The sequence below is a fragment of the Xenopus laevis genome, chromosome 9_10S (assembly GCF_017654675.1).
Source record: "Xenopus laevis strain J_2021 chromosome 9_10S, Xenopus_laevis_v10.1, whole genome shotgun sequence".
Taxonomy (NCBI): Eukaryota; Metazoa; Chordata; class Amphibia; order Anura; family Pipidae; genus Xenopus; species Xenopus laevis.
The window spans coordinates 80158346-80302524 of NC_054388.1; the positions used below are offsets into that span (position 1 = coordinate 80158346).

Below are 144179 nucleotides of genomic sequence, written 5' to 3' on the forward strand. Positions count from 1 at the left end.
GTAGGTCCAAACGATAGTGCTTAATGAAGGTCCGAGCCGAAGACCATGAAGCGACTTCACAGATCTGAGAAGGAGGAACATCTGCCAATGCTGCCCAAGAAGAAGCGACCGCCCTGGTGGAGTGAGCCGTTAAACCCTCCGGAGCTAGCTTGCCCTGAGCTTGATAGGCTTTTGAGATACACAAGGTCATCCATCTGCTGATGGTAGAGGTGGCAGCAGCCTGCCCTTTTCTGTTTCCCGCTGGGACAACAAATAGTCTGTCTGACTTTCTAAAGGAAGCTGACATTTCCATATAACGCTTCAGACTTCTTACTGGATCAATCTTTTTTAAATCCTCTGCTTCTTGAATGTCCTCCGAGAAAATAGGAAGAGTGACTTCTTTCCTCAAGTGAAAAGTCGAGACAACCTTTGGGAGAAAAGACTGAACTGGTTTAATAATCACTTTGTCATGCAGAAAGGTTATGTGTTCTTGACTGCAGGATAGGGCTTGCAGTTCCCCCACTCTGCAAGCTGAGGCAATGGCCAATAGGAATAAGGTCTTTAAAGTCAGATTCCAGAATGAAATTGACTCAAGAGGCTCAAACGGTGGTAAGGATAGGGATCCTAGGACCAATGGTAGACTCCAGGCAGGTGAGGTTTTAACCCCTGGAGGACGTACCTTCAATGTTGCTTTAAAAAATCTTTGGACTGTAGGATCCGAAGACCAGGATTTTCCAGAAATGGCTGATATGGCGGAAGCATGAGCTTTTAGGGTTCTATACTGTAGACCTTTCTCTAAACCAGATTGGAGGAAGCCTAGAACCTGAGGGAGAGAGATCTCTTCCAACGAGAAACCAAACTGTTTGCACCAAAGCTGAAACCTTTTCCAAACTCTGCAGTAAGCGGATGATGTGGAAGACTTCCTAGACTTGAGCAGGGTGTCTATAACACTTTCAGGTAAGCTCAACTTTTCCAGTCTTTTGCGCTCAACCTCCACGCCTGAAGAGACAGAGCCGCTGGGTTTGGGTGAAGGAGAGGTCCCTGACACAGCAAGTCCCTCCTCCTGGGAAGAGGCCATGGGGGATCCACCAAAAGTTTGAGAAGTAATGGGTACCAAGGCCTGCGCGGCCAATTTGGTGCAATTAAGATCAAATCGCTCCTGTCTTGGATTACTTTTTGGAGAATCTTCATGATAAGCGGGAACGGGGGAAAGACATAGGCCAGGCTGAAGAACCAGTTCTGAAGCATGGCGTCTGCTGCTTGAGCTGTTGGGCAAGGTTTTCTTGAGAAGAAAATTGGAAGCTTTGCATTGAGATGTGATGCCATGAGATCGATTTCCGGAAGACCCCATCTTTCCACCAGCTTCTGAAAGACCTCCTGGCTTAAGGACCATTCGTGACTTGACACCGAATTGCGGCTCAGAAAATCCGCCTCCTGATTGTCTTTCCCTGGGAGATACTCCGCTGTCAGTGAGACCAGATTCCTCTCTGCCCAACTGATGATAGGTTGAACCTCCTGGAGAAGAGAAGTACTCCTGGTACCCCCTTGTCTCTTGATGTAAGCCACTGCCGTGGTATTGTCTATAAGGAGCCTGACTGAGGAATTGTGCAGATTCTTTTTGAACGAAAAGAGAGCTAACTTCGCAGCCCTTATCTCCAGGATATTGGAAGGCACATTGGTCTGTCGTGAGGACCATGTCCCTTGTACCCATTCCGAGTCCAGGTGTGCCCCCCAACCCCAGGTTGAGGCATCGGTGATCAGTGTCTTCCATTGAGGTTGTGATAAGGGAAAACCCTTCTCCAGGTTCTTCTCCTTGGTCCACCAGCCGAGCGACTCCTTGAAAGGGTGAGAGAGAAGAATCTGCTGCTCCCAGTCTTTCTTTTCCCTGTTCCATTGATCCAGGAACAAAAACTGGGCTGGCCTCATATGCCATCGTGCCCACTTTGTGACAGGTATTGTCGATGCCATGGACCCCAATAAGGACATCATTTCTCTGGCTGAGACTTGGGACTGAGTTAAGAAATGTGAAGCTAGGTTGATGATAGCCGCAATCTTCAGAGGAGGAAGAGATACTAAGTTTTCTTGGGTATTGAACCAGGCCCCTAGATAGACCAAGGATTGGGATGGGGATAGTTGGCTCTTCTCTCCATTTATCAACCAACCATGGGAAAGTAGGAAGTCTAGGACTCTCTCTCGATGTTTCAGTAGAGTCTCCTTGTTTCTTGCTGACAGAAGGATGTCGTCCAAATAATGCCAGATTGAGATCCCCTCCAGCCTGAGTGCCGCCACCAAGGTGACCAGAATCTTTGAAAAAACTCTCGGGGCTGTGGACAGACCGAAAGGGAGACAACGAAACTGGAAATGTTTCCCTCCGATGGCAAATCGAAGAAAACGCTGATGTGAGGCTGTCACAGGGATATGTAAGTAAGCGTCCCTCAGATCGATGGAGAGGAGCCAGTCTCCTGGGAGAATTGCAGCAATGATCGAATAGATTGATTCCATCTTGAACTTCTGTACCCTCAGATGCCTGTTGATTAATTTCAAGTCCAGAATAGGTCTCCATCCTCCTGAGTTTTTCCTTACCAGGAATAGTACTGAATAAAACCCCCTGTTTTGTTCCCCTACCGGGACAGGAGACAGAACTTTCTCTTCCTGCAGCCATTGTAGGTAGTGATCCAGGGCTTCTCTTTTTTCCCCTTTTTTGGGGTAAGAAGAGGTGACAAAATGGTTCTCTGTTGGGATGGAGTTGAATTCCAGCCGATAACCCTTTGATAGGATATCTAGAACCCACTGATCTGAGATGGTAGAAATCCATATTTGGAGAAAATCTGCCAGCCTGGCTCCTACCTTCTCTATCGTGGACGGATAGTCAGGAAGGCTTCTTATTAGACTGGGATGACCTGGACTTGTCTCCTCTGATAAAGGTCGCTTGGCCTTTCTTCCATGAAAAAGGCTTGTAGTTTTCACCTGCTGGTCTGGAGACTTGTCTTCCCGCAACCGGTCTTCCTGAGCCGCGAAAAATAGAGGATTTAAAATGGAAAGATGATGGTCTCTTCTTTTCTTGGGGTAAAAATAAGCTTTTCCCCCCAGAAGCCTTAGATATTACGTCATCCAATTTGGACCCGAAGAGGCGTAGGCCCTCAAAAGGCAAGGTGCACAAGCTTGTCTTGGAGGAGACGTCCGCCGTCCATGATCTGAGCCAGAGAGCTCGACGAGCCGCCACCGATAGGGCCATAGAACGAGCTGCTAATCTGGTGAGATCTACTGTGCCTTCCGACATGAACGCTGTGGCAAGTTTTAGTTCTGCTAGGCTAGAAGAAATTTCCTTCCTATCCACTCCTTCGGCAAGAGCCTTGTCGATGCCATCTATCCAGAGGGACATGGCCTTAGCCACCGAGACCAGTGCCACTGCTGGTTTACATGCTGCCCCAGCTACCAGAAACCCCTTTCTGAGGTCTGCGTCTACTCGTCTGTCCATGGGGTCCCTAAGGGCAGAGCTGTCGTCAATTGGCAGAGTAGTTTTCTTTGCCAAATGTATGACTGCGGGGTCCACTGAAGGGGCAGTGACCCATTCCTTAACCTCTGAATCTCTGAATGGATAGAGCTTGGAGAACCTAGTGCCTTGTGACACAAAGGAGACCTTCTTTGCAGCTTTTTGCCACTCTATCTTGATAAGGTCAGAGACCTCTTGGAAGAGAGGAAATGTATGACGGTTCTTTGCAGGAGATGGCAGGACCTTAAGAGTTGAGATTCCTGTGCTTCCCTCTTCTACCCCCAGGGTCTGCTTTACTGCCCTAATTAGTGGAGTAACCAGGGAGAGATCAAAGGTATCCTGGGGGCTATCTATTTCCTCATCTGAGTCTAACAAGGCTTCCGACTGTAACTCAGGGGAAAGACACTCGTCTTCAGAGGAATCCTCTGCCGCTCCCCAGGCATCCCTATGCTGGGAGACAAGATCCTGACCTTCTTCCACATTCCCTGTGGTTAGGACAGGAAACCCCGAGGCTGAGCTGCAGAAATCTTTCCAGCAAGACTTGCAAAATTTTTTGCCTACTAGGGGAGGGCTAAAACAACCCATGCATTCTGGAGGAGCCGACTGGGGACTTATAATCCTACGTTTTTTAGCAACATCTTCAGGCAAGCTGAAAAGAGAGAATGGGGAGAGAGAGAGAAAATAAGAAATGGAAAATAAGAAAAAGAAAAAGAAAGGAATAGTACAGGAGGGACCTACCTAGCTTGGAGGGCAGAGGCTGTAGAGGCTGAGGAATCCATAGGAAACCAGGCAAGGATACCTGTAATGCAATACACATGCAGTGGGGGTGAGCTGAAAAATCCCTTAACAGGATGATTGTAATATGGAGCAGCATAGAGTGGCCTAATCCAGAACCCCCCCTTACACCTACCAGAGCTGAGTCAGCAGCAGGGAAGCTCGAACCTTCAGACACCTAAGGAGCAAAAACCAGCAGCAAGCGAAAACAAGATGCGCCAGAATTAAAACACCCGGGACCGGAACCGGAAGTGCGTCACAGCCGCAGACTTTGCCCACATCCAAAATGGCCGCCGCCATGGACGCGGAACCATGTGGACGGCTCCAAACACGCTTAGCCCACAACAAAGATGGCCGCCGCGTGTCTGGAGGAAGGAGCGCTTCCACTGAAGGCAGCAGAGGTTTTGCTGAAGCGGGTCAGGGAGACCCACAAAGGAAAAAGTATGGACGGATTCCTAGTGTCACAGGCAACCTTAAATGATCACCTCCATGGCACGGCCTCATGGGAAAAACTCTCTGGGATCGCACTGCTGCAAGCCAAGTGCTAAAACCGTGAGTAACCTGCCTGTCCCTGTCCTTACAAGAGAGGGAGGAGGGGTAAGCACTCTGCCCTGATCCACCTGAGGAAGCTTACAACTACCTAGGGGATAGTAACAAACTAGGAAGGACCCTCTGGTCAGTCAGAGCAAAGGACAGAAAGAAAAAAGACGAGGTATGTGGGCCCCTGGGGGTGGCTTTAAAGCTTGGGAGGGAGGGACTATCTGGTCAATGGGCGGGGATGGGCGGAGCCCCCCGTATGTAATGCTGATATGGAGTGGCCAGGAAACAGAGAATATACTCCTGAAGTATTTATTTGAGATGGTATTTTCTTGTATCGTGCTTTTAGTGTAACAAAATGTAATTTTACGATGTATACAATGTTTCTATATGGAATAGACAATGTTTCAATTATTAAGCAATTTTTACTAGACTTGAATTGCTCATACTCATGTATTCTTTTTATATTTTAGAAGTATATTGCTCCTATCCTGGGAATTGCTGGTGTCCTGACAAACGTAGACATCCAGAAATCCAGTGACAGAGCAAATATGTGAGTAACAAGAAATTTTAAAACTCACTACTATGGATTATAATGTTACAGTATCACATTGTGTCTCACAAAATTCTCACAATTGAAATATATTATATTGGATTTTTATCACAATTTTTAAACTTTTATATAATTTTAAATGATTCTTAACACAATGGATGAATTATTTAATTATCAATGTATTGAGCTGTTTGAGAGATAATTTTGCACAAATTTTCACAGACATTCTACAGAGACTGCTGGGAATTGAGTCTCTTAATTGGGAGGTGGTGACTAATTGGTAAATCCTCCCACCAAGCACCTGGTAATCACCTTTAAAAGCACGTTTGTTACAAATTTTGTTTGGCTTGATAAAGGGCTGGAATAGTCAGAAACGTTGCCGTTGTTGCACGAATAAAAAGTTTTTTCAAACATCGGAGTGCTGCTGCAATTGTTTATCCATAAAACAGCATGAAATCTTCTCTACATCTTTTTCTAGCGTCAGTGGGGGAAATCAAAGAAAAACTTAGGACTATTTATTATGCACATAGCCAAGAAAGTATTAGAGGGAACGTTGCCCCTAAGTGTCTTCCAAACCCTCCAGGTTAAACCTTTTGAAAACCAGTACTAAAACATACAGTACAAACATCTACGGTAGTTACAGTATATCTGGTTAGGGTATTTCTCCATCACTGTACAATCTATCATTCACATAAGTGTAAGAGCACAGATAAAACAGTTTCAACAGTTTAAATGTTAGAAAGATAAGAGAAATCCACTGTTACTCAGATATGGGGGGTCATAGATCAAAGAATCCCATCTCCAATAAGACCTAACAAGACCATAACTCATAGACAATAAACTAGCCTTGTATGTCTCCATCCTACACATACTACAGACAGAGTCCCTTACTAAGTGGCAACAACTTGCTGTCTCTACAAGGTCAGTTTCTGAACTTATTGGAGAACTTATGAATTGTCTATTTTGTGCTTAAAATACATCAAATGGATTTATATATGCGTAGCGCTATAGTAAACTGACTTGTGCTAGGGCAGTTTAAGCTACTTTCCTTGGTGGGCTGAGACCACCGATGAGCTCTCTTTCTCGGGGGTAAGCCTTCGCAACGGTGTGGAGGCAAGGGTGTAGTGTAACTGTAACCTGGTGCGATAGCACAATGATGGGCGCCAGTAGTTCTTTAACAGTTGAACAAAGAACAGTATTTATTGAACAATAGCACATAGATCATTTAGCACATTGATCCACAATGGAGCATAGAACATACACAGCAGCATAAAGGAAGCATATACTCACAGCACGTATAGGCTGAATCCCCACAGGCTAGGGAATATACAGCAGAGAGTAAGTTGACATCATGCGATGGGTATTGCCCAGTTTTCAGGATATCTTCCAGTGGCAGACTAGGGGAACTCCTGACATCTCTATCTCAACACTTGGTTCCTTACTCTGGGTCAGTAATACCCTGGGATCTTAATCCCTCTAATCTCCTCGGCGGAGCATTGAGCTGCTCAACTAAATAACCTCTCTATCACTCCTAGAGCGATCTATAAAATGAGTATAGCTGTCTAATTACTAGGGCCAAGGCGCCTAGGGTCAGCACTACCCATTCCCTTCCAGCCTGCTTGGTTGGGCTAAAGCAATGGACCCAGAGCACATGGTTCCTAAACCTTTTATACTCTGGCACAGTGCCATCTGGTGTACACTGTGTGAACTGCAGGGGTTACATAAGCACAGGGTCCCCATAAGGACCCACTGAGGTGTCCATATTACTAGGGATGTGCCTGTCTGGAAAGTGTAAGGGTGTCTAAGATTTTCACATCCCTACATATGTAATATATGAACACACTAACGAGATTAAACCAAAAATCCTTTTCAATAAAATTGTAAAATGTAGCATAGTTTGGGGATAATTATATAGATTACCTCTTAGAATGACACACAGCATTTCTTCATAAAACGGTGCATTTTTTAAGTAATGGCTAATATGTAGACCTGGCCTAGTCCTTATACAAATACTGAGAAGCATAGTGTGATTAAATATACAAATGTATTGTTTCTAATTTGCTGCCTTGGCTCTCCCCCTTCTCTGCTTCCCTCTGAATATCCATAATCCTCTTTTATTCTTTCAAAAACCAACTGAAGAAATAATATAATAGATCGTTGTTACTTATTTTATCCACCTGTAAGGCAATAGAATGGCTTTATACAAAGCCCATCTGGATCATTTTGGAAGCAGTTTTCCTGCTGGCCCCTGGTGTGCGCGCAGGTGTATGTCCCCAGGCAAAGATTAGAATGTTTTTTCTGCTTGCTGGTGAAATAAACATGAAAGATCAGAATGAGACTCCGGAGAACACCCATAAACACAACATCCTACAGAGTATAGTGTGCCAATGGATGGACAGAATGCATTTTCATTTGTTGGTGTTACTGTTCCTTTAAACAGACTTTAGAATTCACTTGGGTGTTGTGGAAGAGAGAAGATTTACCAAAATTTCAAAAATTTTCTTTTCAAAAGTTTTTCTGGCATATCTCATGTGAGAAACAGAGGGGGTTTTTTTATAGTTTTTTCTATGAAGTTTATCAAATGTTGTTTGAATTTTCTGAAGCAGGAAAATGCCCAGGACATAGAGGTAAAGGAACTCGAGAATTCTTACCTATTTCTTTAGCAAGTGGAGCAATACAATGCTGATGCATCCCATGCGTTATATAGATCTCAGCAACTTTGAGCTCTCAATCATTTTCATTAGAAAAATGTAGAGAAAAATTGCTAAGTATGTAAAAAAAAAAGCCCAGGGAGAGTAGCAATTTTTCATCAAGATTAAACTATATTTTTGATAACCCTAGAAATATATTATATAAAGTAAAAGGTAATGGGTAAGGTAATGGGTTCTAATACCCCAGACTCCATCCCCCTTACTCTTCCAAAAAACATATGACATGAAGGCTAGAAGAGGTTTCAGCATCAAAATGAACTCGAAAATTGTTTGCATTGCTACAAGTGATCCCACCCAGTGGTAAATGTGAGAATAACATCCAAGCATAAGAGAAGTTCAACTTGGAGAGGTGAGGCATCAGCTGAAAGGACTTGCATTGTGCATTGCTGGCTATTTTTGAAAGTAGAGGGTCAAGCAAAATGAACAGATTCATAATAATCATCATTTATTTACATAGTGGCAGCAAGTTACACAGTGCTTTCATTCATTTTTAATGAACAGGATGATAGCTTAACAAACAAGTGTTGCAGAGTAAAAATAGGATCAGAGGGCCCTGTTCACAAGAGCGTACAATCTAAAGGGTAACCTTTACACCATTATTAAAATGAAATTATACATTTATTGGTTTGAGAATAACATTTTAAAATGTAGAATGAATTATTAGTAATGTACACAGTGCAATATACATAACATAATCCATTTAAGGGATACCTTTCCTCTGCTTACAAAACCATGGAGTTTTTTTGCTCTATTAATAATTCAGTCAACAAATACCAACTAATGTTGTGGTTTTGACTTGTAAAATCACTGTTCCAGTGCACCATCCCCTATCCTCCTAACCTTCAGTGAAAACAATTCTTCTACTCTAGCCTTACATCTGTATCTTTGTTTTTTTGGGTTATTTGGGTTATGCTCAGTTTCTGCCCTCTTCCCCTTCTACTTAATCCTTGTTCCAGAAGCGCACTATAATCAACATGTAATGTAAAAAGTAAGCCTTTCAGCAACTATTCAAAGTCTTACCAGCTTATATATTTACATTATTTCTGTTTGCATGTTTTCCCTTAATAACACCTCTGAAGGAGGGTTGTTTTGCCTATTGTATGCTTACCTAATACACATAGCCTCTTATATATTATTCCTAATTATCTATAAAGTCATATTTATTATCTATAGTTACTTTTAATATATTCGCTAACTCTTAAAAATGAATATATAGAATATATAAATCTGTTCAAGTTGTGAATGATTCCTGTTTGTTTTAATATGGTGCAAAAAATATTACAGTCCTATCAATGTATCAGCAATTCAAAAATTATATCTAAAAGCATCTACGAAGCATATACAATGGTCTGTGTTAAAAGAATTATAGCATGTTTGCAACCTGGTTTTAATATACACTGACACATTCATATGAGTGCAAACGAAGTAAGTTAGGTGCAATGGGGAGGAAATATATGATCTTTGTTCAGAAGACAAAGAGCTATTTTCTACTATTTGATTAATATTTAATTGATCATTATTAAAATTGTATTATTTGCATTAATATTAATATCTCTGCGCCGCCAAGCTATTTGTAGTAACAGTACAGAACTGGATAGATATAAGCCAATGCATATTTCACAGCTCTGAATAATGTGACTGCTTAACTAAAGTACCATGAAAAGAGCTGAATAAAACCATTATCCTGAGGGCTTTTTGTCTTTAAAATGCAATAGGATATGCATATTAAAGTGCATGAATTAAATGAATGGGTGTGATTTACTAAAATTAGTGTTTTATTACACCAGTGCTGTTACCCGGCAACAGATCAGCAATTTCTTTTGACCGATTTATGACAGATAAGATTAGCAATGCAGAGATCTGAGTGGTTTCCATGCGTTCTGCATTGGTTTATTAAATCAACCCTAATGAGCTAAGCTGAAAAAATCATTTGGCTTTTTAACTTAAGATAAGGGGGGTTTTATTCAAACTCTCAAATTAAAATTAAAATGTGCCTAAAATTTTTACCACCTAACCGTGCAGAGTAAGCGCAACGGAGCTTGTGGGCACCATCTTCCAGATCATATGATTTTTTCAGGTCCTCTTCAGATTTCTTTGAGTCCTCTTTGGCAATTCGGATCCTCTTCGGCAATTTCTGGCACTTTTGGCACAGTGAGTATGCGCCTGAAGACTGCTCCAACTGCGCATGCGCCAGTACGGTGATCCGTATAATAGCTCCACTGCGCTTACTCTACACTGTTAGGTAGGAAAAATTTTAGGGACATTTTCAGTCCTATTGAACTATACGAGGGGAAGCAGGTAGGGGCTTTTCTTAATTCGGGGGTTGAGTTCTCCTTTAATAGAGAAATATCTATGGTTTAATATCTACAGTATTAATATCTATTTTAAGCCAATGCATGGATAAGACTGTGCCCATGAATGACCACCTTTGTAAACATTGCTTTTAGTATTTTCTAACAGATCACTTTATCACAGCAACACAGTTGAAAGAACAAACTGAGTTTAAGGCAAACAACTCCCACAATAGACCATCTTCCAATTCAGCTTTACAGGAAAAGAGTTGTAACTCATAAGCATCTGATGTAATTTTAAGATTTGAGAATGTTAAATCATCTGACTTTTTTTGTATTTGTGTGTATACCAAGATAAATGCAAAAGCAAAGCTCAAAATTCCAAAAATGCCTGGGTATTAAGGTTGAAAATGAACACACGCTGCAGAACCCTATTCAGAGGGCAGCATGTGTTCTTTGGAGTTGTATGTGGGTCCCTAGCATGGGGACAAGCGGCTTGCACCGACATTAATACAGTTACAGAGCAGCTTTTTGCCACCCCTGGTGGCCTCCCAAGGTGAATTTCTCAGCTTGCCTCATTGATTCAGCACCCCTGAGTGTTAGAATTCCTAATTCCTTTACCCTTACCAACCACAACCAATGAATTCATTGCATGGACATTGGCTTAGGTTGTAAATACCATTTTATAATTTAAAGGAACAGTTCAGTGTGAAAATAAAAACTGGATAAATAGGCTGTGCAAAATAAAAAATGTTTCTAATATAGTTAGTTAGCCAAAACTGTAAAGTATTAAGGCTGCAATGACTGGATGTCTAACATTATAGCCAGAACACTGCTTCCTGCTTTTCAGCTCTATATCTCTGAGCTAGTCTGCGACTTGAAGGGAGGCCACATGGTACATTTCTGTTCAGTAAATTTGCAATTGATCTTTAGCATTTAGCTCAGATTCAAAAGCAACTGATATGATGTGGCCCCTCCTCAAGTCTCTGGTTACTGCCTGGTAACCAGGGTAACCAGACAGTGTAAACCAAGAGAGCTGAAAAGCAGGAAGTAGTGTTCTGGCTATTATATTAGACATCCAGTCACTCCAGCCTTTATACATTGCATTTTTTGCCTAACTATATTAGAAACAGAGGTTAATAATTATCTTTATTTGCCTCATCTTCTTCTCCATCTTATGACAGAGTTGCATAAGGTTAAAAATACTACATCACATTGGGAATTGGGTTTCTTGAAGGTCTGGCATCTCAATATAAAACTTTTGGAGATGCTATATAGATCTTCTCTCCAATCTCACAGGAATACTTATACCTCCTCTCCCTCCCATCATTTCTTCAGTATTCCAAGTTCAGCATCACTGCGAGAATATTGATTGGCTGGCCTGGGAAATAGCCTTGCGGTTTGGAATTAGTAGGCGTAGCTTAATGTATCTCTTGTATCTCTTCTGTCATGCAGCCATTCATTCATTGCACCTCATTTTCTATCCAGTCGTGTAAAATTAAGTTTGGATTAAAAGTCAACCACACAGAAATCAGTTTTGGGAAATGCAGTAAACTTTCTTCTATTAAAGCAACGAAGGTGTCCTCTCATTTTCTTATGACCATACATGCAGATAGGGTTTCCGCCAGACAGAAACTCAAATGAGTTAGCAATAGCATAAACCCCACAGTCATAAGTGTTTGCTCGTTGATCCACATCAAGTATTTGCATAGTTCCTTAAGGATCATAATACTGCGTTATAACATTCATTTGTCTCCGTAGTGAGGTACAATGGTGTTTTGTCTCAACACTTTCTGCAATCTCCACATGATGAAATTAAGCAGGTTATATAATACATACAATGTTGCAGAATCTGTGCTCATTAGAAGGTGGTGCTCTATCCGGGAACCTTGCTGCAGTCCTTGGTATCCACAATCAATAAGGTTATTAAAAAAAACGGATGGCACACACAATAGCATTCGTGCTAAAGGTGGGAATTTATTTGATCTCCACAACTTTTCGGAGGCACAGACTCCTTTCTCAAGTGCTCTCATCAGTGTAAATTGGTACACAAGTATATATAAGTGCATTGGAGGCATACTCCTCCCTTTCAATTAGTGACATCACTACAATTGTTTAAAAAAAAAAACCACAATGAACCCTCTAATATTCTGCTAAAAACAAACAGTGTTATACTACCTGTGTAGAGCCGAAAAGTGCTTATAACATTTGTCAAATAGTAGTATCTGTGTCCGTGATATTTTTCTTTTAAACTTTTTAACTTTATTTTCACAGTTTGAGTTTGAATGCAGACTGAATGCATTATAATTGGTTATGGGTTTAGGCTGAATGCACATCTATGTCGTTTTATTTAACAGTGTGATCAGTCTGCCCGATAAACAATATCGTTATCAATGTATATTCCATTGGCCTTGTACTCTTGCGTCTTTTATTTCATCAAGAAACAAAGATAATGTTTATTTCATTAAACAGGGTATACATAAATCTCTTTCATTTTCCACCTTCTTGATCCTTAATAGTTAATAAAATACCATTCTAGAGATAACCCCTGTATGCAATGAACACCTCCTTATCTGTAAACCTGACACACAGGCTGCAGCTGGGGACACAATGTTTTTTTTTTTCACAAACACTTCTGATCATAGAACGGGAGTGGAGGAATAAGGGGCAAAAAACAAAATAATGATCCACTAGAGTTTTATAATAGTAACAATATGATTTTCTCTAAATTGAAAGAAGAGGCAAAATAAATTTTCAACCTGAAGACCTAGTTAATTTGCTCAAACAAAGGTGTATGAAGCTGCATACTGCCTCTTTAACTAATTGTTTTATGTGATATCTTATGTCCTGGAGTTTTGGTTTATATCTCTTATAGGAGATGCTGATTTATGTATGTGTCATGAGGTTTCATTGTTGCTATTGTGTTAGTTGTGCCTGTTGATTACTCATTTTCTTAGGCCAATAGGGAAAAGTAGTTCCCTCTCATTATACAGTACATTACTATAATGATCACTGTGTGCTTAACCAATTGCCCAAGTAAAGAAATGGAGAGCACTGGTTAATATCAGGTGATGCATTTACTTATAGCAGAGTTGATTAATATAAAAAAACTTTCTTTAAACAGAAGTATAATAAGTATAAAAACCCATTAAATGAGTGTAAAATGATGAAAATACAGAGATTCCAGATAATCCAAACTACCGGTAAGGTTGAACATACATTGTGCAGTCAATAATATAGCGACATTAGAGGCAGAAGGCACATTTCTTTAAAAAAAAGTTGACAAAATAGCCAACAGTTTTTTTGTTTTTGTTTTTTTGATCAGAATGGTCGATCAGAATGTGAATTCTTGGACTAAGCCATGGTCAGCACAGGTATCATTCGTACTTTGCTTTGTTTACAAATATAGAAATCCTTTGGGTTTTGTTAGGGATTCAGTGAGGGGAGAAAACAATGTGTGTGGCCCTAAAATTGAGAGCCGTATTATTATTGGCAAAAAACAGCACAGATCAGTGGCTAATTTGCCTGTTTTACTTCTATTCAACCATATCTTTGGTTATCATTATGTACCTTCCTGGTATGTTAAAAATTACTAGTTTTAGAGGCCAGATAGCTAAAAATGTGATCCTATATTTCAGCTGCCTTTACTATGCATCACCTACAATTTTTTTGTTAATCTGCCTAACACAAATAGACCACATTTCTCCAGGTATAAAATATTACCCTAATTACAATCTCCATTTTACAAAATCTGGCAGGTTAGGAAAGTCTTATCACATTTCTGAGAGTTTTAGGGCCATGTTTTATGTTATAACAGTTTTGCTATTGAAGGTGAAATTGCCCTTTAAGCAAAACCAGCCTATTGGGCTTATTTAATGTTTACATGATTTTCTAGTAGACATAAGGTATAAATATCCGTTACCCAGAAACCCCTAGGTCCGGAGCATTCTGGATAACAGCGACATACCTGTACATAGAAAAAGAAAATCATTTTTTAAAATATGGATCATTTGGATATAAAGGAGTCTTTGGAAACAGCTTTTCTGTAATTCAGAGCTTTCTGGATAATTGATCCCATAACCTGTACTTTAATGAATCCCTAAAAATGCATACTTGCTATCTAAAGGCATGGACACAGATGCCTATGTTCAGGAATAGTTATCCTTGTGCAGCTGATTTTATATTTAATGACATGTAACCCCCCCCACAAAAATTGTGTTTGAAATCTTTAGATACCTGCCACTCTGGTTGTTAAAAGGTTAACAGTGAGGCTGCAACATCCCCTTAATCACATAGAAATCCTTCTCCTCCTCTAACCCACTCGGCCCCTTTCTTCAAGAATTTACTTTGGCTGTTGGCTAATGAGCATGCTCAGTTCTTCTCAGCTCAGATTACTAAACACACCCTCCAGTCTAACAGCCAAAGAAGATGTAACATTGCTTGTTTTCCATAGAAACTATAGCTGCCTGATCTTATTTTCTCCTAACCACCTCTCGTGAGCTCAGCTTAACCATAACAGTACTCAACCCCAGCAATGTGCATGTGTAACCCTGCATTCTGCATTGCATGAACTTTACAGCATACATGTCTCAATGTTACTGATGATGTGTTAGAGGGAAAATGGCTGCCTGGTGAAAGCTGCTATTTGTTTTAGGAAAATGTGATGGTGCTGGCAAATGGAGGGGGTATATGCAGTACAAATGATGTGTCTTGGGTGGGGAAGATATGACCAAGTTATATACATGGTAGGAAAATGTTGGCTTTACATGTCCTTTAAGGAAGTGGTTATTTAGAGCATTAGATATTTTAAGTAGAGTGTTGTTTCTGATTTTCATCATTGATTTTGTGCCCAGTGTTTAAATCTTATTTTAATGCACAAATAAAACACAACAAACGGGACACTTACTTCACAGCAAGTTTTATTGATACATCCAAAAAAGAAAGAAAATCATTTTGTCACACTATATACAGATAATACACAATTATTTATACACTTATGTCATATTTTTTTTTCTTCTTTTTACACAAGAAAAATATACATAAAAATGTAAACTTCTGTATACAAAAACCCTTGAACAGATCAAACGAGAACCAGATAATAAAAGATCAATCTAGTATTTTCCGCTGTAGTTGGTTTTTAACTCCTTAGATGCCTGAGAGGTCCCCAACACCCTGCAATGCAGTGGTTGTCGACCGCTGGCACCCGCAAAGTAAAGTAGAAAGGTGGTACATTCATTGCCAGAACAATGGGGAGATGCCAGCGAAATTGCAGTACAAAAGATGTGCAATAGACATATCTGCTGTATTTCATTATGAGCCTTGGCAAGCACTAAGTACTTACATACGTTGAGCAGAAATTTCAACAGTGATATTGGACTAACCCCTTCAGTGCCCACACATTACCTTGCTTTATGGTGCCATGCACTGGCTAGCTTTAAAATAAAAATATTTTTTTATATATATATGTATTTAGAGAATAATAAAAAAGGCTTGAGTTGCTCTATACCCCTAATCTGACTGCAATAACACTAAGGCATATGCATTAAGGAACACCCTTGTAATATGGATCACGTTTGTTAATTTACATTTAGCAATATTTTCCCAATATATACGGACAATGAAATGTTATTTTGTCATGAGGCAAAGTCAAAGGTTTACAATACTGTAAATGAAGATGCTAATAAAAGGTGTTTTCAGATGTAACCTTTAATGCTGCATTAACCAGTAAATCTGCAGCAAACAATTGGTATGAAGTACAAAGATTGCTGTTTCCAGCAGTGAAGGGGTTAAACCAAATGACAGCCCAGTATTCAGTTTTAGTTTTGGGTTTTATGCATATAAGCCAAAAAGGAAAATTTACCAGGGTGCTGCCAGGAACACTTGGGCAGACCAATGAATTGCGTGACTCTGGCAGAACCAGATTAATAATAACTGCAAACAAGTCACATACGACAACAATGCATTTAGAAAATGAGCCTTTTCCTTGCTACCATGCAGCTATTATACAGAATGGAGAGTGATGGATTTGTACTGAACATAAATTAGAGACCAGGTGCAACTTTGATGCGAGAATAAAAAAGTAGAACATGTAACAAAGTCTTAAAATAGCATACAGCACTTTGCATATTAAAATGAATTCAGTGGGAATAATACCAGAATGTTGCTTATAAGCACAGTGCAGCTTATTTTTATTGCAGTCATAGCATGTTAGGCAGGAATCTAGAAATAGTTTTCTGCTCTAATAAAAGAATCCAAATAAGTTTGAAGCCATTAATAGAGGGACAGAATCAGGATTTGGATGGACTCCTATTTATATTCATATATGCAGGGGCAGAGGAAGCAGACCCTGCGGCTGCAGGTGGGCCCAGGAGGTATACGGGCCCTAATTCATATACAATTTCAATAAATATTAGTAAAACAGGTCAACCTCTAGACATTTTTGGGGCCTGACAACTGTGCAGCCCAGTAATATCTGTTTACACCACTGCATATATGGGGACGAAGGGATACTTATCACATAACCTAAGCTTGAATATGTGCAGCCACTGGGAAGCTAGATGGAAATATTGGAAACAAACAGTAATTCTGAAAACATGTCTATCCAGGGGTATAGCCAAAAGTTTGTTCAATCGCCTTTATACCTGTGTTAGTGTTCACTTTCCAATTACGTCACACCAGCAGACCAATATAAAACTCGAACCAACGTAGAATAGGATGGAGCACCCAATCCGCAGACTCTGCTGCAAATTACACAACATGTTACGGATCACATGGATCCAAACATGTTGTGACCAAAATAAAAGTTGTTTGCAGCAGAGTCTGTGGATTAGGTGCTCCATCCTATTCTACGTTGTATCTAGGGGTATACCTATTGTGGTGCAGGGGCAGAGATTGCAACTGTGCCAGGAACTAGAGCCTAGACTAGAGTCCTTATAAGAATCAGATCTTACATGGGGATCAATAACCCTCTAATTCTGACATTGTTTTTAGCCGTAGGTTCTCCATGGCACCAGGGAGGTGAAAATACTGCAAATTGCATAAGAATCTTAAATTCACACATTAAAATAACTAGCTCACATCCAGGCTCTTTAAATTAACACTTTCTTTAGCTATCACAAACACTTTCTAAACATTCAATACATCTCATATTCACAAGACAAAACACTTGTACAGTCTTCAGCATGGAAATAATTAAGGATGGGGATTATAAAGTCTTTACAAGATATAGCTTCATTAAAATCAGAACATAGGCTGGATGAAGTTTTATGGTTATCTGATGCCACACATTACCTTGCTTTCGCTTTTTTTTCCTAAACAATGATATGGGCGTTGGGAAAGGAGTTGTATCTCTGAATGAAAAAACTCATAGTAAACAGTAAAATGATCAACAAACCAGTATAGATTTCCAGCACAGACCTGCAAGGCAGCAAGGAAAGAGCAACACCCAACACTGAGTATTTCCAGTGTAGCAAGGCATATAACTATTTCTCTTCATATATCAAAGTAAAATAAAAACCTGTATATAGATTTTTCAATAGAACTATTAAATACACATATGCAACATAATTCAGTACACTTGATACAGCTTTAGTATAAAATGTATAATTTACGAGGCAAAGTTAGCATAAATTAATATAACTTTTCTCTTAAAATCTACTTTAGGCATTCAAAAAGCTCAAGAGGAGAGGATGGGATGGGAATCTTTAAATAAAACATTAACGCTGAGAACAAAATGGATATAAATTGCTATCAATATATGTTATATATCTGGGGGGAGGGCAGAAACATGATCAGGAAGATGAATGATAGAAAATGCACATTCAGCATATATTTGTTTTACTTACTTAAATTGTTAGACCTATAATATCCCTTGTTTTGAACAAGGGAATCCCTGAGACACAATAAATTGTATGGCAGCTACTAGGGTGCGAAACTGGACCACAGCAGCCAGTAATGATGCATATGACACACAGTTACAGTTACAAAGTCAAAACACAAGATAATGGCATGGGCAATGGAGAATGTTATGTAAAGTAACAGAATATTTCTGGTAAATGGGATCATTAGCATGGTAGAGAAATGGAATCAATTCATGGCATTGTAAGCACAAGTTTCAGCCTCCTAGTATTCTTCCCTGTACTTATATCAATGCTCTATTCTGGACCTGTAATAAATGACTGTATTTCAGACATAAAGTAGCATGCCATACTTATTTAAAAGCATCACTACTTTGTGACGGACTGACAGTTCTAAGGAAAGGGAGCTAAATTTAAAACATAATAATCCTAAATATATATGTGCCTGTTCAAACTCATCCAAGTTTAGGTTCAAAACATCAAGCATATTTGGAAAACTGTAAATATCAGCTGCAAACAATTGTGGACTTCTGTAGTCTACTAGCCTTACAAAGTATGGTTTTTGAATTATTTATTTGCTTTCCTCTTCTGACTCTTTCCAGTATTCAAATGGTGGTCATTGACCCCAGCAGCCAAAAAATGATTGCTCTGTGAAGCTATGGTTTTCAAGTACTAATTTTTATTACTAATCTTTCTTTGCAGGTCTCTCCTACTTAACATAATTTTGGTCCTTTGGAATCTAAAAAAAAATCCAATAAATAAAATCTGTGCAAATTCAAAATGTACATTTAATTCATAATAAATGGCTAATTATTGTATGGTGCTATTTCTCCATCACGGTGACAGTGTTTTACTGAAATGTGTCCATTTTATAACTATCCTTTATAATATTTACTACATTTGTGGAGTTGGAAAAAAAAACAATAGTTGCTTTCTCAATCCTTGAGGGGAAAAAAAACAGCACACAGTTAAAGCATCGTTCTGAGTAAGTGCAAAGGGAGGACTTGTATGTTACGTTGAATAGGGCTGCTTTGCTTTTTACTTTAATGTGGTTCTCCAATCGCAACAGTAAATTCTAAACAATGCTGATTCACAATATATATATATATATTTAGAAAGCTAAAATAGTATTTCCTAATAGCTGAATAATGACACAAAAGATGTTGCTGAAACCCCAGGTATGGTACATAGGAGTAAAGAAAGAATCTTAAATGGCAAATTCCTACAAAATGTATGTATGTATGTATGTGTGTGTGTATATATATATATATATATATATATATATATATATATATATATATATATATATATATATATATATATATACACTGTATATTGAGAAAGGTCACGCAGGCTGAAGTAAGAAGCCTAGGACGGGAGAGTAAATTGGATTTGTAAAAGAACAAACTACGGTAGTTAATACGGTTATTGCACAATAATCCATAAAAAGTAAAGATATTATCAATAAGTTAAGCAAAGTGGATTTATATTGCACTCCTAAACAAAACCATTAGAAACAGCGAATTAGCAAATTATTCGAAGACATAAAAAAACACACCTATGGAAAGGCTACTGGAGCAAGGATTATCAGTCAGTATAGCTACCACTGACATAGTTAACATATAGTGCATTTCTCTGGGCTGACAAATTGTGCTCAGAAAGAAAACCTGGAATTTCTTCAGGAAGGTTTCACTGGAGATAAAGGTTAAGTGCCATGCGAAAACTATTGGAATGCTCATGAAGTAACGGACTGCCCAAAATGGAATACATTGCTGTGGATAGTTCAAACTTTACTAGCATCTTAAAGAGCTTACACCACATATTCCAGATAACTTTGGGCTACCTAATGTAAAGCTATAGCATTTGCACTAGAGCCTACATGATAAGAGATGGGTGTAAATTCGCTGTGACAGGCTGTGAGCTAAAGGTGGGTAAGTGGGAACTTTAGAAATGTCTGAAAACAGTGCAAGCAAAAAAGTGGCAAGATACCTGTGTTCAGTGGCATAACTACACATCAGCAGATCCTGCAACTGTAGACGCACCCTGAGAGAAGTTACATCACCCCAGGGACCTGGCTGTTAGACAAATTCACCAGCGGGACGAGAGAAAGAGAGGTGACATGGAGGGAGCCTGTGTTCAAGTGCTAGAAAGGCAGGCATTGTCACATTAACCTTTGACAATATTACCAAAACACCATCACATCTGATTAAAATCACAACCAATTGTTACTAAATGCAGAAACAAGGTTACACAAGCTTTTGGAGTAGCCAGATGTATTTGTTTTTTTAATTAGCTAGGACTGAAGTCATTATTTTTTGAGCGATAGGGTTATTGCGAAACTGCTGTTTTTTGTGGTTTCACACGCATTTCCACACATTATATCCTAAGACATAAGGTCAGTGGGCTTTGGCAATACTATACAATTTTATTACTATAAGAGCACACACTACTTCTTAACTGTATAATTGTACACACACTGTATAGTGCAGCAAGCATTTTCCCTTCAAGCAATATCATAAGCAACCACTAACTGATGCACAGGCGAAGATGAAGGTATGGCTATCTAGCAAACTCTTTATGGACAAATTCAGCCCCAAAAAGTTATATTTTGTTTAATAATACTGATACAACACAAAAAGCCAGCTTACTCCTCTCTGTAATACAGGTAGATTTAAGTTACTATTTTAAAGTATCCAAGAAATGTATAGCAACCCTTTTTAATCCCTTCAATAGAGAAGCCAAAGATGTGCTCAGTTGTGAAAGAAAAGCTAAATCAATCAAACACATTCTAAATTGACAGTTAAAAGGAAAGTGCTATGGAATAGTTGTTTAAAATGTTATACAGATCACACATCCAAGAAGCAAAACATGAAAATGCCCTAAATTTCTAAAAATAAGTTTAGACTTTTGTATATTTGGGACCATTTCTAAAAAAATGGGATATTTTTATATAAAAATACCTAGTATGTTTCTGGTAGTCTTTGGGGGCAGATCATGAATACCGTATATACTCGAGTATATGCCGAGTTTTTCAGCCCCCAAAATATGCTGAAAAACTCTACCTCGGCTTATACTCGGGTCAAGTGCAAAAACGGTCGCCGGCGTCTAAGAATAGTCCCCAAGAATATTCGCCGGCGGCCAAGAATGGTCGCCGGCATCCAAAAACGGGACTCTGGCACCTCCAATGGGAGCAGAAACCCTCAATTTTTTGATTGAAACTTACCAGAAGCTGCTGCATTTCTCACCCTAGACTTATACTCGAGTCAATAAGCTTTCCCAGTTTTTGGAGGTAAAATTAGGTACCTCGGCTTATACTCGGGACGGCTTATACTCGAGTATATACGGTATTCATTATCTAAGGGTCGAGCTTGGCTTAAGGTGGCCATACACGGGCCGATAAAAGCTGCTGACAGACCGCGTCGGCAGCTTATTGGCCCGTGTATGGGGGCCCCCGACGGGCTTCCCCGATCGAGATCTGCCCCGAAAGTCGGCCAGATCTCGATCGGATTGGATGTAAAATCCCGCCGGATCGCGGCCGCATCTATTTGTTGATCCGGTCCCGCGATCCCACCGCCCATTACTATTCGTTAGGATCCGATCGTTGGGGCCCTAGGGCCCACGATCGGATCAGCCCAATATTGCCCACCTCAAGGTGGGCATATCGGGGAGAGATGAGCTCGTTTGGCGACATCGCCAAACGAGCGGATTTCTCCGTGTATGGCCACCTTTAGACAACAACTAAAAGACAGAGGAACACAACAGAATGGAAAAAGCAAGCTCCAATAAATAAGCAGTATTGTCAGGTTAAACTTATTATTTTCATTTTTTGTGAAGACTGATTCTTTAAGGTTAACTATCGTTGTCAAAATAAATATATAACTTTTAGCAAGTCAACAGTTGAGAAAATGTGCACTGGTCTTTATATTCAATTGAATCACGGTCCCCTGCTACCAGAAAGCAAATAAATCATACTGCTAAAATTGTTTTTCTTTTTTCTACTTTTTTATTTTTTAACAGGTTCAAACTTTGGGTATCCAATTTTAATTACCTCTTTCATCTAAGTAATCTGTAGAAACCAATGATTTGGTGGGATCACCTATTTGAAAGCAAGCATATGGATGATTATTGTGGTTGGTGCAAACTTTTATTACTTTACATCTTCAATTCAAAGTTTGGGAGTACAGTTTATAAATAATAAAGAAGTTCCTATTTTGGCATGAATTTTTCAATATTAGTGAATTTTGTAAATCTACCTTCACCAACCCCTAATGCCAATTTTTCTTACAAAAGCAACTTGTTTTACTTCACTGTATAAAAAAACATGATAACTGTCAATTATCAGAATAATGTTTGATGTACACACTGGCAGCAAATGTTCAATTTAAAGGCCACTTCCACAGAGTAAACCTAGCACAAGGCTGTATAGGAATGCCACTGATTATAATTATTCCTCATTTTCAAAATGTATGGATAGTGACTGACTCCACACTTGCAACAAATACTCAGTCCTACTGAGACATAACCGAAGAAAAGCAAACAGAACAAATAATCCTATGACTAAATTTTAGAAATATTTGTGGAGTGTTCAGAATAATTGTTACTATCTATTCCAGGCCTATAATGTTAGTCAGCTCTTATAGTAGGGTGTCTATATGACAGATTCTATAGATATTTCTGTACACATAACTATTGATAATAAACATTTGAAATGGGAGAACATACCTGATAAAGGTAGTCAGCAAAAGCTGGATATTCAAACAAAAAAGGCATCTACTTTTTTAAACCCAGTGTTTGCTCTTTTTAGGTTTCACAGGTTCTTTTTCAGGTTTAGGCTAGTTTACAATGTCTTGTTTTCCATACAGCAACCAAATGCAAGGGCCTCCTGGAACATCAACCAAGCTTGCTCCATTGCACCCCCCAAGGTTGCCCAAAGTAACACAAAGTATAACTAACCAACCTAACTAAACACACATTTATTTTGAAGCACAAGATGCTGCTAAGTCATGCCAGGTGTCAAGCAACATTAGCCTTATCAGAAGTATATGAATACCGGAAGGAGGAAAAATAACTAAAAAGGGGCACAGCTATTGTTGCATATTATACAGAAAGCATGAGTAGGTTCTCCAGTTTCTTTTAGATGTTCAGCACTGAGAAGCTGAACATCTAAAAGAATCGACTTTCTCATTTCACTGCATCACAGTATTAACATTACAGTTCTTTGCAGGGACTATCTAGTTGCAGTTAAAATTTTCTTTTCCACAAAATGCCAGAGTGTCGATTACAAAGTGTAAATTTAAGGTAAAATATACACTTTAATCCATTTTTTTCAAATGCTTATTGGAATAAATCAATCACCACCATTGTCAGAATGCATAGCATAATCTTTAATGCTGCCTCCAGACATTTGACTGCTACACTTACAGGTGTATTTATTAACATTGGAGACAAACATCACTGGTGATGCTGCCCATAGCAACCAATCAGCTTTTTGTGTTTGTTCTCTAACTTGTAGGCGACGTTGCCCATAGCAAATAATCAGAGATTAGATTTGAAACATTAGCTACAAGTTAAGGTGGCCATACACTATAAGATCCGCTTGTTTGGCAAGGTCACCAAATGAGTGGATCTTAACCCGATATGCCCACAAACAGCTGGGCGATACCAGATGAATCCGAACCAGGGCCGAACGATTGGATCACAATACTACGAATGGGCTCCGACGGGTCGCAGGACCGCTGATGCAGTCCTGGATCATACAAAAAAATCAAACTTGACAGATCGATATCTGCCCGATTTTTGGCCTGATATCGATCGGGAGGACCCAATGGGAGCCCTCACACATGGGCAGAAACGCTGCCAAAAATTGTCTAAAGGACCGATATCTGCAACTTTAATCTGGCCGTGTATGGCCACCTTAAGAAAACAAATGCAAAGAACGGATAGGTTGCTATGGGCAATATCACCAGTGATGTTTGTCTCCAGTGTTAATAAATAAGCTCCTTTGTGTGCAGAACACCACATGAATAATTATTGCACAAAATCGCTTACTTTACTTTAATGCAAAGGCTTACCAAACTGGAACCCAAATGACTGAGTGGGGGTCTAGAATGGGGACCAGTTGTAGTGAGTCCTAGGCTGTACTCTCCATGGCTGTCACAGACCATCTGAGCACAATACTACAGTAACAGACAAACCATTGTAAAACCATGATCAAATGTTGGCTTGCATAGGGGGTTTGGCTTGTACTGGATATTACCATTATTATGTTAGGGTGACTGCTACAAAGAAGCTTTTATATATCTATTTTATATATTTTTAACCTTATTGTGAATTAAACCTTGCCTTTAAGGTGGGAATAGATGCTAAATATAAAAAATCTGAACATTTTTACTTTACTATTTTTAAAATAAGGTATACATTAAACTACAATTGAGCTTAACCTAGCTTTGTTTATTCTTACTGAAACTGTAGCATCCAACACCATGCCAAGGTTGTCAATCATAGTTAAGAATAAAACAAATAATGAAGATGAAGATGGAAAGAAAAAGGGAAACTTGTTCTAAGCCATAATTAAAACATCACAGAAGAATACTGTTGCTTTTTATTTATTTGTCCCAGACTAGCACTGCGTGATATAAACGTAGTGATACCGTCTCCTCTGATCTTTAGCCTTAATGTTTACTCCGAGGTATGATCCAAAGTCATTTTAAGGCAAAAACAGAGAAAGGAATGGATGCCTTTGAAAGGGAAAATAGTGCCAACATTATTTGCCAAGTGTTCTGCAGGGCTCCACAATTCAGATAACACACACACACACACACAAATTCACAATATCAAAACTGCTGGACAGATACAGGAAATTACTCTTGGTTTGTACTGCAACAAATCATTTCAAAGAATGCAGAGTTGCGGAATTGTACAGCTTTCCAATTATATTTGTTTTCCCTGCAACGGTTGCTAAATTTGCCCTGCGGTCACTAATCATTTCCATCTCCTAGGTAAAGCCATAGTATATGGAGCAGGTAGTAAATGAAACAAATGTATGTTCCCTGGAATAAGCAGGCAATATGTCAGAACCCCATGTCACTCTGCTGAAGAGAAATATGGTGAAAGAAGTGGACCTAGACAAATATTAGGAGCACCAGTGCTGGCAAAGCACAAAAAATACAGTGCAGAGAACAATTACTCCATTCTGCAATATTGTGTTAGGAGGGAACAAATATTCCAGAAGGAATGAAAGAGCAACACGTAATAATTTACAGGGGAATTAAGCTTCCATCCAATTATGAAACGTACTTAGTTAGGACCTGCAAATGAGGAGGAAGCGTTGGTGGTAGTTGTAGCTGTGGCACCTGTTACAGAAAATCCTGTGGGAGGAGCAACGCAACTATGGCTGGGTTGAAGGTCTTTGGGGATGCCACTGTGAGAGGTCAGCTGATGGCCAAATGCTGCAATGAACTGAGGGAGCTGGTGTTTGAGGGATGCAGAGTCCATGAGTTCAGAAGCTGGGGGGCTTAGGCCACTAAAGCTGGTCTGCGGCAACCCTGGAAGCATATTAGAGCTATTGGGGGTCACAGTGGAGAAGGTAGGCTGTGTTGTCTCTAAATGAGAAGTAGCAAGAGGGGTACACAAAGATGTTGAAAGCAGGTGTCCATCAGAAGTGATGAATGCACTAAAACCTGATGGATCATTAAGATTGACAGGTAGATTTCCCCAGTGAGTTCGGTTCACCACTGCACTGAGAGGCATATCCAGCTGGGTGGTTAGTAAGTGCTGTGTAATAATAGGTACATCTGAAGAAAAGGTAGCAGACAAACTGTCAGCAGAATAGGAGGTGGCATGTGGGGATGTAATTTGGTCACTGTAAGGAGAGGGAACATGCTCGCTGTCATAATGGCTTCCTTGGGGTGAAGAATGTGAATGGTCACTATTGTATTGCTGCTGTGAGATGATTAAATCATCTGCTTTGCTTAAGATCTCTGCCTGGAGTGTCCTCTGTGGTGCACAGTTACCTTCATGAAGACCATGAAATGTACACGGTAAAGTTCTCTCTTCAAGTGAGCTCTGGCTTATTAAAGTGGCAGAACTAAGGCCAACATTGGCAGGTGATGAGAACTGCCCCTGAATACGTCCAGTCAGGGTTGCCGATGGGCAGGATAAGGTAGTGGAACCAAGTAGGTTCTCGTCCAGTTCGAGACTGCTGAAGTTATCATGACCTATACGCCCATTGAGTAGATCCCCAAGGTCTGTGTGATCTTCTCGACTCAAGGATTGTATTACTGAACCACCAGAACCTGTTGAGAACACCGATATCCCACGATCTGACAGGTCTTGGACAGTTGAATTGTCAGCTTGAGTTAGTACTGCTATTGAGCTTAAGCATTCCAGAGATGTAACTGCTTGCAGGGCCCTCTCCAACTCTTCAGCTTCTTCTGTAGTAGGAAGAAGATCGCCATTCTTACCTATGAAACATTAAAATAAAAATTTATTAAATCAGCCTTATATTGTGACAGTTCTGTATTGTGAGGAGGTCCCTAAGGTCAGTAACTGACAACATCACAGGCCATGTGCAGTGAATCAGCAAAAAGATGATGGGGAGCTACAGCGGCACATATCTTTGAAGGCACATATCTTTATTGCTAAAGGGCTCTGGTTGCCTTGGGCTGGTACAGAAGCCCAAACATAATGCACATGATTTCTAGCCTACTTCTTTGGTTAATCTTTAGTTCTCCTTTAAAATGTAAGATTTGCAGGTCTATAACAGTATAAAGACCGTTTCACATCTGTTTAATAAGAAACCTGCCCGTGTTGCTAATTACAGAAAATAAAACTAAACTTCGTAATACAATACCACCTTCGAAGAAGTCAAAATCTTGTAAATCATCAGGCAGACGTGGCAGAACATCTGAGAAGTCCTCCTGATTGAGTTCTAAGTCATGGGGAATGTCAGTAATCTCATTAGTGATGTCATCAGGCAGCTCTTCTGTGCTCAGGTCTGGTGTGGAAGGACTCCTGTAATACAGAAAAAGTATGCACACAAGAGCATTTAATTATGTGCCTAGTGAAATTAACAAAGACTTTGACAATGCAGACAAACACCGCAAAAGTCTTAAAATATTATACTGGCATAAACGGTTTTGCAGAGTGAGCACTATTTATCTGTATATACAGAATAATTAAAAATACAGATTTTAGGCTTCTGGACCATTTTGGCTAAAATGTATATTGACTGGTGAGCTTAAATAAGAAGTAACAACATTGACTTGTAAAAAATTAACTGGAGAGATAAAGAGGGTACCTAACTCCTATATGTTTATTATTAATTAAAACATGATACTGGCCTTATACTGGAGACTTCCACTGGCAGTGAAAGGCTGCTGGGCATACATAGATTGCCCTGGGGCACAGCAGGTGGAATAGGTTTCTGAGGCCGTCGTGGACCTCGCCTCCTTTTCTTCTTGTTTTTTTTGGTAAGTGCAGGGGGTTTGGTCTTTTTCCTGGGTTTCCTTTGTTGCTGGTGCTGAACCTTACGCGAATTGTCCCCTCGCAAGAAGTTATCCTGGTAAAGAAAACAGGAACACTTTATGCTGGCAGCAAGGGAAATGTAATGTGATGCTTTTCAAGGAAGAAATTATACCAGGTTAGCAAAAGGAAAGCAGAGGTAAAAAGTACATCTTGTAATAGTAAAATAAAAACCAAAAAAAAATATTTATGAACCTCCTTGGTTTAATACAGGAATATGTGAAAGATATTTAATATTAAGGTAATCATTTTAAAGATTGCAGCTTTCATGTTGTAATGACTAACCATTTTCTTGGCATGTTCTTCACACAAAGGAGTCTGATGTGTAATATCAAAAACAGGCACAGAACATTGCTGGCCATCTGCAAACTTTGCTGTGCAACTAGAGAAAAGCTGCTGGGAGCTGTTGGACAAGATATCTTTAGAAGTCTGTTAAGAACAACATTTTCAATAGCAAAAGTTCCTACACCATATAATTGATAATTAAGGATAGCTATAATATGTATAAGATGTAAATCCAGTGGAGTGGTCCACTTATATTAGAATATTGTTGTTGTAGGGATGTATTAAAATCAAGTTCTAGCCAAATCCAAAGCATGATTTGGATTCCCCCAAAGAAATTTGACTCAAAAACATAACATTGCGGTTTTGGGCAACTAAACGCAAAATATTTTTGTGTAAAAGATAGCATTGCGCCAAATTATTGGTATCTGAACTGAATTATACCAAATCTCAAATAATTAGTATATGGATATGGTATTTTCCATGTTTGTATTTTTTTCCTTAAACATTTTGGCATTTAGCACTATTTCCAATTTAAAAAACAAAACCAAATAAAAATATGTTCTTTCTGAATTTTCTGTAGAAAGAAATTACATTAAAAACCTCCCATTCTGGCATTATATTTTTTACCATCTGTAAGAAGCATATGAAATATATGAAACATGACATACTGCAAATATAATGGAATGCTTCAAGATACATAAAAGCAAGTCTGCCTTTACAAAAACATCTAGTTTTAGGGAACAGACTAAATACATCACTTCTATTTGTTAAAACAGTGATCCCCAACCAGTAGCTCGCGAGCAACATGTTGCTCCCCAACCCCTTGAATGTTGCTCCCAGTGGCCTCAGAGCAGGTGTTTATTTTTGTATTCCTGGTTTGAAGGAAAGCTAGCCAAACATAGTCTCCTGTAGGATGTCAGTCCACATGGGGTGCTACCAAATAGCCAATCACAGGCTTTATTTGGCATCCCAGGGACTTTTTTCATGCTTGTGTTGCTCCCCAACTCTTCTTACTTTGAATGTGGCTCACAGGTAAAAAAAGGTTGGGAACCCCTGTGTTAAAACATACCACAACATATTAGAGGGGTTACAACAAATTAGCTCTATAGAAATAAGCAATAGAGAGTACTGATGGGTAGGAAGTATAGACCCAAGTGCAAATAAAATATTTATCTCACTGTTACTAATGTGTAGATGCAGCTTAGGTCTTTTCCATCCAACAGAGCCATTCCTTAGGCCTGTTCATTTCAATATATTGGTCATGTAAAGTGCAGCTTAAGTTCAAAATGGGTAATAAGTAAAACTGCATAAAGCTAAATGTATTAATCCTCTCTGCTGCTCTCTCCTCCCCTCTGCCGCTCTCTCTCCTCCCCTCTGCCGCTCTCTCTCCTCCCTTCTGCCGCTCTCCCCTCACTACCCTACCATCCTTCCCTCCCTTCTGCCACTTCCCCAACTTCACCTGCCCTCCCCTGTGCGCATGCAGGGGAAGGCATGGTGGCTGGTTGGGTTGCCTAGGATACCTCGTTGGCTTGGCCCTGTCTGAGGTACACAAATTTACAAAGTTTACATAAATAAATGATAAACCTTTAAATGGAAATTAGAAAATTGTGTGAAAACAAGATAGCTTGAAAAAGGATACGTTGAAAGCAGTTGCGCGTATAAGGGAGGGTTCTGTTCCTACATGCCCCGTTGCTTATAGTTGCACTGCAGAGTGTTACTTCTGTCCCTCTCAGCTCCGGTTGAAATGGCCTGTAACAAAAATAACCTGTAATCTCCACACTTAAAGGAAATATCACACTGACTTTTGAGCCTTGTGCATTGCCAGGACCAGTGTTCCTAAGCTAGACTTTAGACTAGGGCTACTTTGTCTATGAGCCAGGGCCATAGACATAAACAGGGCTGTTTCCATTTGTTTCCATGTTCCCCTTAAAAGAAATGTCCACCAACAACAGAAAAAAGTAACAATGACTCTTGGACAAAAATGCTGACGCCCAAACCTTGTATGGGGACCATCAGATAAAGCTTAAGAAACTCTTCTCTATCCACTGAAGAAGTGCAAGAAGAAAATTGCTGATGCCAATATGCCCAAAACAATGTACATAGCTCTGAACATCTGAAGGCAGTTAAACAAACCCTTGGTCATTATCAGAAACTCTTGACTGGATGACATATGAAATAGCTAGGTATGCGTTATGCTGCCTATGGCTATAAAATAATTTGCTGGCTTTGGCTGAATCCAAGTATCTGGCCAAACCGAATCCTTAAAATCATATGACTTTTTGTCACACAAAAAAGTGAAAAATGTTTAACCGCATGCACAGCATGCATTTCACTTTGAATCTTCCGGTCACTAGTTTGCATATGCAAATTAGGATTTAGGGATTTGGCCAAATTCGGTGCATCTGTTTAAAAAATAAATAATGAAGATCAATTGAAAAGTTGCTTAGAAAGGGCCATTCTATAAAACATACTGAAAATTAACTTAAGGCTTAACTAAAGCTTAACTAAAGAAGTAGCTAGAAATATTGAATATGTTTTGGGCTTCTGTACAAGCTCAAGGCAACCACAGCCATTTAGCAGGGAAGACCTGTGCCTCCAAAGATGCCCCAGTAGCTCCCCATCTTCTTTTCTGCTGATTCACTGCACATGCTCTATGCTGCTGTCACTTACTGACCTTAGGGACCCATTCACAATATACAGTACACATAGAATATAAATGCCTCAAAATAAGGATGATTAGTAATTAATACAAATGAATAAAACATGGCAGCAAAGAAACCGGTGCAACTAGCATCAGAATTTAATAATCAGCCTTGCAGCATCCTCTTATGTTACAGACAAACCTCATTTTCTGCTTGATAATTTCTGGTGACCCCTAAGCTTAGTTTCTCAACAGCTGCTCAGAGCCCAATGAGCATGTGAGTGTCGCAGACACTTTCCAAGATGGTGACCCCCTGTGACAAGTTTGAAGTCCTGGATCATTGCTGCTATTGAAAAGGTGAACCACCCATTTAAGTATAGGGGATTCCTAGTCCTACATGTGACATGCATATAAGCTGGGAAAATGCACTAGGTATGCAGTCAAAATATACAGAATGAATATTAGGAAGGTGCATGTAGTATACAACTTGTAGAATTAGGAAAGTGCGGTGCCAGTATGAATGATGGTGGTAAATTTGGCCACATATAAACTAATCAGGATAACTCCATGCATGGCAATATAAATAATGGAGGTCAACTAAGTATATACAGGACTGGGAGGAAAAAATTACGTTTTTAAAAGCACAACTGTTACCTTGTATACATGTACAAAATAAAGGGGTTCTTTCCCATATACATTTCGTTTACAAGACCTATTGTTACAATGCACACCCCAAAGTGACAGAAAACATTTGCACAAATACAATGCTGCTCCTAACCTGGTCCTTATGCATGTGGTTCTACTCAGTTCCTGAAGCAGCTGCCCTGTGGTCTCCGGCTTTCTGAGGGCAGCCTGCTGTAAGGCTCTCCGGAATGTGTGTCTGTATTTTTTCTGACAGGATTCTGCTCGCTCCAGACGGCAGAGGTGCTTGTATTTTTGCTGAAAGTAAGTGCAAAGTTGTGCAATCCTGGAGCTCCTACTGTGCGCTTCTTCAATATCCAGCCTGAAGGGAATACAAATGCAAGCTCTTAAATTATTAATATTACAAAACACGTGAAAGTAGTTTTAAATCCATACACTTTTATTAACATGATTCAATCCACTAAAGCAATGCTAAAAAGTGTCAACAAAATAGTTAAGACTACATTTTGTTTTTGGGCTGTTCTTGCTCTTTGGAATTCTCTTCCTCAAAGAGTTTGAGGTTTTATTTCACTGAGCTTAGGAAAATAGTATACACATTAAAATTATAATTTTTACAGGTGTTGCATCAGTTACACAGCATTCTTGGAGCCTGATGCTTTTCCACATAAAGGGTATTAGGGGACTATTTATGATGCTATGTAAAACATTGTGTAAAAAAAAAAAATCACCAGTGATGATTCCATATCCTACAGCAACCAATCAGCATTTAGATTTTAACAGTCACCTACAAGTTGGAAAACAAAAGCAAAATCTGATTGGTTGCTATTTACAACATCTCCAGTGATTTTTACACAGCATCATAAATAGGTCCCTTAGTGTGGAATAGCATGCCTTAAGGTTACTAAATAGAGTAAAAAAAACTGTACTCTTATCATACACATGAATTTGTTCTAGCTTAGTCAATATCGAATTACTGTTTATTACAGATACAAAAAAACATATCAATCAAAACTATGTGAAAGAGCACTTCTAACGTGATTATTGGTTTCCATACCTCTCAATGTTGAAAGGTTTGGAAATCAAAGGACTGGATACTAGTGATGTGCAGGTTGGGTAAAACCCGATCCAAACCCGCCCTCCCTCCACTCATGCCCAACTTCCAGGTTCCTTTTACAGACACGCCCCTCCAATGATATCACAAAAGGGACAGGGTGATCAGACGCGCATCTATAAAAGCAGAGGTCAGAAGCCGGCAGTGTAAGGTAGCGGGCAGGGAGAGCAGGAACCCACCACTGCAAATAGGTTCCCGTGGGTATTGATCCTGCCCGCACATCACTACTGGAGGCAACCACTGAAAAATAATAGCAGTGGAAATATCAGCAGCCACTGTTAAAAGTATACATTATTGTTTAACAGTTCTGTTCCATAAGAATATAACCATATATTATATTTGAGATACCTTCAAACATAAAATAAAATGACAAAGAAATCTCTCATGAGTGATTTGACCAAAGTTGCATTTTGCAGCTCCTGGGTGCTCCCAGGTTACTAGACAAGCACGGAAACATGTTCCCAATGCTTTATGCATGGGATAGTAAGCCATTTTAAGCCAAGCAGTCTTAAGCAAAGGTTTAGTGAACACATTTTAAATAACTAGGGTATTATGCTGACAGATCTATAAACTGTACTTCATGCTCATGCTCATCCTCCAACGGCTGATTAAAAATTACAATCATCAAATGAAGGCTAACAAGTCAGCAAAAAGGACAAGCATTCTGAAATTTTATAAAAAATATAAATTTAAAACACACTTTTTGCAGTCATATCGAAAACGCTCTCTATATGACCATGCAGTGCGGTATGGGGATGATTGGTCACTGTCCTGCTCTTCTCCACTGTCTTCTGACCAGTCCAGACCTAAGAATAGACAAAGAATAAAAACAACAGTCTTACACAAATACCACATACTATCCGCTAAAAAAAAAAAATAGAAGACACGCATCGCTAAACCAAATGCTGAACCGGTTATAGAACAGGGTGTACAGTAGTGAAGTCTTAATATATCTAATATAGCAATGTATAAAAACAGCTGCTAAAAATGTAAATATTACATTAAAGGGCTGGATCACCATTAAGCTAACTTTTGGTATAATGCAGAATGACCAGTTCTATTTATGCAGACTTTTCATAATTTTTAATTTTGAAACAGTTTGAAACAGTTTGAAACAGTTCCCTAAGCCTAGCCCCCTGCTCTCCTGCTGATCTGTCGGACTACTTTGCGGAGCTGGCTGACTACTGTTACTTTGTATGAGCAGCCAGCATGCATCCTCCAAACCCCACAATTCACTGCACACATGAACAGAACATCATAGTGCAGTGCATTGTGGGTTATGTAGTTCCTGCATGCTGTCTGTAAGCTGTGGAGAAGTTCCCTGCCAGGATTTCAAATGATGCAGAAAGAGAACTGTTAAACAGCTGAATTTCAGCATAGAAAATAGCATTTATTCATACGTTTTGAAGAAACAGGTAACTGTGATGGGTATATTAGGGTTATGTGGGCCAGAGTTCCCCTTTATATAAGATACCTGTAGCATAAAAAATAATAACAATGCAGTGCCCTTTTCAGACACAAGAGGTCAGGAAAACCCTGCAGTTAAGCAGTGCACAAATGCTGCTTCACCAAGGGTATTAAATTAAAACTTTAATTGAAAATAAAAGGTAGAAGAGTGGAAATATTTATAGGATTTTGAACATGAGTTCTAAATGTAAATTAATATATTGTATGCCTAAAAAATATATTCTCACTGGAAGCAAAATACTACAAAAGTTTTCATGCAACATTTTACTTTTCTGTGGGACCTTTAGATTTTAGAAATTTGTACTTTTTCATTATGGTCCATAACTGATCATTATTTCTGAATAGGGTACATTTGATTATAGTAGCACCAGGACAGGTGCTGTTGTTCTGCCTCCTAAGAAACAAATAGCTTTTATTAATGTCATTTATGTCTAACACATTTTAAATGGAATATATAAAATTTACTTTTTTTTTTTTTTTTCAAAGAAAAATTCTGGTGCACATTAAAGGAACAGTAACACCAAAAAATTTAAGTGTTTTAAAGTAATGAAAATATCATGTACTGTTGGCCTGCACTGGTAAAACTGGTCTGTTTGCTTCAGAAACACTACTATAGTTTATATAAACAAGCTGCTCTGGAGCAATGGCGGAAATTGAAAAACAGCTATATGGCACAGGTTGACTAATGGATAAAAGATAACACCATTAGACAGACAGCGCTTATTTGCCATCTGCTGTAACCTGAGCCTTTTCTCCTTTGAATGGCTGCCCCCATGGCTACACAGCAGCATATTTAGCATATTTATATAAACAATAGTAGTGTTTCTGAAGCTAACACAGCTGTTTTACCAGTGCAGGGCAACACTGCATTATACTTTTATTACTTTAAAACACTTATTTTTTGACATTACTGTTCCTTTAACTTTTTTGGTTGGTTTTATGTATTTAACGGCTGATTGCACACTTAACTGTTTTGTTAAGATAATCAAGTGCTTACCCCCTTTTGTAAAACATTAGGATATTCTAAATCATCTTGGATCTTCATACCTTAAGTCTTCTAGAAAATCATGTAAACATTAAATAAACCCAATAGGCTGGATTTGTTTCAAATAAGGATTAATTATATCTTAGTTTGGATCAAGTACAATGTACTGTTTTGTTGTTACAGAGAAAAAGGAAATCATTTTTCAAAATTTGGATTATTTGGTTAAAATGGTCTCTATGGGAGACAACCATTTCGTAATTCGGTGCATTCTGGATACCGGTTTCCGGATAACAGATTCCATACCTGTAATATCAATGTTTCAACCCTCTATGGGGACTTTATCAAGATAAAGATACACACATTTATTTTTTTAATTAAAACATAATCACACACACACACATATATCACTTACCAAAATGTGGGAACAAATCAGTATCCAGCTGCTGCTTTCGTGTGCACAGTTTTACTAGTCTCTGCAGTCGGCTCACATAAGAGGAGTAAGCTGGTAAGGCTGTGGCTGCCAACTGGATGCTGTGAGTCCGTGGCAATTCTGTAATGGGAGGTAAGACAGGAAAAGGTTTCTTGCTAGACTGTTGCCTTGTTTGTGCTACTGTGTGTGTGACAGTCGATGCTCCCTGTACTGGTTGGCTGGTGTTCAGAGGTTGAGGTGACTTGCAGACCAGATTCTGTGGTAACCCAGTGGGTTTCGGCAATGTTGAAATTGGCTGTACAAGTGTGTGCTGCTCCAGCAAAGATGGAGATTGAAGTGGAGAAGGTGCAGGATGAGGGCTAAAGTGCTCTTGATGAACATTTACAATTTCCGTCTCTCTTAGGCGCTGGCGGTTTTGAGCCAATTTGCTCTGGAGCTTTTTCTTCACAGATGCCCCTTTCTTTAGCTCTTCCTCCTCTTCCTCAAAACCAAAAGGATCTTCCAAGTCAGTTTCTAAGTAGTGAATTGGAAGTCTGGCCCCTGGGGGAGAGAGATTCATGCCATCAAGTCCATTAGGCATCTTTAATGCCAAGGGGGGCACCGTAAGGCTAAAAGCCATAGTTTCCATCTGATGCTTGGCCTTTACATCTTCCAGCGTATCGTTCTTTTTCTTCCTTTCCTTTTTTGGAATAAATCCGAGAACCTGTAGATGGCTATTGCAGTACCTGTTGGATTGGGAGAAAGGAATTATCCACATAAAGTCAAAATTAATAAATAAAATTTGCCTGGTTTCAAGATAGACAGTCCTGCCTAAAGCTAAATAAGTTCCCTACTGTAAGAGCTGGAACTTGTAGTGGAGCAACTACACTGTGAGTAGAAAAGACACAGGTGTTAAAACAACAACAGCTTAAAGGAGAATTAAAGCCTAAAAATTAATATGGCTATAAATGTAATATTTTATATACTGAACTTATTGCACCAGCCAGGACTTCAAACTTGTCACAGGGGTCACCATCTTGGAAGGAGTCTGCAATACTCACATGCTCAGTGTGCTCTGAGCAGCTGTTGAGAAGCTAAGCTTAGGGGTCGTTGCAAATTATCAAGAAAAAAAATGAGGTTTGTCTGACATACCATTGTGCTCATAAGTTTGCATACCCTGGCAGAATTTATGATTTCTTAACCATTTTTCGGAGAATATGAATGATAACACCAAATCTTTTCTTTCACTCATGATTAGTGGTTGGCTGAAGCCATTTATTGTCAAACAACTGTGTTTACTTTACATCAATCACTACACAAACTAACCAAATGACCCTGATCAAAAGTTTACATACCCCAGTTCTTTAACATCAATGACAGCTTGAAGTCTTTTGTGGTAGTTGTGGATGAGGCTCTTTATCTCCTCAAACGGTTAAGCTGCCCATTCTTCCTGGCAAAAATCGTCCAGTTTCCGTAAATTCTTGGGCTGTCTTGTATGAACTGCATGTTTGAGGTCTCCCCAGAGTGGCTCAATGATATTAAGGTCAGTAGACTGAGATGGCCACTCCAGAACCTTCACTTTATTTTGATGTAAAAAATGACAGGTTGACTTGGCCTTGTGTTTTGGATCATTATCATGTTGGAATGTCCCATGCTCAGCTTACAGGCTGATGAGTGTTCCTCCAGTATTTTTTGTATTTCATCTGCAGTTATTTGTGGGGTTTTCCTTGCATCCCAAACAATTTTTCTGGCAGTTGTGGCTGAAATTTTAGTTGGTCTACCTGACCGTGGTTTGGTCTCAACAGAACCCCTAATTTTCCACTTCTTAATTAGAGTTTGAACACTGCTAATTGTCATTCTCAATTCCTTTGATATTTCCTTATATCCCTTTCCTGTTTTATAGAGTTCAACTAACTTTTCCCGCATATCCTTTGACAATTATTTTGCTTTCCCCATGACTTAGAATCCAAAAAACATCAGTGCAGCACTGGATGAAAGATGCAAGGGTCTGTCAAGAGTCCAGAAATTCATTGACCTTTTATACACACCCACTAATAACAAGCAAACAGATCACAGGTGAAGATGGTTACCTTTAATAGCCATTCTAACTATTTTGTGTCAAGTTGTATGCATGTTATCAGGCCAAATAACCAGGGTATGTAAACATTTGATCAAAGTCATTTAGGTAGTTTGTGTAGTGATTATGATTTAAAAAGTGTAAACACGGTTGTTTGACAAAAAAATGGCTTCCGCCAACCACTAACCATGAGTGAAAGAAAAGTTTTTGTGTTATCATTCATATTCTCTGAAAAATGGTTAAGAAATCATAAATTCTGCCAGGGTATGTAAACTTATGAGCACAACTGTATATTGTGACATTTTATATTCTATGTGTACTGTATATTGTGAGTGGATCCCTAAGCTCAGTAAGTGACAGCAGCACAGAGCATGCGCGGTGAATCAGCGGAAAAGAAGGCTACTGGGGCATCTTTGGAGGTACAGATCTTTATTGCTGAAGGGCTGTGGTTACCTTGAGCTGGTACAGAAGCACAAAACATAATGTACAACATTTCTAGCCAACTTATTTAGTTAAGCTTTAGTTCTCCTTTAATGCAATATTTAAATTTTTTTTTTCTTTTTTTTAATATACTTGTTTAAGTGAATTATACTAAGCTTTGTTTAACAGGTTGCAGATTATGCTCTCAAAATAGCTTCATTCTGCATTTTCTTAAATGAGAATTTTCAACCTTTATGGCCCAGCATCAATAAAAGTTGGTTATTTACATGTTGTTCTACTTTGCTTTCTTTTTCTTCTCATTATTATGAGTTAATAACTGAAAAATGTCTGCTTCATTAATTGGGATGGGACTTCACATACCTACGGTCCTCAGATTTGGGAATGGGGTTGGTGCAACGCTGGCTGTTGTACTTGGCCACATATTCACATTGCTTGAAAGGTGCAGTCTTATCTTCAAGAACGTGGCGTATACAGAAGGCGTAACCATTGAGTCTTCGCTGCTTACAAAGCTTTGGGCTATAGGAGCAAAGGGGCTTGTTGTCAACCTCAGAAAAGTGTATGTGTTTGCCTTCATACATCACGTGACTCTGTTCCTTGTGAACATCAGCTGGTGAAAAAAGAACAATTGAGGACAAAAGTGGTTTCATTTTGTTAAATACAAATCCCCTGAGGTGGAGCGGGGTTAACCGTAAGCATTGCATGCTCCAGCCATTACTGGAAGCATCTGTATCTTGATTCTCACTTACCTGATTTTAAACTTTGTGCACCATATCAGTATCAGGGAGCTTTCTCATGGACACCTCGTGCAGCGCATATGATACCCTGTAAGAGTTAGATTAAAAAAGACCCAATGTCAAGCCAAAACATTTAAAGGAATTCTGTCACGATTTTTATGATGTTGTTTTTATTTCTAAATTACACTGCAAATAATTCACTCTACCATATAAAATTTCATTCCTGAACCAGCAAGTGTATTTTTTTAGTTGTAATATTGGTGTTTAGGCAGCCATCTCAGGTCCTTTTGCCTGGGCATGTGCTTTCAGAAAAAGCCAGCACTTTAGGATGGGATAGGACTCTGAGGAAGTGCCGGGTGATCCGGCAAGAAACGCGTAAGTCAGACAGCCTTGTGTATCCACCGCTGTAATCCACAACCGCATGTGTGTGTTCAAATAAAGCCAACCTTTTTGCATTGATGCCGTTGTCTGTGTGCCGTGTCCTGGATCAGCGCCGATAGTGACGAGAATACTGTTTGCTCTACACTGAATACCGGCAGGAAGTGGCCGGCGTCTCGCATGGGCTGCGACCGGGAAAACACAGCGCTACTGGGTGAGCTCCGATGCGGATCGCATCATTCTTTGTATTATTACTTTAGGATGGAACTGCTTTCTGGCAGGCTGCTGTTTCTCCTACTCAATGCAACTGAATGTGTTGCAGTGGGACCTGGATTTTACTATTGAGTGCTGTTCTTATATCTACTAGGCAGCTGCTATCTGGTTACCTTCCCATTGTTCTACTGATGGGCTGTTGGGGGGGGAGGGAGGGGGTGATATCACCCCAACTTGCAGTACAGCACTAAAGAATGACTGATGTTTATCAGAGCACAAGTCACATGGCTGGGGGCAGCTGGGAAACGGACAATATGTCAAGCCCCATGTCAGATTTTAAAATTAAAAAAACATGTTTACTCTTTTGAGAAAAGGATTTCAGTGCAGAATTCTGCTGGAACAGCACTATTAACTCGTGTTTTGAAAAAAAACATTTTTTCCCATGCCAGTATCCCTTTTAACATTTGTGCTCTTTAATTTGTTACATTGCTGATAAATTTATATCACAGTAAATCCCAAGCATTCATTTTCACCATAATATGGCACCAAAACAATGTGAAAAAACTACTGTAGCTTTAATTAAAGCAAGGGGCTTCCACAAAATAACTGATGGTATACTTAATCGGAACAGATGGGGAGCATACTTTTAAAAGAATTAGTAACCTTAGTAACAATCAATAGTCCTAAAGCTATCAGTTATCACCACTGTAACGATCGGAATGATTTGGGAAGATAATTCAAAAACACAAAAGTACGCACAATGTAAACATCTCTATGACAAGCCATTTTCATATATTTAAGGGGATTTATAGTCAGATAAAAGGGTGCTGGTTGTGGTACAATAAAATCATTTTTGTAATAAACATTTTTTAACACCTGTCACCAGAAATGGTTTCCTCCACCAGTGCTGCGGGTTAATAGAGAATCGGATGTATGCAAGCAGGGAGATTCACTCCCGTGTGTTGCCCACCCTCCCTCCTCCCCCCTGGCCTACCCGTCCCTCTGGGTAAATGCCCCTAACTTGTTACTTACCCTTCTGCGCAGGTCCAGTCCAGGGAGTTCACAGACGACATCTTCTTCCACGCGATCTTCTTCCTGCTTTGAATGGCGTTTTGGCACATGCGCAGTAGGAGCATTTCGCCGGTATGGATCTACTGCGCATGCGCCAAAAGTCACGAAGTACTTTTGGCGCATGCGCAGTAGATCGTACCGGCGAAATACTCCTACTGCGCATGCGCCGGTCAAAGCAGGAAGAAGATCGCGTGGAAGAAGATGTCGTCTGTGAACGGAGGGTGGGCAATACACGGGAGGGGGGAGGGGTTTTGCGCCAACTAGGTTTCCTTCCCCTTTAAAGGCATTAAATGAATCAGCCATCACAACATCACCCGGCAGTGCATTCCACAACCTCACTGTCCTGACTGTGAAGAACGCCCTACGTCGCTTCAAATGAAAGTTCTTTTCTTCTAGTCTAAAGGGGTGGCCTCTGGTACTGTGATCCTCTTTATGGGTAAAAAGGTCCCCTGCTATTTGTCTATAATGTCCTCTAATGTACTTGTAAAGTGTAATCATGTCCCCTCGCAAGCACCTTTTTTCAAGAGAAAACAACCCCAACCTTGACAGTCTACCCTCACAATTTAAGTCTTCATCCCTCTAACCAATTTAGTTGCACATCTCTGCACTCTCTCCAGCTCATTTATATCCCTCTTAAGGATTGGAGTCCAAAACTGCACTGCATACTCCAGATGAGGCCTTACCAGGGACCTATAAAGAGGCATAATTATGTTTTCATCCCTTGAGTTATTGCCCTTTTTTATGCAAGACAGAACTTTATTTGCTTTAGTAGCCAGAGCAAGCTCTTGGTTCCACACCAACAAGATTGGTGTTATGGAGTTACCAGCCCAATCACTGGACCATAATCCAATAGAAAACTTGTGGGGTGACATCAAAAATGCTTTTTCTGAGGCAAAACCAAGACATGCAGAAGGATTGTGGAATGTAACAGGTGCCAGAAGCTGGTCAGCATCATGCAACACAGATGTGCAGCAGTTCTCAGAAACAAAATAATTGGTTAATAGTTAATTCTACACAAAAATACCGAACTGCAAATCTGTGCTAAGCCTAATCACAAAATTGATTCAAAACTTCCTGCATGCTCAGAAAAATAAACACATATAATAAATGCTTATGAATTTTTGATACAACATTTGCATTAGATAAGCCAAAATATATGGCGTGGAGAATCCCCAAGAGCTGAATAGCACATCACATTTTTCACGAATAAAGGCTCCCCAGCAAACAAATCCACACTGCACTGCGCTTATTCTACTTGTTCTAAAAACACCCGATATTAAGGTAATCTGCCAAAATGAGATATATATTTATTTATATAATGGATTTTACTAATCTGTCTTTTATGTTTACATTAGAACCATATCACAGTCTCTTGTGTCAAAATACTTTGTCTTTTTAACAGTGCACACAAAAAGATACACTACATATTATGTAAATACAAGAACATAGTAGCATTTGGATATGGTACTCTGACACTACACCAAATTGCGAAGTAGGCACATTGAGGTCATAACATTATATTGCCGATCTAAAAAATCACTCTAATCAATAAAATAAAAAAGGATCAGCTCTGATACAGTTCCCTAGCTAAAACAAATAATTAACAATAAAATCACTTAAAATTAGCTGCTCAGAAAATTAAATTAGTGGTCAAAAATGCATTGCATGATAAACAGTTCTGACAAGAATCATAATGATAAAAAAAACTTATTGGGAAAAAAATCTGTGCAAGCATTAGAGCAAATATGCAAGATGAAAAAATGTTTTTCTCATCTGCACTAAATTTTCACAACCAAACAGAAAAAAAATCCTCTGCAGCAGTCATTATTATTATTATGTCCCCCTTGTTCTCCTCAACAACCACCACGCAGTCTATGTAAGGCGCTGCCCAAGCACTGTGCTTGGTAGCAAATGGGAATAGTCGTAGCATACTGGAAAGGAACTTCTCTAACAAGGTTAAGCAGTGCTGAGGTTACCGGTAGCTTAAACTTATGGTCAGTGGCTTTAATAAGAACAAAGTAACAGCCACTACGAAAAAGAGTGGGAGCAATTTACCCAAAAAAAAAAAATGCTAATTTAACCTTTAATTTGCAATTTGACAGTTTGGACTAGAAATACATATATAGCGATGAACTTTCAAAAAAATAAGCTTTTCTGAAATAAAATTACTATTAGAGCTAAACTCCATAGGATTTTGTAGGACTGTGTTGTTGAATCAACAGATCTAGGGTTGCCCCTTCTCCAGTTTTGAGCAGACAGCCAGATTCCCTGATATTGGATCGGCGACCGACAATTGGTCAATGTCATAGCTCGGCCCCTGACATCACAACCCTGCCCTGGAACAATCACAGCCCTGCCCCACCACTCCTCCCCTCAAAACCAATTGAAGAGTTGCCTAGGATTGGCCATTCTATAACACACTAAAAGTTACCTTAAAGGTGAACCACACCTTTAAAAGTCAGATGTAGTCGCATGGATCAAATTATAATGGGACGGATACCAAAATCTGATGCATAAACTATAAGGAAGATTTTCCATCCAACATTACAGTCAGATGTGAACATGGCATGCTCAATCTGAAATCTGATAAAATCTGATGGTGTCTTATCACTTTTTTTTTTTTGGAATACATGTTGGATGTAGGTGAATGAACAAACTATACCACTTTATCCAACTATCAGATCTGACTTTACATTCTAGCTATATAGGATCTCATGGTATTGCGTGGCGTGGCAAGATCAGATAAAGTCTGACCAACAAAAAAGTATAAAAATTTCCCAAGGGTTTTTATGACACATAAGGGCTCGATTATACCAACTTGCTAAATTGCAGAAGTGCAATAGCTCATAGCAACAAATTAGTATTTTTTTTAGCAGGCTTATTTTTCTAGTCTCAGAAAAAAAAATATTACACTTGTAACCCTATGCATAACGGCCACCAAATTGCTTGCTAAACATCTGGCATGGATATTTCTGATATTTCATTGTATCTAAAAACATTTCATAAATAAGAGTGCCAGCTTTGAGGAGATTTTCAGATATGCCATGAAAACGTAAACACTAATTTTAGCTTATATTTGTGGTTTGGAACAGAATGGCATGTTGCATCTCATCATGTTTGTGAGATCTGCTTGCTGTTCAGGTTTTTATGACCCATAAAATACTGGCAGTGCTTTGCATTTGGCAACATATCAGCCATGGACATTTATATGCACTGTTTTTTTTTCTGGGGCGGGGGTCTTTACATGCCAGATACTTTGACAATTACAATGTATACTTCTCTTTCTATCTACGAACATGAGGGTGGGTGTAAAATGCAAGTTTGGAGGTGATATATCAGAAATGTCATTAAAAAAAACACATTTTAGAAATGACTTGCAATTTAGAAGTTAGAAGAAATAAGAGTTTGAATGTCCTAGTCCTAGAAGTACTGCACAATTTATACGGAGCTCCACATGCTTTTATATGCAGTTGGAGCGCTTACCCCATTTATTGTTCCACCAAAGTATGATACTTAGAACAATAAATATAATCCAACAAACACAAAGTAGTGGAGCAAAGTGATTAAACATGTAACTTTTTAGCGCTATGGCACACAAGGCATCAAAAGATCCTCTATTTTCAATTGCAAGTAGCAACCATATATCACCACCACTATCTAATAAGAGTCTAATACTCAAAACCACCTGTTGTCTCATTTAAAGCACAAGGAAAGCCCTACTAACTGAAGGGTGCAAAAAATGTTAGGCGGCACCACCCCCCCCCCCCCCCCGTGAATACAATGGCTAGCTTTATTCCATGGGCAGCTGTTTCTTTTAGGAAAAACTGCTACCAACCTTTTACATTGTCCCCCATTAGACTTTGATTCATGCATGTGCAGTAGTATTTAGTCCCAAAATTTTACTCTACTGCAGAGTAAAAACAAACAAATGTTCTGCAAAGCTAGACATTTACAGGGTCAGACCGTGCCGGCAGGACACCGGCAAAAAAACCTGGTGGACCCCGGCTCTTTTGGAACCAGCTGGCCCACACTCGCACTTCCTCTCCCTCCGTCCCTAAAGCGCAGACGATTTTGCGCTGTAGCCTATGGGGAAAAGACGCTGAGGCAGTTCAGGGAGATAGTCGCGCAAAAGACGTGGCGATAAGTCGCCAGGTGACAAAATCTCCCCGAATCTCCTCGTCTGGCCTTACCCTTAGGGTAGAGTCAGCTGGGCAGATTCTGGGAGATTTAGTCGCCTGGCGACTAATCACCACTTCTGCGGGGGTGACAATCTCCCCAAACTGCCTTCCGCCTGCTTGAATGACAAAACGCCAGCGCAATGCACTCGCGGCGCTTCGATTTCCGAAATTGCCCAAAGTTTCCTTGTGAGGCAACTTTGGAAATCGTGACGCCGCAAATGCATTGCGCTGGCGTTTTTTTTCATTCAAGCAGGTGAACAACCTCTTTAAGAAAATCTGGCTTGGAGGCTTTAAAGTCTATTTTAAAGTGCCGTAAAGTGTTTGCATTTGAGGAAGCCCATGGCAAAGTCCTACAGGACCTATAATAACGTAAAGGCAATGACAAGCAGATGCCAGATCTGCAGAACAACAAGTGAATTTTTTAAATACTGACAGTTTATGAGATAGTGGATAAAAGGTTTGAGTTCATTAAATAATGACTATGCCCTAAAAAGCACATTGAGACATTTTTCCTGAAACTGCAGAGAAAGAAACAGTTCTTTAGGGTAGGGACACACTGGGCGATTTGGGGAGATTTAGTCGCCTGGGGACTAATCGCAGCGACTTTTCTCCCCGAATGCCTCCCCTCACTCTGCGCCTGGATAAAATGAAAAGTCGCCGGCGCTAATCACACACGGCGATTCGTTTTCCGAAGTCGCCCGAAGTTGCCTCACTAGGAAACTTCGGGCGACTTTGGAAAACGAATCGCCGCGTGTGATTAGTGCAGGCGATTTTTCATTTTAGCCAGGCGCAGAGCGAGGGGAGGCATTCGGGGAAGATTGGTCGTGGAAAGTCGCGGCGATTAGTCGCCAGGCGACTAAATCTCCCCAAATCGCCCAGTGTGTCCCAGCCCTTAGAGTTACACACATTTTTATGATGCAATTTTTACACTTCAAAGCTATTGCCAAGCATTATTTTGCTCCAGATAAGCAGCCCAACAGATGTGGGTACCACTTTGCATCTTTCAGTGATGGGGAGGAGAGGGCCATTGGTGCATCAATCATGTTGGTCACCAACTGAACAAAAACGGAGTTCAATAGGCAAATAGCTGAATAAAAATCAATTGAATGCAACAAACACACACAACATGTGTGTGTGTCTGTGTGTATTTAATCAATGTGCTTTCCAGTGGCAGGTTTATAGTAGTAAATGTAAGCAGGTAAATAAGATGATGGTTGATTTAATAGACATGTTTTGTGAAAGGAAAGGCCACTATCCGTAGAGGTAAAACCTGCGGAGCTATAGTCGCGGTACAACTACCAACAACCTTGAGCTGCCAAAAGGTGCGATAAAGTCGCTGCTGCACAACACCAGCTGGAGGGCCGCCGCAGGTTGCACATATAATCAGTAAGACAGAGCAGGGTGGAAGGATCTAGGTACTGCCGGACAGCAAGTAAACTGTAGGGGGGCTGGAATATAATCTCTTAATTGACACACTGCATTCGGGCAGTATCCCGGATCTATGGATACGGTCCGGGCATTAAAGCCGGCCCAAAAGAACACTCCGTCCGGTCATTAGCTCGGTTTGTCAAATCTCGCCTTTTTTATGCATTTTCTTTAATACGCGTGTAAAAAAAAAAAGCGTAATAAAAATCATCGGTAAGGAAAGGCCTAGCGCGGCCTACCGAATCCCCGGCCTCTGTTGTGGTGTGACCACGTCCCCCAAGCGCCTGCGCGCGGCCTGGCCGGCTCACTACAGTCCGAGGCTCCAGCTGAGGCCCAGTTGTCTCCGCTTACCTTTTCAGGCTGCTTTTTTTTTCTCCTCCTTTCTCCCCCCTTTTCTGTTTGGCTGTCAGATTGCAGGACCTCCCCAGCCGGCTACGAGCGAAGAGTAGACCGGGGGCGCTGTGTTTCTCTCACTCAATATCCGAAGCGAGCCCCCACTAACATGTACACAATACCAATTAATATTTGTGGGAGGTGGAGGGCATTTAAAAAAAAAAAACCCCACACACAATAATAGTAAAAGTGCAGGGGGGTCGGCGCTTCGGAAGGGAATCCCTGAATATCTAATTCTCCAGCAGTAGCAGCGGCGGGGAAGGCTGGGCTCTCGCTTCGTAAGAAAGGCCAGCAGCCTCCTACAGCACCACTACAGGCGCACACAGGACATAGCACCAGGGCTGCCTCCCCTGCCCTCCAAAACAACAACTTCTCAACCATCTTGGAGCTACTGTTGCTGCACTTCTATTCACGTAAGAAAGCGCAAAACTACCAGAAGGAGATGGGCATAAGATGTCGGTGGCAGCAGGGTATGACTTTAGCTGCTTTGTATGACTATTCACTGTGTGTAAAGCAACAACTACACGCAGCTTGTGGCAGCAACTACACACAGGAGCTTCCCAGTGCAGCATGGGGCACACACAGGGGAAAGGGCGATGCCATTGTCCTGGCACCACTCTAGCAGACAGCAAGCCTTTAGGACTCAACATTTCAATGGCATTTTCTCCTCCACTTGCCTTTGTTACTGCTTCAACTTGTTCACAAGTATTTGGAGAATGTTATTCGTGTGGAAAGAAGTATCTTGTTTTTAAAATTCTGTGAGGAAAATAATTTTAGGGCTAGGAAACTTGTAGACATGACAAGTAAAACTCAGTACCTTCCTCAAAGGGTTGTGCTGGTGCTGTGGGGTTCTAATTCATTGACGGCTTTTTTTTTTAATATGTGTTTATTTATCAATAACAAGAGGTGTAGTGACCTAAAAATCTTTTGTTGTATTTTGTCTGAAATATCTAGGAACGACGATAAAGCTGACCGATAAATCACAAATGTACAATCATGAATATTCTTTATATAGTGCCAATATATTCAGCAGCACTTCAGAGAGATTATATCTCATTCATATCAGTCCCTGCCCCAGTGAAGCTTATAGTTTTAAAGGGGTTTTTGATAGTGATGTGCGGGTCAGGGTTTTCCTAACCCGCGCTTCCGGGGTCCTTTCATAGACCCGCCCCACCGATGACATCACAATGACGTCACAAAAGGGGTGGGGTGAGACTATAAAACCGAAAGTCGGAAGCCGGCATTTGAAGGTGGCGGGCGGGAAGAGCTCAACACGCACCCGCCCGCCACCTGCAAGGAGCAGTGCGAGGTCGACCCGAACCCGCCCCGACCCGCGGGTATCAGGTTGGCCCGCACATCACTTGTTCATCTTTGAGATAACTTTTAGTATGACGTAGAGTGTGATATTCGGAGACAGTTTGCCATCGGTTTTCATTTTTCATTCTTGAAGGTTTTTGAGTTATTTAGCTTTTTATTCAGCAGCTCTTCAATTTGCATCTTAACCAGTTAACTAGGGGCTGAATTACCCTAGCAACCATGCATTGATTTGAATAAGAGACTGGAATAGGAGAGGGCCTGAATAGAAGGATCAGTAATAAAAAGTAACAATAATAATACATTTGTAGCCTTACAAAACTGTCCGCGACACCCATTTGAAAGCTGAAGAGTCAAGAAAAAGGCAAATATAAAACTATAAAAAAAATAATGAAAACCAATTGAAAGTTGCTTAGAATTGGCTGTTCTATAACATAATAAAAATTACCATAAAGGTGAACACCCCTTTAAGTTAACTTAGTATTTTATAGAATGGCCAATTCTAAGCAAGTTTTCAATAGGTCTTCATTTTTTTAATAGTTTTTTTGCATTATATGCCTTTTTCTGACTCTTTTCAGCCCTTAAATGGAGGTTCACGGACCCCATTTAAAAACCAAATGCTCTGTAAACCTAAAAATTTGGAGCCTACTAACCAGATTGCTGAAATTGCAAACTGGAGAGCTGATAAATACAAAGCTAAATAACTCAAAAACCACAAATAATAAAAAATGAAAATCAGTTGCAAATTGTCTACACATATCACTCTCTACATCATACTTAGAGGCACATTTATTATGCTGTGTTAAATAAAATTTGCTGAAAAAAACTCTGTCAAATAAATGGCGAATCAGGGTGTGTGTAATTTCACGTCATGCGAACACCAGATTTACCACCATTATTTTACATTGCTCCCAGCGGAAGTCAATCTAAGAAAGAAAAAAAAATGTAAAAAATTTTACTTTTTACACGGCAAAGCCTGGTGATGTGTAATGTATTATCCCATTTTTTTTTTTTTACAAAACATTATAAAAGGTGAACAACCCCTTTAAGTCCCTATGATGTTCACTCACATTGTTGTCATTTTTATCAGGACCCAATTAACGTGCCTATTATGTTTCTATGTATAGTGTAATTTAACAATTAACTTGTTTGTTTCTTCATGTCATTATTCATCCTATGCAGCTATGTTGTTGTGATATTTTATTCAGTTTTGAAGGAGTATGCATCGGTACCCCAGTCTCATTACAGGGATGTTTAATGGAAAGAGTATTTGTCTTAGATCTTGTATACAGCTTTATAATTAATACATTCATTCATTAGGGAAAACATTATTTTGTAGATATACCCTGGACTGACCAGAGGGGGACAGCAGCACTTCATGTACTGTAATAGAATGCCATGCAAAATTTCACTAAAATTCTGGAAGTGTAATATTTGTTTTAATTCTTTTTTGTTATATCGTTGTGTTTAGAATAATAGCAGTGGGTTTAAAAAATTGAATACAGCTAAAAATACAAAGAAGTGTCCTGGGCAGAAGTAAAGATATATATCCTTATATTTAAAGGAGAAGGAAAGGTATAAACACTTGAGGGGGCAATTTGTTAGGTCTCCCCAGTGATTATAATCACTTAACCGAGACCCCAAGCTGGTGCTCCAGTTCGTTGAAAAAATCTCCAACACAGGGTGCTACTGTAGGAGCATGTTAGCATGTTATCGCCTCCTCATTCCTGCAACCTCTCTACAGCCTGGTCTGGTTGTGTATGCACCGTAGAGTGAAAAGCTGTATTTTTACTCTACTGCATATGTGCACTTTTCAGAGGGGCTGCAGAGGGAATCCAAGAACAGAAACATTAAAGCTTTGCTTTTCCCTTTAGTAAAACCAAATATAGCACCTGCACTTTGCTTTATGTCTTAGTCATTGTCTGTGTATTTATGTGTATAATATTATACGGTATATTCCAGGCATGTCCAAAGTCAGGCCCGGGTCCCAATTACGGCCCATTTTCAAATTTACACCGGCCCTCAGCCTCCATCATGAACCGCTCTCACATACTTCTTTAGGGCTGAAGATGCAATAGACGTAGTGATGTGCCAGTACTGTAAACTAAAGTATGTGAGAGCGGCACATCACTACGTGCCAGTACATGTCCATTGCCAACACCTTCAGCACACAGGCAGCAGTATAGACCAAGTGGCAGATCATTTCACTAATCATGTGCCCAAATATTACGGCTAGGCAATTTCTTGTTTAAATGAGGTGCGGAGAATAAGTCCAAACAGACTCCACTTCATAAATGCCGTGTACGCGTCCATCTCCAGGAGTGAATGAACCTGATCACAAGCTAGCTACATCAGAATCAATGTTAGGTTGAATGGTTGGCCCTCACTAACTCGTTGCAAAAAGTTTGGACACCCCTGGTATATGCAATGGATTCAATGTGCAGTACACTGGTAATCGTACTATATGGTCCAAGGAAGTGCTACTTTGGAGCTAAGCACATCTTGTGCAGTTGTTAAGCCCCAGAAAATTAAAGGGGTACTTTAACTTTTCATTAACTTTTAGTATCCATCCAAATTTATCGGATTAGATTTTACATTACAGCATGGAGGTTCAGATTTTGTACCAGTCCACAAAATCTCATGCTACTACAGAGCATAACATTAAAATGTAACACTGTACAAGTCCAATTTTATAAAATCACATGCATACCAAAATTTTTAGGCTGGGGCCAAAATCAACATGTCGATTTCAGCCACCCATCATGAGAAGTATCCTCTTTGTCTGTAACCCTTGTGTCGGCTTCAGCGAGAAAACGTGGTAGATCTTGGCGAATAATATCGAGACTCTGAGTGTTCTTGCTGGAGCCAACACAAGGGTTCCGGGCACAAAAGAAGGAGGAGAATAATGCTTGCACTGAGGGGCTCAAATTGGCTCCCCATGTGGCTCTATCCTTATCAAAAGGTACACATAATCAAATGAATCCAAAAATACTGCAAAAGCCTATACTGGTTTGGCATCCAGAATGCTTGGGACCTGGGGTTTTCTGGATAAAGGGTCTTGCCGTAATTTGGATCTTCAAGTTTTCCCCCCAAAAAACTTAGATTTTTCAAAGTCCACCAATTGACTCCATATGGGTTCTAGAAGGTCTCCCATAGGCTCAAACAGCAATTAGGCAGGTTTTAGATGGCGAATGGTCTAATTTTTAGAGACAGTACATAATAAATTTTGATATTCGAATTGCTGCATTTTTATCATATTTGGACTATTCCCTAGACGACCAGACGACTAAACTCCTTCTTCGTGGAGACTAATCTCCCCGATCTGCCTTCCGCCAGCTAAAATGTAAATCACCTGGGGGCAGGCACACGTAGCGATTCGTTTTCCGAAGTTGCCCGTAATTGCCTCACGAGGAAACCTCAGGCAACTTTGGAAAATGAAGTGTTCTGTGTGCCTGCCCCCAAGCGATTTACATTTTAGCCGGCGGAAGGCAGATCGGGGAGTTTAGTCGCCGCGAAGAAGGAGATTTGTCGCCTGCTACCTAATCTCCCTGAATTTGCCCGTGTGGCCAGACCCTAAATCAATTTATTTTTAATCCTAGATGATATAATAGATTTAAATACAAAACAAAACCTGTCATTATTTTAACAAAAACAAAATGTGTTCTCCCCAAATTAGAATTAATGATTAAAAAAAAAAGTGGGGGCCAGCCTTGTTTCTAAAGAGATGCCTATAGCTATCCAGTCTTTATATGCACCTCAGTGTGTTATTGCAGCACTATTCAGTAAAAGATCTAGCACTGTCTTATTGCCTACCCACATTTTATTTGGCAGCTGTTGTATGTGCATGTTGAGCTGGCCACACAAACCCTTGGTCCTATGATCATCAAATTCAGTGTCAGGAGTGTCGGAAGTTCTCATACATGGGGGAAGATAGACCACCAATCGGCCACACTAAACTACTGGTCAGAGTAAAATGTCAGATTCAAGACTAGAAGTTCCAATACAATATTGACAAGTCAAAACTGCACAGTAATTTCCTGATGTTAGATAAAAGCAAGATGATGCAGTGCTGGCAAGTAGGATATCCAGTGGAGAATCATTTTGCAGCTTTAATAACTATAGGTGACCCACTTAGAGAAAGCAGGGAAACAGTTTTATGGAAATCATATGCACCTGTAAAAGCAATGAAACTGGATGGCAGAAAATAGACTTAATAGATAAACCATTTTAATAATTTTACAAGTAATTTGTACAAAATTTTTGGACATGCCTTTTAGTAAAGGAACCTTCATATGCATTCAGAACACGCTTAAATACATTGAAAGCCTATAGCACAGCATCATACGATCAGGTTTGTTTGTTTTTTTAAAGGGGTTGTTCACCTTCAAACAACTAGTTGTTATCAGATAGATCACCAGAAATAACGACTTTTTCCAATGACTTTCTATTTTCTATGTGTCACGGTTTTTCTAATATTGAAGTATAAAGTGTCATTTCTCTCCTTCTGAAGCAGCTCTGGGAGGGGGGGTCGCCGATCCTGTAAACTGTTCTAAATTGATACATTTAGTTGATACATTTCTTATCTTTGTCCCTGCTGAGCAGAATCTCTGGGTTTCATTACAGGCAGCTGTTAGAATTGATACAATTGTTGCTAATACTCCAGAGATGCTGCTGAGAAATGTATCAACTAAATGTTGCAAAATTGTAACAGTTCAGAATCTGCACCTGGATTACTGAGCTGCCAGACTCAAACACCAGAGACAGGAACATTCAACTTTAAACTTAGATTTTGGAAAAAACGTAAAAAATAAATAATGGAAAGTAATTGGAAAAAGTCATTATTTCTAGGGAACAATCTAAAAACAACTAAATTGAAAAAAGTGTTTGGAAGGTGAACAACCCCTTTAAGGGTGGACGTATAAAGCAGAGCACAACGGCATTCCATTTGACTCTACAATTCTAGCAAATAGATGGTTCTTCAACTGCTTGTGCTCCTTCCGTCACAGCTTTCACACACTTGGCCATTGTTTGTGATGCTCTGGTTATAGGATCTGCAGAGAAGATTCCACATTAAAACATAATTAACATTTGGTATATATTTTAATGCCAAATTTGTTACACTTGGAGGCGCATTTATATGTTTTTTAAACATGCATTTGATTTTACTCAATTCAATTGGCGGTAATTTATTTAAAAAATCAAATATGTAAAACTCAGACAAATTTAAACGACCTTGAATCAAATTCGATTTGAATTCGACCATACTCAATTTGAGTTTTTTCCGAAAAATACTTGAAAGTCAGGAACATCTCCAAATTGGTCACTGGATCTCTCCTATTTACTTATACAGGAATTCGGCAGGTTTTAGGTGGCAAATAGTCTTAAATCTCAAAAATTGAAGTTGGTTTAAAAAGAAAAAAAAAAAAAACTAGAATTGAGATTGCATAATTCCCTAGTCGAATCTGACAGTTTTGACCATAAAAAAAGAAAAAAATTAGAATTCGAAACTTCAATTTGACCCTCAATAAATCTGCCCCTTAACATGGATCTCCATATTTACTGGGCCAAGCTTTGAATAAGAATGGGTATTTTTGAGTTCCAGCTGCTGGAATAGGTAGTCAGAACATGTTGTCCGTAGGTACTAAGTTCTATGCAGTGAATGTGTAAGGTTTTGCCCTGTTTGTGGCAGTTAGTGATGCAAATAGAGTGCAAATGCTGAATCGGTAACTTGTTCGCTATGTCTCCACTAGAGACTGACCGGGGGAGGCACATTTATCAAGGGTCAAATTCATGTGAATTTTTTAAAACTCCCTAAATTCAATTAAATTCGAAATTAAACACAGAAATTTATTAATAAAATCAAATTGTAAAAACTCGAATAAATTTAAATGACCTGAAAACTGAATATCAAATGACATTTAAAAAATCAATAAATAAATCTCGAATCGAGTTTGGATAATTTCCTAGTCGAATTTGAGAGTTTTGACCAAAAAAAAAAATTCTAATTCTCAATTTGACGTTAAATGATATACATTTTGGCAAGGTATGAATGTACAGTATCACTAAGTTAGATTCAAAAAAAAACATTTGTACTTAAAATAAAATTAATCTTATCCCCATGGCTTTCCCTGGATAGATTTTGAAATTTAACACTTTTTAAATCTTTTTAGAACTTTTATAAAGTTGTGTAGCCTTCTATTAAATAATAGCAATGGGGTCTCGGATACTAAAGGAACTCTACTGTTTACATCACTGCAAGACTTGGAGCCTTTAAAAAGTTGTTGTAAGGGTGAATGAGCTAAGTACCGTACTGCCAAGGAAAGACTCCAAGAGGTATGAAATGTATAATGAAGTGTTTTACAAATACAGCGATTTACTAACCTGTCATGTAGAAATCCTTAATTGCTAGTTGAGGGGGAACCAAAGGATCTGCCAGAATCTGCTGGTTAACAAGCTACAATAGTAATTGGAAAGAAAAATCAATATGAATCTGCTACATATATATTTTCTGGAAAGGAGAGAACATGTTATGAATAATACCTTTGCAAGCTCTGTTGCTTGCTTGAAATAATTAGCTTCTTCCACATCATCATACCGCACCAGGTTTGGAGATACTTCTTGCAACCTTTTCCTTACACCATCATGATCCTCATATGGTAACGTGACACCTGCCAACTACACAAAATTGTTTGTTTTGGTAAATTACACCTGGATTTTGATATAGGTGCATAGAGTGCTGTAAACTGGATTGGCACTATATATGCATAGTTTATATATAGTAAACATAGGTACCTCAGAGATAGCTCGGATGATTTTCCAGTCCTCTCTTGCCATTCCTGGTGGTGTCACAGCTACAAACGTCCTCTGAGCTCTGCCTTCTGTATTGACATATGTTGCAAACTTCTCTGTGTAAGCTGCACCTGGGAGAATAATGTCTGCCATGGGTGCACCTGTATCTCCATGATGTCCTTAAATTTAAAAGAAAAATTTGACAAATATTACAAATTAAATGTTTAATATTTATTACTGACATAATTAATTCAAGTTCTCGTACACAGACACAGATTATATCACATATTAAATTACACATGCAGACTTGTTTTACTTGAAGTTATTGCTTAACACCAATTACAGTGCCTATAAAAAGTATTCGCTCCCTATGAAGTTTTTTTGAATTCTCATAAACATGGAATCTACAGTTTATTTATTTTTTTTTAACTTTTCATGTCAAAGTAAAAACAAGTCTCTTGTAAAGGGATTTAATGAACTACAATGAAAAACACAAAATAATTAATTGGCTTGGGACTGTGCGGATAGGTCTATTAGCTTTATCTATATATTCTTGCTGGTATGATGTACTTTACCTTGATAGATGATAAAACAGTCTTTAGGCAAATCTTGGCGTGTTATGCAGCCAGCATCTGCACCAAGTAAAAAGAGAACCTTTGGAGGATTTTTCCTTATGGCATCCACTCCAGGTTTGTAACCAATATCAAGGGCAGCAACCTGACTTGCAAATCTGTAGACAGAAAAATCAAGGTTTGTGTAAAAAGATAGGAACATTTAGTTTAGCTAGTAATATGTAACCATCTAAAAGGATTATATTCCTATATTCTCTACATAAAAAGAGCTAATTGACCAACTCTTCTGTTACAATACAACTACCAAATGGAGGTGCCTTTCTGCAATGCAACAGTTTATAACCAAATTACTGGTCCAAAAGACAACAAGACGGTTCTCACATATCTTCGTTTCCCCTAGTTATAAATATCGTTCAACCTCCACGGTTATCAAAACATGCAGGGAGTTGTACTTTACAGCTGGAAGGCAGTAATATGGAGAGAGAGAGAGAAACCTGGATATGACTATACTGTTTGAACAGACCCTTTCAGTTCTTATAGGTAATGAACTAAAGCAGAAAGTTCATATTATGCACAAAGCCAGTTTTAAACAAACCCTAACACCAAATAATTAAAGTGTTTTGAAGCAATTAAAATAGAATGTAGTGTTGGCCTCACTGCTGTATTTGCTTCAGAAACATTATTAAACTAAAAATAAATAAGCTGGTGTGTAGCCGTTCAAAGGAGAAAAGAAAGTAGATACAGTGGTGTGAAAAACTATTTGCCCCCTTCCTGATTTCTTATTCTTTTGCATGTTTGTCACACAAAATGTTTCTGATCATCAAACACATTTAACTATTAGTCAAAGATAACACAAGTTAACACAAAATGCAGTTTTTAAATGAGGGTTTTTATTATTTAGGGAGAAAAGAAACCCAAACCTGTGTGAAAAAGTAATTGCCCCCTGAACCTAATAACTGGTTGGGCCACCCTTAGCAGCAATAACTGCAATCAAGCGTTTGCGATAACTTGCAACGAGTCTTTTACAGCGCTCTGGAGGAATTTTGGCCCACTCATCTTTGCAGAATTGTTGTAATTCAGCTTTATTTGAGGGTTTTCTAGCATGAACCGCCTTTTTAAGGTCATGCCACAACATCTTGGGTCATTGTCCTGCTGCAGCACCCAAGATCACTTCAGCTTGAGTTGACGAACAGATGGCCGGACATTCTCCTTCAGGATTTTTTGGTAGACAGTAGAATTCATGGTTCCATCTATCACAGCAAGTCTTCCAGGTCCTGAAGCAGCAAAACAACCCCAGACCATCACACTACCACCACCATATTTTACTGTTGGTATGATGTTCTTTTTCTAAAATGCTGTGTTACTTTTACGCCAGATGTAACGGGACGGGCACCTTCCAAAAAGTTCAACTTTTGTCTCGTCGGTCCACAAGGTATTTTCCCAAAAGTCTTGGCAATCATTGAGATGTTTTTTAGCAAAAAAAACATCTTTTTGCTTAAAAGTGGTTTGCACCTTGGAAATCTGCCATGCAGGCCGTTTTTGCCCAGTCTCTTTCTTATGGTGGAGTCGTGAACACTGACCTTAATTGAGGCAAGTGAGGCCTGCAGTTCTTTAGATGTTGTCCTGGGGTCTTTTGTGGCCTCTCGGATGAGTTGTCTCTGCGCTCTTGGGGTAATTTTGGTCGGCTGGCCACTCCTGGGAAGGTTCACCACTGTTCCATGTTTTTGCCATTTGTGGATAATGGCTCTCACTGTGGTTCGCTGGAGTCCCAAAGCTTTAGAAATGGCTTTATAACCATTGAAATTGAACTCAGGTGTGATAAACCACAGTTAAGTTATTTTTTAACAAGGGGGGCAATCACTTTTTCACACAGGCCCATGTAGATTTGGAGTTTTTTTTCTCCCTTAATAACGTAAACCTTCATTTAAAAACTGCATTTTGTGTTCAATTATGTTATCTTTGACTAATAGTTAAAGGAGAAGGAAAGCTATGGAGGCATTTTATTGCCAATAGATTAGCAGCAATAGTGCAAGCTAGAATGCTATATTTATTCTGTAGAATGTTTTACCATACCTGAGTAAAAAGCTCTAGAAACTCTCTGTTTGTTTAGGATAGGAGCTGCAGTATTAAAGTGGTGTGACATCACTTCCTGCATGAGTTTCTCCCTGCTCTGTACTCAGATTACAGTAGAGAAGGGAGGGGGGGGAAGAGGAGCAAACTGAGCATGCTCTTGCCCAGGGCAATGGGGTTTAAGCTGAAGGCAGGAAGTCTGATACAGAAGCCCATGTGTACACAATAGAAGGAAAGAAATGCAGTGTTTCTTTTGACAGGGGACTCAGAGCAACATTACTTTGGGGGTTTACTATTATATTTAGATAGACCTTTCTGATAAGGCTTACTTAGTTTTAACCTTTCCTTCTCCTTTAACGGTTTTTGATGAGCAGAAACATTTAAGTGTGACAAACATGCAAAAGAATAAGAAATCAGGAAGGGGGCAAATAGTTTTTCACACCACTGTATACTTTGTGGGAAATAATGGTGTTTTGCTTGTTTATATACTCAAAATAGTTTTTCCTGAAGCAAACAGATCCGTTTTAGCAGTGCAGGGCAACATTACATTTATTTTACATATATTTTAATGACTATAAAACACTTTTAATGGTGTTATAACTTTCCTTTAAGCGAGTCCTCACCTCTGAAGAATATTCAGGACTTTCCAATCCTCACTGACACCACTACTACTCCTTGCATTTTGTGCAATAGCAGAAACAGCTGCATGGATTGCTGCACCATCTTTACGTTGTACGGCACTGCTGCCAACCACCACAATGGGTTTCTTAGCTTGGAAGAATATCCGGAAAAAAAAATCAGAAACAACCTATTCTCCATTTACCCCATCACATTGTTAGTCAAGACATACTCCGGCACAGCAAGAGCACTCTTCCTAGATTAGTTACCCTTCCTGATGATAACAGGCACAATAATAATTAAAACTTTATTAGATAACATATGTGACAGAATTTACATAATATGATACATAATGTATACATATTACATATGTAGGAACTTTGGCTCCTAAAACTATCAAAATTACTTCTCATTAAGAAAAATCACATGGTAAAAGATGCAGACCTTGCTAAAAGGATGTTTTCCTGATGCTATTTCCTTCAGTATCTGAGGTGACTCTCCCAAATGATCATAGGTGTAAGTCAGTTCAACAGGACTTCCTACCAAAGCCACCTGCAGGTCATTGTGAAGCCAGCTGGAAGAAAACAGCATTTATGAGAATGTTATCTGAAAATGGTTTAAAGTGGACCTATCAAGTTTATTTTGCCTGACAAATACATTAGATATGAACTTAGATACTATGGGGTATATTTATCAGAGCGAAATCTCCACAGTCCACTGGAGTGAAATTCCATCACTCTCCATTCATTTTATGGGATTTTGAAAGGCATATTTATCAGAGGGTGAATTTTCACCCATTGATAAATACTGTAGTAAAAATCCCATAGAATGGAGAGCAGCAGAATTTCACTCTAGTGGACTTTGGAGATCTCCAACTTCACTCATTGCTAAATATAACCCTATTTCTTAAAATGACAGGTCCCCTTTAAGGTTTGTACTAGTTTTAATAAATAAAGAATACTGTATGTGTAAAGCCAAGATGTTTTGCATATATATATATATATATATATATATATATATATATATATATATATATATATATGCAAAACATCTTGGCTTTACACATACAGTATTCTTTATATATTGAAACTAGTACAAAACTTAAAGGGGACCTGTCATTAGTGAAAAATGTATTCAGCAGGCATGGACAACCTTTGTGAAATTACCTTTTGCGAATTCTAGCATTAAAGAGGGGAGCTTCATAGCGAGGGTTAGTGCCAACCAGCAGCAGGACATCAGCTTCTTCAATGCCAGCTATTCTTGAATTTAGCAGATAGTTTGAACGGAGATCAGTTCTGTTTTATAAAGCAGTCAGTTAAAAAAAATATATAAAATAAATGAGGGGAGGGAATTACAAAACAATTTTTAAATGGGACATTCTATAACATAATTAACATTAACTTAAAAGGTGCAAGTGTGTGGGGTGTGGTGAGAGCATAAAGAGAAAGGGCATTGGTAAAGGGGAGTGTCGGGGAAGTTGAGCAAATAAAAGTATAGAGGGGAGCAATGCAGAAGACTAAGGCATTTTGCACAGATGGACTGTCAGCCAAAGGGTAAGTACAGTATAGACAAGTGTGGAAGCAGTTGGGTGACAGAGGTACAGGACACTGAAAGGGAGAACTGTATGTATAACTATAAAGCGCTACATGAATATGCAGCACTGTACAAAGTAGAAAAGTACAAGCAAAATAATAAATAACAAGCATAATAATAAATATATATAAATATACAGAGATTAGGTACCATGCTCTAAAAGCCACAGTAGAAATAAGGTCCCTGCCCCATAGACGTTACAATCTAAGCGGGTGGATAACATACTGACACAATCTAAAGGGAAAGTGTACAAATGTTTGGGCACTGGCTCTTAGGTGCCAGGACTGGACAATATATGTTCTAGTGTTCCAAAAGGTAGGATCTGACTTTGTTCTAGAAAATATTGAGCAGGTGTTTCCTATGAAGGTATTCAGGGATCAAATTCCAGAGGTAAGGAGCCGCAAGGCAGAAAGGTTTTAGATGAGAGTTGGCAGTGAGCGTGCATGGTTTAAAAGACATTGGCTCTGAGAGGAGTAGTGGAGACAGCCAGGAATGTATAGTGAGAATGGGAGTGAAGGGCTTTGAATCTTAGCAGAAGTATTTTGTATGCTATCTTTTGCTAAACAGGCAGTCATGAGGATCATAGGGATTTACTGGGGGGATGAACAGTTTACCTCTTAGGAGAGAGCTGGAGGATTCTAGCATCAGAGTTTAAGAGCTCTGGATTTAGGAGAAACAAAAGGTTATGGGATCTGCCTACTTCCCAAACCAAATCTTACAATTTATCTCCACACTGCCTGGTCTTTCTGTAAACTTGGTGTGGTGTGTCCAATATGCAGAACATGCTCTAGTTTCTATTATTTTAATCTTGGGTGACAGAACTTGGAACTACTAGCAATGTCCCTTCATATTCATATGTACCTACCCAGCACCAGATGTGGGGAAGACTTCCTCTGTGCACAAGGTGTCAGAATTCAGCCTGTTCAGCAAATCTTTAAGAGCTACTAGAGCTTCGGCATCCACAAGACCTCCTGCAATAGCAGCTACATCTTTACTCTGCACTCCTTGCAGCTACAAAAGAAGAAAAGTAAACTAGACCTGTAATATTTAAATAGGAGATACTGAAGAAACAAAATGTTGTTACATTTACAGTACACTACAATATTACAGATCTTTCTGCTGTTATTATACATAAATAAAAAATGCAGCACTCTCAGTGGGTTGCCTTTAACACTATAGATGGCAATTTTGCATAAGGAAAAGTAGCTTGAACAAAACAAGTCCTTGTATTTAAGGGTGGTGGCAGATGTGGAGATTATTCACCCAGCGACAAATCTCCTCTACTGCGGACGACTAATCTCCCCAAACTGATTCGGCAAGAATATGAATCGCAGGTGGGATCGCTTCGGATTTCCGAAGTTGCTTATCCAAAGCGATCCTGCCAGCAATTTGTATTCTTGCCAGCGGGAAGGCAGTTTGGGGAGATTAGTCGCTGGGAGACTAATCTCCTCATCTGCCACCACCCTTAGTATACAGAAGGGATATGTGTCACACCACTATAACTTAATTCTGAAGATTAGATCTATAGAATGCATTACCACTCCAGCCACCCGAGTGAGAACATCTTCCCAGCTTGTATGAACAAGATGACCTTTTTCATCCCTGATCATTGGTTGAGTCAGTCTCTGGCGTTTCAAACCATCATAAGCAAATCTGTGAAATTCAAAAATGTATACAAAAAGATCTTCTTTAAATGGCTGGCTCTATAACATGGCTCTGTAGTTAACAAAGACTCGTCATACTGCTCTTTTTCAGTTGTTTTTTACAACTAGGGTAGCAAAAATATATATTCAATCCTTTACTAACTGCTAGGATTCCTCAAGTACTTCAATGTTTAAAAATTTAAAAAAGGGAGTAAACTAAGGTTAACAGATTAAAATCTGACCAAAATGTTCCAGGTAAATCAATATTTGAATTTGTGTCACCTAGTTTTATCAGAAATCCATTCCTCGTTAATATTCTCATGCATTTTTGGCAAGATTCTCATCACTTCTCCACCTCTTGTGCTGATCACAATGTTGCTGCCCAGTGCATCCAGAACATCAATGCTTTCTGTCTTTCTGAATGACATGGGTAAAGGGGAAAAAAACTGAATAAAATTTCATATAGAATAAAATTGCATCCTACAACTGCAGCCTTTATGCTTTCAAGATATTCCCTATAAAAACAAATATAAATGCTCTACAAAAAATATTAATTGTAATGCTGTTAAAGACTAAAGAGGATCATCCCCCAATAACTTTAAAAATGTAATTCTAAGTAACTTTCCAATATACAGTAAGTAAATATTTTAGTGGTAATAAATATATTTGTAAAAGTAATGGCTATTGGTTTATCACGCAGCTGACAGCAACCTGTCCATCCAATGAATACATAAATCCATAGGTGTACCTTGTTTCCCAAGGCCGAGCTGTAAATGCATAAGGTTTGGATGTTAAAGCTCCCACGGGACACAGGTCAATGATGTTTCCAGAGAGTTCAGACATGAACATCTTTTCTACATAAGTGCCAACTTGCATATCATTGCCTCTGCCAGTAGTTCCCAGATCATCAACTCCTGCAATCTCACTGGCAAACCTATTAAGTTCATAGATCACATGTTAAAAGTAAAGAATGTTATGGATGAAATTAAAGGACAAAGAAATCCCTTTTCCCAGATCTAGTATGTCTGTCCCCCTTGCTGTACCCGATCTCTAGGTTTTTGTTTTTCAAAAATACCTTGTACTCCCATGTGGTATTCTCTGCTAGGTCTATATAACACCGCTCTGCTGCAGGTGCCGTTTTATTTTGTGTTAGGTAAAGAAGATGGCCTGTTACATGAGCCAAAGGTTCTCTGCAGCATCTGTGTCACAGCTTGCTCCTGAATACAATGCGGATTTGCTGCTTCCTTATAAAGACTGCACAGACTTGCAGTCTTAGGGGCACATTTACGAAGACTGGTAAACTGTGTTTTTTTTTTTGTTTTTGTTTTTTTTTTGTGAGAAAATGATCAAAAGTCACAATTCTCAGCAAATTCGCCGATTTACTTAAAGTCGAAGAAGACAATTTGATAGTGAAAAAGCTCAGTGCTAGAGAATTTTTTCACACTGTTCGCCAAGTGAATGATCGTAAATACGCAAATTTATCAAAGTGTACACTTTCCAATACATTAGCCTTTTCACCAAAGTCTACTTTGCCTGGTTCTACCTGGCGAATTCTTAAGTATGAAGCTACAACCTCAACATTACTCAGTCAATGACATATCCAAAATTCAAAAAAAGTATTAATAAAAAAGGAAATGTGCCAGCATTCATTTGCCAGGAGAAATTTTTGCATCATAGCGAAATAACGTCTGACATAGTTGCGTGAAGTATGGCGAAGCCTTCCAAAGCAAAAATGCAGACCTAAGTAAATGTGCCCCTTAGTGCAGAAGTGATGGACTGTTGAATTTTTTCTTGATTTAGTCTAAAAAAAAATGTGGCATTTTCACAGCTAAAGAATGGCAAATGGAGTGCTCTAGCGTGCTGCAGAACTGAACTAGGTCTGTCCAATAAGTCATAATAATTAATAGACATTCCTTGTCCTTTAATACAAAATGTTTGCCCAGGGACAAAAATGTTATCTTCCGTAATGTAGTACTTTCCGACGCCTTTCTTTTGTAACTGTAAATCTGATCAGATCCCAAATAAAAAATGAATCATTACACCAGCATTTACTATTCCTGTTCATAACAACCCCAATACCTTATGCAGCGTGTACACTGGATACAACGAGTCATAATGGTCTTGACTAGAGGCCCAATGTTTTTATCCTCCACAGCACGCTTTCCATCTAAAAAACGGCTCCTGTCACTGCCGAACATCATAGACTGATCCTAGAATAGTAAAAGTTAAACTGTAAACACAATTTTATTGCAGAGTTTAAAAAACTACATTACTTTAGACCCTCAATTTTGGAAAAAAAAAATTACATAAATAAAATACAAACCTACCCCACCAAAAGCACAATGTATTAGTAGATCTAAAAGGTTTCTAAAGATCACAAAGAAAACTGAAACGTTAGAGACTACTAACAAAATGCAGTGCAAGGGTTGATTTTCTCAATATTGTTTACTGTTGAGACAACTTTCCTGCTGAAAGACTGTCATCTGACCATAGCCAAATGGCCAGATCACACTGTGAGTCTAAGGGGGTGGACAGAGACAGACTAGTATGGTAACATTTCAATCTGTGAAATCAGGTATGTGCCCAACTGAATGAGCTCATTGTTGCTGCCAGAGGAATAATAGTTTTGCTGCTGAAGATTTTCGTTCCAAGTACCTGACTTGCAACCAAGCATCTGTAAGTAAGCAATGATTCTTACTGAGGCAATGGTAAGCAGGTTTAACGGAGTTAGGAATGTGTCAGGGCCCTTTTATATGATCCATACATTATCGCTCAAGAGAAAAGCCTCTCCATAGAAACACACATGGGCCAGTGAACAGCATAAGCACTGTCTACACCACAGGCAAGGGGAGCAAGAAACGGTTTAAGCTGGAGAAGCTTATTTAATCCTTAAATATGCATTTAAGTAGCAAGGCTTAGTAAAATTTATGAGCAGTTTAATCATTTTAAGGTGTCTATATGCCATAAGTTTATAATGCTGTGCATACTGGGCTTCAAATTTTGACATTTTCAGTGTAGGCAGGAAAGCTATGCAGACAACCTGAACAGATAGTGCTACATATTCACAGGCATTGTTCTCACATTAAACACTACATATTTATGAAGGTGTACAGCTATAAACTGACAAAAGCTTTAATAATTTATGTGGTCCACCTGTAAATCACACTCTCCTCCTTGATCACAAATAGGGCAGTCCAGGGGATGGTTTGCAAGCAAGAATTCCATTACACCTTCCCTATTAAAATAACAAAATTGCATGAGACCCACAAGAAATACAGTATTGCTAAATACAGCGCAAGCACACCTTTTTTAATCAAAAAGACCTGCATCTTAGCAGGGTTCTTGTTATTTTACCAGTTCAGATGAACAAGACTTGACAAATACAATGACCTCCATAATGTTTGGGACAATGAGACATGTTTTTTGATTTACCCCTCTGCTCCTCAGTGTGTAAAATTTTAAATCAAACAATTTAGACGTGATTAAAGGGCACATTCCAGACTTTAAAGTTTTGCATACATTTCAATTTCACCATGTAGAAATCACAAAACCTTTATACAGTCACCCTCAATTTAGTTGATCCAGGGAATGGTCCGATTGCCATCTTGGAGTCAGGAAGGAATTTTTTCCCCCTCTGAGGCAAATTAGAGAGGCTTCAAAATTTTTTTTTTGTCTTCCTTCAACAAGCAGTTAGGCAGGTTATATATAGACCTAAAAGGTTGAACTTGATGTACGTGTGTCTTTTTTAAACCATTATGGAGGGCACTGTGTTTTATTACAGAATTATAATTTGTTGTGTAAATGAAAAAAAAAAAACACACAATGATCAAATACCGCATTTTCTCTATTTTAATAACTAGTGAATGATTTTAAAAGAGAATTAAACCTCCTCAAAGACAAAAGCCGCCAGTTCCCCGTATCTGCTTCCTCCCAGCATAGTCTATTACTTTCATAACGCAGACCTATCCATGCAGAGTAGAGCAGCGGAGCTTATAACTGCCATCTTTTGTATCTTCAGATCCTCTTCTGTCCCTTCAGTGATTTACTGAACTTTCTAGTGCATGCACAGTTGCCACTAATATTGGACTGGATCCAAATTCACATGTGCCAAAAAGTTCAGTGTCAGTAAATCCTCACAAGAAAAAATTTCAGAAGATACGAAAGATGGCACCTGAGAACTTTCCTCCGCTGCTTGCATCAGTAGGTCAACATTATATTCAGGGACACTTTTTCAAGTAATAAACGATGTAGGAGGAAATAGAGAGGCGGGGGGGGGGGGCAATGGAGAACAGTCCATGGGGGCTTTTGTTCTCCTCTAAGCAGACTTAAGGTATTATGATCCAAATTTTAGGATACCAAACACTGGCCCGCCTGCAAACAAATACCCCTTATTTCTTAAAATATGGCAACCCTCGATAGATTACAGATTTGGAGGGACTCTCCTCTCATCTATCATACTGGGGAGTAGAGCTGAATCTCTATTTCTGTTCCATTATATGACTTGCTGTATTCAAATAATGTGATTTAACCCACTTCTCTCTTCTTTTACCTTCCATATTATATATGATGCTGTAAACTGTTTTATTATGCAAGCAATAAAAATATATATATTTTTTTATCAAACAATGGGTCCCGAGCATTCTGGATAACAGTCCCATACCTGTACCACCATATTTATAAGGCACCATATTCCATAATAAAACAAAGTATAAAATCACCGCTTTATATATTCAGAGAAGTACCTTACCTAGCTTTCCTGGTTTTTTCAGAGTTTGTCAGTATATTCCAGCCCTTCATCACTGGCATAGCACAGGCAGCAACAGGCTGCAACCATATGAGAAATCAACAATAAATACATCAGAAATTAGAAGCAGCTTATCTACATAAGAAAGAAACATTGGTGTTGAAATATTTGTTAGCAACAAATATCATCTTAGTATAAAGCAATACACCCCAATATTTTTATATAGAAAATGTTACAAGGTAAAAGTTTATTTTTCATATGGTAAATGTTTATGCAGTTTGTGAATTGACAAAATAATGCAGAAAATAGGCTACCAAAAATGATTAGGATCATAGCTATTTAGAAGAAAAGGTTATACAGTTATGGGACCTGTTATCCAGAATGCTCAGGACCTGGGTTTTTCCAGATAATGGATCTTTATGTAATTTGGATCTTCATACCTAGAAAATCCTGTAAACATTAAATAACCCCACCAGGCTGGTTTTGCTTTCAATAAGGACTAATTATTTATCTTACTATTTTATTATTACAGAGAATTTTTTTTTAATTTGGATAAAATAGGAGTCTATGGGAGAAGGCCTTTCCATTATTTAGAGCTTTCTGGTTAATGGGTTTTCGGATAACAGATCCCATACCTGTACACAATATTAGAATATTTAATATAACTATAGCCTATCATCAAGATTAAAGGGGACCTGTCCACACATAAAAAGCTGTATAATAAACGTCCTTTTCAACGTGAAAATGAAACCCAAATTCTTTGTTATTAAAGCATCCATACTACTTATAAACAAGTCTCTCCTCTATGCCTTAGGCATGGGACAGGCAATTATTTTCATTTTGCAATCTGCACTTCCTAGATTTCACTGCATTCCCCACATCCCCCCTCTGCCTCACCATCTAATTATATAGCCAATACATAGGCATGGGTATCAGGCACATAAACAAGTTTTGGGCATGATGCAAAGCTTGCCTTAATAACAGTGTCCACAAAATCTTACCTGCCTGCTAGATGTAATTGTGATTTCCAAGATTAAAAACAAAAAAAAGATTTAAATATTTTGCTTGACCAACATCATAAAATAGGATTTGGAATTATTTTTTAAGGTGACAAATCCCCTTTAAATTAAGTCTTGAAATGGGTAAGGGAGACTTGAGCTGCACAAACAGCAAAACAAGCTTACCTTGGGAGCTTTCTCTATTTCCACAAGACACATGCGACAATTTCCAGCAACTGATAAACGATCATGGTAACAAAAGCGAGGAATTTGCACGCCAACCTTTTCACAGGCCTTAGAGAGCAAAGAATTTTTATTCGTGGAATGTGGTCAGTAGTCATAGTCAAGCTGCATATAAGTTATAGAAAAAAGACACAGCAAGCAGATGGAAAATGGACATCCTTTTATATCTAGTTTTCAAGTCATCAGCACAAACAAGTTGACCATTTCCGTCAACAACCAATTTGCACAGCACCTGTCTATTTGTTCTACAGGCTGGTTAATCATATAACATTAAAGTTGGCCCATACATGCCCAATTTTCATGGAAGATGAGAATCGGTGTAACTGTTATATACTGAATGGTAACTGAAAAGAGATTCTGTCATGGAAAAACATGTTTTTTTTTCAAAACGCTTCAGTTAATAGTGCTTCTCCAGCAAACTTCTGTACTGAAATTCAGTTTTCAAAAGAGCACACTTTTTTTTATACTTAATTTTAAAATCTGACATGGGGCTAGACATATTGCTAGATTCCCAGGTGCCCTTAGTCATGTGGTTTGTGCTTTGATAAACTTCAGTCACTCTTTACTGCTGCAATGTAAGCTGAAGTGATATCACCCCCACTCCCTTTCCCCCCCAGCAGCCTATCAACAGAACAATGGAGAGGTAACAAGATAACAGCTCCCTGGTATATATGAAAGAGCGAGATATGAAAACACAAGTCCCACTGCGACTCCTTTACTTACACTGAGATGGAGAATAAACAGACTATCTGAAAGCAGTTCTATAATGAAGTGCTGGCTCCTTCTGAAAGCACATGACCAGGCAAACTGACCTGAGATGGCTGCCTACATACCAATATTACAACTTAAAAAAAATATTTTACTTGTAGCTTCAGGAATACATTTTTACATGGTAGAGTAAATTATTTGCAGTGTAAACAGTGTAATTTAGAAAATAAAAATGTCATCATGACAGAATCCCTTTAAATTAATGTAATTCTTGTAGCTAAAAGACAAAGCAAGAAATGGAAAATTACTACAAACAGAGCCCTGAAAATATTGCATGTACTAGAGGGTCTTGGAACCACAATAATTTGTTTTTACAAATTGCTAAGACTTCATCTTGGGAGTGTAGACAGATGATACAAAAGATACTAAGGAAAACCTTTTCTACCCACCTTTTAATTCGACAATTTAAGACTATAAAGTAATTATGCCAGCTGAACTTTAAAGTCATGGTACAGAACATTATAAACAAATTATGATTCAAGTGCATTTTCTAAGATGTACAAGAAACTTTATTTTTCATAACCTACCTGTAGCACTGTAGTGCCTGGTTCAACCATCACTGGTTTTCCATCAACAAACACCTCAACCAAATTGCTGGCAGCAGTTGCAGTTGCCCGTACTTAGACAAACCAAAAAAATATTTTTTTTTAGAAGAGTTTGAAGCAATTCAAAAGACAGAGAACAATGGGACAAATAAAGTTTTGTGTTATAACGCCTGAAAAGATGAATAACTAAGGCAGGGCATAATATTAAGAAAAGCAGGAAAAAATGTTTTTGTGACAATATCTTACGGATAGCTGACTGCAGCCAAAGCATACTAAGAACAGAGCAGGTTCCCATTAGTCCTATTTATATTAGTTATACTCATATGCAAGTCTGCTTGATAACAATGGAAAACTCTTTGTAACTTCTTTCAGATAATGGTGCAGAGAACAGGCTCAAGAGACATCCCTTGCATTACATTATGCTTATGAATTCATAACTACATTTTTTACTGATAGTCTAAAGTGCGCACAGGGAATCCTGTATGGTGTATTTATACTTTCTGATCCTTTTCCCACAGTTAGGCCAAAGCTTTAGCACACTGAAACACGTGCCAAGAATATCTGAGCAAGATTAGATAATGAGAAAAGACCGTGAGATTTTGAATAGTCACCAAAGCACTGTTCATATCTGACAGCAGTATATAAGGGGTTTATTTATCAAAGGTTGAATTTTAGAGTAATGTGATTTTTTTTTTTTAACTCTAATAAATTTGATTTTATTCACAATTCGAATGGTATGTTATTTCTGAAAAAATGTAAACATCTAAAATCTGATCAAATAGTCCCGACCCAACACAGAGTTTTCCTCAGAAAAAAAAGTCAAAATTTTTTGACTTTTGCGTGTCAATTTTTTTTTACACGTGTCAAAATTCAAACCTTAGTTAATCTGCCCCTAAATATTGAACTGGCACAATACAGAATGATGTTAATCATGTCTACGCTATATTTTTGTATGTTGTTTAAAAGCTACATATGTACATATTTCTCTTTCAGCTAAAGCTGGAAATGTTAACAATGCAGAACACACACAGAAAACCCTTACCATTATTTTTAGAGGTTTGGGTGGCACTTGCCAGTACCCTGCGGACTACAGGTCTCAGCATTTTGCTAAAGGAAAACAAAAGAAAACAGAAGGTTCATCTGGCAGATTCTGGGGCAAATGGAAAGGTAGTGAAGAGCTCCAGTTTGACAAACAGGGGTTATGTATCAAAATTTTCTCACTATCTTCTGAAAACAACTCTGACCAAATTCCCACTGCCTATTTATCATTGCATTTTCATAAAAGTTTCCTTGCACCAAAAGACTTGATAAAATTGGTAAAAATCCAAATCGTACAAATTTTTGTTTGTCTGTGGCTTTTTCTGATTATCGCGTGAAAACCATGAAATCTTCGATTACTGAAAAAAGCCCAGGGTAGATGGGGATATCTTCCAATTGTAAACAGGACATCTACCATTTACTTCTACGTGACCTTGGCAGGTCTGAGATGAAGTAATTTTTTTATTCAGACTATTAACACCACCGGGGTTTAATAAATCACGAGTTTTTTTTGTTCTATGAAAAAATTGTGTTTTCCCCTTTAAAAGTCCAGAAAAAACTGGATTTTATTATATAACCCCACAATATTTGTGGAAAGGTATGCACTAGCAACATCACCAGCATAAATAACTAACCAAAGCCTCAATAAATGCACCTCTGCTTGTGGTAGTTGTTGAACCAGATGTATCTTTTTGTAGTGTGAACATCTAATAAAAATATCATTTGTATGACGAAAATTTTGTTCTTGAATATGCCAATGTTATTAAAGGAAAACTATACCCTCATATATCATAATAAGTGGCCTATTGAAGAATCTTACCGAACTGGAATATAGATACAGTGTATCAGTAAATATTGTGTTTTTTTGTAGCATTGTTTGACAACATTTTGTAGCAGTGTTCTTTACTGAGCAAAAAACGCATTTAGATATTGTATAAAGTTTTAAAACAACATAACTTGGAGCATACTTAACCACAGGCTAATACAGCTGTACAAATTATATTCATTTTACTCCAAACTACTCCATCACCAGTGAGGAATACTTCAGAGACCCAGTTCAGGAGATAATCATAATTAGCGGGGTTTGTTCACCTATAAGTATTTTTAAGTATTATGATGTGAGACAATCTGCAATTGGTTATTATTCTTTATTATTTGTGGTTTTTAAATGATTTTGTTTTTAATTCAGCAGCTCCATAGTTAAACAATTTTAGCAATTTGGTTGCTAGGGTCCAAATAACCGTAGCAACCATGCATTGATTTGAATATGAGACTGGAATATAGAATATGAATAAGAGACAGCATGAATAGAAATGTGAGCAATAAAAAGCAATAAGAATATATTTAAAGCCTTACAGAGAATTTTGTTAAGATTTGAAAGCTCTCTATGAGGTAGAGAGTAGTAATGTGCAGGTCGAGAAAAACTGGACTCGCTTCCTTTTATAAACCCGACAATGACGTCAAAAAAGGGGCGGGGAGGCACCCGCAGATAAAACCGGAAGTCGGCCGTGTGAGGTAACGGACGGGGAGAGCTCAACTCGCAAATCAGGCAGAAAGGTCGGCCCGAACCCGCCCGACCCGCGGATATTGGGCCAACCCGCACATCACTAGTACAGAAAAATAATTTTTTTTATTAATTTGTGGTATTTGAGTTAGCTTTTTATCTTCAGCCAGTTTGCAATTTCAGCACACTTGTTGCTAGGGTCCAAATTACCCTAGCAACCCTGCATCAATTTGAATAAGAGACTGGAATATGAATAACAGAGGGCCTGATTACAAAAATGAGTAATAATGGGTAGCAGTAACAATAAATGTATCGCCTTACAGAGCATTTGTTTTTTGTTTTTTTATAGATGGGAAGTGTAGTAGGAGTCAGCACTCAGCAATGGAAACCTTTTGCAACTGGGGTGCACGTCCCAGGCAGCCACTTCCACCTGAATACAAAACTCTATTTTCGCAGATAGACAGCACCACCTGTTCAGTAATTTTTCTTAAAAAGCCTTTATTGGCAAAAGGGCTTTTGTTGGACAGGAATACAGCGACGTTTCAGGCCGACAACAACAGCCTTTGGTCAAGCTTTCCTTACAGAGCATTTGTTTTTTTATAGATGGGGTCAGTGACCCCCATTTGAAAGTTGGAAAGAGTCAGAAGAAAAATGCAAATTATTCAAAAACTATTAAAAAAAAATTAAGACCCATTAAAGGGTAGCTTAGAATTGGCGATTTTATCGCATACTAAAAGATGACTGAAAGGTGAACCACCCCCTTTAATGTCTGCCTTAAATTTTGGGCATAATAAAAGATAAACAGGGGAATGAAATAAAAGTCGCAAAGAGCAAACAATTCGCACCAATAGGAGTAAAAATCCACATCTTGCAATGTAATATTGTTCCTTAAACTGTTATTGCATTGCGAATTTTAATTGCGCATTGCGAACTTTAATTGCGCACTCATAAGAAGTGTGTGAAGGTGTCGTACAGGGGAATGTAATAAAAGTCGCAAAGAGCAAAACAATTCGCACCAATAAGACTAAAAATCCACATCTCGCAATGTAATATTGTTCCTTAAACTGTTATTGCATTGCGAATTTTAATTGCGCATTGCGAATTTTAATTGCGCACTCATAAGAAGTGCTTGAAGGTGTCGTAATCTTTTGGAGCAAACATAACGACTTTTTCAGTAAGAAGTTTTATTACATTGACTGCGCATTGGCGCAAACTATATAATTCGCAAACTGTCTTTCACTGTCGGTGGTGGACGTTAAACAGTTTCCGGGCTCGCAAAAGCTATATTAAATTCGCACAAAGCAAAATTTGTTCGCGCAAAGGCATAACTTTTCGCATTGCGAATAGTTTTTCCGTTAGCGATTTTTATTACATTCCCCCGGTAATCTTTTGGAGCAAACATACATAACGACTTTTGCAGTAAGAAGTTTTATTACATTGACTGCGCATTGGCGCAAACTATAAAATTCGCAAACGGTCTTTCACTGTCGGAAGTGGTCGCTAAACAGTTTCCGGGCTCGCAAAAGCTATATTAAATTCGCACAAAGCAAAATTTGTTCGCGCAAAGGCATAACTTTTCGCATTGCGAATAGTTTTTCCGTTAGCGATTTTTATTACATTCCCCCGTATGTCTCATTTGCGGCCATAGACAGTCGGCGCGACCAATTGCACGTCTAATCCTAGCGCATTGTGCAAGACTATACAGAGTGCAAGTTCGTGCAATTGAGTGGTTAGTGTTGTTGAATTGCAACAGAGTTTTGAGCAAGGAGGCGTCTCACACACAAACGCACGGGCTATGAAACACAGTAACCAGCAGACTTCCTACAATAGGAAGGGATTGCAGACAGAATGAAAGCTGCCAATCTGTGCTCGGTGCATACAGTGGAGGAGTCCAAGTCCTACCTAAGTAACCACATCGGTCAAGGGCATGAGACTGACCTACTACCTTGATTACACACATAGCCAACACCGCTACACATTAGCGCAGGGTAATGGCGGCGCTTATACAAAGTACAAACCATTCCCGTTTTCAATGTCACTCACCCTACCCCGACTCCCCCAAAGAGCTGTAGGGCTATTTAGCCTTCTAGACCAGAACAGGCACCCTTAACCAATATGGCGGTCTCGGCAACAGGCGACGGAAGATGCTCAGAATTACGTCATTGATACAACTTCGGTAACTTCCGGACTGACACAGCCGAGTTCGGCAAAGTCCGGCAATAGAGACCAACGTGATTCGGAGATAACATCTTTTCCGAAACGTTGCGAAGTCTCCGGCACAATCTCTGAATTGCTTTAACATCGGCAATCTCCTTAACAAGCGCCGAAAGAAGGCTAATAACACAAATAACACCAAATATTTCTGCACAGAAGGTAAAACTTTTGCCGAAAAGGAGCAAAGAGAAAATATACACTTTAGATATTGCGTCTTCACGTAAGATTTAGCCCCGCCCATCGTCTTTAATAGTCAGAGCCGTCAGCGTATAAAAGCATTGTCCGCGCCAACAGAGTTCCCTTGTGGTTACGTGCTGTGTTGTGAGTCTGTTGCGGCAATAGGCTTCTGCGAGCTTAAATCCCCCGCCGGCCTTAAGATCCGGAATGAGTTCCTCGCCTACAAGAGTTACACATCGAGGGATCAGTGTGCGGTAAATGATCACGTCTTATTATATTCGTGAGCTGCTGTTGGGACGGAGAATGTCTGTGTGTTGGTTTTCAATGAGCGGGTTGGCTGCGAGCACGTGGTCTTAGGCGCGACTTCTGCTGTCGGGCTCTTGTTTCTTGTGTCTGTACAGTGATCAGGCAGTGTCCTAAATGTCTCCTACAATTCCAAGGGATGTAATAACCAAATGCTGGGAGTTTAACGTTGTGCGCATAACTAGCGGCTCTTGTAACTTTCTAGTGTTTATTATTCAGGGTTTTCTTAAAGGATCAGTTCAGTGTGAAAAGAAAAACTGGATAAATGCATAGGCTGTGCAAAATAAAAAATGTTTCTGATATAGTTAGTTAGCCAAAAATGTAATGTATAAAGGCTGGAGTGAACAGATGTCTAATAAAATGCCAGAATCCAACTTCCTGCTTTTCAGCTCTATAACTCTGAGTTAGTCAGCGACTTGAAGGGGGGCCTCATGGTACATTTCTGTTCAGTGAGTTTGTAATTGATCCTCAGCATTCAGCTCAGATTCAAAAGCAACAGATATGACCCATGTGGCCCCCCTCAAGTCCCCCCCCTGGTAGCCAGGGTAACCATTCAGTGTAAACCAAGAGAGCTGAAAAGCAGGAAGTAGTGATCTGACTGACATAATATACATCAAATCACTCCAGCCTTTATACATTACATTTTTGACTAACTATATTAGAAACATTTTTTATTTTGCACAACCTGTCTATTTACACAGTTTTTTTTTACACTGAACAACTCCTTTAAATCTATTTGACGACTTATTGAATGTATTCGCTGCCCAGCTGTCTGTTCTCGGCACTGCTGAAACGGTCAAATGAAACCTGGCTGATTCAACTTTGAATCCTGCAGCTGCTTTTACAATCCTGCTGCTTTGTTACAGTTAATCACTAAAGGCAAAAACGCACATGGCAAGGCATCGCTGCGATTTCTGAAACTGGTGGCCATACACCGGCCGATAAAAGCTGCCGACAGACCGAGTTGGCAGCCTATTGGCCCATGTATGGGGCTTCCCCGATCGAGAGATCTTGACTAAAAGACTAAAAATCCCATTGGATCATGGCCGCATCTGTTCGTTGATGCGGCCCGCAATCCGACCGCCCATGATTTGTCCCGCAAAAACTAAAGGTGGCCATAGACTAAGAGATCCGCTTGTTTGGCGGCGACATTGCCAAACGAGCATATCTTTCCCCGATATGCCATTAACAGGCATGGCTATATCGGGTGTAATCTAAACTTTCAGCCCTATGGCCGACCGATTACGATGCGCAATGGGCTCCGACGGGATCGGTCTGGACAAAATATAACCTGTCCGATCAACCCAACGACCGTTCTCAGTCGGACGAAAAATATCGGCACTCTCCGAAAATCGTACGAATCCTCCATTTGTATGATAGGATCTTTGCGTCTATGGCCAAAATGCTTACGTCCGCAAAGGCACTGTGATTAGTCATCGCAGTCAGGTTTTTAAAAAAAAAAAAAAAAAAAAAAGCCTCAGACAAATCACAATTTGGCTTTGGCTTTAGATGTGATTGACCTTAATGTAACTTATGTTATAGAATGGCCAATTCTATCCAACTTTAATTGCTTTTCATTTTTTTTTTTAGTTATTTGCCTTTTTCTACTGACCCTTTGCAGCTTTCAAATGGGCGTCACTGACTCCCTTCTAAAAAACCAAATGCTCTGTAAGGCTATGAATGTATTGTTACTTTTTCTTACTTATCCTTCTATTCAGTCCCTCTCCTATTCATATTCCAGTCTCTTATTCAAATCATTGCATGGTTGTTAGGTTAATTTATAACTTAGTTACCAATTGATGCAAATTGAAGAGCTGCTGAATCAAAAGCTAAATAACTCAAATCTTCAGTAATAAAAATTTTTTTTTAAAAAAATGTCAAAACCAATTGCAAAATGTCTCTGAAGATCATACTCTACACCATACTCTACAATCTACATCATACTAAAATTTATCTGAAAGTGAACTCCTTTAACAAGAGAACCAAGAATGGTAAAATTTCTGTTATTCCATGTACAAATAGCTTTAAAGGGGTGGTTCTTTTTTGTATGTTATAGAATGGCCAATGCTAAGCAACTTTTTAACTGGTTTTAATTTTATTTATTTTTTTGCCTTTTTCTTCTGACTCTTTGCAGCTTTCAAATGGGTGGTGCTGATTCCCTTCTAAAAAGCAAATTCTCTGTAAGGCTACAAATGTGTTGCTATTGTTACTAGATATTCCTGATCTTTCTATTCAGTTCATATTCCAGTCTCCTATTCAAATGAGTTCATGGTTGGTAGGGGAATTTGCACCCTAGCAGTCAGATTGCTTAAAATGCAAATTTAAGAACTGAATAAAAAGCTAAACTCAAACTACAAATAAAAAAAATCAAAACCAATTGCAAATTGTCTTAGTATATCACACTTTGCAACATACTAAAAGTTCTCAAAGCTAAACCACCCCTTTAAGGAGATTAATCTCCAGCGATCACTCTGTTTCTGTGGGCGGCTGATCTCCTATAAAAGCTTTCCCGCCGGCAATAGTATGAATCGCTGTTGTTAAAAATCATGTGTCTCCAAAATTTGCTTGAAGTTTCCTCTTGAGGCAAAAATAAAAATGTCTAATAAAAGAACCTATTTCTAAACAACTTTCCAATATACATTTATTAAAACCTTTTAGTGCTTTTAAAGTTTTGTAAATATAATTGCAATTGAAAGCAACATTTGCTTCACTCCTGTTACTTTTAAGCAATGTTGGGAAAAGTCTTGGTTCCCCAGCAAAAACAGATCTGTTAATCAGCTGCGTTGTCTTTCATTGTATCAACTGTCTGAGCCACCAGGGCAGAGAATAGAAAGTGACAAATGCTGTTTTTAATCCTAATCCTTCTACAAATAACTTGCATAGAATATTTCTAATGTATATTGCAAAGTGCTTAGAATTACAATGTTCATTGGAATATAATGAATTGCCAGTTTGGTAAGGGTTTCTATCTTTTTTTTTTTTTTTTTTTTTTAATCTTTTTGTTCTGCTCACTGCTTATTTGTTTTCCACCCCCTTAGATTTGTTCCTTCCCAGGCTGATGTTGCAGTTTTCGGTGCTCCCCCTGCTGCTCTCTTCCAAGCTCTGCGTTGGTAAAACCATATCAAGTCTTACGAGCAGCAGCAATGTAAGTAAGCAGCACCATTTTTTACAGTACTCTGCTAGTTTGACAGGAGTCACTGGTTAAGGAGTGTGATCCGAAATATACTTTAATGAGAAACTGTCTAGGGTGGGCACTTATTTATATTTGCTCTAGTTAAGCATGTCCATGTCTGCTTCTATTAATCTAACGAGTCAGTCTTAAGGTGGTCATACACTAAGATCCGCTCATTTGGCGAGGTTGCCAGCTGAGCAGATCTTTCCCAGATATGCCCACCAACGGCAGGGCGATATCGTGTTAATATGAACGTTCGGCCCTAGGGCCAAACTATCGTATTAAACTAAGGAAATGGGTGCTGACTGGTCGTAGGTCTGCCTCAACTATCCAATTCAGTCCTTGATTACAGGGAAATATCGAACCTACCTGGTCAGACCAATTTTTAGCTAGATATCGATCTTGGGAGACCCATCGGATGTCCCCACATATGGGCAGATAAGCTGCCGAATCAGTTTAAAGGATATATCTGCATTTTTTAATCTGCCAGTGTATGGCCTCCTTTACTCCGTTCACAGGTGTCTTAAAGGAGAATCACTGTCTATGGCTGTGCAGAGGTCACAACATACATTATCTGTGATACAACAGTTTGTGTGATGTAGAGTGTAATTAGGCACACTTCTAACATATCAGTCATGTGTATCACTTTTCATAGTTCATAAAGTCACTGTACCTTTGGCAGTAGGAAGACGCTGTAACTTAAAGCTGCTGGACTGAGTTGTCTGCCTTTAATGCTGACCCCATGTCTGTCTTGCTGTGATTTTTCAGAACAAAATTTTCTTTTTGGGTGCATGTTAGCTGAGCACCAGTCAAATTCAGGAGAACCAGGTCATCTTATGAAATAAATATGTACAGTTATATGTATATATGTATGCAGCGTATATATTTATGCAGTTTGTCTACCCGCATTTGTATTGATTTAAAAATCCAATTGTAAATGAAAATATAAAGTCCCATATTATTGGATCGGAGCTTTTAATTTTAAGACAGCCTAGCACTATTCTAGATAACTGCAAATTTCTCTTGGGCTAGGGCCACACGGGAAGATTCAGGGAGATTGGTCGCCTGGTGACTAATCGCCGCGTCTTTGAGGCGACCAGTCTCCCTGAATGGCTTGCTGTTATCTTGCACCCGCTAGCGCTAAAGTCGCCTGCGCCTATTCACACGCAGCGATACGTTTTTCAAAGTCGCTCGAAATTGCCATTTCAAGCGACTTTGAAAAACATATCGCCGCGTGTGAATAGGCGCAGGCGAGTTTAGCGCTAGCGGTTACAAGATAACAGCAAGCCATTCAGGGAGATGTCGCCTGGCGACTAATCGCCGCATCTAATCTCCCTGAAATCTTCCCGTGTGGCCTAGCCCTTGATTTGCAATCTAAGTTTGTTTTTTTTTGTTTTTTTTGTTTTTTTTTTTAATTTCAGACTGCCTGGTGTAAAGAAACCTTTGGGAAACTATGGCCATGTTAACATTGAAGATACTAATGGTGGTGTAGCAAAAGAGGCCAAAGAAGAGGATGATGACATCGACTTGTTTGGTTCAGATGAAGAGGTGGGAGGTGTAACAACCTTGAGACGTAATAAAATTAGACGCTATAAGCATTAGGTGAACAGTGAATGACACTGGTTGTACAGCTGTGTGGAAGATTCTTGTTTTTAAATACTGTCCAATAAGTGGGTGTGTTACCACCACAGCAAACTCCAAAATTAATTGCTAAACTTACTCTGGATGTTTCTTTGAGCATTTTTGCCTTTTACCATTTTTTAATTTTCTATTTTTTTATTTTTTTTGGGATGCACCAGATCTAGGATTTGGTGCAGGATTATGTCAAATTCAAGTGCCTGGCCTAACTGAATCCTAAAAATCAGGTAACTCGCACAAACAAGGGAGTTGAAAAAAAAAAATTGGCCCTTTAGGTCTCTTATGTCCTTATTTGCATATGCAAATTGTTTTGGATTTGGCCAAATCTCAAATTTGTGGATTTCGCACAACCCTAACTTGTTTTTACACTGCTAATTGCAGGCTCAAGTCAGATGGTGACTGGCAATCTGGGCCTTCAATAATATGTTCAGCTAAAACATGTCCTAATATAAAACTGTAAAACTATGCAAATATCTAAGAAATCACTTAAAATAGGAAGTTAATGCAAATTTGAGAGGACCATTCAATGTATTTCAATTCAGTTTTTAAGGTTTAGATCTCCTTTTAAGTGGTATTTGCAATGAAAGCCTTAGTTAACTTTGTTACTAATGTCCTAGGCATGTTAAGTCCCCTGCAAAACACACTGAATTTGGCTGTACTATATTTAGGCTGGTTATATGATGAATAATCTAAATCACCATCTTTCGGCTGATTTGTGATGCATATTTTCTTAACTGACTATACCAGCCTGTTGGTTAAATAGAAAAAAATCGTGCGATTGTGCAGAATATTTAGTTTATTTGTGTTCTTTCATAGGAAAGTGATCGCTTAGCACAGTATGAAGCAAAAAAGTCTAAAAGTAAGTAGCTTTTTCCTTATTTGAGGTGTTGTATTTTCCTTAAAGGAACAGTTCAGTATAAAAACTGGGTAAATAGTATGTGCAAAAAAAAAAAAAGTTTCTAATAGTTAGCCAGAAATGTGATGTATAAAGAATCTAACATAATAACCAAAACACTACTTTCTGCTTTTCAGCTCTCTGAGTAAGTCAGCGACTTCGAGGGGGGCTACATAGGAAATAACTGTTCAGTTTGCAATTAGATTAAAAGCAAACTGTTATGACTCATGTGGCCTGCCCCCCTTAAGTCACTTATTGCTTACTGCCTGGTAACCAATCAGTGGAGACCAAAAGTGTTCTGGCTATTATGTTAGATCTCCAGTCAGTCCAGCCTTTGTACATTACATTTTTGGCTAACTGTATTAGAAACATCTTATTTTGTACAGCCTATCTATTTACCCAGTTTATATTTATACTGAACAATTCCTTTAAGGCTTAATTTCATTGTCTTAAGAAAAGTAAAATATGGCAAACACTAATTCTGTAAATTTCAAAAGGCAAAGTAAAATACTGTGTTTTTTGGCCAGTATGTAAACATTATTTCTCCTTTTTGGGAGAATTGTAGCGTTCCTGTATTTGCGTTTTCATTAATCTCCTGAATGGACAAACTTGCCACAGATACTGGTCTGAAACTGTAGTACTGTGTGACAGTTCCAGCATTCCTCCTGTGGCACATTAAAATGTTTTGCAGCTTCTTTTCTTCTCAGTCTGGGAGGACTTGGCTGTTTTTCAAACATGGTTTCCGTTGTGGTTGACTGCCCCTTTATTCTTTGCTTGGCATTACTAGAAGTTTCCAGAAGTCTCATACAGTTAGACTTTTAATGTCTTAAAATAAACTGCAGGTGTGGTGGCCCAGTGTTTACAATCTATACATGAAATAGTGTCATGAATATTGTATAGAATTTCTCAAAGGTTTGTTAAGCAAGGCAATGACTGTTGTTCATGACTTAAAAAGTTTACCTCTCCCTTTCCCACTAGAATTTTAATCTTAACTTTGTAGGATTTGGGATTGGTGTTTGGTTTAAGGCTCCATCAAACATCTTCTACTTCTGGGAAACCTACTTGACATGTACTAATTAACAGTTTATATATTGCTAATCCTTGCTGCCATAGCATTTCTACTTCTACTGTCCATCTCCAAAGCTGACTAAAGCCTTACTATTTCTATAGAGCCAACACTTGTTAAATCATTCATTCTTCTTGACGTGAAGCCAGGGGATGATGAGATGTGAGTACGTCAGAAGTATACAGATGGATGGATTGTTGTGGGGAGCATGTAAGTATGATTTTGCAGTAGGCTAGAAAATATCTTTACATAGGCTGCAATGATGATTAAAACATCACCATCTTTCGACTGATGCTCATGATGGATGTATTTATTCTGACTGCCTTGTATTTAAACATTCTACTGAATTCTCATGAAATTGAAGAACTGGAAGTCCATGCACTGGCAATATGCAGATGTTATGGTTAATACTAATTTGTTAAAAAATCTGGGGGGGCAGCATGTCACCTGAGCTTTTCACCTTGTTTACCCGTTTTTAACTTATTTTTGTTTGTTTTTTTCTATAGCAAAACTTGTCCCTGTTTGGCATGGTAATAAAAAGCTGCAGATTCGGTGTGTGGTTGAAGAGGACAAAGTTGGCACACATGTTGGAGGAACAGATCCCTGCATTTGAGGACTATGTACAATTCATGGATGTTGCTGCTTTTAACAAGATCTAAATACAATACACTGATTTCATGAGGCCCCCATATGTTACAGCACCTGAATAAAAACCTTTGCTTAATATTTGTGCAACTGATGTTTATTTGGTTCTGCTGTCTCCAGAAATGATTATTCTAAAGACTACCCGTTTGCTCTACCCAAGTGTTTCTAGTGTCCATGAATCACAAGATTGTTCCATAAGGCTGGAGCCACTCTTCCCAAATTATAAAACTTATAGTGTTATCAACTGTGCAGCATATTTTATTTTTTACAATCTATACTTTAACAGCTTCTGTATGTACACAGTTATGTGAGTAGCTTCCTACATTCCTAGATTAATTTCCTAGAAATCACCTGGCATTATCTTAACACATAGTTATTGTATGGAAGTTAATCTAGAAAAACAGACTGATTTTAGTTAATGACTTTGCCTGCCCCCCTGGAAATTTTTCTGCGTATACCCATGCCAATCACCGCAAATATCTGGGGCGTAACTACAGAGGAAGCAGATCCTTTGGCTGCAGGGAGGCCCAGGAGGTATAGAGATTTTAATTCATTTACAATATCAATACATATTGGTAAAAAAGTCTTCTGGACATTTTGGGGGACTGAAATAGTTTGCTGTGGGACCCAGTAATATCTAGGTACACCACTGGCCAATGTTGGTTGACACAGAGATCCTGTGGTTCATGAACAGTGTAGTCTAATACAAGAGTCCTCTGCACTCAACCCATTATCAATATATTTAAGACGGAGACATTTTGTGCATACTGCCACCCAAAAATGCCTTACCTTTTAGCATTCTAAAAAACAAAATCAATATTCCTGTAGGATATAAAGATTTTATAATGATGAATAATCTATATTTTTGTGCATAACTTTTCATAAGAAAAGATATAACAACAGAAGGGTGTGTAGTTGGTACCCCAGAGAGAGTGATCTGAGATCACTATTCAGTGTTTAGATTTGTATTATGTTGGTTTTGTTAGCTTTGTGTCAGGCCACTAGTTGTCTGAAGTATAATAGCCTCCCCTATGTCTCTTACTGAGTACACAGGTTTGAGGACAGGATGAGCCCACATGCCAAATAACAGAGGTGCCAGTTAGGCATCAGTTTACAAACACTGTGAAATCCGTTCTCAAAAATGTGAAATGGAGATCAAAATCAGAGCCAATGAGCCAGTTGGTCAGGAGACACTTCTCCCAAGAAATACTACTATTCAGGGAGGTACAAGTCTTTTTATACTATGACAGAAGAATTTTTATAAAAAATGTATTTAAAGAGATTCACACAGGTTGACAGTTGAGGTCAACCTGAGAGAAGTAAAAATGTACTCAAAAACAAGTCAAAGTCACAACCTAGAATCAATATAAGACATGATTTATTCTTTGACCAGTCCATGGGAAAGCTGTGTGGTATGTGGATACCTGAAGTTCAAATAATTTTCTGTCATGTGCTTCATATCTTTATTTAAAAATACAATTTTTACAAACACTGGATATAAATGTCAATAAAATTCTGCAATTGGTCAGATATGTCAATGCAGTTTTCTTCTATTTTTCTTTCTTTTGTTCATTACTTTGTTCTTTTTTCAAACCCCTTTCGTAAGTGAACTTGCAGTCACAGTAGCTTTGCTTTGATTCCTGTTTGAACTCCTTGTACTCTGCTAAAGGTACTTGTTGCTAAACTATCAATATATGCAACATCTTGCCAAGGTCCAATAACCCATAGCAGCCAATGAAAAATTTGCTTTCAACATTCTAACCATGCTAGACTGATCAAGGTTTATTGCTGGATGGCTTCTTGCCGCTCAGTATTGTGTCCCAGTCTAATAACACAGCAACAAATCAACAGCTACATTTAACTAAACTATAGCAGGTACATCGATGAAATCACTGGTTGCTAGGGTTAGGGCAAATTTAGCCCATGTTACTACATTAGTAGTGGGGTTACCTTACTGTAATAGGTAAAATTTTCCTGTGTAGTTACCAATAATAACCTTTTGGCAATTCGTTTTGGTGCAGGTCTGCAAGTTACATTTTAAAAACAAATATCCAAATGTATGCTATGGGTAACTGTAGTAGTGCATTTTAACACCTACGTTACTTTTACTTCAAAGATTCTGTCTGCTCACGAAGAACAAAATCAATAGACCTTTCTACCTGTACTACAAAGTATTATTTTGGTAGAATGAACGCTATAGTAAGGAAATTGAGTGATATATTTATAAAATATACAACGAAAGGGTTCATAATAAAGATGTTCATACATGGGCCAATATTTCCAGTCAAATTGGCCACTCATTGACAAGCTTGCAGCTTATCTTCCCCTGTATGGGACCAAAACAGCCCCCTTCTGACCTGAATAAATCCTTAATAGTGAGCTTGGACATGGAGTAATTCTAAATAAAGACACTCTGATCATTGGATCAGTCCATGTTTCCCCAGCATCTCGGGTTCCATGTCATACAAAGATCTGCTAGCCGCAAAAATGAACAGATCTTTCAGTGAGGTGTATGGCTGGATTACTAATGGTAATACTTTGTGATAGAACGTAACAGGTTAATGTCATTATCAAAAGAAAAAATGAGATAAAATATACAAGTGCTACAATAACATAACTCACTACTGCTATAGTAAAAGATATAGTGTCAAGAATATATCAGTATATCAGTGCTTGCTTATTGCACTGCTAGTAGCAAACACAATCAATGGCAGTCACTGGCACAGATAAACTACTCCAAATATGATCAAGCAGAGCCAGTAAGTGTTGATTTTTTTCAGGAGTGTAAAAAGCAAATATACCTGTAGCTGCTAGTGTCCAAATTTCTTTACAAGTCACCCAGATATATGCTCTGTTACACTGTATTAAAAGTTGTTATAAGGACCTTAGAAATAAATATTTTTAGCTACTATAGTTTTAAGGAAACTAAATTGCCAAGGATAGTGATTGGTAATTACATTTAAGCTGTAGATGTTTCCTGGTTTACAAAATAAACAGCTGCACTTTTGTGTATACATTGTTTGTTATTCAACACTGTTGGGACATAAGAAAATGGAAAATTGTAGAATTATTTATTCTCATTTCTCCTTTTATTCACCATACTGTCTCACCACACTGTCTCACAGACAGTTGGATTGCTTTTGGAGTCTACCCGCTGCTCACTTTTAACACCTGTCTGACTTATATCTCGAAGTGTGTATTTAAATATCTCTGCTACTGAGGCTTCCAAATGTACCATGAATGCCTTGCTTATAAGAACATAAATGATTGGGTTAAGGCAACTGTTAATAAAGGCCAGACTTGTGGATATAGGCATACCAATTCTAATCCACTCACGGAATTCAGGACTGTGATGGATGTTCAGCTCCAGCAAACTAAAAATATGGTAGGGAGTCCAACAAACAAAAAAAGCAACGACAATAGAAAAGACAGTCCAGAAGAATTTACTACAACCCAGTGCATTTTTGTCCTTTATCCTGATGGCAAGTAACGAGTAAGACAAAATCATAGTCAAAAGAGGAAAAAGGTATCCAATAAAGAACCTTATTAGTGTAAGAGCAGTGTGAGTCCTCTTCATGACAGAATGGTCATAGTCATGGAAGTTGTTGAAGCAGATGGTGACTGAGTTGCCAATTTCAGTTGTGTCTCTGTAATAAAGTGCAGGAGCAGCAATAATGCCAGCGCATATCCAGACAATTCCATTCAAAATCATAGATTTTCTTAGAGTCCTGTGTCTCTGTACAAACCTTGTGTGAGCCAAAAACAGGTACCTATCCAGGCCAATCACAGTAAGGAAGAAAACACTAGCAAACATGTTGAGCAGAGCAATGAAAGAGTTGATCTTGCAGAAATATTTTCCAAAAGGCCAGTGAAAGTCAGTGGCTACATAAGTGATATGCAAGGGAAGGAATAAAACGAAGATCAAATCAGCAATGGCCAAGTTGAGAAACCAAAGAGTGCTGACAGTTTTTTCCCATCGGAAGCCAGTAAACCAGATGACCATAGCATTTCCAGGAACTCCTAAAATAAATGCCAAGGAGTAGATTACAATGGACACGATGTGGAGCGCATGAGGGAATGCAGAATCATGGGGTGTCTCCTCAAAAGCATAGTAATCATATGCACTGGAGTAGTTGTCATAGTCTTCAGAAGAGATATCCATTTTAATTAAATCGTCTTACTAGGGGAAAAAAATCATGTTACTTAAAATTTAATTTGGCTAATCCTCCCTGAATGAATACCCCCATCCCAAGCTTTATAGGTATGCAGATCTGATACATATGCATCATCTTGTTAATGTTGCAATGATTAAATTTACCAAAACAGAGCATGCAGGGGCGAACCTGATGACACCCCCCCCCCCCGCTCTGCACTTAAAACATGAGCGTTGGAGCAGGTCAAAGACGGGCCACATCACTAGTGCAATGAGCGCAATATCGCTCTCTGCACTAGCGGAGCCAAATTTCAGCTCTTCAAGTTACAACAGGCATTTTTTTGCCATCTCTTGTAACTGGCTGCTCACTGCTGCCTGAGGCAAGGTTTTCAACTTGCCACATGACAAGAGCGGCCCTGTTTATAATTTAGACAATGTTACATAGTTAAATAGTTACATAGTTAAATTGGGTTGAAAAAAGACAAAGTCCATCAAGTTCAACCCCTCCAAATGAAAACCCAGCATCCATACATACACCCCTCCCTACTTTAAATTAAATTCTATATACCCATACCTATACTAACTATAGAGCTTAGTATCACAATAGCCTTTGATATTATGTCTGTCCAAAAAATCATCCAAGCCATTCTTAAAGGCATTAACTGAATCAGCCATCACAACATCACCCGGCAGTGCATTCCACAACCTCACTGTCCTGACTGTGAAGAACCCCCTACGTTGCTTCAAATGAAAGTTCTTTTCTTCTAGTCTAAAGGGGTGGCCTCTGGTACGGTGATCCACTTTATGGGTAAAAAGGTCCCCTGCCATTTGTCTATAATGTCCTCTAATGTACTTGTAAAGTGTAATCATGTCCCCTCGCAAGCACTTTTTTTCCAGAGAAAACAACCCCAACCTTGACAGTCTACCATCATAATTTAAGTCTTCCATCCCTCTAACCAATTTAGTTGCACTTAGTCTCTGCAGCTCATTTATATCCCTCTTAAGGACTGGAGTCCAAAACTGAACTGCATACTCCAGATGAGGCCTTACCAGGGACCTATAAAGAGGCATAATTATGTTTTCATCCCTTGAGTTAATGCCCTTTTTTATACAAGACAGAACTTTATTTGCTTTAGTAGCCACAGAATGACACTGCCCAGAATTAGACAACGTGTTATCTACAAAGACCCCTAGATCCTTCTCATTTAAGGAAACTCCCAACACACTGCCATTTAGTGTATAACTTGCATTTATATTATTTTTGCCAAAGTGCATAACCTTGCATTTATCAACATTGAACCTCATTTTCCAGTTTGCTGCCCAGTTTTCCAGTTTAGACAAATCACTCTGCAAAGTGGCAGCATCATGCATGGAACCTATAGTTCTGCACAATTTAGTATCATCTGCAAAAATAGAAACAGTACTTTAATGTTGTAGCATTTGTAGAATGTTTTCCGTTCAAGCCACCCCCCCCCCCTTGGAAGTTTAACAATTGATCAGGTCCCTCCTTTCCTTGTAACAAGGTTGCAGCCAAGGTTTAGCCATAATTCCAGGAATGTGGATAACAGCATATAAGCTTTCAAATCTCACCATAGTTGGCTGTTGGAATAAGTGTAACATTTACAAAAAAGACATATTTCATTATCATGTGAAACTAAACAAAATCAAAAAAATGGTTGAAGAAATGCCATTCACTGCCCAGCTTCTGCCAAGACTTTTGATTAAGGGAGGATTCCAGTTACTTTTGTCCCTAATGTTTTTACTTATCTAAACTGCTGAAGGCCCAAAATTATCTTCTGCTAGCCCTTCTGAGATTGCTAAAAGAGCAAGAAGTAGCACTTGTTAATGCCAAATCTTTAAGGTTGTGGACAAACAGGAACATAAAACCGCAGAAACTGTGCTGCAAGGTTTTTTTATTCACAACATGTTTCGAGCTAGTGGCTCTTTTTCAAGTGTTCTAGAACAAGTAGCACTTGTTAGGCTATTCCAGCGTGAACAGCAATTCAGACACATACAACAACCTTAATCTGTATGTATCTTTGAAAGGATACTCTCTCCAAACCGGCACATATGAATAAACACACCATTTTTTGTTTCTGCACCAAGAGACCAACAGACATTCACAGCAGGGGCTTCAAAATAGAACTAAATAATTGGTGACCTTACCTCTGAAGCAATGAAATACACAAGAAGCACTTTTTTAATTTAACTGTTCTAGCCAAATCATGTTTTGTTCCTCAAAAACTATTAAATAATTGTATATGTTGTATCTGAAATCATGTGCCTCTCTGTTGCATAGAAAGCAAAATATGAGGAATATATATTGGGTGTATACTTTTGTCATTCAATTTGTACTGTTGCTGTTTTGGACAAAAAATACTTTCTTAGCCAAATGAGTCATTTCTCCATGGTAAAAACATCTCCAGGAAAATATTCTGCACATACTTGGCAAATCGTTCTGCATAGTCAGTCTACTTTTTACACAAGAGGAAAACATCTGACATCAAGCTAAGTAGTATTCTCAGAGTACAAATATTGCTTGCAAAATCCTATAACATATTGAGATACATGGGCTATAGATAGAGAGCTTTGGGAGAACAGGTATGGGACCTATTATCCAGAATGCTCAGGGCCGGGGGTTTTCCAGATATTGGATCTTTCCATAATTTAGACCTCATACCTTAAAGGAGAACTAACCCCCCCAATAATAAAACCCACTTCCCTCTAGTCCCCCCTCCCTGCTTCCCCCCGCATGGGTGATTAGCCCTGAAAGTGCCCCTAATTCATCACCTATAGGTGCAGAGTAGGAGCAGTGGAGCTCATGGGCGCCATCTTCCTGCTCTTCTGTAGTTGGAGCAGTCTTCTGGTTTGTAGCAACTGCACATGCTCCAAAAATGCCTGAAATTGAGCAAGGGAAGGAAGAGGACCCGAAGAATACAAAAGATGGTTCCCATGAGCTCTGCTGCGCTTACTCTGCACCTATACGTGAGTAATGAATAAGGAGCACTTTCAGGGATAATCACCGATGCAGGGGGGAAGCAGGGAGGTGGGACACGGGATGCTTCTTAGAGCTTCTACATTTACTCCTTAAGGGAATAAATTGAGAACAGTAATGATTTAATATCATTTTAAATGACAACCATTTCTGTTCTGTCTTTTTAGCCGAAAACTTAATGCCCCAATCAATGCTCTGAAGGGCAGCCCTCAAGGCACTAAAATGAGCTTTTCTGAAATTCATGTTTTTTGTTGCCCCAATGTATATTTGTTTTTTTGCACCAGGCATTAAATTATATAACATTATGGTCACTATTACCCAGGGGTTCAATGACTTGCACATTTGCTATAAGTTCTGGGTCATTTGAGATCACTAGATTCAGAATAGCATTTTTTCTGGTTGGCTCCTCAACAATAGGGATGTAGCGAACGTCGGAAAAAAAGTTCGCGAACATATTCGCGAACTTGCGCAAAAATGCGAGCGGTTCGCGAACGGTTCGCGAACCCCATAGACTTCAATGGGAAGGCGAACTTTAACATCTAGAAAAGACATTTCTGGCCAGAAAAATGATTTTAAAGTTGTTTAAAGGGTGCAACGACCTGGACAGTGGCATGCCAGAGGGGGATCAAGGGCAAAAATGTATCTGAAAAATCTGCCTGTGTGTGCTTGGAAGAGATAGTGTAGGGGGAGAGCTGTTAGTGATTTCAGGGACAGATGATAGTAAGTTTGCTGGCTAGTAATCTGCTTGATACTGCTCTGTATTGGAGGGACAGAAGTCTGCAGGGATTTGAGGGACATTTTAGCTTAGGTAGCTTTGCTGGCTAGTAATCTACTGTTCTCTTTAAACAACTGCCATACGTTGACCTTGTAGGCATTGTTTGCCCAGTTTTTTTGGACGCAGCCACTGAAGCACAGTTGCCAGAAAAAATATGCCATATAAATGCTGAAAATAGTCATTTTTCGCCATACGTTGACCTTGTAGACATTGTTTGCCCAGTTTTTTTGGTTGCAGCCACTGAAGCACAGTTGCCAGAAAAAATATGCCATATAAATGCTGAAAATAGTCATTTTTTGCCATACGTTGACCTTGTAGGCATTGTTTGCCCAGTTTTTTTGGTCGCAGCCACTGAAGCACAGTTGCCAGAAAAAATATGCCATATAAATGCTGAAAATAGTAATTTTTTGCCATATACGTTGAGTCAACGTATGGCAAAAAATGACTATTTTCAGCATTTATATGGCATATTTTTTCTGGCCTCTGTGCTTCAGTGGCTGCGGCCAAAAAAAACTGGGCAAACAATGCCTACAAGGTCAACGTATACACTACTACAGCGGTGGATACGGATTATGTAAAATATATTATGGCTGCTTGAAAAAAGTCACTCCGGTGTTTTTCTGGAGACGGTAATATTATGGATATTTAGACAGAATGGGAACAAGGTCACACAGCTCGATGGCGGGTTGAAGAAAACAGTGTGCAAATAATGCCTACAAGGCCAACGTATACACTACTACAGCGGTGGATACGGATTACGTAAAATATATGAATGCTGCTTGAAAAAAGTGACTCCGGTGTTTTTTCTGGAGACGGTAATATTATGGATATTTAGACAGAATGTGAACAAGGTCACACAGCTCGATGGCGGGTTGAAGAAAACAGTGTGCAAATAATGCCTACAAGGCCAACGTATACACTACTACAGCGGTGGATACGGATTACGTAAAATATATGAATGCTGCTTGAAAAAAGTGACTCCGGTGTTTTTTCTGGAGACGGTAATATTATGGATATTTAGACAGAATGTGAACAAGGTCACACAGCTCGATGGCGGGTTGAAGAAAACAGTGTGCAAATAATGCCTACAAGGCCAACGTATACACTACTACAGCGGTGGATACGGATTACGTAAAATATATGAATGCTGCTTGAAAAAAGTGACTCCGGTGTTTTTTCTGGAGACGGTAATATTATGGATATTTAGACAGAATGGGAACAAGGTCACACAGCTCGATGGCGGGTTGAAGAAAACAGTGTGCAAATAATGCCTACAAGGCCAACGTATACACTACTACAGCGGTGGATACGGATTACGTAAAATATATGAATGCTGCTTGAAAAAAGTGACTCCGGTGTTTTTTCTGGAGACGGTAATATTATGGATATTTAGACAGAATGTGAACAAGGTCACACAGCTCGATGGCGGGTTGAAGAAAACAGTGTGCAAATAATGCCTACAGGGCAAATAATGCCTAAAAGGTCAACTTATACACTACTACAGCGGTAGTAAAATAAAAAAAAGTAAAATAAAAAAAAAATGAATATTAAAAAAAAAAATTAAAGTTGGTGCTGCTGAACTACTAGGAGCAGCAGATTAGCACACCAGTCCCACTCCCCAACACTGCTAGACTAATAGCACTGGGCTCTTATAGTAGTAGTAGTAGTAGTAGTAGTAAAACAACAAAAAAAAAAATAAAAGCAGTCCTTACAAGGACTACTGTTATTGCAGCAGTCAGCAGATGAGATCAGAAGCAGGACAGCTGCCCACTGCAGCTACATACAGAGCACTGCAGTAGAAGGTAGATTACTAGCCAGCAAAGCTACCTAAGCTTAAATGTCCCTCAAACCCCTGCAGACTTCTGTCCCTCCAATAACAGAGCAGTATCAAAACGATTACTAGCCAGCAAACTTTCAACTGTCCCTGAAATCACTAACAGGCAGCAGCTCTCTCCCTACACTATCTCTTCAGCACACACAGGCAGAGTGAAAAAACGCTGCAGGGCTTCGGTTTTTATAGGGAAGGGGAGTGGTCCAGGGGAGAGCTTCCTGATTGGCTGCCATGTACCTGCTGGTCTGGGGTGAGAGGGCAAAAAAAAGCGCCAACAATGGCGAACCCAAAATGGCGAACGTCGCGCGACGTTCGCGAACTTCCGGCGAGCGCGAACACCCGATGTTCGCGCGAACAAGTTCGCCGGCGAACAGTTCGCGACATCTCTACTCAACAACCTGTGCCATAAAATTGTCATGCAACATGTTTATAAACTTGTTCCCATTAACTGATCTGGCAGTACTGTTGCTGCAGTCAATATCTGGGTAATTAAAATCCCCCATTATCATTACTTTACCCAAACTAGCAGCCTTTTCTATTTGCATCAGGAGCTTAGCCTCCTCCTCCTCACTTATATTAGGGGGTCTATAGCATAATTCTTACAATTGATTTGCTGGACTCTTTACAATTGGTGAAGAACTCTACCCATAAGACTTCTGCCCCCTCATTTTCTAATATAACCTCCTCCTTGATATAAGCTTTTAAATCCTGCCTAACAAACAGACATACCCCTCCACCTTTTCTATTGCCTCTGTCCCTCCGAAACAAAGTATAGCCACTGATTAACTGCCCAGTCATGCAACTCATTCAGCCATGTTTCGGCCACACCAATCACATCATATTTTCCCTCCAGCTCTCCCATTTTACCAGTCAGACTTCTTGCATTTGCAAACATACATTTAATACTGGTACCATATTTAACAAATGACACGTGGTCCTCCCTATCCTTAACAGTACCCCAAACCAAATTTCCTCCCCCATTTTCCTTTCCTATCTCATCTAACCTGTCTTCCACTGAATCTTTTACTGAACCCTCCCCCCCAGCCTAGTTTAAAATCTCCTCCAACCATCTAGCCATCTTCTCCCCCAAAACAGCTGCACCATCATCATTGAGGTGCAGCCCATCCCTAGCAAAGAGCCTGTAGCCGACTGAAAATTCAGCCCAGTTCTCCAAAAACCCAAAACCCTCCTCCCTGCACCAATTTCTCAGCCACACATTAATCTCTATAAGCTCCTGTGTTTGGGGAGATTAATGTGTGGCTTGTGTATAACATAACTTGTGTGTATTGTTTTAATGAAGAAATATTTATTGTTTTTGTTATTTTTTGCACTAAACAAAAAAATGAAACCACTTTTCCTTTCATGCTTCCTGTTCTGTTGAGTTACTTTTTGCAGCTTGCTTATGGTAGAGATGGGAGAAAGGGTAGCGAGTTCAGAAAAAAAAAACCAATTAATATTCTATTTGTGCTTTATAACAACTAAAATATAGAATGTATATGTTACTGTTATTTTTATTTCAATGCATATAGACAGGCACAGTGCAAATTGGCTTTAGATTATCCCTCATTTCAGGAGATGAATTTTTTGAGGTTCAGTCATTTAGAAGCGTGCAAGGTCAGAAAATAAAAACACTAGGGGGTAAATTTATCAAAGAGTGAAGTTCCGCCACTAGAGTGAAATTCCGCAGCTCTCAATTCATTTCTATGGGATTTTGAAAGGCGTATTTATGAATGGGTGAAAGTGGATTTGATAAATACGCCTATAAAAATCCAATAGAAATGAATGGAGAGTGGCAGAATTTCACTCTAGTGGCGGAACTTCACTATTAACTTCATTCTTTGATAAATATACCCCTAGATTTCTTAGGACCCTACCCTTCTCAGTCACCAACTGATAACAACATAAACTGTTGGGTGGGGCTCAAAGTAGGTTTATAGTAATGAAGATTTTGTTTCTAAGATCTAATCTAAGGGGCAGATTCACTAAGGGTCGAATTTCGAAGTTAAAAATACTTCGAAATTCGACCCTCGAATTGAAATCCTTCGACTTCGAATATCAAAGTCGAAGGATTTAGCGCTAATCCTTCGATCGATCGATCGAAGGATTTTTCGTTCGATCGAACGATTAAATCCTTCGAATCGAACGATTCGAAGGATTTTAATCCAACGATCGAAGGAAAATCCTTCGATCAAAAAAAGGTTAGCAAACCTATGGGGACCTTCCCCATAGGCTAACATTGACTTCGGTAGGTTTTACCTGCCGAAGTAGGGGGTCGAAGTTTTTTTTAAAGGGCAAGTACTTCGACTATCGAATGGTCGAATAGTCGAACGATTTTTCGTTCGATTTCGTTCGAATTCGAACGAATTTAACCAATTCGATGGTCGAAGTACCAAAAAAATACTTCGAAATTCTAAGTATTTTTCATTCGAATCCTTCACTCGAGCTTAGTGAATCTGCCCCTTTAAGTGTTACATGTGTGCCTTTACAAGTTGTATTTCAGCAAATAGTTTTATAAATATATTAAAGTAAATGTTTACATTATAGTATTTAAGGTAATGCTGCAGAAGTCATAATTTAGGCTGGGACTAAAATGTAAGATAGCAAGTTGACTCCGCTTTTAAAACTGAAACAATGGTTTTTACTGTACTGAAATTTTTGTTCAAAAAATCTTCTACATCTCTCCAGGGCAAGCTGCCTACTAATTGCAATAGGATCATCCAATAAAAATCTCTGTGCGTAAAATGATGGTTTCTTTATATGTATACATTTATTTCTTGGTATAACGATAATAGAACGCGGGTTGCAATGAGACATGACAGGAGACATTTACAGAAGTTGTTTGTTTTGTTTTATTTCCTTTTCTTTTTGTTTAATTATGTTTACTTTCCAGTGGTACATAATATGATATCAATACCAGTGTTGCATTGTATTCCTTGCTATACTGTATAAGTGAAGATATATAATTGTGTATACGAAATGGGTACCTTGTTTAAACTATGTAATTGTTTAAAGATTGTAATGTATGGAATGCATGCAATGCACGATCCTGTCCTTTTTTTATTTTTGTTTTTTGAAAAGAAATAAAAATTATTGATCAAAACAAAAATCTCTATGCGTCTGGCTTTGTTAAAATGATTGCCAACTGGCATTAAACAAATCTTTCTAGTTTCCTTGCAACTTTGGTAATGCCTACTTTGAAGAGGTAGGCTAAGAAAATGTTTTTGGGAAAAAATATATACCACTTTTACAATTTTGAAGAAAATACGGTCTATAATTGTTTGCTACTCATTGATAAATATACCCATAGCAACACAACACTCTGGTGGCACATACTCATTAACTGTTTTTCACCCAAAGCACAGTGTTCAAGACAATCAGTGTGTCATAAGCTTATTAGTTCTGCATTTCATTAATATTAGTTGATGAACATATTGAGTTGTTCAGTTGTTAGGTGGACACTCCTGTGTCATGTTTTTGGGGCCTGGGTAAGTGATGTACTTTGCCACAGTGTAGACATTTTTAAATATTTCAGGCCATCTTAAGGATGTCCAACTTATTTTACTCTAGCTTTTGGTTATGGTTCTTCATACCTTATAACTGTAAGCTGTGACATTCAATTCTTTCATTGCTGTTTCCCGAGGGGAAAAAAAATTCTCATGGCCTGTGAGAAGCAGTCTTACCTAAAGTATTAGTTTGGCCGGTGGTCAAGGGTCCAGGCCAACCAGCAAAAAAAATGTTTTTGGCCCACAGCCCCTCACAAAATTGTGGTCCAGTTTATATTTTTGGTCTGTAATGGGTCACGCATTTTCCCCTCCACTACCCCTCTGTAATTACTCCACTGTCTTGGTTATTATTTATGAATGCAGCACGGTAGCAAAATAACATGATTGCATGTTGGTGCTGGGTTCCTAAGTTTGATTCAAGCTACAGCAGAAGTGTTCTATAATGAGTTCTGTATGTTCTTCCTGTGTCTGTGTGAGTTTCCTTTGGTTATTCAGTTTCCTCTTACATTCAAAAACCTACAGGAAGGTTAACTGGATCCTGATAATACTAACCCTGGCCTGTGAATACAGTAGATGTTAAATTCCACTGGGGCAGGGAAGAGTAACATAACTAAGCAGTGTTAGGCCCGGGTGCAGGCTGTGCAGTTGGGCCCCTCCATCCCCTCCAGAAGCAATCTTCTTGGCAAATACATGGACCAAACCACCTGCTCCCACCGTAGTTTTGCCACTGGCAGTGAATGATGTTTATCTATGTAGAGCTCTTCAGAAATGACACTGCTATATTAAAAACGGATAATAATAATGTCTGTGCATGTGCATGAGTGATGACATTTTCAGTGGTTTTAAGCAAAGACAAGGAACAGGGGAGAAGGTTGTATATATATATATATATACAGGCATATATAGCTTTGCCTTTGGCTTTCTGCCAGGGTTCTGCCTGCTATGGAACACATCAATGTCCTACTTTGCCTAACAAAAAAAAGCCCTATCATTGTTGCCTAAGGGTTGAACTACACAGACGATTTCTGTGTGCTTCTGTCGGATCCAACGCTGGGCAACAAAACGCCCACATCAAGTTGACGTGAAACAAGGTAGGTAATACAAAAGTCTGAAGGTGTTGCAGCGTTCGTCCGACGTGACACAATTGTCGGATGCAAGTGCTGCACGCTGCGTCTGCATCCGACAGTCGTGTCGCATCGGACGAACGCTGCGACTTGACGCGGGTGCTTTGCCACCCAGCGTTGGATCCGACAGAATTGTCTGTGTAGTTCAACCCTAAGTATTAGTATGCATGGGGACTGTAACAAAGTTCCAATCACAGGGCAGCATAAGAGGTATTTTGATATTTAGAATCTTTTACTCTAGTGAATACAAAAGCAAAGATCTTGAAGTTCTGAATATAGATATATTAAGAATTATGAGACTAGCAAACAGGGTGTGAAAATCAACAGAAGGGTGCAGCCAAGGAAGATGCCAGTGAATAGAAAAAAAGGGCGTCTTCTTCTGCCTGCCTAATTATTTACAAACAGCCTTTAAAGGAACACCCAAAGGCTAGGGTGAACCAGATTAATGCTCTCATGTTTCTTTAACCCATTCTGTCCAATATATTATAAGCATCTTCGTTCCCTCTGAATATAAAAAAATCCCCTCTCTTGTAAAGTACATCATTCTCTAACAGATATATTTAATGGGGTAGTTCAACTTTGAGTTAATTTTTAGTATGATACAGAGAATGATATGTCTGCGAATGTTCCCATTCATCCAGGTCACGGTATATCTATAGTAATAAGTCAGATCAACTGGACTTGCTGCATTTTCTTTTTCCTTTTCTTCTTTAAAGGAAAAATACAGCAAGTCCAGTTGATTTGACTTATTACTATAGCTATATTCTGAAACAATTTTCAATTGGTTTTCATTTTTTATTTTCTGTAGTTTTTCAATTATTTAGATTTTTTTTATTCAGTAGCTCTCCAGTTTGCAGTTTCAGCAGTCTGGTTGCTAGAGTTAAAATTACCCTAGCAACCATGCATTGATTTGAATAACAGACTGTGATATGAATAGGAGAGGGCCTGAATAGAAAGATGAGTAATACAAAGAAGCAATAACAATAAATTTGTAGCCTTACAGAACATTCATTTCAAATGTTTACATATTTATTGTGTATTCTATGAGCCTTTTTGTGATCTGTACTTGCTGGAGCAATGTTGTCTCGTCTCACTGTGTATTCGTATACTGCTGAGATGACAATAAAGTTGCTCACCAACCCCTTGGATGTTGCTCCCAGTGACCTTCCAGGCTTGGAGGCATTGCCAAACAGGGCCTCTGGTAGGCTACCAGTCCACATAGATGCTACCAAATAGCCAATAACAACCCTTGTTTGGCACCCCCTGAAACTTTTTTGCTTCCCAACTTTTTTTTATATTTAAATGTGTTTTGCAGGTTAAAAAAAAAAGATTGGGGACCCCTGTTTTAGAGCATAGTTTCAAACTTTTAATTGTTGGATTTATTTCAGGTTTCTTGCATGCATTTGTAAATCATTTGTAATTCAATAAAATTCAGCTTGGATTTGGCCTCTTGCCATGTGTGATACTATGGAAGCAGCCTGACTATCAGTTGAGGAGACAGCCTGCAAGGCCATTTATATCCGCTTCCTTCTCCTAAAATGCAATGGAATTCTATATGTTGGTCTCCTGACTTAAATGGTTCGGTTTGTACCTCTAACTCAAATTTTCATCTGAGTTTTTTTAAAACTCCCATAGACTCGAAATTCCACCAATTGAAATTTATTAATAAAATCAAATTTTTATGTCGGATGAATAGAATCAAGCCGAAAACTCCAATCAAGTTCTAACCAAATTTGATTCGAATTTAAAAAACGTCTCTGAAAAAACTTGAATGTTAGGAAGGCTGCAAACAACTACAAATTGATCCCTGGACGTCTCTCATTCAGCAGATTTTAGGTGGCGAATAGTCGAATTTGAGTTCTTAAAGGGCCAGAGTATGATAAATCTTGAAAATCGAACTCGAATAGAATTTGAATAACTCCCTATTCGAAATTTGACAGTTTTGACCATGAAAAGCTTGAAAATTTGATTTTCAAGTTTGAATTTTCAATTCGACCCTTAATAAATCTGCCCCTAAGTGTACAGGTTAAATAGTTGATAACAGATAACACCATTATGTTCTACAGAGCTTATCTGCTGTGTAACCAGAGCATTTTTTCCTTTGAATGGCTGCCCCCATTGCTACACAGCAGCTTATTTATATAAACAATAGTAATGTTTCTGAAGCAAACACAGCAGTTCTATCAGTGCAGAGCAACACTGCATTATATTTTTATTACTTTAAAACACTTTTATTTTTTGATGTTACTGTTCGTTTAAGGTGGCCATAGACACACCAATATTTTGTACCATAATTGTGTGGTAGAAGACAAGGTGACCAATATTGGTAAAAAGCCTTGGCTATTGGTTGTCTTGGCGATCAGGGGCTGAAAAGTTTGATTGGTCACCTTTGAAGGTGTCCCAACATCGTAAAGTTAATGTTGAATCATCAGATAGAGCTAAAGAATTGTTTTTGTTTTTACCTGCATATCTGACAATTCAGCTCTTAAAGGGATACTGTCATGGGAAAAACATTTTTTTTCAAAATGAATCGGTTAATAGTGCTGCTCCAGCAGAATTCTGCACTGAAATCCATTTCTCAAAAGAGCAAACAGATTTTTTTATATTCAATTTTGAAATCTGACATGGGGCTAGACATATTGTCAATTTCCCAGCTGCCCCAAGTCATGTGACTTGTGCTCTGATAAACTTCAATCACTCTTTACTGCTGTACTGCAAGTTGGAGTGATATCACCCCCCTCCCTTTTCCCCCCCAGCAGCCAAACAAAAGAACAATGGGAAGGTAACCAGATAACAGCTCCCTTACACAAGATTACAACTGCTTGGTAGGTCTAAGAACAACACTCAATAGTAAAAACCAATGTCTCACTGAGACACATTGAGTTGCATTGAGAAGGAAAAACAGCAGCCTGCCAGAAAGCATTTCTCTCCTAAAGTGCAGGCACAAGTCACATGACCAGGGGCAGCTGGGAAATTGACAAAATGTCTAGCCCCATGTCAGATTTCAAAATTGAATATTAAAAAATGCTCTTTTGAGAAATAGATTTCAGTGCAGAATTATACTGGAGTAGCACTATTAACTGATGCGTTTTGAAAAAAACATGTTTTCCGATGACAGGATCCCTTTAATGTTAGTAGAGTGGACAAAAGATCTTTCGTACGACCAATGGATCATGGGAAAGATTGTAATTGTAGCATGTATGGCCACCTTAAAACAATACTTCTGCTATTTTTCAAGGACTTTGCTTAAAAGAAACAAGGCAAGTATCCCGACTTCCAGGCAAAAGACAATTTATGGAGTTCTACAGTTAATTACAATCCTCTGATTGAATAATACACAATACAGACATAGGAGGAAAACCAATCCTGGTCTATCAAAAAAAACAAGTTTTCCTATTGTACAGTACCATATTTCCCTTGTTTTATTGTTTCAGTGAACATAGCCCTATGGGCAGTTATTCCATACCCACACTCATATGGCATTCCAGACAAGACAGAGACAATTGTTATAAATATATCATTATAAAGTTCTTTACCCACACACATTAGACCTTAATCCAATGTGCTCTAATAACAAGGATTCAAGTATGCTCTATGTAATGCTGAGAACATGCCTGGAGTAGAATATTTGTTTGTCCACGTAAACAACAGTAATAGAATAGTAAATGCTGGTAGGGCTTTGATAGACAAGCCTTCTCTAGCTAGGAGTAAAAGTAATTCAACTTCCAATATAATACAGTTTAACCAGGATATGTGTCATATCTCATTATATATATATATATATATATATATATATATATATATATATATATATATATATATATATATATATATATATATATATATATATATATATATATATATATATATATATATATATATATATATATATATGTATATATATATATGTATATATATATATATATAGAATGGTTACTATCTGTTATATGTTAGTTAATTATGGGTTAATGACTAGCCAAGTGGAAAGCAGCAGAGATATTAGCAACGAAATATTTGTATATGGTTTGGATCCCTTTAAGAATCAAATATATATTAGTTATTGCTGTTATTTTGAGTTCATACTTCTTAGTAGATATGCTTTGTAGTTTAAGTAAATGTGTTGGCCTTCAATTCTGGCAGGCTGACAGGAAGGGAATAAACCCTTTAGTACTATACTACAGTGTCTTCCTTCAGTTGAGTAGCAAGAGAAAGACTTCTACGTTATTGACAAACACAATGATGCTGCACATTCTTACCTTTAAATTTCCTAGAAAGAGACTGGATTACTTATGGCAATCAACAGTTTTATGAGCTTAATTATGACATCAAAGCTAAAAATACCTAAATATCTTTACATACCAAGTTTCTTTTTTCCACACCAGGACTGTATCTGCATGAAAGTGATGGTTTTCTTTTGTTACACTATGTTTGGAAAAAAACAAGCTGTCTCAAGCATGAGGCATGAGGCAGAGGAAGCAATTGAAAATGATGCAGGGGCACATCCAACAAATGGTTTGTGTATATAGATAATGGTTTAACTTTTTTCCTTCTATAGCCAGAAACATTCAGTAGGTCTTCTGACACAATAAACAACACTTCAGGTAACTGGACGGAAATAAACGTATGTGGTACTGGGGGCATGGTTAAAACCCATCTAAAGTGAACTGTTTAATAAAAATACATCTGAACTTTGCTAAATAACTTTGCACTTGTCTTTTAATAGATTTCTGGCAAAATGTGCAGAATACACCAGATTCTCTCCACGCCTTACTACAATCCCTTAATCACATTAATTAGCCTGCATTTTCTGTCTAGTTATAAAAGTTAAAATTACAGGGGAAAAAATGAATCCGCTGTTTTACCTTGATGCCAGGAAAGTATTGGTGTAAGTATGACTACATCTACTTTGTCTATATTTCTCTTCTAAAAAAGCAGTTCATAAAGAGAAATTAAAAACATGGGTTGAAAAACTGGGTTTATAAAAGGATGTTTCTTCTTTTTCATAACTTATTTTGCAGTATATCCAATTAGAAGTACTTCTGTGAATTATTTACTTTTTTACAAAAATGGCCACAGCTATCATTCTAGTAGTAAAAAATTATAATTATTCCCTGTGGTCATTACACATTTTTTTCCTGACAATACAGGGTGCATTGTGTTTGTCTTCTTTCAGCACTACGAAAGAAGCTAATAATTTTTATTTTCCTGCATGCATAATAATGTCTGCACTGCATCCAATGTAACTCACTCTCCCAGAATACCCACTGCACCCACACATATAACTGGCAAAGTAAATTGCAATGTTAGCAAAAATGCTTTGCTTTCATATCCTGCACAATAAACAATTTACCAGTTGTCACATTAATCTTGTTTAAAAGCCTGTTTAGAAGCCTGTTTTGCAAGGACAAACATGCATGATTTATGTTGATGAATTGTGTATGTATACAGCTGTGACTGGAAATACATGAGATGATCCACCTGATTGGTATGGTCACCAAAAATTCGATCCCTGCACAATTCAGCCACCAAGTGGTGGTCCACGTAAAAAAACTTTCTTTTGGAATTACTGGCAGGGCTTCCAAGGTTTCAATGATAATATCACATTGGAATCATGATGGAGATGTAGCCCTTGCCATTTTGTGTAGGCTGGCATAATCATTGGGGTTAACATATTCATTGTTGATGGATAGAAGAGTGGGTGCCTCATGCTAACTGATGGCTTTCCATTTTCCTGAAAACTACCTGTAACAACATACTATGGGGTTCATTCCAATGGTGTAATAATCTATTCTATGTAACAAGTACTTCACTTTCAATACATATAAAAAATCATGGTTATTTGGTCAATATCAGTGTAGATCCCACCAGTAGTTCTTGATAATAAAGTACAGCCAAGAGTCCAGCAATCTCAAATTTACAAGAAATTACCTATAGCTAAAGGCAAAATGATTACAGTAAAGGGCTCATCACACATTTACATCATTTTGTCATAATACCATTTCTTTTTTTGTATTTTTAAAGTTACCTACTGTTGGCCAAGGAATACACTACTGGGGATTTCAGCCACATATTGGTCAGTCAGCCCATAAGGAGAGCCTCGTATGCCTGCCAATAAACTGCCAACTGCTATATCTATTGCATACAAACAGCAGAAAGAGCAGTCTGCACTTAATTTTTTAAGAGTGTCAGGTAAGTAAATACAATCACTTGGGGTTCATAACTTTTGGCATCTCAAAGTTTAAAATTACTTTCCTTCTCCTTTAAAGTTATTTTTATTTTATTTACTCTGGTTATAGTAATTGTAGGTCCCATATGTTTCTAATGATACCCTCTAGTTATGGTATAACAAAAATAAAATGTTTAAACAGACAAGACTATCAATTCCTAATACACTCATCTTACCAAATGCATGTTAACAAAAACAAAGTAAAGGATAACCATGTTGGATACTTTACAAAATTTGTCTGAAAACAAAAACAGAAGAATGTAATTCAATAAAACTTTCTAAATGTATAACTTAGCTGTAATATATTATTTAGCATGTGGAACTGCAGAAATAAATGAAATGTTTTAACCGTCCAACATCTCACCTGCTTGTGTTAAATCTTTCCAGCAAATTCTAGCCAGACCTTTTTCCCAGTAGACATTTACAAGCATGAGATACTACACCAGCACAAAGACATTTACAACCCCACAGCCTGGAAATAAAACTCTCACTCACCTCACGCTGTACAGGGGAACTGTTTAGCTGTTTTGCAAGAGATGTGTTATGAATAAACCTCTGAAAGAAGTAAGCAGCCTCCCTCAGGATGGGAGTAATTTTCAGCTGCGAATCAGAAACGTGGCATTTCCCATATGGGCTCACATAGGGAGAGGCACTTCAAGCTGTGCCAGAGAAAAGCAAACATTTTAATGCACTGCAAAGGATTTACTTATCCAGATGCACAGAGGATATTTGAAGAAGAGTGGCTCTACAATAGTTAATATAAACAAGCCATAGGGGCAGCCATGCAAAGCTGTAAAAGGAGAAAATGCACAGGATACACAGCAGATAACAAATAAGCTCTGTAGTATACAATGGGATGTTTCATAATGTATTTATTATCTGCTGTGTATCCTGTGCTTGAATGGCTGCCCCATGGCTACACAGCAGCTTGTTTATATAAAGTATGGTAGAGTTTTTGAAGCAAACATACCCGTTTTATCAGTGCAGGGCAGTACTGCATTATATTTTCATTCCTTTAAAACACTATTTTTTTGGTGTTACTGTTCTTTTACTTCAAAAAGCATGATGGAGCTAACAGATAATATAATTACACCAATTAGACCGCTCCGAGCTTACCCCCTCTGCATTGCTCCGTGTGCTCCTTGTTTGGTGCTCTGTCTGCAGCGTCCCCACCGCTTATCTCACATAATGCCTATGATTAAGGGATTGAGTCCCGAAACGTGTAGGGCGTGAGATCACTGTGGGGTCTGTAATAAATCTGCGTTTATCCTTGAATGGAGTGCCGTCTTCCTTTTGGTTGGTGTAACAGAAAATATAGCTAATTTGTAACAGTACTTACCGGTACAAAAATAATAACCACAGTTGCTCACAAAAAATAGCAAGCTTGTCAAGAGGTAATACATTTGCAATATAAACACTATAAACATAGGATACACACAGTGGTCTTATGTACATATGTAAATATTTCTAATCAGCCCTCTAATCTTTTCCATTAATTCCACAAGTTCCTTCCCCACCTGTTCAACCACCAGCATGATGAGATCTAAGGAGTATCACATCAGAATTCCACACCACTTCCCACAGAATTCTAAAAGGCGATCAATCGTAGGGATATTATTAATATGGAATCCTCAAGAGATAGTCTCTGGCTGTGGTAGTTGGAGAGTTATATCCCATGTAACTGCAAATCAACTTCATTTTTTCTGTAGAACCAGAAGAAGCTCCTGAGGCAAATCCAAAGTCCCTGGTAGTGTCCACATCAACTGTGAATATTGTAGATTGTTTCTCCATTACTAACTGGTTTCAAAGAGAAGGGTCTTGATACTATTGACCAGGATACTGTGTAGTGAGTACAATGCATTAACAACCCTAGAAGCTATTGTAATGCATGTTTATACACAAAATAAAAAAATAATCAAACAAGGATGGGTACAACAAACAAGCTGCTGACTGGAAAAGGCAACTAAAAGCAAACAAATCAACTGAAAAGGATAAGTATTTGTTATTAACTGCTTTTTTATAGTAAGGTTTTATATTTAAATACTGTGGTTTCATTTTTTATAGTTTTTTTTTCTGTCTTTGATGCTAAATAGAAAAGTTTGATGTGCTAGTGTGCTTACAGCAAATTTGTCACAACCTGTTTTACTTTGCAGTTTACTTTTACATTGTTAGTTTTCCCTCAGTTTGAGGGGGTGGGGTTTAGTTGCACCTGAACAGACTGTATAAATAGAACCCCTGGGACTCCAGTGGAGCTTGCTCTAGTGTTTAGCTCTTAAGTGTTTGCTCTTTAAGTGAGGGATCTGTAAGTGGAATTGCAAACACAGGAGTTTCCATTATTATAAGGGGATTCAATTATTAGGAATGTGGATAGGATAATCTGTTGTACAGATCGATACAACTGAACACTTTGCTGTCTACCTGGTGCCAGGGTTCGGCATGTGGTTGATCCGGTAGACAAATTATTGGATTGGGCTGGGCATGACCCAACTGTCTTAGTGCATATCAGTACTAATGACAATAAAAAAATGGTAGATGGAAGACCTTAAAGAGATTTCAGGGATCTAGGCTCTAAGATCAAGGAAAGGTCTTTTAATGTAATTTTTTCTGAAATTTTGCCTGTGCCACATAGAAGTTAGGAAGACAGCGGGAGCTTAGGGAGCTAAATGTGTGGCTCAAGTCTTGGTGTAGGAAGGAAGGGTTTGGGCTCCTAGAGCACTGGGCTGATTTATCCTTGGGGTACAACCTTTTACAGTCGTGATGGTTTCCACCTCAATGGAAGGGGGTCCACTGTGCTATGGGAAAGAATGGCTAAGAGGTTGGAGGAGTGTTTAAACTAGGCAAGGGGGGGCGGGCAAGATAAAGAATTATAGGGAAGCTAGGGTAGATGGGACAGTGGGATTAGAAAGGGGTCATGGGGGGAGGAGTGAGGGGGGGCATACAGTTTACCAGCTAAGGAGGTCTCTCTGTTACAAGGAAAACAGACTAAAAGTAACTTAACATATAATTCTCCACTAAGTAATGTAAATTTCAAAAGTAAAAGTAGTAAACTACGCTGTATGCTGGCAAATGCACTGAGTTTGTCAGGTAAAATGGGAGACCTAGAATTAATTGCATACTCTAAAAATTACGATATAATTGGTATCACTGAGACCTGGTGGGATGAAACATTTGACTGGACTGTGAATTTAAATTGTTACACCCTTTTTAGGAGGGACAGAGGGATTAAAAGGATGGAGAAATTTGTATGTTTGTGTTTGTATGTAAAGCCATAATTAAAGCCATGCACTAAAGAAATAACCATAGCTGGCTCTGGTGAGGGTGTAGAATCCTTCTGGGTAGGGCGTGGCCTGCATGGCGTCCGTGTAGGCTGCGAGTCTGAGGAGCTCCGTGTGCGGGGCAATTAATCCTGCTCAATACTGCGGTCTGCCTATCCCATTATAGCTACCTGGACTCGGTGCACGCGCCAGGACTTTGCAGCTGCTGCCTGATGGTGCGGAGAGGCGGTTATAAGCGCGCCGCCAAGCAAAATACCCGTCGGCAGAAGGACATGCAGGCCCAAGATGGCGCTGGTCCCAGCGCTGCGCATGGAGCGTCGCCACAGCCTGGAAGGCGACAAGACGGAGCCGCACATAAGCTTGCTCAGTTTGCTCGGACTCCCTCACCTCCGCTTTCGCAGGCTGCTCCACTGTTACCAGCAGGTGAGGAGGAGGGGGCTGCATCTCCTGCTTTAATGGCCCATACTACCCCTGGGGAACCAACACTGGCTGAGGTACTTCAAGCCATCACAACTAACCATACTACGTTAGTGGGCAAGATGGATGAATTGAAAACTGACTTTGCCATACTGAAGCATGATGTCCATAATCTCAGGGACAGAACGGGGGAAGTGGAGAGGAGGGTTAGTGAACTGGAGGACCTTACTGCCCCCCTCCCGGCCCGTGTTACCACAGCTGAGAAACAGTTGGCGCTCCTGGAACAAAAAGCGGATGACTTGGAAAACCGCTTGAGGCGGAATAATATTCGCATCCTGGGCCTGCCGGAAAGGGCGGAAGGGGCTGCCACTGAAAAGTTTGTGGAACAATGGCTAATTAACAAATTTGGCCAGGCGGCTTTCTCCATGGCTTTTACTGTTGAGAGGGCGCATAGAATCCCGGGAAAGCCACCACCGCCGGGGGCCCCTCCACGTCCATTAATTGCACGCCTCCTCAATTACCGAGATCGGGATGCTGCACTATCTGAAGCGAGGAAGGCGGGCGAACTCATGCATGACAACCATAGAATTTCGATATATCCTGATTTCTCCTCTGAAGTGCGGAAACAAAGGGCTAAATTCACCGAAATTAAGGCTAATCTACGTCAACGACATATTCCTTACGCCATGATTTTTCCGGCCCGACTGAGGATTACCGATGATGGTAGAACCCATTTTTTCTCCTCGCCTGAAGACGCCTTTGCCTGGTTGGAGATGAGACCTCGTGGCATGCAGCAACGTGACTGAGATACTGCACTCGGGACTTATACTTCTATTTGCCTGACTTGCACTTTGGACTGTTTTTTTGGAATTTTGAGACTTGCTGATCCTCCTACACTTATGACTTTATGCTGGGATTGAATCAGGCAAGCTTCCTATAATAATAATGCAATGGGTCAGGTAAACAACTCAAAAGTTTATTTTGTTGTAAGACTACCTGTTATAAGCACAAAGTATTGTTTTGCTGGGGAAAGGGGGAAAAGAAAGAAAAAAAAAAAAAAAATAATAAAAACACCAATTGGATAGGCAACTGTGACTGCTCTGCTGCCCCCAGAGCCATGCGTGTGTATGGCCTACATGGGTCAGCTTCTCGACACATTGCGGCCACTAACCTCCTCTTTAGTTTAGACCAGGGCTTGTTGTTGGGTTCTTAAACTCACCCTGCTGATAGTATGGAGTGGGTGGGGAGGGGGGAAGTTAGTTTTTGGGTGTTAATATGTTTGTGCCATGGTGTCCTTTCTCTACATGTCCTAGTGAGGGTACAGGGCGATTGCATGCGTATCATTACGTTCAAATACTGCAGTGCTCTTTCTTCTTTCATCAACAATGGCTACGGTTAATTGCTTGTCATGGAATGTCAGAGGTATGGGGGACATGATTAAGAGAAGACTTGTATTTGATTTCATACGGAAAGTTAAGTCTCACCTTATTTTACTGCAGGAAACTCATTTACTGGGGGGTAAGGTATTGGCACTAAAGAGGCCATGGATAGGGTCAATGTATCACTCCCTTTATTCGAACTACTCCAGAGGGGTATCTATACTGGTGTGTAAGTCCTGCCCCTTTGTGCTGGACAAGGTGATATCTGATGGGTATGGTAAATATGTGATTATACATGGGACGTTGTTGGGCAAGAGAATTACTTTGGGCAATGTATATATTCCTCCGCCATTTACTGACGGGGTGTTACATGACTTGATGGTGAAAATAATTACTCTTCCACCTTCACCTTTACTGTTAATGGGGGACTTTAATGCGGTAGCCAATCCGGACCTAGATAAACTGCACCCCCCTAGAACGGGTACCCCTGCTTTCAATAAGTGGTGTTCCCTGTTCCACTTAGTAGACCTCTGGCGGGTTCGTCACCCGTATGGGAAACAGTTTACCTGCTACTCACAAGGCCACAATAATCTGTCCAGAATTGATCTGGCTCTAGGATGTGCGGACATGAACAAATTGGTGCACAGTGTGGAAATTCTAACCAGAGGGATTTCGGATCACTCCCCCCTACTTCTTAAACTGCAGGTATCTGTTGAGCCTATAGATAGGGTCTGGAGGTTGAGTTCCTACTGGGTACGGCATGAACAATTAGCGGAGACCATGTATAATAATATAGAATCCTTTATGGCGGTGAACACTGCTGGGGTCCCACTTACCACAACATGGGATGCTTTCAAGGCCTATATCAGAGGGGAATATATAAGTAATATTAAGGCATTAACTTTAGCCTCTGCAGCTGATATTGCTTCCAAATCTCAGGCAGTGTTAGAGGCGGAAGCCACTTATGTGAGACAACCAAACGAGTCCAACCTAAAACTCTGGCAGACTAGTCAAAGGACTCTGGCTTTGGCCCAATTGGAGGTTGTAAAAAAACAAGCCCTGTATCAACAAGCCAATGTCTTTGAGCATGGCGACAAAAACGGGAAACTTTTAGCCTTGTTGGCTAAAGATGACACTATCTCCATAGCCATTCCGGCAGTGATGCTGGATACGGGAGACACTGTTTCTACTCCGATAGGAATCAATACCAGATTTGCAGACTACTATGCAGAATTATATAGGACTAAGTTGGCTGTCTCCCAGGGAGAGATTTCGGATTACTTGGGGGACATTGACTTGCCCAAACTAGACGAAGGCGCCTCCACTCTCTTGGCATCTGCCATAACCCCGGAGGAGGTGGAGACGGCCATTGTTGCTGCTCCGGCTGGTAAAACTCCAGGTCTGGACGGCATGCCAATGGAATGGTATAAAAAGTATGTTAAGCAACTTGCTCCACCCTTAGCACAAATGTTTAATGGGGTACTTGAAGGGAAACATTTACCGGCCTCAATGAGGGAAACACTTATTGTCCTGATCCCTAAACCGGGCAAAAATCCCCTTGACTGCTCATCATATCGTCCTATCTCCCTAATTAATGCTGATGCCAAAATCCTGGCGAAAGTACTGGCTCTCCGACTCGCAGTACACCTCCCTGATTTAATTTCCCCTGATCAGACCGGGTTTATGCCGGGCCGTACCACTGACACCAACATTAGACGGTTATTTACAAATCTCTCTATTGCTCATGATAACTCGGGTAGTAGGGTCGTGGCTTCATTGGACAATGAAAAAGCTTTCGACTCGGTAGAGTGGGATTACCTCTGGTCCACCATGTCACGAATGGGAATTCACCCCAGTTTTACAAAATGGGTTAAAGAATTGTATTACCTTCCAGTGGCGAAAGTGAGAACAAATACTAAAGTATCTAACACATTCCCAATCTCTAGGGGTACAAGACAGGGTTGCCCCCTCTCTCCTCTTTTATTTGCTATTGCCATGGAACCCATGGCCTGCCGTATTAGGCAATCCCTCATGGCGGTGGGTTTACAGATCGGTCCCTTACGTGAAGTCATTTCTATGTATGCGGACGATACCCTCTTGTACCTCGCTAACTCGGATAATGCTTTGCCCACAGCGCTTAGTCTCATCAACAGGCACACTGTATATTCGGGTTTGAAGATTAACTGGTCCAAGTAGGTGCTTTTCCCCATAGACCCTATTCGAGCAAATTCTCCCACGCACTTACATGGCCTTCGATGGGTGGACTCATTTAAATATTTAGGGGTTTGGATTCACAAAGACCTCGCACAGTTCGTGGATCTTAACGTCAGTCCAATTCTTAAGTACATAGAACAAAAAACGGTGGCTTGGTCCCGTCTCCCCCTAACACTTTTGGGGCGCATTAACTTATTCAAAATGGTGATTTTACCTAAATTGACATATGTCTTTAGGCAAGCCCCCAACGGACTGCCGAAATACATATTTACTAAACTGAACAGTTTAATGTTATCTATGTTCTGGAATGGGACCCCTCCTAGGTTGGCCTTGCGTACGCTACAGCTGCCGACAAACTTAGGGGGCCTAGCAGCCCCTAACCTATTTTTCTATTATCTGGCATCGCAGCTGGTGGTGGCTCGTCAGTGGGCGGCTCCAGTTCTTACTAATGCAGCTACCTTGTTGGAAGCTCAGGTAGTGGGCTCCTTGGAAGAGCTTAGGTGCTTACTGTACAGGGGTACTAAGTTTGCCAAAAAATGCTCCCCTCTTATGAGAGCGACAGTCAGAGCCTGGAAGACCGCTCTGCAATTCTTTCCAAGGTCGCCTCAAAGCTGCTCGGTCTTCACCCCGCTGTGGCGTAACCCACATCTGCAACACCTGCTTAGTGTGCCAGATCCGTTGGTGTGGTCCAGATTTGATATAAAAACTCTTGGGGATGTGATAGAGGACGGTGCCTTGTTACCGTTTCAAGAACTTAAACAAAAATTTTCACTGCCTAACTACTTGCTTTTTCGCTACCTACAACTGAGACATGCGCTGGAAGCTCAGTTTGGGAACTTGCCCATAGATACACTGCCGCAAATTTTGGAAATTGGGATTCATTCCACGGAATTTAAAAAACCCCTGTCTTTATTCTATCTTCACTTACTGAAGGCAGGGAGCGGCAAATTAGACCGCTTGAGGGTCAAATGGCAAAGGGACGTTCCCCAGATTACAGAGGAGAATTGGATAGAGGTTCTTGACACAACATTTGATGGGATTATCAGTAGTAGGGATAGGATGACTCAGTTGAACTACTTGCACAGGGTATACATCACTCCCCAACGACTTCACAAATTTAAACCCGATCAGATTCCAAAATGTCCTAGATGTAATTTTAGTCCTGCAGACTTTATGCATATGGTGTGGGGCTGTCCGGTTGTGCATATTTACTGGGAAAAGGTGGTGCAGCGGATCCGCATAACTACAGACATTGTTCTACCACTCGACCCTATGGTGCTAATACTAAACCAGATGGAGGGGCTACCCCTACAAAGAGCGCACCAAACTTTGGTGTCAATCCTTTGTATGTATGCAAAAAAAATGATAGCGATGCACTGGAAGTCTCCACAAGGGCCTACCTTACAGATGTGGGAGCGCCACGTTGATAAGTGTATACCTTTATATAAATTGACTTATATAAAAAGAGGTTGCCCCGGTAAATTTCAAAAAGTCTGGGATATCTGGATAGATGATGATCCTGAGGTAGAGCCCGCCTAGAGAGTTCGTGGTTTATCCAGGTTGCCCATACGGGTTTGCAGGACTCCCATGGCTGGCTCCACTTGGGGACGGTACATTACTCAATAAGGATAGGTTTTTTGTTTTTTTTTTTACATTATGTTCTGATCTGTGCTCGGTTGCACTGTGCCCTAAGAAGAATATGGGTGGGGATGAATGTAGACACCATGGTAGTTTATTTGAATATATTTGTTTTATTTTCTTTTAATTTGTTAAATGTAATAGTGACAAACTGTATTACAGTTTATGTGCAAACAAAGATCATTTTACTGTCTTCTGCCTCCTGTGTACTACTGTATTTGTTTGTTCAATAAAAGAAATGTTAAAAAAAAAAAAAGAATCCTTCTGGGTAGAGATTTTGACTGGGCAGAAGGTTACAAAGCGAATTATCATTGGTGTATGCTATAAACCACCTTGTATAAGTGACAAGTATGAAGCCCAGCTACTCTTGCAGATACAAGCAGCTTCACAGCTGGGCAAGTTGTTGCTATGGGTGACTTCAATTATCCAGACATTGACTGGGGTAATGGGGTTGCCAAGAAAGAAAAAGCGAGTAGGTTTATAAATATGCTGAATGACAACTTTTTATTCCAGCTCGTGCAGGAACCTACTAGGAAAACCTCTTTTGGGCCTTGTAATAACTAATAATACTGAACTCATCTCTAGCATTTGTGTAGGGGAGCATTTAGGAAATAGTGATCATAACATGGTCTCCTTTGAGATTCTGAAGCAATTCTATAAGGGAGTAACTAAAACACTAAATTTCAGACGTGTAAACTTTGACAGTATAAGGGCATCTCTGCAACATAGGAAATGGGAAATGCTTTTCACAGGGTTAAACACAGAACAAAAATGGGAAGTCTTTAAAATGCTGCTTAATAAATATACATGTCAGTATATTCCCCTTATAAGCAAGGAACGTCATTGCAAAGCAAAACCTTTTTGGTTCAATAGAAGTGTTGGTGTTGAGGTGGGTAAGAAAAGACGTGCTTTTAAGTCTTTCAAGTTAGCTGGGACAGCCAAATCATTTATAAGGCACAAGGAGGCCAATAAATCATGCAAAGAAACTATACCGCTAGCTAAAATTGATATGGAAAAGGATATTGCAGCAAGCAGTAAAAAGAATCCAAAATTATTATATAAATATGTTAATAGTAAAAAAATGAAGCAGGAAGGGGTGGGACCTTTAATACCAGAGGGGGGTCAGCTGGTTGATGAAAACAAAATAAAAGTGCAGATTCTGAACTCATAATGAGGAACCAGTTAATTAAGGTTTCCTACTTAATTGTCCCAATTCTAGTAATACAACTAATGATGCATGGTTCACACATGAGGAAATTCAAAAGAGACTAGAACATGTTAAGATAAACAAAGGTCCGGGGCCAGATGGTATTCATCCCAGGGTACTTAGCGAGCTTAGCTCTGTGCCACACAAAAGGTTACTGGTTAAATTAAGGAATGTTTGCCTGGAATACAGTATTTGTACCTGGATAGAGAACTGGCTAAAAGATAGACCACAAAGAATGGTGGTAAATAGTGATGGGCGAATAAACTTCACCCATCACTATTTCCACGTTTCGCCGCCGATTTTCCGATTTTCACGATTTTTCGTGAAAACTTTCCAATTGCACAATTTTTTCATGAAATTGCTGAATTGCTCGATTTCTTACATGCAAATGTTCGTATTTCACAATTTTTTTGTGAAAACTTTGGAATTTCATGATTTTTTCGTGCACTTTCTGATTTCGCAATTTTGCGCAAATTTTTCACCGTTTCGCGAATTTTGCGGGAAATTCGCAAATTTTTCAGAGAAACAGAACAGTAGAAATTCGCCCATCACTAGTGGTAAATGGAACATTTTCTAATTGGACCAGTGTTTTTAGTGGAGTACCGTGGGGCTCTGTACTAGGTCCCTTGCTTTTCAACTTGTTTATTAATGATCTGGAGGTGGGCATTGAAAGTACTGTTTCTATTTTTGCAGATGATACTAAATTGTGCAGAACTATAGGTTCCATGCAGGATGCTGCAACTTTGCAGAGTGATTTGTCTAAGTTGAGAAACTGGGCAGCAAAGTGGAACATGAGGTTCAATGTTGATAAATGCAAGGTTTAGCAAAAATAATATAAATGCAAATTATACACTAAATGGCAGTGTATTGGGAGTTTCCTTAAATGAGAATGATCTAGGGGTTTTTGTAGATAACAAGTTGTCTTATTCTGGGCAGTGTCATTCTAAAAGTGGCTACTAAAGCAAATAAAGTTCTATCTCACATAAAAAGGGAAAGTTGTGCAATGAGACTGTGACCACTCAACCCATTATCAATATATTTAAGACAGAGACATTTTGTGCATACTGCTACTGAAAAATGCCTTACCCTTTAAACAAAACAGGGATTGTTTGTCCATATATTGCAATATATTTAAGCTGGCCAACTACTTCAAAGTCATGCCATATCTGGCCAGTCCTCTGCTCAATTTTCATCTGATTCATTAAGAATTCAATTGCTTAATTATACCTTTTACAAAGGGACTAAGTTTAACCTGCAACTTACTAGCTGCTTTCAAAGTAAAACTCCCAAACTTGGCTGCCCTTTTATTAGACACCAGTGGGATCACCTGACTATAGTTGGGAAGGGTGGGAGCTACAACAAGGAGCTGGTCACTGCTCCTGTATAACTATAACAAACAAGGGAAAGTTGTGCTACCACTAATTTTTAAAAACATTAGGTGGGGGTGCAATGAGGCTGTGACCACTTGGCTTGGTTAGGAAGAAGATCACCTGCCGGCACAAAGAGACATTCGGTTGCAATAGTCATCCGCAGGCCGCTGTAGACCCTGTGGCGCAGCGTGTAAGTTGTCCGTCTTATGGACTGGGAGTCCCGGGTTCAAATCCTGGGTGGGACCAGTCCACCTGGATGCCTGATTTAGCACCTTCTTTGCTGGTCTATTGATTCACTTTCTATTTAAGGTTTCAAAGAGACATGCGGTTGTAATGATCATCTGGAGACACCTGCATACAGCGTAGACCCTGTGGCGCATTGCGTAAGTTGACTGGTTTATGGTCTGGGAGTCCCGGGTTCAAATCCTGGGTTGGACCTTTCTGCCTAGATGCATGCTTTAGCTACTTTTTTGCTGGTCTATTGGTTCCCTTTGTATTTAAGGTTTCAAAAAGACATGCGGTTGTAATGGTCACCTGGAGGCACCTGCATATAGCGTAGACCCGGTGGCGCAGCGCATAAGTTGACTGGCTTATGGTCTGGGAGTCCCAGGTTAAAATCCTGGGTGGGACCTGATTTATCTCCTTCTTGGTTTCCTTTTGTATTTAAGGATTCAAAGAGACATGGGGTTGTAAAGGTCATCCAGTCCACCTGGATGCCGGATTTAGCTCCTTCTTTGCTGGTCTATTGATTCCCTTTGTATTTAAGGTTTCAAAGAGACATGCGGTTGTAATGATCATCTGGAGGCACCTGCATACAGTGTAGACCTTGTGGCGCAGTGTGTAAGTTGACTGGCTTATGGTATGGGAATCCCGGGTTCAAATTCTGGGTTGGACCTGTCCGCCTAGATGCATGCTTTAGCTCCTTCTTTGCTGGTCTATTGGTTTGCTTTCTATTTAAAGTTTCAAAAAGACATGCGGTTGTAATGGTCACCTGGAGGCACCTGCTTGTAGCGTAGACCCGGTGGCACAGCGCATAAGTTTACTGCCTTATGGTCTGGGAGTCCCGGGTTCAAATCCTGGGTGGGACCTGTCCGCCTAGATGCATGCTTTAGCTCGTTCTTTGCTGGTCTATTGGTTCGCTTTGTATTTAAGGTTTCAAAAAGACATGCGGTTGTGATGGTCACCTGGAGGCACCTGCATGTAGCATAGAACCGGTGGTGCAGCGCATAAGTTGCCTGCCTTATGGTCTGGGAGTCCCGGGTTCAAATCCTGGGTGGGACCTGTCCTCCTAGATGCATGCTTTAGCTCCTTCTTTGCTGGTCTATTGGTTCACTTTGTATTTAAGGTTTCAAAAAGACATGTGGTTGGGATGGTCACCTGGAGGCACCTGCATGTAGCATAGACCCGGTGGTGCAGCGCATAAGTTGACTGCCTTATGGTCTGGGAGTCCCGGGTTCAAATCCTGGGTGGACCTGTCCACCTGGATGCCTGATTTATCTCCTTCTTGGTTTCCTTTTGTATTTAAGGATTCAAAAAGACATGCGGTTGTAAAGGTCACCTGGAGGCACCAGCATACAGCTTAGACCTGGTGGCGCAGCGCATAAGGTGACAGCCTTATGGTCTTGGAGTTCTGGGTTTAAATCCTGGTTGCGACCTATTCTGCGTGGATGTTTGCGTTAGCTCCTTCTTTGCTGAGCCATTGGTTCCTTTTATATATAAGGTTTCAAGGAGACATTCGGAGGTTTTTATTCCCATATGGGGACCCCCCAAGTTGATGCAAGTGCAAGGTATGGGCAAGGTGCTAGATGGGAAAGGTCAGCCCAGAATCAGATACCTGGCTATCTTAGAAGGGGAGGAGGCCAGATGGGGAACCCACCCAAAGCAGATTCCTGGGTGGGTTAAAAAGGGGGCAACACCTGTAAGACAAAAGGCAGCCAAATACAGTTTCATTTCACAAGAGCTTCTCTTAGAAGGGGAGGAGGCTAGATGGGGAACCCACCCAAAGCAGATTCCTGGGTGGGTTAAAAGGGGGCAACACCTGTAAGACAAAAGGCAGCCAAATACAGTTTCATTTCACAAGAGCTTCTGCCAAGCACCATATTTTTCAGCAAGACCCCTGCTTCTATTGCAGGCAGGGCACCTCTGGCTCTGCCTTTGTGGCAGCTCTCCCTTCCCTCATTCACCAACTTCCTTTTATTGACGCAGTGCTCTTCCTCTGGGCAGCAACTTCCACAGGTTCTTGTGTTCTCTGTCCCCAGGCTTGCACAGGTTCTTGGTGTTTTCTGTTTCCAGGTATCAACTTCCACGGATCCATCGGGCACTCTCTCCCCAGGCAGCAACTTCTACTAATAAACACACCATCCGACCAACTTCCAAATGCCAACGAGTTACACCAGGCGAGGGCGGGAATCGAACTCACGACCTTGTGCACCGTAGGCCGATGCTTTAACCACTTGGCTACCCTGATGGGCTCCTTTAGCAGGGGTTCCAGGGTGTGTATTGACTTGGTAAGGCACAAGATCGCCTGCCGTCACAAAGAAACATTCGGTTGTAATAGGCCGATGCACATAGTGTAGACCCTGTGGCGCAGCGTGTAAGTTGACCGTCTTATGAACTGGGAGTCCCGGGTTCAAATCCTGGGTGGGACCAGTCCACCTGGATGCCGGATTTAGCTCCTTCTTTGCTGGTCTATTGATTCCCTTTGTATTTAAGGTTTCAAAGAGACATGCGGTTGTAATGATCATCTGGAGAAACCTGCATACAGTGTAGAACTTGTGGCGCAGTGTGTAAGTTGACTGCCTTATGGTCTGGGAATCCCGGGTTCAAATCCTGGGTTGGACCTGTCCGCCTAGATGCATGCTTTAGCTCCTTCTTTGCTGGTCTATTGGTTCGCTTTGTATTTAAGGTTTCAAAAAGACATGCGGTTGTAATGGTCACCTGGAGGCACCTGCATGTAGCATAGACCCGGTGGTGCAGCGCATAAGTTGCCTGCCTTATGGTCTGGGAGTCCCGGGTTCAAATCCTGGGTGGGACCTGTCCGCCTAGATGCATGCTTTAGCTCCTTCTTTGCTGGTCTATTGGTTCACTTTGTATTTAAGGTTTCAAAAAGACATGTGGTTGGGATGGTCACCTGGAGGCACCTGCATGTAGCATAGACCCGGTGGTGCAGCGCATAAGTTGACTGCCTTATGGTCTGGGAGTCCCGGGTTCAAATCCTGGGTGGGACCTGTCCACCTGGATGCCTGATTTATCTCCTTCTTGGTTTCCTTTTGAATTTAAGGATTCAAAGAGACATGCGGTTGTAAAGGTCACCTGGAGGCACCAGCATACAGCTTAGACCTGGTGGCGTAGCGCTTAAGGCAACTGGCTTATGGTCTGGGAGTTCCGGGTTCAAATCCTGGTTGCGACCTATCTACGTGGATGTTTGCTTTAGCTCCTTCTTTGCTGAGCCATTGGTTCCTTTTATATTTAAGGTTTCAAGTAGACATTCGGAGGTTTTTATTCCCATATGGGGACCCCCCAAGTTGATGCAAGTGCAAGGTATGGGCAAGGTGCTAGATGGGAAAGGTCAGCCCAGAATCAGATACCTGGCTATCTTAGAAGGGGAGGAGGCCAGATGGGGAACCCACCCAAAGCAGATTCCTGGGTGGGTTAAAAGGGGGCAACACCTGTAAGACAAAAGGCAGCCAAATACAGTTTCATTTCACAAGAGCTTCTGCCAAGCACCATATTTTTCAGCAAGACCCCTGCTTCTATTGCAGGCAGGGCACCTCTGGCTCTGCCTTTGTGGCAGCTCTCCCTTCCCTCATTCACCAACTTCCTTTTATTGACGCAGTGCTCTTCCTCTGGGCAGCAACTTCCACAGGTTCTTGTGTTCTCTGTCCCCAGGCTGCAACTTCCACAGGTTCTTGGTGTTTTCTGTTTCCAGGTATCAACTTCCACGGATCCATCGGGCACTCTCTCCCCAGGCAGCAACTTCTACTAATAAACACACCATCCGACCAACTTCCAAATGCCAACGAGTTACACCAGGCGAGGGCGGGAATCGAACTCACGACCTTGTGCACCGTAGGCCGATGCTTTAACCACTTGGCTACCCTGATGGGCTCCTTTAGCAGGGGTTCCAGGGTGTGTATTGACTTGGTTAGGCACAAGATCGCCTGCCGTCACAAAGAAACATTCGGTTGTAATAGTCATCCGCAGGCCGATGCACATAGTGTAGACTCTGTGGCGCAGCGTGTAAGTTGACCGTCTTATGAACTGGGAGTCCCGGGTTCAAATCCTGGGTGGGACCAGTCCACCTGGATGCCGGATTTAGCTCCTTCTTTGCTGGTCTATTGATTCCCTTTGTATTTAAGGTTTCAAAGAGACATGTGGTTGTAATGATCATCTGGAGGAAGCTGCATACAGTGTAGACCTTGTGGCGCAGTGTGTAAATTGACTGGCTTATGGTCTGGGAATCCCGGGTTCAAATCCTGGGTTGGACCTGTCCGCCTAGATGCATGCTTTAGCTCCTTCTTTGCTGGTCTATTGGTTCGCTTTGTATTTAAGGTTTCAAAAAGACATGCGGTTGTAATGGTCACCTGGAGGCACCTGCTTGTAGCGTAGACCCGGTGGCACAGCGCATAAGTTTACTGCCTTATGGTCTGGGAGTCCCGGGTTCAAATCCTGGGTGGGACCTGTCCGCCTAGATGCATGCTTTAGCTCGTTCTTTGCTGGTCTATTGGTTCGCTTTGTATTTAAGGTTTCAAAAAGACATGCGGTTGTGATGGTCACCTGGAGGCACCTGCATGTAGCATAGACCCGGTGGTGCAGCGCATAAGTTGCCTGCCTTATGGTCTGGGAGTCCCGGGTTCAAATCCTGGGTGGGACCTGTCCACCTGGATGCCTGATTTATCTCCTTCTTGGTTTCCTTTTGTATTTAAGGATTCAAAGAGACATGCGGTCGTAAAGGTCACCTGGAGGCACCAGCATACAGCTTAGACCTGGTGGCGTAGCGCTTAAGGCAACTGGCTTATGGTCTGGGAGTTCCGGGTTCAAATCCTGGTTGCGACCTATCTGCGTGGATGTTTGCTTTAGCTCCTTCTTTGCTGAGCCATTGGTTCCTTTTATATTTAAGGTTTCAAGGAGACATTCGGAGGTTTTTATTCCCATATGGGGACCCCCCAAGTTGATGCAAGTGCAAGGTATGGGCAAGGTGCTAGATGGGAAAGGTCAGCCCAGAATCAGATACCTGGCTATCTTAGAAGGGGAGGAGGCCAGATGGGGAACCCACCCAAAGCAGATTCCTGGGTGGGTTAAAAGGGGGCAACACCTGTAAGACAAAAGGCAGCCAAATACAGTTTCATTTCACAAGAGCTTCTGCCAAGCACCATATTTTTCAGCAAGACCCCTGCTTCTATCGCAGGCAGGGCACCTCTGGCTCTGCCTTTGTGGCAGCTCTCCCTTCCCTCATTCACCAACTTCCTTTTATTGACGCAGTGCTCTTCCTCTGGGCAGCAACTTCCACAGGTTCTTGTGTTCTCTGTCCCCAGGCTGCAACTTCCACAGGTTCTTGGTGTTTTCTGTTTCCAGGTATCAACTTCCACGGATCCATCGGGCACTCTCTCCCCAGGCAGCAACTTCTACTAATCAACACACCATCCGACCAACTTCCAAATGCCAACGAGTTACACCAGGCGAGGGCGGGAATCGAACTCACGACCTTGTGCACCGTAGGCCGATGCTTTAACCACTTGGCTACCCTGATGGGCTCCTTTAGCAGGGGTTCCAGGGTGTGTATTGACTTGGTTAGGCACAAGATCGCCTGCCGTCACAAAGAAACATTCGGTTGTAATAGTCATCCGCAGGCCGATGCACATAGTGTAGACCCTGTGGCGCAGCGTGTAAGTTGACCGTCTTATGAACTGGGAGTCCCGGGTTCAAATCCTGGGTGGGACCAGTCCACCTGGATGCCGGATTTAGCTCCTTCTTTGCTGGTCTATTGATTCCCTTTGTATTTAAGGTTTCAAAGAGACATGCGGTTGTAATGATCATCTGGAGGAAGCCTGCATACAGTGTAGACCTTGTGGCGCAGTGTGTAAGTTGACTGGCTTATGGTCTGGGAATCCCGGGTTCAAATCCTGGGTTGGACCTGTCTGCCTAGATGCATGCTTTAGCTCCTTCTTTGCTGGTCTATTGGTTCGCTTTGTATTTAAGGTTTCAAAAAGACATGCGGTTGTAATGGTCACCTGGAGGCACCTGCATGTAGCGTAGACCCGGTGGCACAGCGCATAAGTTGACTGCCTTATGGTCTGGGAGTCCCGGGTTCAAATCCTGGGTGGGACCTGTCCGCCTAGATGCATGCTTTAGCTCCTTCTTTGCTGGTCTATTGGTTCGCTTTGTATTTAAGGTTTCAAAAAGACATGCGGTTGTGATGGTCACCTGGAGGCACCTGCATGTAGCATAGACCGGTGGTGCAGCGCATAAGTTGACTGCCTTATGGTCTGGGAGTCCCGGGTTCAAATCCTGGGTGGGACCTGTCCACCTGGATGCCTGATTTATCTCCTTCTTGGTTTCCTTTTGTATTTAAGGATTCAAAGAGACATGCGGTTGTAAAGGTCACCTGGAGGCACCAGCATACAGCTTAGACCTGGTGGCGTAGCGCTTAAGGCAACTGGCTTATGGTCTGGGAGTTCCGGGTTCAAATCCTGGTTGCGACCTATCTGCGTGGATGTTTGCTTTAGCTCCTTCTTTGCTGAGCCATTGGTTCCTTTTATATTTAAGGTTTCAAGGAGACATTCGGAGGTTTTTATTCCCATATGGGGACCCCCCAAGTTGATGCAAGTGCAAGGTATGGGCAAGGTGCTAGATGGGAAAGGTCAGCCCAGAATCAGATACCTGGCTATCTTAGAAGGGGAGGAGGCCAGATGGGGAACCCACCCAAAGCAGATTCCTGGGTGGGTTAAAAGGGGGCAACACCTGTAAGACAAAAGGCAGCCAAATACAGTTTCATTTCACAAGAGCTTCTGCCAAGCACCATATTTTTCAGCAAGACCCCTGCTTCTATTGCAGGCAGGGCACCTCTGGCTCTGCCTTTGTGGCAGCTCTCCCTTCCCTCATTCACCAACTTCCTTTTATTGACGCAGTGCTCTTCCTCTGGGCAGCAACTTCCACAGGTTCTTGTGTTCTCTGTCCCCAGGCTTGCACAGGTTCTTGGTGTTTTCTGTTTCCAGGTATCAACTTCCATGGATCCATCGGGCACTCTCTCCCCAGGCAGCAACTTCTACTAATAAACACACCATCCGACCAACTTCCAAATGCCAACGAGTTACACCAGGCGAGGGCGGGAATCGAACTCACGACCTTGTGCACCGTAGGCCGATGCTTTAACCACTTGGCTACCCTGATGGGCTCCTTTAGCAGGGGTTCTAGGGTGTGTATTGACTTGGTAAGGCACAAGATCGCCTGCCGTCACAAAGAAACATTCGGTTGTAATAGGCCGATGCACATAGTGTAGACCCTGTGGCGCAGCGTGTAAGTTGACCGTCTTATGAACTGGGAGTCCCGGGTTCAAATCCTGGGTGGGACCAGTCCACCTGGATGCCGGATTTAGCTCCTTCTTTGCTGGTCTATTGATTCCCTTTGTATTTAAGGTTTCAAAGAGACATGCGGTTGTAATGATCATCTGGAGAAACCTGCATACAGTGTAGAACTTGTGGCGCAGTGTGTAAGTTGACTGGCTTATGGTCTGGGAATCCCGGGTTCAAATCCTGGGTTGGACCTGTCTGCCTAGATGCATGCTTTAGCTCCTTCTTTGCTGGTCTATTGGTTCACTTTGTATTTAAGGTTTCAAAAAGACATGCGGTTGTAATGGTCACCTGGAGGCACCTGCATGTAGCGTTACCCGGTGGCACAGCGCATAAGTTGACTGCCTTATGGTCTGGGAGTCCCGGGTTCAAATCCTGGGTGGGACCTGTCCGCCTAGATGCATGCTTTAGCTCGTTCTTTGCTGGTCTATTGGTTCGCTTTGTATTTAAGGTTTCAAAAAGACATGCGGTTGTGATGGTCACCTGGAGGCACCTGCATGTAGCATAGACCCGGTGGCACAGCGCATAAGTTGACTGCCTTATGGTCTGGGAGTCCCGGGTTCAAATCCTGGGTGGGACCTGTCCGCCTAGATGCATGCTTTAGCTCCTTCTTTGCTGGTCTATTGGTTCGCTTTGTATTTAAGGTTTCAAAAAGACATGCGGTTGTAATGGTCACCTGGAGGCACCTGCATGTAGCGTAGACCCGGTGGCACAGCGCATAAGTTGACTGCCTTATGGTCTGGGAGTCCCGGGTTCAAATCCTGGGTGGGACCTGTCCACCTGGATGCCTGATTTATCTCCTTCTTGGTTTCCTTTTGAATTTAAGGATTCAAAGAGACATGCGGTTGTAAAGGTCACCTGGAGGCACCAGCATACAGCTTAGACCTGGTGGCGTAGCGCTTAAGGCAACTGGCTTATGGTCTGGGAGTTCCGGGTTCAAATCCTGGTTGCGACCTATCTACGTGGATGTTTGCTTTAGCTCCTTCTTTGCTGAGCCATTGGTTCCTTTTATATTTAAGGTTTCAAGGAGACATTCGGAGGTTTTTATTCCCATATGGGGACCCCCCAAGTTGATGCAAGTGCAAGGTATGGGCAAGGTGCTAGATGGGAAAGGTCAGCCCAGAATCAGATACCTGGCTATCTTAGAAGGGGAGGAGGCCAGATGGGGAACCCACCCAAAGCAGATTCCTGGGTGGGTTAAAAGGGGGCAACACCTGTAAGACAAAAGGCAGCCAAATACAGTTTCATTTCACAAGAGCTTCTGCCAAGCACCATATTTTTCAGCAAGACCCCTGCTTCTATTGCAGGCAGGGCACCTCTGGCTCTGCCTTTGTGGCAGCTCTCCCTTCCCTCATTCACCAACTTCCTTTTATTGACGCAGTGCTCTTCCTCTGGGCAGCAACTTCCACAGGTTCTTGTGTTCTCTGTCCCCAGGCTGCAACTTCCACAGGTTCTTGGTGTTTTCTGTTTCCAGGTATCAACTTCCACGGATCCATCGGGCACTCTCTCCCCAGGCAGCAACTTCTACTAATAAACACACCATCCGACCAACTTCCAAATGCCAACGAGTTACACCAGGCGAGGGCGGGAATCGAACTCACGACCTTGTGCACCGTAGGCCGATGCTTTAACCACTTGGCTACCCTGATGGGCTCCTTTAGCAGGGGTTCCAGGGTGTGTATTGACTTGGTTAGGCACAAGATCGCCTGCCGTCACAAAGAAACATTCGGTTGTAATAGTCATCCGCAGGCCGATGCACATAGTGTAGACTCTGTGGCGCAGCGTGTAAGTTGACCGTCTTATGAACTGGGAGTCCCGGGTTCAAATCCTGGGTGGGACCAGTCCACCTGGATGCCGGATTTAGCTCCTTCTTTGCTGGTCTATTGATTCCCTTTGTATTTAAGGTTTCAAAGAGACATGTGGTTGTAATGATCATCTGGAGGAAGCTGCATACAGTGTAGACCTTGTGGCGCAGTGTGTAAATTGACTGGCTTATGGTCTGGGAATCCCGGGTTCAAATCCTGGGTTGGACCTGTCCGCCTAGATGCATGCTTTAGCTCCTTCTTTGCTGGTCTATTGGTTCGCTTTGTATTTAAGGTTTCAAAAAGACATGCGGTTGTAATGGTCACCTGGAGGCACCTGCTTGTAGCGTAGACCCGGTGGCACAGCGCATAAGTTTACTGCCTTATGGTCTGGGAGTCCCGGGTTCAAATCCTGGGTGGGACCTGTCCGCCTAGATGCATGCTTTAGCTCGTTCTTTGCTGGTCTATTGGTTCGCTTTGTATTTAAGGTTTCAAAAAGACATGCGGTTGTGATGGTCACCTGGAGGCACCTGCATGTAGCATAGACCCGGTGGTGCAGCGCATAAGTTGCCTGCCTTATGGTCTGGGAGTCCCGGGTTCAAATCCTGGGTGGGACCTGTCCTCCTAGATGCATGCTTTAGCTCCTTCTTTGCTGGTCTATTGGTTCACTTTGTATTTAAGGTTTCAAAAAGACATGTGGTTGGGATGGTCACCTGGAGGGACCTGCATGTAGCATAGACCCGGTGGTGCAGCGCATAAGTTGACTCCCTTATGGTCTGGGAGTCCCGGGTTCAAATCCTGGGTGGGACCTGTCCACCTGGATGCCTGATTTATCTCCTTCTTGGTTTTCCTATCTCCTTTCCTGATTCCTTTTGTATTTAAGGATTCAAAGAGACATGCGGTTGTAAAGGTCACCTGGAGGCACCAGCATACAGCTTAGACCTGGTGGCGTAGCTTTTAAGACAACTGGCTTATGGTCTGGGAGTTCCGGGTTCAAATCCTGGTTGCGACCTATCTGCGTGGATGTTTGCTTTAGCTCCTTCTTTGCTGAGCCATTGGTTCCTTGTATATTTAAGGTTTCAAGGAGACATTCGGAGGTTTTTATTCCCATATGGGGACCCCCCAAGTTGATGCAAGTGCAAGGTATGGGCAAGGTGCTAGATGGGAAAGGTCAGCCCAGAATCAGATACCTGGCTATCTTAGAAGGGTAGGAGGCCAGATGGGGAACCCACCCAAAGCAGATTCCTGGGTGGGTAAAAAGGGGGCAACACCTGTAAGACAAAAGGCAGCCAAATACAGTTTCATTTCACAAGAGCTTCTGCCAAGCACCATATTTTTCAGCAAGACCCCTGCTTCTATCGCAGGCAGGGCACCTCTGGCTCTGCCTTTGTGGCAGCTCTCCCTTCCCTCATTCACCAACTTCCTTTTATTGACGCAGTGCTCTTCCTCTGGGCAGCAACTTCCACAGGTTCTTGTGCTCTCTGTCCCCAGGCTGCAACATCCACAGGTTCTTGGTGTTTTCTGTTTCCAGGTATCAACTTCCACGGATCCATCGGGCACTCTCTCCCTAGGCAGCAACTTCTACTAATCAATACACCATACGACCAACTTCCAAATGCCAACGAGTTACACCAGGCGAGGGCGGGAATCGAACTCACGACCTTGTGCACCGTAGGCCGATGCTTTAACCACTTGACTACCCTGATGGGCTCCTTTAGCAGGGGTTCCAGGGTGTGTATTGACTTGGTTAGGCACAAGATCACCTGCCGTCACAAAGAAACATTCGGTTGTAATAGTCATCCGCAGGCCGATGCACATAGTGTAGACTCTGTGGCGCAGCGTGTAAGTTGACCGTCTTATGAACTGGGAGTCCCGGGTTCAAATCCTGGGTGGGACCAGTCCACCTGGATGCCGGATTTAGCTCCTTCTTTGCTGGTCTATTGATTCCCTTTGTATTTAAGGTTTCAAAGAGACATGTGGTTGTAATGATCATCTGGAGGAAGCTGCATACAGTGTAGACCTTGTGGCGCAGTGTGTAAATTGACTGGCTTATGGTCTGGGAATCCCGGGTTCAAATCCTGGGTTGGACCTGTCCGCCTAGATGCATGCTTTAGCTCCTTCTTTGCTGGTCTATTGGTTCACTTTGTATTTAAGGTTTCAAAAAGACATGCGGTTGTAATGGTCACCTGGAGGCACCTGCATGTAGCGTAGACCCGGTGGCACAGCGCATAAGTTGACTGCCTTATGGTCTGGGAGTCCCGGGTTCAAATCCTGGGTGGGACCTGTCCGCCTAGATGCATGCTTTAGCTCGTTCTTTGCTGGTCTATTGGTTCGCTTTGTATTTAAGGTTTCAAAAAGACATGCGGTTGTGATGGTCACCTGGAGGCACCTGCATGTAGCATAGACCCGGTGGTGCAGCGCATAAGTTGCCTGCCTTATGGTCTGGGAGTCCCGGGTTCAAATCCTGGGTGGGACCTGTCCGCCTAGATGCATGCTTTAGCTCCTTCTTTGCTGGTCTATTGGTTCACTTTGTATTTAAGGTTTCAAAAAGACATGTGGTTGGGATGGTCACCTGGAGGCACCTGCATGTAGCATAGACCCGGTGGTGCAGCGCATAAGTTGACTGCCTTATGGTCTGGGAGTCCCGGGTTCAAATCCTGGGTGGGACCTGTCCACCTGGATGCCTGATTTATCTCCTTCTTGGTTTCCTTTTGAATTTAAGGATTCAAAGAGACATGCGGTTGTAAAGGTCACCTGGAGGCACCAGCATACAGCTTAGACCTGGTGGCGTAGCGCTTAAGGCAACTGGCTTATGGTCTGGGAGTTCCGGGTTCAAATCCTGGTTGCGACCTATCTACGTGGATGTTTGCTTTAGCTCCTTCTTTGCTGAGCCATTGGTTCCTTTTATATTTAAGGTTTCAAGTAGATATTCGGAGGTTTTTATTCCCATATGGGGACCCCCCAAGTTGATGCAAGTGCAAGGTATGGGCAAGGTGCTAGATGGGAAAGGTCAGCCCAGAATCAGATACCTGGCTATCTTAGAAGGGGAGGAGGCCAGATGGGGAACCCACCCAAAGCAGATTCCTGGGTGGGTTAAAAGGGGGCAACACCTGTAAGACAAAAGGCAGCCAAATACAGTTTCATTTCACAAGAGCTTCTGCCAAGCACCATATTTTTCAGCAAGACCCCTGCTTCTATTGCAGGCAGGGCACCTCTGGCTCTGCCTTTGTGGCAGCTCTCCCTTCCCTCATTCACCAACTTCCTTTTATTGACGCAGTGCTCTTACTCTGGGCAGCAACTTCCACAGGTTCTTGTGTTCTCTGTCCCCAGGCTGCAACTTCCACAGGTTCTTGGTTCTTTTCTGTTTCCAGGTATCAACTTCCACGGATCCATCGGGCACTCTCTCCCCAGGCAGCAACTTCTACTAATAAACACACCATCCGACCAACTTCCAAATGCCAACGAGTTACACCAGGCGAGGGCGGGAATCGAACTCACGACCTTGTGCACCGTAGGCCGATGCTTTAACCACTTGGCTACCCTGATGGGCTCCTTTAGCAGGGGTTCCAGGGTGTGTATTGACTTGGTTAGGCACAAGATCGCCTGCCATCACAAAGAAACATTCGGTTGTAATAGTCATCCGCAGGCCGATGCACATAGTGTAGACTCTGTGGCGCAGCGTGTAAGTTGACCGTCTTATGAACTGGGAGTCCCGGGTTCAAATCCTGGGTGGGACCAGTCCACCTGGATGCCGGATTTAGCTCCTTCTTTGCTGGTCTATTGATTCCCTTTGTATTTAAGGTTTCAAAGAGACATGTGGTTGTAATGATCATCTGGAGGAAGCTGCATACAGTGTAGACCTTGTGGCGCAGTGTGTAAATTGACTGGCTTATGGTCTGGGAATCCCGGGTTCAAATCCTGGGTTGGACCTGTCCGCCTAGATGCATGCTTTAGCTCCTTCTTTGCTGGTCTATTGGTTCGCTTTGTATTTAAGGTTTCAAAAAGACATGCGGTTGTAATGGTCACCTGGAGGCACCTGCTTGTAGCGTAGACCCGGTGGCACAGCGCATAAGTTTACTGCCTTATGGTCTGGGAGTCCCGGGTTCAAATCCTGGGTGGGACCTGTCCGCCTAGATGCATGCTTTAGCTCGTTCTTTGCTGGTCTATTGGTTCGCTTTGTATTTAAGGTTTCAAAAAGACATGCGGTTGTGATGGTCACCTGGAGGCACCTGCATGTAGCATAGACCCGGTGGTGCAGCGCATAAGTTGCCTGCCTTATGGTCTGGGAGTCCCGGGTTCAAATCCTGGGTGGGACCTGTCCTCCTAGATGCATGCTTTAGCTCCTTCTTTGCTGGTCTATTGGTTCACTTTGTATTTAAGGTTTCAAAAAGACATGTGGTTGGGATGGTCACCTGGAGGGACCTGCATGTAGCATAGACCCGGTGGTGCAGCGCATAAGTTGACTGCCCTTATGGTCTGGGAGTCCCGGGTTCAAATCCTGGGTGGGACCTGTCCACCTGGATGCCTGATTTATCTCCTTCTTGGTTTCCTATCTCCTTTCCTGATTCCTTTTGTATTTAAGGATTCAAAGAGACATGCGGTTGTAAAGGTCACCTGGAGGCACCAGCATACAGCTTAGACCTGGTGGCGTAGCTTTTAAGACAACTGGCTTATGGTCTGGGAGTTCCGGGTTCAAATCCTGGTTGCGACCTATCTGCGTGGATGTTTGCTTTAGCTCCTTCTTTGCTGAGCCATTGGTTCCTTGTATATTTAAGGTTTCAAGGAGACATTCGGAGGTTTTTATTCCCATATGGGGACCCCCCAAGTTGATGCAAGTGCAAGGTATGGGCAAGGTGCTAGATGGGAAAGGTCAGCCCAGAATCAGATACCTGGCTATCTTAGAAGGGGAGGAGGCCAGATGGGGAACCCACCCAAAGCAGATTCCTGGGTGGGTAAAAGGGGGCAACACCTGTAAGACAAAAGGCAGCCAAATACAGTTTCATTTCACAAGAGCTTCTGCCAAGCACCATATTTTTCAGCAAGACCCCTGCTTCTATCGCAGGCAGGGCACCTCTGGCTCTGCCTTTGTGGCAGCTCTCCCTTCCCTCATTCACCAACTTCCTTTTATTGACGCAGTGCTCTTCCTCTGGGCAGCAACTTCCACAGGTTCTTGTGTTCTCTGTCCCCAGGCTGCAACTTCCACAGGTTCTTGGTGTTTTCTGTTTCCAGGTATCAACTTCCACGGATCCATCGGGCACTCTCTCCCCAGGCAGCAACTTCTACTAATCAACACACCATCCGACCAACTTCCAAATGCCAACGAGTTACACCAGGCGAGGGCGGGAATCGAACTCACGACCTTGTGCACCGTAGGCCGATGCTTTAACCACTTGGCTACCCTGATGGGCTCCTTTAGCAGGGGTTCCAGGGTGTGTATTGACTTGGTTAGGCACAAGATCGCCTGCCGTCACAAAGAAACATTCGGTTGTAATAGTCATCCGCAGGCCGATGCACATAGTGTAGACTCTGTGGCGCAGCGTGTAAGTTGACCGTCTTATGAACTGGGAGTCCCGGGTTCAAATCCTGGGTGGGACCAGTCCACCTGGATGCCGGATTTAGCTCCTTCTTTGCTGGTCTATTGATTCCCTTTGTATTTAAGGTTTCAAAGAGACATGTGGTTGTAATGATCATCTGGAGGAAGCTGCATACAGTGTAGACCTTGTGGCGCAGTGTGTAAATTGACTGGCTTATGGTCTGGGAATCCCGGGTTCAAATCCTGGGTTGGACCTGTCCGCCTAGATGCATGCTTTAGCTCCTTCTTTGCTGGTCTATTGGTTCGCTTTGTATTTAAGGTTTCAAAAAGACATGCGGTTGTAATGGTCACCTGGAGGCACCTGCTTGTAGCGTAGACCCGGTGGCACAGCGCATAAGTTTACTGCCTTATGGTCTGGGAGTCCCGGGTTCAAATCCTGGGTGGGACCTGTCCGCCTAGATGCATGCTTTAGCTCGTTCTTTGCTGGTCTATTGGTTCGCTTTGTATTTAAGGTTTCAAAAAGACATGCGGTTGTGATGGTCACCTGGAGGCACCTGCATGTAGCATAGACCCGGTGGCACAGCGCATAAGTTGACTGCCTTATGGTCTGGGAGTCCCGGGTTCAAATCCTGGGTGGGACCTGTCCGCCTAGATGCATGCTTTAGCTCCTTCTTTGCTGGTCTATTGGTTCGCTTTGTATTTAAGGTTTCAAAAAGACATGCGGTTGTAATGGTCACCTGGAGGCACCTGCATGTAGCATAGACCCGGTGGTGCAGCGCATAAGTTGACTGCCTTATGGTCTGGGAGTCCCGGGTTCAAATCCTGGGTGGGACCTGTCCACCTGGATGCCTGATTTATCTCCTTCTTGGTTTCCTTTTGAATTTAAGGATTCAAAGAGACATGCGGTTGTAAAGGTCACCTGGAGGCACCAGCATACAGCTTAGACCTGGTGGCGTAGCGCTTAAGGCAACTGGCTTATGGTCTGGGAGTTCCGGGTTCAAATCCTGGTTGCGACCTATCTGCGTGGATGTTTGCTTTAGCTCCTTCTTTGCTGAGCCATTGGTTCCTTTTATATTTAAGGTTTCAAGGAGACATTCGGAGGTTTTTATTCCCATATGGGGACCCCCCAAGTTGATGCAAGTGCAAGGTATGGGCAAGGTGCTAGATGGGAAAGGTCAGCCCAGAATCAGATACCTGGCTATCTTAGAAGGGGAGGAGGCCAGATGGGGAACCCACCCAAAGCAGATTCCTGGGTGGGTTAAAAGGGGGCAACACCTGTAAGACAAAAGGCAGCCAAATACAGTTTCATTTCACAAGAGCTTCTGCCAAGCACCATATTTTTCAGCAAGACCCCTGCTTCTATCGCAGGCAGGGCACCTCTGGCTCTGCCTTTGTGGCAGCTCTCCCTTCCCTCATTCACCAACTTCCTTTTATTGACGCAGTGCTCTTCCTCTGGGCAGCAACTTCCACAGGTTCTTGTGTTCTCTGTCCCCAGGCTGCAACTTCCACAGGTTCTTGGTGTTTTCTGTTTCCAGGTATCAACTTCCACGGATCCATCGGGCACTCTCTCCCCAGGCAGCAACTTCTACTAATCAACACACCATCCGACCAACTTCCAAATGCCAACGAGTTACACCAGGCGAGGGCGGGAATCGAACTCACGACCTTGTGCACCGTAGGCCGATGCTTTAACCACTTGGCTACCCTGATGGGCTCCTTTAGCAGGGGTTCCAGGGTGTGTATTGACTTGGTTAGGCACAAGATCGCCTGCCGTCACAAAGAAACATTCGGTTGTAATAGTCATCCGCAGGCCGATGCACATAGTGTAGACCCTGTGGCGCAGCGTGTAAGTTGACCGTCTTATGAACTGGGAGTCCCGGGTTCAAATCCTGGGTGGGACCAGTCCACCTGGATGCCGGATTTAGCTCCTTCTTTGCTGGTCTATTGATTCCCTTTGTATTTAAGGTTTCAAAGAGACATGCGGTTGTAATGATCATCTGGAGGAAGCTGCATACAGTGTAGACCTTGTGGCGCAGTGTGTAAATTGACTGGCTTATGGTCTGGGAATCCCGGGTTCAAATCCTGGGTTGGACCTGTCCGCCTAGATGCATGCTTTAGCTCCTTCTTTGCTGGTCTATTGGTTCGCTTTGTATTTAAGGTTTCAAAAAGACATGCGGTTGTGATGGTCACCTGGAGGCACCTGCATGTAGCATAGACCCGGTGGCGCATCGTGTAAGTTGACTGCCTTATGGTCTGGGAGTCCCGGGTTCAAATCCTGGGTGGGACCTGTCCACCTGGATGCCTGATTTATCTCCTTCTTGGTTTCCTTTTGTATTTAAGGATTCAAAGAGACATGCGGTTGTAAAGGTCACCTGGAGGCACCAGCATACAGCTTAGACCTGGTGGCGTAGCGCTTAAGGCAACTGGCTTATGGTCTGGGAGTTCCGGGTTCAAATCCTGGTTGCGACCTATCTGCGTGGATGTTTGCTTTAGCTCCTTCTTTGCTGAGCCATTGGTTCCTTTTATATTTAAGGTTTCAAGGAGACATTCGGAGGTTTTTATTCCCATATGGGGACCCCCCAAGTTGATGCAAGTGCAAGGTATGGGCAAGGTGCTAGATGGGAAAGGTCAGCCCAGAATCAGATACCTGGCTATCTTAGAAGGGGAGGAGGCCAGATGGGGAACCCACCCAAAGCAGATTCCTGGGTGGGTTAAAAGGGGGCAACACCTGTAAGACAAAAGGCAGCCAAATACAGTTTCATTTCACAAGAGCTTCTGCCAAGCACCATATTTTTCAGCAAGACCCCTGCTTCTATCGCAGGCAGGGCACCTCTGGCTCTGCCTTTGTGGCAGCTCTCCCTTCCCTCATTCACCAACTTCCTTTTATTGACGCAGTGCTCTTCCTCTGGGCAGCAACTTCCACAGGTTCTTGTGTTCTCTGTCCCCAGGCTGCAACTTCCACAGGTTCTTGGTGTTTTCTGTTTCCAGGTATCAACTTCCACGGATCCATCGGGCACTCTCTCCCCATGTAGCAACTTCTACTAATCAACACACCATCCGACCAACTTCCTCATGCCAACGAGTTACACCAGGCGAGGGCGGGAATCGAACTCACGACCTTGTGCACCGTAGGCCGATGCTTTAACCACTTGGCTACCCTGATGGGCTCCTTTAGCAGGGTTCTAGGGTGTGTATTGACTTGGTTAGGCACAAGATCGCCTGCCGTCACAAAGAAACATTCGGTTGTAATAGTCATCCGCAGGCCGATGCAAATAGTGTAGACCCTGTGGCGCAGCATGTAAGTTGACCGTCTTATGGACTGGGAGTCCCGGGTTCAAATCCTGGGTGGGACCAGTCCACCTGGATGCCGGATTTAGCTCCTTCTTTGCTGGTCTATTGATTCCCTTTGTATTTAAGGTTTCAAAGAGACATGCGGTTGTAATGATCATCTAGAGGAGCTGCATACAGTGTAGACCTTGTGGCGCAGTGTGTAAGTTGACTGGCTTATGGTCTGGGAATCCCGGGTTCAAATCCTGGGTTGGACCTGTCTGCCTAGATGCATGCTTTAGCTCCTTCTTTGCTGGTCTATTGGTTCCCTTTGTATTTAAGGTTTCAAAAAGACATGCGGTTGTAATGGTCATCTGGAGGCACTTGCATGTAGCGTAGACCCGGAGGAGCAGCGCATAAGTTGACTGGCTTATGGTCTGGGAGTCCCGGGTTCAAATCCTTGGTGGGACCTGTCCACGTGGATGCCTGATTTATCTCCTTCTTGGTTTAGTTTTCTATTTTAGGATTCAAAGAGATATGCCGTTGTAAAGGTCACCTGGAGGCAACGGCATACAGCTTAGACGCGGTGGCGCAGCACGTAAGTCAACTGGCTTATGTTCTGGGAGTTCCGGGTTTAAATCCTGGTTTCGACCTATCTGCGTGGATCTTTGCTTTAGCTCCTTCTTTGCTGAGCCATTGGTTCCTTTTATATATAAGGTTTCAAGGAGACATTCGGAGGTTTTTATTCCCATATGGGGACCCCCCAAGTTGATGCAAGTGTAAGGTATGGGCAAGGTGCTAGATGGGAAAGGTCAGCCCAGAATCAGATACCTGGCTATCTTAGAAGGGGAGGAGGCCAGATGGGGAACCCACCCAAAGCAGATTCCTGGGTGGGTTAAAAGGGGGCAACACCTGTAAGACAAAAGGCAGCCAAATACAGTTTTATTTCACAAGAGCTTCTGCCAAGCACCATATTTTTCAGCAAGAACCCCTGCTTCTATCGGCAGGCAGGGCACCTCGGCTCTGCCTTTGTGGCAGCTCTCCCCTTCCCTCATTCACCAACTTCCTTTTATTGACGCAGGCTCTTCTCTGGGCAGCAACTTCCACAGGTTCTTGTGCTCTCTGTCCCCAGGCTGCACATCCACAGGTTCTTGGGTGTTTTCTGTTTCCAGTATCAACTTCCACCACGGATCCATGGGGCACTCTCCTCCCTGGCAGCAACGTCTACTATCAATACCACCATACACCCAACTTCCAATGCCACCGAGTTTCACCAGGCGAGGGCGTCCCCAGGCTGCAACTTCCACAGGGTCTTCGTGTTTACTGTTTCCAGGTATCAACTTCCACGGATCCATCGGCACTCTCTCCTCAGGTACCAACTTCTACTAATCAACACACCATCCGACCAACTTCCTCATGCCAACGAGTTACACCAGGCGAGGATGGGAATCGAACTCACGACCTTGTGCACCGTAGGCCGATGCTTTAACCACTTGGCTACCCTGATGGGCTCCTTTAGCAGGGGTTCTAGGGTGTGTATTGACTTGGTTAGGCAGAAGATCGCCTGCCGGCACAAAGAGACATTCGGTTGTAATAGTCATCCGCAGGCCTATGTAAATAGTGTAGACCCTGTGGCGCAGCGTGTAAGTTGACCATCTTATGGACTGGGAGTCCCGGGTTCAAATCCTGGGTGCGACCAGTCCACCTGGATGCCTGATTTAGCTCCTTCTTTGCTGGTCTATTGATTCCCTTTGTATTTAAGGTTTCAAAGAGATATGCGGTTGTAATGATCATCTGGAGGAACTGCATACAGTGTAGACTTGTGGCGCAGTGCTGTAAGTTGACTGCCTTATGGTCTGGGAGTCCCGGGTTCAAATCCTGGGTTGGGACCTGTCCGCCTAGATGCATGCTTTAGCTCCTTCTTTGCTGGTCTATTGGTTCGCTTTGTATTTAAGGTTTCAAAAGACATGCGGTTGTGATGGTCACCTGGAGGCACCTGCCTGTAGCATAGACCCGGTGGCACAGCGCATAAGTTGACTGCCTTATGGTCTGGGAGTCCCGGGTTCAAATCCTGGGTGGGACCTGTCCGAATATATGCATGCTTTAGCTCCTTCTTTGCTGGTCTATTGGTTCGCTTTGTATTTAAGGTTTCAAAAAGAACATGCGGTTGTGATGGTCACCTGGAGGCACCTGCATGTAGCGTAGACCCGGTGGCATAGTGCATAAGTTGACTGCCTTATGGTCTGGGAGTCCCTGGTTCAAATCCTGGGTGGCACCTGTCCACCTGTATGCCTGATTTATCTCCTTCTTGGTTTCCTTTTGAATTTAAGGATTCAAAGAGACATGCGGTTGTAAAGGTCACCTGGAGGCACCAGCATACAGCTTAGACCTGGTGGCGTAGCGCTTAAGGCAACTGGCTTATGGTCTGGGAGTTCCGGGTTCAAATCCTGGTTGCGACCTATCTATGTGGATGTTTGCTTTAGCTCCTTCTTTGCTGAGCCATTGGTTCCTTTTATATTTAAGGTTTCAAGGAGACATTCGGAGGTTTTTATTCCCATATGGGGACCACCCAAGTTGATGCAAGTGCAAGGTATGGGCAAGGTGCTAGATGGGAAAGGTCAGCCCAGAATCAGATACCTGGCTATCTTAGAAGGGGAGGAGGGCAGATGGGGAACCCACCCAAAGCAGATTCCTGGGTGGGTTAAAAGGGGGCAACACCTGTAAGACAAAAGGCAGCCAAATACAGTTTCATTTCACAAGAGCTTCTGCCAAGCACCATATTTTTCAGCAAGACCCCTGCTTCTATCGCAGGCAGGGCACCTCTGGCTCTGCCTTTGTGGCAGCTCTCCCTTCCCTCATTCACCAACTTCCTTTTATTGACGCAGTGCTCTTCCTCTTGGCAGCAACTTCCACAGGTTCTCGTGTTCTCTGTCCCCAGGCTGCAACTACCACAGGTTCTTGGTGTTTTCTGTTTCCAGGTATCAACTTCCACAGATCCATCGGGCACTCTCTCCCCAGGTAGCAACTTCTACTAATCAACACACCATCCGACCAACTTCCTCATGCCAACGAGTTACACCAGGCGAGAGCAGGAATCGAACTCACGACCTTGTGCACCGTAGGCCGATGCTTTAACCACTTGGCTACCCTGATGGGCTCCTTTAGCAGGGGTTCTAGGGTGTGTATTGACTTGGTTAGGCAGAAGATCGCCTGCCGGCACAAAGAGACATTCGGTTGTAATAGTCATCCAAAGGCCTATGCAAATAGTGTAGACCCTGTGGCGCAGCGTGTAAGTTGACTGTCTTATGGACTCGGAGTCCCGGGTTCAAATCATGGGTGGGACCAGTCCACCTGGATGCCGGATTTAGCTCCTTTTTTGCTGGTCTATTGATTCCCTTTGTATTTAAGGTTTCAAAGAGACATGCGGTTGTAATGATCATCTGGAGGCACCTGCATACAGTGTAGACCTTGTGGCGCATCGTGTAAATTGACTGGCTTATCGTGTGGGAATCCCGGGTTCAAATCCTGGGTTGGACCTCTCCGCCTAGATGCATGCTTTAGCTCCTTCTTTGCTGGTCTATTGGTTCGCTTTTTATTTAAGGTTTCAAAAAGACATGCGGTTGTAATGGTCACCTGGAGGCACCTGCATGTAGCGTAGACCCGGTGGCACAGCGCATAAGTTGACTGCTTTATGGTCTGGGAGTCCCAGGTTCAAATCCTGGGTGGGACCTGTCCGCCTAGATGCATGCTTTAGCTCTTTCTTTGCTGGTCTATTGGTTCGCTTTGTATTTAAGGTTTCAAAAAGACATGCGGTTGTAATGGTCACCTGGAGGCACCTGCATGTAGCATAGACCCGGTGGTGCAGCGCATAAGTTGACTGCCTTATGGTCTGGGAGTCCCGGGTTCAAATCCTGGTTGTGACCTATCTGCGTGGATGTTTGCTTTAGCTCCTTCTTTGCTGAGCCATTGGTTCCTTTTATATTTAAGATTTCAAGGAGGCATTCAGAGGTTTTTATTCCCATATGGGGACCCCCCAAGTTGATGCAAGTGCAAGGTATGGGCAAGGTGCTAGATGGGAAAGGTCAGCCCAGAATCAGATACCTGGCTATTTTAGAAGGGGAGGAGGCCAGATGGGGAACCCACTCAAAGCAGATTCCTGGGTGGGTTAAAAGGGGGCAACACCTGTAAGACAAAAGGCAGCCAAATACAGTTTCATTTCACAAGAGCTTCTGCCAAGCACCATATTTTTCAGCAAGACCCCTGCTTCTATCGCAGGCAGGGCACCTCTGGCTCTGCCTTTGTGGCAACTCTCCCTTCCCATATTCACCAACTTTCTTTTATTGACGGAGTGCTCTTCCTCTAGGCAGCAACTTCCACTGGTTCTCGTTTTCTGTTTCCAGGTATCAACTTCCACAGGTTCTTGGTGTTTTCTGTTTCCAGGTATCAACTTCCACGTATCCATCAGGCACTCTCTCCTCAGGTAGCAACTTCTACTAATCAACACACCATCCGACCAACTTCCTCATGCCAACGAGTTACACCAGGCGAGGGCTGGAATCGAACTCACGACCTTGTGCACCATAGGCCGATGCTTTAACCACTTGGCTACCCTGATAGGCTCCTTTAGCTGAGGTTCTAGGGTGTGTATTGACTTGGTTAGGCACAAGATCACCTGCCGTCACAAAGAAACATTCGGTTGTAATAGTCATCCGCAGGCCTATGCACATAGTGTAGACACTGTGGCGCAGCGTGTAAGTTGACCGTCTTATGAACTGGGAGTCCCCATTCAGAGTTTTTTTTCCCATATGGGGAGCCCCAAAGTTGATGCAAGTGCACGGTATGGGCAAGGTGCTAGATGGGAAAGGTCAGCCCAGAAGCAGATACCTGGCTATCTTAGATGGGGATGAGGCCAGATGGGGAACCCACCCAAAGCAGATTCCTGGGTGGGTTAAAAGGTGGCAACACCTGTAAGACAAAAGGCAGCCAAATACTGCTTCATTTCACAAGAGCTGCTACCAAGCACCATTTTTTTCAGCAAGACCCCCTCTTCTTTCGCAGACAGGGCACCTCTGGCTCTGCCTTTGTGGCAGCTCTCCATTCCCTCATTCACCAACTTCCTTTTATTGATGCAGTGCTCTTCCACTAGGCAGCAACTTCCACAGGTTATCGTGTTCTCTGTCCCCAGGGGGGACCTCTGGCTCTTCCTTTGTGGCAGCTCTCCCTTCCCTCATTCACCAACTTCCTTTTATTGATTCAGTGCTTTTCCTCTAGGCAGCACAGGTTCTCATGTTCTCTGTCCCCAGGCCGCAACTTCCACAGGTTCTTCGTGTTCTCTGTCCCCAGGCTGCAACTTTCACAGGTTCTTAGTGTTTTCTGTTTCCAGGTATCAACTTCCATGGATCCATCAGGCACTCTGTCCCCAGGCAGCAACTTTGATTAATCAACACACCATCCAACTATCTTACTCATGCCAATGAGCTACACCAGGCCAATGAGCTACACTTGGTGTCACGTAAACATGTGACGTATGACCAACTAGCACACACAGGGAAATACCACACTTGTAAGAAGGGTTTACACAGGAGTTTCTTTCAGATATAAAACAAGCGGTAGATCAGGAACACGGAATTAGCATGTGAAATCTCCAAGTCCAAAACACTCCTGGTCAGAAATAAAGAGCTTCCCTTGGAGCAATCCACACCAAGATGCACACGCCCTCCAGGCAAATCCAAACACAAAGTCAGGGAGTTCCTTTGGGCCATATCAAAGGGGTAAGGTGCAAAGTGCCTTTGGGTAAATCCACCAAATAACAATACCTCAAGGGGATCCAGGTATAAACAGTCTTCTGGGAGGTAGGGAAATCCAAACTGTTGGAGGGAGTCTTCCTGCCTCAGCTAGGATCAATTCCAAGGAACCGCAGAGGAGGGTGCCCTGCCGCAGCCAGGTTACACCCCAGACGAACAACAACAACTCTCTAGCCCTCCCCTCTGGTATATCTGGCCTTTTCCCCACCCACTAATGTTGATTGGCTGGGAGGCCGGCCTTGCTTCTGGTTAACCCCACCCAAGCAGGTCTGATTGGCAGGGGCCCTGCTGCATCATGAGGGGAGGGGGAAATACCTTGGAGGGGTTTGTCCAGCTCTTCTGGAGGGCTATCCTGGGAGCTCCTTTGTTTAAAGCTTTTTGGCGGGAAAAGTAGAACAAAGAAGAAACACGATCTTGGATTAGATGTGTACTAGTCAGTTAGCTATGGATAAAATGGGACCAGTAGAAGGGGATTTTGGTCACACTCAGTATTTGTAACACTTGGCTACCTGGAAGGACTCTTTTACCAGGGGTTCTAGGGTGTGTATTGACTTTGTCTACTGTGTGATAGACAGTAGTCCCTGTGGCTCAGCCCGTAAGGTGACATATCTCTTAACAATCCTAATGGCACATCTTTCTGTAAACTCCTTTAATTAAAATCCTCCCTTTCTAATCTCTGTGATAATATTCTCCCCTCTCCTTCTAGTGGTAACTCTATGGATCTTATATTTACCAGATTCTTTCCAATTTCCAACTTCACTAACTTCCCTTTACCCCATGGATCACAACCTCCTCACATTTAATCTCTCACTTACTCTCGCCACACCATCTGCAGTTCCTCAAATATGCACATACTGTGACCTGCAAACACTAGACATCTCTTTTCTGCTTTTGACTCTTCATCTCCTGTCCTAATCTGGCTACCTCTGTCTACTATAATGAACTCACCACTATCTTTAATGAGATTTTTACTGCCAAGACATAATGCATCAGACCCAAACAGCTTCAACCCTGGTATTCTGCTCATACCAAAGCTCTCCAAAGATGGTCATGCAAGCTTGTAAGCTTGAGCATCACTGGTACAAATCACAGTCAGAATAAGACTTCTCCAGCTACAAATCTGCTTTGCTCTCTTATAATACCAACCTCTCCCTAGCTAAACAAACATATATTACTACACTCATTAATTCCTCTCTGCTGTCTCCTTTCCCACACACTTTGTGTGCATCAGTTACTGCTCATACTATTGCCCAGTACTTCAAGACCAAAATGGCACCATTAACTGTTACAATGCAGCACCAAATTCTCCTACCCATTCACCTCCTACCCTCAACACTACCCAGTCTCTTTTGTGCTTCCTCCCGCTACTAATGAGGAAGTCTCAAACTTTTGGCTTTCTCCACCTTTCCTACCTGTCCACTCAATCACATTTCTTCCAAACTTCTCCACAATGCCATATTTCCAAAATACTATATAATGATATAATTTATCACCCACTATGCTGCCAAAATTATGATTCACTCTCTCTCATCATATTATATTTGGATTACTGTAACTGTAGAGTTATCATCTATTGTAATTGGAGTAATAGAGTAATTCATCTATTGTAATTGGCCTGACCCTCTAGAGCAGGGATCCCCAACCTTTTGAACCCATGAGCAACATTCAGATGTAAAAGGAGTTGGGGAGCAACACCAGCATGAAAAAATGTTCTTGGGGTGCCAAATAAGGGCTGTGATTGGCCATTTGGTAGCCCCTACGTGGATTGTCAACCTACATTGATGCTCTGTATGGCAGTGCACCTGGTATTTATACAACCAACACTTGCCCCAAGCCCGAAATTCAAAAATAAGCACCTGCTTTGAGGCCACAGGGAGCAACATCCAAGGGGTTTGAGAGCAACATGTTGCTCACGAGCTACTGGTTGGGGATCACTGCTCTAGAGATTGTCACCTCTCCAGTCCATAATGAATACTGCTATCACGCTGATACACCTCAGCAACTATTCCTCCTCTGCCATGCCACTATGCCAATCCCTGCACTGGCTTCCTCTTTTTTAAAATAAAATTCAAACTAATAATCCTTACCATCAAAGAAGTTTATAACCCTCTAAACTCATCTACACCCACTCATCCAACCGCTTGTTACACTTGTCACAAAAAAGGGACTCTCAACCACATGTACCTCTTGGGTTTGGCTATAAGAGGTACACTCAGTCTTTCAATCATCTTTCACGCAGGTTAGCCTAACATCAGACACCCCAAAACATACCAGAACCCATAAAATTGATTTGCTGCCACCATCTATCATTAACCGAATGTAACTATTCCCCTGCTCTCTTTCACAGGTAATAACCCACAATACATCAATGTATCAAACACGCTCTCCTATGGTAGTTAGTCAGGGTAAGATCCTACTAGTTCAACAAGCACTCCAGCAGCCAAAAGTTTAATTTACAGTCAAACACACTTTCTTGCTTGCTGTACTGGTTATTCAACATATAAATAGGTAACTTTCCCTTTCCACACTTACTAAGCGTTACTACACTTAGGCACAAGCTTTCATATTGGTGATGAGTTTGTTAGAGCACAAGGCAAAATGTATTAATTTTATATTTAATATTACCACAGTAAACAGTCCATATATGTATACAAAAATATGTTATAAAGAAGACATGCATTAAACATAGAATTGCAAACCAGTAAATGAAAAAAAAGGTAATAAAAAAATGAAGAAAACCCTTGGTACTTACTTAAGTTTAGGGATTTCCTGTTGTGTCCTCTGAGGCAAGAGTTGGGAAATAGTGGGGATACAATACATGGATATGAAGCCTCCATGCATTACATGGGATACTGGATCATCACCTTTGTATTGCTGCTAGGATATTCTCCACCTTAACATATGCATTAGGTAAGAGTGCCCAGGAATGTGTTATTTACTACCCCCTGCAGGGTGTTGTTATTTTCAGGCCAGATTCTGCAATTTAACATTGGTACTTGCCAGTACCCAATATAGTAAAAATATGGGCATGCTGTGATCCATATGGGGGCAATCAGAATGATACCAAACAAGGGTGTCTCATGTTCCAGTCCCCTGGGAACCATCGCTCCTAACTGGTGTTTGGCGTCATTAGGAAGCATGTGACCTCCTCATAACCAATATGTTATAAGCAAGAGTTATGAGGATGTGAACCCTATGACAGTGGAGATATAGATCCTTTCCTATAATCATATTTTTTCTAATAACTTTTCCCCCTGCAGCTTAGGCTCCTGACTACTTCCTTTTTAAACAAATGATCAAAGAGATGACTGACCAAGCTTCCTTTCCCAAATGGAAAGCTGCATCTTCCTCAATCTTACAGATGGAGCCACCTTTTTGTGTGGTTAATGTGCTGTAACTCAAGATAAGCAGCAGAAAATGCAATATCTAAAGTTGGTTCATTGCGTTTATCACAGTTATCTACATGCATTACTAGCTCTGACCACTAGAGGTCGTTATACGTGAGTTACAGAGAGAGAGAAGAGAGATTGTGCCATCCCACGATCTCCTTCTATGCTGAAGAAAGGCAATCTGCACCCAAACACTGAAAGAGTCATCTCTGAATACCACATGGTATCTTTAGGATACATTAGCGTTGTAGTACTAATAAAAATGTGTAACCCAACTCAGGGGGAAAAAAAAAAAACATGATCAAAATTAACTCCTAATGCACCTCATCCATGCACTACCCTCTATATCATTGGGCTGCATGACTATAAGCTGAGTTAATTAACAAATGATTTCACTATTAATATGTATTGGACTTTTTTTTCCAACTGTAAAATTCAGTAAATGACAAATAAACAGAAGTTTTGAAGCAGTAACTTTAGCTGAAGTCTTGCTGACCAAGTGGTTTAGGTGTTTGTTTGTTTTTTATGGTAAAGGTGCTTGGTTCAATTCCCCTCTGTAGCTAAACTTTTTCCAATTTTCTCTAATTAATACTGAAATGTAAAGTTTACATTTTATACTCAATTAAGCTTAATTTATGTTGCAAATAATGAATCAAAAGATAGTGGCATCATCAATTTAGCAAAGTAGCTCTAGCAATTTCATGAAATTTAGCCCCACTTATAGAGTTGCCACCTGCCCGGTATTTTACAGGAATGGCCGGTAAAAATGATGCTTGATCCCAATGTTATTAATAGGGGAAATGCGTAAAAATATAGGAAGGCTGGTATTTTTTTTAACAAAAAGGTGGCAACCCTATCCACTAATAAAATTCCATTCCTGAATAATCAACAATTAAATGGTGCCACTGAAAGCATCATCACCAGGCAACCATAATTTTTTTTAAACTGCCATCTTTTTAAACCTCGCAGGACCAAGATATAATCTATTTGCAAGTGGAGCTAGCCAGCTCATTGACTGATGTACCAGACTTTTACAATTGATTCAAACAATGTTTTGTATGGAGGAGTGGCAGCGGTAGATGATTTTACTAAATAAATACATGAGTTAAGTCCAGGGCACATGGAACATAGCAAGACAAGTGCCTCTATCTTCTACTTCCTGTGATGCTCTTACTTGGTCCAAAGGCAGCTGAACTGACCCATTATGAGAATGTTGTTACATAAACAAGCTTTGTGTTGCCAGCATATTTTTTTGTGCATTATACTAACACACACTTTTACTGGCCTAGTTATTTAAATATTTGAGGCTAGTTTTAATGTTTGGTATCCCAAATCCAGAACTAACTCCAAGGTTCTGGTCTCAGTCCACTTTTCTGCCTACAGCAGCCATCTTTGGCTTCTGGTGGAGCCCTCCGCTACTCAGATGCAGGCAGGTCTTAATGTGGAAGAACCAGGGAGGGAACTGATCGTGTATCAGTCAGGCATGGGAACTGATCGTGTATGGATAGGACAAGGGAGCAGTTGGTGAAGTCAAAGAACAGGCCAGTTAAACTAGTCAGTTAAAGCAATACCAAAACAGTGAGACGTGGTGCATCCCCATGTCTGCCAGGTTTTTACACTAGTACGGTATATAAGTCATCTTGTTTTTCATTGCAATATAAGAACAAGAATGGACACCACGCCTCTTTGGTTATCACAGGGTACACATATATCTTTTCAACATAAAATAATATCTGAAAAGAAATGTTCATTTTGTTTTAACTACTGTGCCTTCTAAATGTCTCTGCACTTTGACAATCACCTAATTATGGAATTAGGCAGTAATGATGGTATACATTACACAGCTTTATAATCCCTCCTGCAAAATAGTAATTAGTAAAGAAGCATCAATATATTCAAGTTTGCAAGTGGTTGTATTGTCACAGCATTAGCCGACCATCAAGTTAAAGGACAAGGAAAGTCTAAAATAGAAGGCTAGAAATGCTGTATTTTGTATACTAAACATAAGCATGAACTTACTGCACCACAAAGCCTAATCAAACAAATGATTTATGCTTTCAAAGTTGGCCACAGGGGGCTGTCATCTTGTAACTTTGTTAAACATCTTTGCCTGACTCTGCACATGCTCAGTGTGGTCTGGGCTAGGGATGTCGCGGACTGTTCGCCTGCGAACTTGTTCACGCGAACATCGACTGTTCGCGTTCGCCGAATGTTCGCGAACGTCGCGCGACGTTCGCCAATTTGGGTTCGCCTTAGCTGGCGCTTTTTTTTGCCATTTCTCCCCCAGACCAGCAGATACATGGCAGCCAATCAGGAAGCTCTCCCTCCTGGACCACCCCCACACCCCCTGGACCACTCCCCTTCCATATATAAACTGAAGCCCTGCAGCGTTTTTTCATTCTGCCTGTGTGTGCTTGGAAGAGCTAGTGTAGGGAGAGAGCTGTTTAGTGATTTGAGGGACAGTTGATAGTAACTTTGCTGGCTAGTAATCTACTTGATACTGCTCTGTATTGTAGGGACAGAACTCTGCAGGGATTTGAGGGACATTTTAGGTTAGGTAGCTTTGCTGGCTAGTAATCTACCTTCTACTGCAGTGCTCTGTATGTAGCTGCTGTGGGCAGCTGTCCTGCTGCTGATCTCTCATCTGCTGACTGCTGCCTGTAACCCAATAGTCCTTGTAAGGACTGCTTTTATTTTCTCTTTTGTTTTTTTTACTTTGCTACTGTAAGAGCCCAGTGCTATTAGTCTAGCTGTGTTGGGGAGTGGGACTGGTGTGCTGCTCCTCCTAGTAGTTCACCACTACCAGCACCAACCAGAGTCAAAATTGTTACAAAGTATCTTATTTGCACCTGTTAGCTGTTCTGAGCTCTCTGCCAAAAGCTAATTAAGTTAGAAACTGTTTTTTTTCTGGCTGTTCAGTGCAGAGAAAAGAGGGACTGGTGTGCTGCTCCTCCTAGTAGTTCACCACCACCAGCACCAACCAGAGTCAAAATTGTTACAAAGTATCTTATTTGCACCTGTTAGCTGTTCTGAGCTCTCTGCCAAAAGCCAATTAAGTTAGAAACTGGTTTTTTTCTGGCTGTTCAGTGCAGAGAAAAGAGGGACTTTCCAGTACAAAAGAGGGACAGGGGGTTGAGTGGTCAAAAGAGGGACAGTTGGGAGGTATGCAAGTGCCACCTAGCTGTGTGAGCTTTTTCACATTCTGTCTAAATAACAATAATAATTCCGTGTCCGTAAACATCACCTGAGTGATGTTTTTACAGCAGCAATAATATATTCCGTATCCACTACTGTATACGTTGCCCTTGCAGGCATTGTTTGCCCAGTCTTTAACCAAGTGCCACCTAGCTGTGTGAGCTTTTTCACATTCCGTGTCCAGAAACATCACCTGAGTGACGTAGTGTGATTTCTGCCCTTTACAGCACAAAACGCAGCGCTGTGTCAACAATGTATTTTTCAGATACATTTTTGCCCTTGATCCCCCTCTGGCATGCCACTGTCCAGGTCGTTGCACCCTTTAAACAACTTTAAAATCATTTTTCTGGCCAGAAATGTCTTTTCTAGCTTTTAAAATTCGCCTTCCCATTGAAGTCTATGGGGTTCGCGACGTTCGCGAACCGTTCGCATTTTTGACGCAAGTTCGCGAACTTTTTTTCCGACGTTCGCTACATCCCTAGTCTGGGCTGCTTAGGGATCGTTATAAACAAAGCTGCTTGAATTCTGCATGGCTGGTAAGTAAGGCGGGGGCTCCCCCTGCTGTTCATAAGTATGATTGTTTCCCTGTTCAGCAGTTAGCAGTAAATGAAGGGAGAATTTCACTGCATACAGTCAGGTTTCTTAGAAAACAGTACACATTTTTTAATGAAAGTATATTGGAGATAGGTTTCTTTTTCATTAAAGAAAGTAAAAATGGGATTTTATTTTTTTGCCTTTCCTTGTCCTTTAAGATTTGGGAAAAGCATATCAAGTTCCTCATAACACAAAATAACACAAA

At 41.0% G+C, this 144179-nt stretch overlaps 3 protein-coding genes, 1 non-coding gene and 1 pseudogene across 6 annotated transcripts; 2 read left to right on the forward strand and 3 right to left on the reverse strand.

The window, feature by feature from the left end:
• Positions 1-23582: 23582 nt before the first annotated feature.
• Positions 23583-46772, reverse strand: ino80d.S (INO80 complex subunit D S homeolog). Of its 2 annotated transcripts, none has more exons than XM_018239013.2 (11): positions 46125-46772; positions 38521-38596; positions 38135-38381; positions 35260-36002; positions 33096-33201; positions 31421-31645; positions 29641-29750; positions 28002-28135; positions 27536-27753; positions 27049-27206; positions 23583-26656 (listed from the first exon to the last, which is right to left on the reverse strand). In XM_018239013.2, exons 3-11 carry the CDS (start codon positions 38350-38352, stop codon positions 25491-25493), a joined length of 3078 nt encoding a protein of 1025 aa, XP_018094502.1. In that variant the 5' UTR covers positions 38353-38381; positions 38521-38596; positions 46125-46772; the 3' UTR covers positions 23583-25490. The 2 variants fall into 2 exon arrangements, with proteins under 2 accessions (XP_018094502.1, XP_018094501.1); XM_018239012.2 differs by having other exon boundaries at positions 27046-27206.
• Positions 46773-52383: 5611 nt separating this feature from the next.
• Positions 52384-72975, reverse strand: ndufs1.S (NADH:ubiquinone oxidoreductase core subunit S1 S homeolog). 2 transcript variants are annotated; one of them, XM_041579114.1, is made up of 19 exons: positions 72649-72975; positions 69106-69170; positions 68046-68137; positions 66694-66801; positions 65513-65589; positions 63919-64000; positions 62845-62975; positions 61514-61699; positions 61048-61182; positions 60661-60775; positions 59988-60133; positions 58696-58824; positions 57974-58103; positions 57535-57677; positions 54845-54999; positions 54273-54448; positions 54021-54155; positions 53862-53934; positions 52384-52531 (listed from the first exon to the last, which is right to left on the reverse strand). In XM_041579114.1, exons 2-19 carry the CDS (start codon positions 69164-69166, stop codon positions 52440-52442), a joined length of 2166 nt encoding a protein of 721 aa, XP_041435048.1. In that variant the 5' UTR covers positions 69167-69170; positions 72649-72975; the 3' UTR covers positions 52384-52439. The 2 variants fall into 2 exon arrangements, with proteins under 2 accessions (XP_041435048.1, XP_018094503.1); XM_018239014.2 differs by having other exon boundaries at positions 57535-57695.
• On the forward strand, positions 72454-80794 carry LOC108702288 (annotated as a pseudogene).
• LOC121399222 lies at positions 78779-78856 on the forward strand. The gene has a single exon (XR_005964832.1). It is a non-coding gene; the product is annotated as a small nucleolar RNA SNORD51 (small nucleolar RNA).
• Positions 80795-82076: 1282 nt separating the features above from the next.
• gpr1.S (G protein-coupled receptor 1 S homeolog) lies at positions 82077-101891 on the reverse strand. Its single transcript, XM_018239016.2, has 2 exons — positions 101818-101891; positions 82077-84895 (listed from the first exon to the last, which is right to left on the reverse strand). The coding sequence occupies exon 2, from the start codon at positions 84875-84877 to the stop codon at positions 83822-83824; it is 1056 nt and encodes a 351-aa protein (XP_018094505.1). The 5' UTR covers positions 84878-84895; positions 101818-101891; the 3' UTR covers positions 82077-83821.
• Between the last annotated feature and the right edge of the window lie 42288 nt (positions 101892-144179).

Excerpts from the sequence above, each read along its gene's own strand:
- ino80d.S (XM_018239012.2), bottom strand. The coding sequence starts at position 38,352 with ATGTATGAAGGCAAACACATACACTTTTCTGAGGTTGACAACAAGCCC. Across the intron at positions 36,003-38,134 it reads CCCAAATCTGAGGACCGTAG|GTACTGCAATAGCCATCTAC; the intron begins GTATGTGAAGTC and ends CCAATCCAACAG. Across the intron at positions 27,207-27,535 it reads GTGGAAGTCTCCAGTATAAG|GAGTCCTTCCACACCAGACC; the intron begins GCCAGTATCATG and ends TCTGTATTACAG.
- ndufs1.S (XM_018239014.2), bottom strand. The coding sequence starts at position 69,166 with ATGCTGAGACCTGTAGTCCGCAGGGTACTGGCAAGTGCCACCCAAACC. Across the intron at positions 65,590-66,693 it reads AAATAGAGAAAGCTCCCAAG|CCTGTTGCTGCCTGTGCTAT; the intron begins GTAAGCTTGTTT and ends ATATGGTTGCAG. Across the intron at positions 53,935-54,020 it reads AAGCAACAGAGCTTGCAAAG|CTTGTTAACCAGCAGATTCT; the intron begins GTATTATTCATA and ends TTACTATTGTAG.
- gpr1.S (XM_018239016.2), bottom strand. The coding sequence starts at position 84,877 with ATGGATATCTCTTCTGAAGACTATGACAACTACTCCAGTGCATATGAT.